The 144179-nt window shown below is 33.8% G+C and overlaps 5 protein-coding genes across 6 annotated transcripts in view; all 5 read left to right on the forward strand.

The window, feature by feature from the left end:
* Positions 1–1094, forward strand: part of LOC120353832 (elongation of very long chain fatty acids protein AAEL008004-like) — a gene marked incomplete at its 5' end in the record, with an annotated part of 3072 nt that extends 1978 nt beyond the window's left edge. The window contains 1 exon segment of the mRNA XM_039438985.1: positions 1–1094. This exon segment is cut by the window's left edge and continues 268 nt beyond it.
* Positions 1095–4934: 3840 nt separating this feature from the next.
* LOC111059972 lies at positions 4935–86453 on the forward strand. The gene is made up of 8 exons (XM_039438989.1): positions 4935–5152; positions 44492–44799; positions 49577–49789; positions 59485–59595; positions 67084–67335; positions 73048–73225; positions 80482–80587; positions 85041–86453. The coding sequence occupies exons 2-8, from the start codon at positions 44503–44505 to the stop codon at positions 85369–85371; spliced, it is 1488 nt and encodes a 495-aa protein (XP_039294923.1). The 5' UTR covers positions 4935–5152; positions 44492–44502; the 3' UTR covers positions 85372–86453.
* On the forward strand, positions 11869–15234 carry LOC120353833. Its single transcript, XM_039438988.1, has 2 exons — positions 11869–13726; positions 14342–15234. The coding sequence occupies exons 1-2, from the start codon at positions 12316–12318 to the stop codon at positions 14476–14478; spliced, it is 1548 nt and encodes a 515-aa protein (XP_039294922.1). The 5' UTR covers positions 11869–12315; the 3' UTR covers positions 14479–15234.
* Positions 86454–88051: 1598 nt separating the features above from the next.
* On the forward strand, positions 88052–119191 carry LOC111062921 (lipase 1). 2 transcript variants are annotated; one of them, XM_039438986.1, is made up of 14 exons: positions 88052–88363; positions 90965–91184; positions 92164–92266; positions 98640–98886; positions 100917–101066; positions 107967–108048; positions 108685–108830; positions 112053–112251; positions 113909–114011; positions 114511–114757; positions 116126–116275; positions 116809–116890; positions 117921–118066; positions 118654–119191. In XM_039438986.1, exons 1-14 carry the CDS (start codon positions 88220–88222, stop codon positions 118807–118809), a joined length of 2175 nt encoding a protein of 724 aa, XP_039294920.1. In that variant the 5' UTR covers positions 88052–88219; the 3' UTR covers positions 118810–119191. The 2 variants fall into 2 exon arrangements, with proteins under 2 accessions (XP_039294920.1, XP_039294921.1); XM_039438987.1 differs by lacking the exons at positions 88052–88363; positions 90965–91184; positions 92164–92266 and adding exons at positions 95310–95379; positions 96302–96404.
* Positions 119192–132594: 13403 nt separating this feature from the next.
* The window catches only part of LOC120353923, a 114657-nt gene continuing 103072 nt past the window's right edge, over positions 132595–144179 (forward strand). Inside the window, exons 1-2 of the mRNA XM_039439465.1 lie at positions 132595–132835; positions 141616–141872. Coding sequence (XP_039295399.1) covers positions 141812–141872 — 61 coding nt within the window. The 5' untranslated portion in view covers positions 132595–132835; positions 141616–141811. The remainder of the gene's footprint in view (positions 132836–141615; positions 141873–144179) is intronic.

The following is a 144179-nucleotide window of genomic DNA, read 5'->3' on the forward strand; positions in this document are numbered from 1 at the left end:
CTATATAGTGAGATTCACTCTAAACTGTCAGCATTTGTTGAATGAGAAGCATTGATACTAAATTAGTTATTCTCAATGAATTCTGACAGGTTGGAGTGGATCTTACTATACATTTTATTGGGATGATCCATATATAAATCATCCGTAGAAAAATGTTGAGAACTTTTGAATATTCAGACGAAAGTTGAGGAGTGAGTTTGATGAATAGAGTCATTCTATTTCTTATCTGCAAAGTAACTTTGATAATTGAACTAATCGATGAAGGCTTCATTGAAGCTCTTTGAAAGTTTGAAATTCTATTTGAGATGCAATAAACGTTTTTATTCTGTAAGATAATAAGTCAATTATGAGATAAGAGTGATTCCTAGTTTGGTTTTTCACTGAGTGATTTATTATTGTTTATCAAGATGTTTAAATGCTTAAAGAGGATAAGCTTTATCAAATTAGAAAAACTTTTCAAGTTTGCTCTGATCTCTCGTAAAGTAGTCGTATAGGTCTATTTATTTCCCAATCCTCTAATAATGTTCTATCAATTGCAATACTGTACTATATATGAGAAGTGTTTAGAAGAGAAGAGAAGAGTTTATTTATGATGCACTGGCTCCTTCAAGAAATGTGGATACGTTGATATGATCTGTTGCTATGATAGAGATTACTATTATGAAAAAAAATTTATAAGTCTACTTTTCTGTCTCATGTGATAAAATACTATATTATTGTGAATATTGAATCTTCATGGATTTTGGATTTCATAACTCACTGAGAGTAGATTTGTTATTATTTCATGCTATATCAATATTATGATCCTATTATCTATCTTCTCCATATTATATTATCAAATATTATGGAACAAGTTTTTGTTTTGTTATTATGAGTTCGGTTGAAAATTTATTGGATGAAATTACAACAGCTTCATAGTATCTTATGATGCTGCCGCAATTTTGTTTCAGGCATAGAATACTTTCGAATAATTTGAAAAACAGGATGATCTCAACAGGGAAAAAATTGTACTGAGAAAAAATCGAACGTAGAAATCGTTACACTAGGGAAACTGTATTATACAAAATTGGAAATAAATGATATTTTTTCTACAATGTTTTTACTTATTCTAGCGAATATCCACTCGAAATGCTGAAAGCCTTTAATATGATTAGTGAGTTTGAGAATGAAAAGCGTAACCTTTTTACTGGATATTACATATTTTATACAACTATTTTAAGAAACACTTCATGTATCGACTTTCATGTAAATGACTTTGGATTACATTTTATTCAAAGAACAAATACATTCTTCTCCCAAATGATTATAATTAAGTATTATCAATCAGAAATGCAATACTGTAACGCATTTTTCAACCAATCCTTCTCCATCTTTCAAGTGTAACTTATCTTCTAGAAATTTCACTCTCATAAAATTTGAAAATAGAACAGTTTTGGGCTAGGCCTATTGCTCTCGCCAACATATCGATATTATTATTTGTAACTGAATTCATAAATGAATTAAGAGTTATAAATAGATAATATTGTAAAAAAGCTTAGAGCAGATAATATAAAATCCTAGATGAAAGAGCTATTGTCTATCCAATAGATTTCGAGTGAGAGAAGAACAACAAAAAAGGTAATATAATGACGCAGAATGAGGTGGAGAATTTATGAGCACTCCTCACACATCTCTAATCAAATATGTGACTTCATATTATGAGGCAAGAGCAGGAGAGATGAAGGAGGAGGAAGAAGTGGAAGGAATCAAGGAGGATGAAGAGTGGGAGGGGGTAATAGTGAAGGGAAGAGTAGGAGAAGGAGGAGGAGCAGGAGTGGAAGAAACGGTAGAAGAACGAGGAAAAGGAAAAGAGGGAGAAAGAATTGGATAAGGGGGTGGAGGAGCAAGAGAAGGAGTAGGAGAAGTGAAAGTAGGAAGAATAGGGGGAGGAGGAGTTAGAGATGGAGGAAGAGGAGAAGATTGAAAAGGAGGTGTCGGATGAGTACGAAAAAGAGGTGTTGGAGAAGGATGAGGTAGGGGGATTCGTGGAGTTGAGGAGAACACATATTAATAAAGAACAAGCTTATGCTCTGAGTATCTCTTGTAAACTAATCAATTTCGTCTTGGCATCAATTTTCTTCTCCTCTTAGCTACAAAATGTATTTTGTCTAGAGTCTAGACTCTAGCTAGATTCTGTACATTGATACAAATAGGATACATTGATACAAATAGCAGCTGTATGAAAAACAATGCAGATGTTACGACTATGAATTTGAATATTCTTGTCTTTACCATAGAGAAAAGATAGCTTATGCACTCTTTTCTCTATGCCTGTGTACCTACAATTGGTTGCAATAATACTTACATGGAAAATGGTCATGAGCTACGTTAAACAATCATGAATATTCTCTTTTTTCTGAGTCTTATTTTCATTTCAATCATAATTATCTTATTAAATGGTGTGGTTAATAATATTGTATAGACAATTTAATGTATTGCACTCTCCAATATTTTCATCCATGATAAAAAATTTCCTATCGCTCATTCCATAGTTAGTTTTTATGGAGAAAAATACTATTTTCAAATTGGAACAAGTTCTTGAACTAAATATTGTACACAACTTCAATCCTCCCAAAATAATTTCTTTTGGGAACCCGATAAAATTCACCCTGATATTATTATGTATGAACAAATGACTATTAATTTGTAACAGTATATATTGGTATGAATAAATAAATGATGAAGCTGCAAATGTATCAGTCAATTTAAATGATATGAAATCAAAACAAGTTGGTCACAATATTATCTCATTCTCATTCATTGTATGCTTTAGAAAAGTATTTGTAGACATTTTCTGTTGATTTTGACTCTTCTACTTCATCCAATTTATTTTGAACATAATGGAATAGAACAGCTTTGATTCTCATTCACTAAGCACGTACATGATTTTCAAACACACAGAGAAGGTACAGTTTTCGTTTACAGAAAGGAAGGAGCTAACGTTTTTAAAACAGGATGTTGAATTTTGCGTAGTATGTAAGTCAGTGAGTAATTAAAAATTGGTTTGAAAGAGTGACTCGTGGAAGATTCATTTCTGAAAATACTTGAAAGAAAAACTCAATTCGACCTCACTCTTCCCAAGGATATACCTGTTGTAAAAGGAGAAGGGAAATTCAGTTAGAGAGGTGAAAATTCATTGCTTCATTGAAATTTAACATCCCTAATAGGAGAGTAGCACCACGTGTAAATTATTGTGTCAGCCGTCTGAAGTCTTTTCAAGTGTAAAATTACATCAGGGTGTGGTTGAAAATTAATTATGGTGCCGGTGCATTTATCTTTCATCAATCACGATGCTTATAATCCGACTTATGTGCAGTAAATTATCCACTCTTTCTAGGTCTTCAATGTGTTCATACTGGATGAGCTTATTGTAGCTAATTATATCAGCACTGGAGACCAATTTCAGTCTTTAAAAAGTTCCTAGAGTGAAAATTATTGTACTAAAACGCTTTTTGGCTTCACCTACAATCTTAACTATATTTTTGGCTTCACGTATAATATTTTGACTAAATTTCTCAGTTTTTATTTATCATTCATTCTTCATTGCCAGAAAACAAAGAACAAATAATAGTGAAACATTCTTTCGACATAATTTTTTCGATATGGTCAATTATCCAGTGGGACCTTTATTATTACTCGGCAATAAAATAGTTCATACAGTTTACCTCAATCTATAGTTCAATCTATATTCACATCACACCACATCTTTCGAGTAGAATGGATAGAAAGAATCATATAAGTAGCTGATTATTTCGTGGTGGCGCAACCGGTTGCTTGAGCGTATTGAAAGCGATCAACCAGTCGGTCTACCAGTGACTCAATAGGAACCTGATTTCCGGATTGTTCCAAACATGGAAAATTGGAATTAAAATTTATTTAATATCGAGGATTCACTAGAATATTGACTTGCTTGACTAGCAATGACAGCCAGTGTCATATACAATAATATATATGTATAATAATATAAGAGATTTCATTCAACTAAAAAAACAAAATCTACAAAAACCTTTTTTTATAAAATCACGCAAAAATGATTATACTTATTTATATACTTCATATATTATTATGCTTATGAAATTTATATTGTCACTCGTTATAAGAGAGAAAAATCCACACTTGAAAAAATTCTCAATTTAAAATACTGTAGTTATTATGAGTATGAGTCCAAATTATTTTTGCAAAAATCTCTTAAAATATGATAAGATTGGAAATTTTTTGGGGTGAATCGTTCCACCATCATCAATGAGACTTTCAGAAGATAGCTGAAATGTTTATTTCCATGACAATGGAAAACAATGAAAATGAATTTATACGGTACGTTTTATTCTCATTAATGATAATTCTAGAAGATGTATGATACGTTTATGAATCAGATCCTCTATGAAAAAGAGAGGAGATCCGCTCTTCAGAAACCCTATTCAAGTTGGAATCAAGCAGACTTCTTTTTTTTCATACGAGACTTCAACCTGTTGAAAACACGTCGTGGAAAACAAAATGGCACTTGACAGCTTTGCCCGGCAAATGCTGAGAATCTTTCCTGAGCTTCTGAGTTTCCTGCTTTGAATGGAGAACAAACAAGTCAAATACATTCGAATACTCATTTGATCCGCAAGACTGCCGGAATGTTTTGCTTGTGATGAAGAAAAACAAAACTCTGTCAGAGGACGAATTCCAGAAGGGAGTTGGTAGAGAGATTTTCTAGAATTTGCTTTCAGGGCGCTACCTTTTGTGCGCATGCTTTACACTGGGATGCACTTCGGACTGTCAGCATTGATAGAATGGAAAGCGTTGGAGTTAGGTATGAAGGAATGCTGACAATTTGAAGTGAATCTCACTACAGAGGCGTCGCGACGCTCAGTTTTTCCAGTTGACGTCTGACCGCTCACTGAGTAACTTCTCGACGCTGCGAGCTCTAACGGGAAAACTCGGAAAATTCCTATAGTGCCGCAAGTGTAGACGGGATTCCTGTCTTCTTTCAATGTAGTTGGGAAATCTTTTCTTCAAATGTATTCATCGTGAAACTTGTGTAAAACATTTTCAGAACTCTTTGAAACCTTGGTGTTGGATATTGTGAATTTGGAAATTGTGAGTTTTTCGTAAAGTGAGATACAAGGTGAGTACTGTATGTGGTAGTATAGATCTTTAGGTCTATATTAGTCTCATATTGGAACTTCCATTTTTTTTCTTTAGGGCTACTTTTGAATATAAATGTGAGTCCCCCTTCTACCCTCTTGTATACTACCTATTTGTTACTTCATTTTATACTCTAAAGTCAGTTACACAAACATCGATTTTTGGACGTTTGATTTGGTGCTGTCCTTATTATGAATTCTCTGGGATTAAACGGAACTTGACAAACATCATAAGCTTTGAAATAAAATAAATAAATATATTATGTTCATTTCTCAAAAAATACTAAAACTACATCAATTAAACAAAAAAATATTAGATAAATCACAATTACATACAATAGTTAGTTACTAAAAATTTCTTGTAATGTGTCCTCTACATGTGTAGTGTCTACATCATCTGTTTAATCTGATAAAATCTATGAAGGTTCGTATGCAGATACCCGGTTTGGGGTCAATATCGGGGACCGAGCTTAGCTCTGGAGTACAAAAGTATAAAAAATTCATTACGATAGAAGACATTATAATAACATTCATACAGAAAATCTCTGTATGAACTGGTGAACATTATTTAATGTTCTATCTAATCACAGTAAATTGAGATTAATTCCCAGAGGAATACAAAAATTTTCCTCTCAAAGGCCCAGTTGCACAAAAGCCGGTTGAATTTTAATCCTGATTAACTTCACGTGAACCAAATCAGAGAAGACCATTTCAAAAAGATGGATCTACTGGAGTTAATCAGGATTGAAAATAGCCCGGCTTTTTTGCAACCAGCACTAGGTACCTGATTGAATTATTACAAAAGTTAATTCAAAAGTTAAAGTTAATTAAAAAGTCATAATTCTGACACAGTCCCACACACATGAACTCGCTCACTCACTTCCATCACCAACAGACGACGAAATAATTGTTAGCTGTTTTTCCAAGGATGAATAATAATTACCCTTTTAATGTCCTTCTGCTAGTTTTCCCAGGGATGAGACCTAGTGCAATATAATATTTATATTATAAACCTACTATGTTCTGAATTTCGTGAGAATCGTTAGAGCCGTTTTCGAGATCCGGTGAAATACAAACATAAAATCATCTAAACATCTCAACATCTAAACATCCAAACGTCTAAACATATGAACAGAAGTTGCTTGTTGAATAGTATAGGATATGCTAACACTACGTTTAACGCTGAACTAAGCCACGTTTACTATTAGATATGGATGCATCTATCACAATGTGTTTCATACGTGGTTTAAAAGACAAGCTGACATTTCTCCGTTTGAACCAAGTATCTGCGTACGGGGCTTAAACAGTGGAATGCCAGCTGTTTGTTTAAACCCTCTATGAAACACATTATGATAAAAATACAACCATATATAATAGTAAACGAGGTTTAGCGTTGTACGTATAGATAGCATTATGGCCCAAAGAGGGCAAAGAATTTCATTTTCAAAAACTAGCCTTATAAAAATGTTTCACTAATACAAGGCGGTTTGGCTCTCCGTGAGTTGATACTTTCTTCGAAGTTATTCCACGAGTACCGATTGGATAGAAGAATATAATGAGAGAATGAAAGCAGGTATTAATAAAGGAGAGATCACATTCATGGATTATGAATTATTATTTTTATTCAATAATAATAATACATAATAATATAGGAAGAGAATGAATATTCAACGCCACAACATTCAACATTTGTAACTTTTTTAATTATTCTAACAATTCTATTTATTTCCTGCTGCAATATCCTCTTAATTTGAGCACTAATCAATACTTTTTTCAGTGGCAGGGTTCATTCAGAACTTGAAATCTTTAAAATCAATATTTAAAAATATATATATATAAATTAGGATTTTACAGTACTTTACTGTCTTCCTTCTTTTAGCCGAGTCCTCCATCCTTGTCTGTCTTCCCACTCACCATCTCTCAAATTCCTCATTACCATAGCCTCATCGACTTCATCCCTCCAAGACCTTCTTGGTCTTCCTCTCCTCCTCCGCCCCAACGGACTCCAATCTGTCACTATTCCAATCCACTTACTGGCACTAGCTCTTCTGGCATGACCATACCACATCAACCTCTTGTCTTCTATGAATTTCTTTATATCAGACTCCACCTTCATTCCGTCCCTGATCACCTCATTCCTCACTTTATCCATTCTGGTCAAAGCACAGCACCTTCTCCAAAACTCCATTTCGACAGCTTTTATTTTACTTTTTGTTTTCTTGTTTGTCACCCACACTTCTGCACCATAAGTCATTACACTTCTCACGATGGTATTGAATATCCTGTGCTTAGTTTTCTTATGGATATTTCTACTCCATAAGATTGGGTGCAACTGCCTTATGCAACTTCTTGTCTATGCCAATCTGATCTTTATTTCTTCCTCTGTATCACCACTTTGCGTGATAGTGAACCCAAGGTATTTGAATTTTTCTGCTCCTTTTATCTCAGTATTGTCATCAATGGTTAAATTTTGTGTTAAATTCCCATTTTTCTGCAAATACTCCGTCTTGTCTATATTTATTTCCAGACCAGCCTTTTCATACTCTTCCTTGAGTTTCCTCATCATAAAGCTTAGGTCTTCCTCATCCTGATCAATCACAACCTGGTCATCTGCGAAACAAAGGGTGAAAAGGTTCTCTCATCTGATGGGTATTCCCATTCCTTGACACTTTCTCTTCCATGTCCGCAAGGTATCTTCTAAGAAGATCTTGAACAGAGTCGGAGATGAGCTGCAACCCTGCAACAAACCTTTTGATGTTTCAAATGGATGTGTCAAGCTTTTACCAATCCTAATACTAATCCTGTTCCCGTCATATAATTTCATTGTGGCATTGATGAGATATCGAGGTATTTCAAGGTTTTCCATCGCTTTCCAAAGTCTTTTTCGAGGCACAGTATCATAGGCTTTCCTAAGGTCCACAAAAGCAAGATGCACTGACCTGTTTCTTGCATACTTCTTCTGAATGATCTGCTGCAGAGTATATATATGATCTACGCATGATTTACCCGCCGAAAATCCTGCCTGCTCACACCCAATCTTCCCTTCTGTTTCCTTCTCTAGCTTTATTTTCAGAATTTTCCCATACACTCTGGCCATAGCTGAAAGAACGGCGATACCTCTGTAGTTTTCACACCTATTCCTGTCGCCTTTCTTGAATATGGAAGTCATATGCGCTGTTTTCCATTCTCCTGGCGCCTCCTCCCCATCAATGACTCTCTGGAAAAGCACTGTCAAGATTCTGAACAACTTTTCAGATCCACACTTGATCAGTTCCGGACTGATGCCACCTGGTCCTGCAGATTTATTGTTTTTTAAAGTTTGTATAGCCTTCTCCACTTCCTCCTGCAATACTAGAGTCTCTCGCTGTTCCTGATCTTCAGGAATTACACTATCACCAAGAAACTCTCCCCTTGATTCTGTGAGCAAGTTTTTGTAATATCTCTCCCACTCTGTAGGCTTGATTTTGGTAACAGTGATTTTTCTCTCCTTTTGGTTCGAAGGGTTTTCAATACTCTCCAGGATTCTGAGCTTCTTGCACCTCCAATATACTGATCTATTTGTGAACATCGTTTTTCCCATTCATTGTTCATTTCTTGCACTATCAACCTTTTAACCTCTCTATTTTTCTCTTTATACTTCTGCAAGTCCTCAACTTTTTTTGTATTCAACCATCTCTCATAAAGCACTTTTTTATTATTTATTTTTTGCTTTGTTATCTCACTTAAGTTGTGCTTATACTTCCTTTGACCTCCATCTTCCTCTCCTAACGCCTCCATTGCCGCTTGATGTATGCATTGCTTTATGTGGTTGTAGATTTCTTCTGGGCTGTCAAACCTGAATTCCATTAGTTTTTGGTCGATTCTTCTTTGATACAGATCTTTTATAGCGTCATCTTGCAGTAAATCCAACTTATATTTTCTCATTCTCTCTTTTGCAGCCCCTGTTTCCGAAACATTAGAAATTTCTCCACTATTGGATTTACAACCATTCCATGGAAATTCTAACTTTGACCAAAGTAATTTGTGACCCGATCCACATTCTGGCCCTCTTTTAAGATGTACATCTTTCACCCATATTGATGTTCTCTGCTTCATTATTATGTAGTCTATGATTGTTTTGAGCTTGCGAGTTGCTTGTGTCCAAGTGAACTTATGGATTTCTTTATGCCTGTAAAAACCATTGAGTATTCTCAACCCTTGTAGTTCACAGAGCTCTATCAGTTCCTCTCCATTGTCATTTAGGTTGTACTCTCCAAAGCTGCCAACCACTGAGTCATTAATCCTCTTGCCTGTTCTTCCATTGAAATCACCTGCTAAGATGATTTCTTTTCGTTCATTTATTATTTCAATGTTTACTCTCAGACATTCGAAAAAATTTTCTTTATCTTGCATTTGACTGTCATCATTAGGACCATATACACCCAGGATTACTATCTCTCTGCTATGAATTTCCAGCTCTACTTCAATTATCCGCTCACTAATTGGATTCCATGACTTAATAAATCTTCTAAGTTTTTTCTGAATAAGCATACCTATCCCTGCTTTGGCTCTCTGATCTGTATCTACTCCACTCCAAAAAAACAATGCTTCCTCCACCTCTTCACAACCACTACCCTTCTTTTTCATTTCGCTAGTCACCGGTATATCTATTTTTATTTTGTGGAATTTTTGAGTGACTTCTAACATTTTATTCTTCCAACCTTGTACATTCCAAGTTCCTAATATAAGCTTCCCATGTTGCTTTTTCCGTTTTTTGCATGGACTCCCTCCAATAAAATCTTTAAAGAGGTTCCCAATATTCTGAGCATCACTGCCTTCCCCCGTATCCGAATGAAGGCTCCCTCTTGAAGAGGTGTGGATTGCCACCCGATAATTTTTGGTTTTGCTACCCATATTGCCAACCTTTAAATTTTTGCCTGTGCTAGGTTGTTAGGTTGTTAGGAAGGCCAGACAGTAAGTTAAAAGATGAGTAAAGAAAGAATGACACAAAGCAAAGTCAATAGAAAATGGTCATTCCAACGAGGAAAGGATCCAGAGCATGTTGACGAAGAAGAAGGATATGGGAATGAGGGCTCTGGAAGAAGAGGGTCCCCTTTTAGTCGCCTCTTACGACAAGCAGGGATACTGTAGTGTATTCTTTCCTTGAACTTGAGACCTGAGTCTACCTTGTTCGACTCCTCTGTTCTCCCCAACCCACAGGGGAAAAAATTATAAATTGAGTTATCGATGCTTGTTATGTGACACATGGCACTCTTTTATGGAATTCATACCATAGTGTACATCTTTCTCACATTTACAGATTCCTAGACGACACGTCACGACACGACAAGACAGGAAGCTCTCCGATTGGCTGATTCTCAATACGACGACCTAATCAGCAAATCGCAGAACTTTCTGCCCTGTCGTGCTGTGTCGTAACTTCCAGGAATCGGTAGATGTGAAAACGTCCATTCACGTTACGATTTATTACCAAAGATGTTTACCTGAATGCACTATGGTTCCTGAACCTAGAAATGTCTAGGGAAACAAGAGCGTGTATGATAGCCGTTTGCCGTAGGCAGGTAAAGATAACTGAAGAGAAATGGATTTCTGTTTGCTAGCTGTGCAGATTATCCATCACTCATCGGGTTCACTGTGAACTTTTGCTAAAATTTAACACTATAGTCCATACAAAATTATTTCCGACTTGGAGGGATCTATGCGGAGCAGAGAGTCTTAGGGAGGGATACAGTGATGGTGATGTGACCGTGATAAAGCGGCCAGCATTCTGTAGTCTCTAGTGAGTGTTCAACAACTGCTCATGATATGCATACGTAGTTTCCTCTCTGAAAGCTCTAAGTCGGCTGAGTCTAATCGACAAATTGGTAACTGAGCTTCTTCCTATGACTCTATTCATCACAGTAATTGGCTGATCCCCCACCATTTCTCTGCTTCGCATATTCCTCAAAGTCGGAACTAATTTTGTATGGATACTATAAGTCCGTGCAAACCTCAGTTTGCAGCACAAGCCAATGTTATTTCAATATGGCAATAGGAGCTGATTCTATCAATAGGGCCTACGCTCTCTCTTCCGCTCTTTCTTTCATAAAAATAACTCATAAGAAATATATTCTCTGGATTCTATGAAAAGTGGTAGCACTGTACTCCATATGAGCTATGTTGCAAACTAGGGATATCACAGAGTTAAACCTCGCTAATCCATCTCCTATGGGACAGGGGGTTTGGCCTCAATGCTTTCGGAGCTTCGGAAAGGTCGGATTACCGGATATACATACAGTAGGCCTACTACTATTTAACTTTTAAAAATACATTTCTTTTCTGAGGGTGTTGTCCAAAGTATAATATGATATGCTATATATACTAACCTTGGGTGATGCCACATGCGCTCTAGACTTGTGCGTGCGGATGATAATGTTGAGAGATGAGTGGACCTACAGTTTAAGGTGGGTTCCGAAACACCATAGAGTGATGTTTCAATTCATGAATCATAATATTAAATTTAGAAGAATCTGCTCAAGTTTTTACCCTTCCAACGAGAGTTGCAGGAGCATGTTTCAATAAGAAGAAAAAGGAGAAAGAGAAGAAGAAGAAGAAGAATATGGTACTGTATTAGTAATAGCCGACAGTATGGTCGAATACAATGTACCTAGAGTACAGGTATTCTAGGTACCTTGGTCGAATATATAGCCGATTTGCTGGACAAGTGCACTGTATTGAGAAACTGAGAATAGTTTTTACAAGTTCAGTACTGTATTTCAGTTGTTGTTATTGTCATCTTGAGACTCACTATCTGACTTTGTGATTAGTTAACATTGTGTTTCGGACTGTGTTCTTTGCGACTCAACGATCAGCTGCTTGTTGAATACCGGTATCTCTTGTTTACTCGTGCGGTCGCCTAGCAACTAACCTTTGCTTGTAACCAATCAACGATTGAGACAATTCAAAGTCTGCAGGCGGATTTGTTTGAATCTCTGTGCTTTCCAATTGCTGTTTTTTATGAAGGTTATTCTTGTTTCACTGAACAATATACATGATAACAATATCATTGTTTATCAGCAATATCAACAAATCAATTCTTTTATAACAATTTACATATAAACATTTCAAGCTACGATTTTCATTTTCTGTTTTTCTATGAATAAATATGATAAAAACAACTACGAGCAAGGGCAACCCAGCGATTCTCGTTGACTCTTTTAAATATCGAAAAGCGGGGCCGGTGTCCACCGGAGATATTGTTTGGAGATGCTTAGCGAGAAATTGCTGTGCTAGTGTTAGGACGGATGCTGAAATTGTCATGCTTAAAAGTAGAACGGGAACGCATAATCACGAGAAAATAGACATGAATACACCGCCTGCCTCATCCAGAAATTTTAGCGTATCAAATACTCATGATTCGTCTATAACAAGTAAATCTCCTGAAAATTCTTTGAACAGTCTACCGGAAAATTTGATGCCATTCGTAGATATATCATCTAAATTAGATAGCGAGCTTTCTGAGTCTTTACATGAGGAGGTTTCTGCTTCAAACGACGGTGTAAGAGTGATAAAGTCAGCGGCTTTTGAACTGTCAGTGAAAGATTCTTCTTCTGAGTGCTGTCCTCATTTACTGCAGGAAATTCATGAACTTAAAGAGACTCTTAAAAAGCGTCTAATAGAGTGGGAAGCAGCGGTAGATCGTGCTGCTGACATGGAGACTAGGTTGAATGAGTTTTCAGTTAAATGTAGATGCAGAAAATCGCGAGTCGACGTATCATGCAATACAGTGAATAATTATGTAGCTGAGATAGATTTATCTAAAAGTGTTTCTGTCAATGAAAATGCTTCAACCCTAAAAGAAAAAATTAAAAATCACAAGTTAGAAATTGAAGGTTTGAGTGATCAAATAAAGAAAATGATGACTACGATAGAAACTCTGGAAGCTGATAATCTCTGTCTACGGAACACAATAACGGAAAATGCTTCTGCGGCATCAAGACTAACTTGGTCCAACCCTAATGTCAAATCGACTTCAAATATGACATATGCTTCAGTAACTAAACAAAATAAAGTAATTAAAGGTAATACTGTAAGTTATTCACGTTATAGTGTTTATTTGTGGGCTGATAGTCAGGGTAGAAAAATGAGAGATTTAATATGGGAGAGACTGCCGGTTGGCTACTCATGTGAGGCTTACGTTGCGCCAGGAGCAACTTTTGAAATAATTTCGAATGAAATGCTTTCTTGTAGTAGACGTCATAATCTGGGTCTGAATGATTGGGTGTTTGTTATAGCGGGTACAAATAGTGTGTCGAACAATTTCAAAAAAAGCGATATTGAAGCTTACATTAGAAAGTTGAGTTATTTAGCAAATGAATATGGAAATTGTAATTTGATATTGTCAACTGTTCCTTACAGGTATGATTTAAGTCTCAATTCAACTGAAAATGAAATGATTGATGCGCTAAATAGTGAAATACGTTCCTTGTGTCATAGGAATAGCATTCATCTAATTGATATATGGTATCTTGAACCTTCCAACTACACAAAGCATGGTTTGCATCTGAACAAAAAAGGTAAACAGAGTGTGAGTAGAAAAATAGCTGCGTTAATTGGCGAGTATGACAGAGAGAAATTATACAGAAATAAGTTAGTAGTCCCTACCAGTATTGATCGTGCATTTAGTCCAGAAAAGCTTTCTTCTAGAAGAAAATCCATTGACAGTCAGAATGATATCATACAATCTTTTATAACAATTGATGAAACTTTAGGATCTGAATACGATTCTAATTATGTTGACAATCCTCCTGTTGAACCCAATATGCCAGTTGTTGTGGAGCATTTAAATTAAACTCTCATGACAAAGATGCTTCAAGCATATCTGCTGTAGATTTACAATTAAGGACTGATACCCATGTTAATATTGTTGAAAGAGGGCCTGATAATATTATGATTTCTAATTCTGTTTCTCACAATTTCTCATTGGTAACCAGGTATAATGATTATAGCAATGACAAGCTTAATTGTTTTTTCTTGAATATACAAGGCCTATGTAATAAATTCGACTACTTGTCTCTTATTTGTACTAAATACAATATAAAAGTTCTTACTATAGCTGAGCATTGGATTAATAGTACTGATGTGGATTTTACATATCTGCCTGGTTTCAAAACTGCCTCTGTTTTTTGTAGAACAAACCGAGCACGGGGTGGGTCAGCGATTTTTGTTCATGATCAACTGGAATTCAGGGCTCTTGATCATATTAGAGACATGTCAATCGAAATGGTATGCGAAGTTTCAGCAATTGAACTTGTCAGGGATAAAATAATAATTTTGTCAGTTTATAGACCCTACAATAGAAGTATAAGTTTTTTTAATGAATTCTTAACGTGTTTTTATAATGTATTAAGTGCTGTTTTTAAAAATGGTTACAGTTTGATCATATGTGGAGATTTCAATGTAAATATTTTAGGTCATGATTGCTTTAAAAATGATTTATTGAATTTGTTTGAGAGTTTTGGTTTGACTGTTACTATTAATGATATTACTAGACCTGGTCTTGATGGAGTTTCAAATGGATCATGTATTGATAATATTTTGACAGATATTCATAATAGTCTATGGTCAACTGAAATCATTCACTCTCTCTTTTCTGATCATGAAGGAATTCTGTTTAGACTCAACTTCATAAATAAGGATGTAAAAAGTACTGTAAATAACACTAAGTTTAGATTAATTAATAATGCTAATGTAGGAATTTTTCTAAGTTTTCTGAAATCCATAAATTGGTTGGAGGTGTACTCCGTAACAAATTATAATGATAGGTACAATAAATTTTTTGAAATATTCATGAGAGCTGTGAATGGTTCATTCCAATGGAAAACTTGTAAACCCAATAATTTCAAGCAAAAAAATGAATGGTATGATAGTAGGCTAAGAGCGTTGAAGGCTAAATGTGATGGGCTGTATCATTTATATAAAACCTTAAAAACACCTGAGTTACTCTCCTGCTATAAAGAAACAAAAAAGTCATATAGGATTGAAATAAAAAAGACAAGAATTTCCTATCACAATAAAATTATAAGTAGCTCTGCTAATAAAAGTAAGGCTTTATGGAGAATTGTAAATAGTCTAACAAATAAGAAATGTAGTAATAGATCTTCAGTTGATGATGTAAGCTCGGAAGACTTTAATAATTTCTTTGTAGATTATATTACGCAGCTAAGCAATAATATTCCTGTCAGTATTGAAAGTACAGCTTATTATTACAGTAAGTTGGAAAAACCAGGAGTAATTTTTTCTTTCAAGCCAGTAACTGTTGAAAAAGTTTTTCATACAATTTTAAATCTAAGCAACAGTAAGTGTATGGATATTTATGGTCTAAATGCTTCAATTTTGAAGATAGCTGCTGATAAAATAAGTGAGGTTCTGGCTTTTTTATTTAATGAATGCATTATTGCTGGTTGTATCTATCCTGAAAAGTTGAAAAATGTAAAAGTTTTGCCCATACATAAGAAGGGTTCCAGAAAGGAGAAAAGTAATTTCAGGCCAATTGCAATAGTACCTGTTTTCTCTAAAGTGTTTGAGACGTTGATTCATGAACAGATGTCATATTTCTTTGAGACCAACAATTTATTTTCTCATAAGCAATTTGGTTTCAGGGCGGGTAGAAGCACAAATGATCCTATTGTTAATGTTGTAAGTGGGGTTATTAGCAACATGGAGGCAGGTGATTCTGTAGGTCTAAGGTCATACGATTTTTCAAGAGCGTTTGACACTATTCAACACGATATTTTGGTGGATAAACTAATTTTCTATGGCTTTACACCAGGTGCAGTCAAACTTATATTATCATATTTGAGTGACAGGAATCAGTTTGTCTTTAAAGATGGGGTTCTGTCAAATGGCAGATTATTGGAGTTTGGCGTTCCTCAGGGCTCTATATTGGGCCCCATTCTTTTCAATATTTATATAAATGATTTACCAATTAATATTGATAGGAACTGTCTAGACGGTTACCTATTTGCTGATGACTTAGGTTTGAAAATAAATTGTCCATCCAAAGATGATCTTGAAAGAGAACGGAATCACAGTTATTGTATTCTAAAGGACTGGTGTGCAGCTAATAATCTGTCTCTTAATAATGATAAAACCTCGGATATAATTTTTAATTTTAGAAAGGAGAAGGACACGACGCCTATCAAGTTTCTTGGTGTTATGGTTGATTCTTGTCTATCATGGGAGGCACACATTGATTTCTTGTCTAGTAAACTTGCTAAAGGCCTTTATATGCTTCGTAGACTATCTGTAACGGTTGATAGGCCTGTGCTGATAAATATATATTACGCACACATACAAAGTCTCCTATCTTACGGAATAATGCTTTGGGCTAATAGTGTAAGAGCTAATTCAATCTTTGTCCTTCAAAAAAAAGCTATTAGGATCATTTGTAATTTGCCTCTCAATGCTCATTGTAAACCGCATTTTATTGAACTAGGCTTACTGACATTGCCATCTCTGTATGTCTTTAATATTCTTTGTTATGTACAAAAAAATTTGGTAAAATATGACTCAAATAATAATCACCATAACTTAAATACACGAAATAGACATAGACTTAGAATTCCTCAATACAGCCATACCAAATCGCAGAGAAACTGGCATTTCATGTCAATAAAGCTATACAACTCCACACCTGACAAGTTTAAGTTACTCACATATGCACAATTTAAAAATAAAATAAAATATGTGTTGATTAATGAATGTTTGTATACTGTGAATGATTTCTTTTTGATTAACTGGGTGCAGTTCCTGTAGTAATAGTGATTTATGAATTTATGTATTAAATTTTTATGTATGAATTTTGATTTCAAAATGTAATCTGACAAAGTCAATGTATTTCTTGTGAATATTGAATGACCAATAAATTCTATTCTATTCTATTCTATTCTATTCTATTCTATTATTAATTAGTTAGAGTTTAGTAAGTCATTAGGTGGTTAGTTGTTATTTGAAATAATGTTTTCTATGTTCTGTCTTCCTTTGCTCATCAACCAATTGTGTACTATTGTTTTGAACTTTCTAGGATGATTAATCTGCTTAAAGTTTGCAGGAAGTAGATTATATAATTTTGGTGCTAAATGATTGAAATGTCTCTGGTATAGTGCCTTCCTTGCAACACTAGTGATGAGAAGATTCCTGTATCTGGTGTTGTGGTTCAAACACCAATAAATAATAACCATCATTTATGAATAATTTGACCTTACAAACCCTTAAAGCTGGGTTTACACCAAAGTTATTAACACAATATTAATAACTTAATCCTTATAGATTCTTATATAATCTGAATAAATCAAAAATAATGATTTTCAGAAACGGAGGAAAATTTAGCAGGTACAAAAAATGGTTCTACAAGGGAGAGAGAATCGAATGCGTGAAGGAATATAAATACTTGGGGGTAGTTCTGACACCCACCCTTAGTTTTGAAAAGCATCTGAGTGATAAACTGTCTAAAGCAAAATTAGGTTTGAATCTGGCTTGGGGAGGAATGCTGAATGGTAATGGGGTCGACTTTTCTTCTAAATGTAAATTGTTTAAGGCATGCGCTAGGACAGTCTTATGTTATGGGGCTCAAATATGGGGTTGTAAACAGTACGAAAATATTGAAAAACTGCAGCGCTTCTTCATCAAAAAAGTGTTTGCTCTACCCATAAATACGCCCAATTATATGCTCTTCATAGAAACAGGACTAACTCCTCTCTTTGAATACTGCCTCAGGTTGCATTTTAATTACATTTCACAAATCATGAAAATGGAAGATGAAAGACTACCAAAAATTTTAGCTCAGCAAGTAATAAGAGATAAGTGCTTTTGGTTCAGGGAGTGGAAGGTCGTTTGTGATAGGGTAAACTTGAATATTAATCTTTCTTTGGAGAATGTGATAAGTTGGAGGGAGTCTTTCCAAAACATACTGTCTGTTCTGCAAATGTTTCACAGAAATAAATTGATAGGTGAAGCACGAGCGGGACGGTTTCATGCGTTGTACAGGACTCTCGATTTCGAGCTGAGTGACAAGAAATACATTGGAAAGGACACCCAAATGTGGGTTATGAGGTGGATTTTCAAGGCAAGGGGTGAGCTAATCCATTTGAACTATAAACCTTGGGTAGCTAATGGGAACTATATTTGCTCGATGTGCAATCTGAAGGAGGCTGAGGATGTATTCCATTCCATTGCTCGATGCCCTTGTTTGAAGGAATGGAGGAAGAAATGGTTTGGTGTTGTTGAACTATCAAGGGAAGAGTTTGCTATGTACATGGACGGCAAAGATTGGAAGAAACTAGCCTCTTACTGTAGAGAAGCCTGGAATTACAGACATGTTCTCACTCAGGAATTTAATTGGTAGAGCTATCATTGGCTACTTTGTCGAGGCACTCACTTCTCGATTTTTTGTTTTACTTGTAATTGTTATTTTCTGCTCTCTTCAACATTCTGTTTATTTTAGTTCAAGCCTTTTATAGTTCAAGCCTTTTAGTTCAAGCCTATTTTAGTTCAAGCCTTGTTTTTTATTTTTGAGTTGGTTTCAATTTGAGGATTCAACCTTTCTCATTGCTCACTCACGTTACTGACTAGATCATTACACTATAAGTTACATCATATTGCTTACTGTGTTACTACTTGATTCATCATTATTTCGTATAATTTCTGTATTTTACGATACACTTGGATCATATTTATGTATTTTTCACAATCGCATGTTTTCCGACTCTCCGGCTGGCGATCGTGTGATCAAGCCGTAAAGGCCATTCCACACAGCACGTGGCGTGCGTGGCTGGACGCACGCTAGCTACTTTTCAAAACATCGCTTCCCAGCTAATCAAATGAAGCAATTCACATAGCAGCCACGGCCACGCGGCAACGCTTGCTATACTAGCCACGCGTGGCTGCCGTTCGCTCTCTGAGCGATCTTTTCTATCGTGTCCGGCCACGTTTTGGTCCGAGCATGCGCAGAACGTATACCAGACGTATACTATCGTATAGAACGTATACTATCATTGTCAGCCTCAAGGTCGCGCATTGAATTATGGAATTCGCCATAGGTCTTCCTTTTTTTATTGATTGGATGTACCCACTGGTACCGTGCTGTCACCGAATACAATAAAACCAGCTCATTATCATTACTACTGCTGCTGCTGGAGTCATCAAACCAAGGTGAGCCACAAGAAAATCCAGATTCACACCACGGGACCGTCGGAGTTGACATCTTCCTGCATACTGACGGGACACGTGGCTGGTATAGCATCGCAACAGTTGTGGCAGTGTGAATTGGCATGTGGCTAGCGTGGCCGGCGTGGCGTGCGTCCAGCCACGCACGCCACGTGCTGTGTGGAATGGCCTTAAATGTGTGTTTAATTATTGTGTATTTATATTTTAATGGAGAATAAAAGCATTTTCTATTCTATTCTATTTTATTCTATTCTATTCTATTAGATTGAACATAGCTTATCATACATATGATGAACATATGTGTTTGTCAAGTTCCGTTCAATCTAATAGAATCTATAAGGATTAAGTTATCAACATTTTAATAACTAAAAAGGTACAATTCATTGAACTTTACTGCCCCATAAACACTATCATTGAACTGATTATAAATTACATAATAAATTGAATGATAAATTATGCTATTATACATATTAAGTTCATAATGATATTCAAGCTTCAAAATATGAATTGATGAGATAATAGACGTGCGTTATCGTTCTGTATTTGATTTATATACATGGATATGAATATTAATTAATTTCATGAATATTTGGTTGTGGTCATGATTTTCAAACAATAATAAATTCCAAACTGATTCTCCAAAACGAGTTTTGATACACGTGGAGTGAGCTCCATGTGGAATTCATGTAGAAAAATGAGTATTTAATGAGGATTTATAAGTACAGTATTCAATGAGTATTCATGAGTATTTGATTCATTTGAAGAGCTAGATTATGACACTCGATGATCAACATTACCCCCTCAATCCCCGTTCAATTACACAAGTGATGATCAAAACTCATTAGCTCAGATTGTCTCTAAATCTCATCAGTGGGGATGAATTGATTAAGGGAAATATAGGAATGAGTGAGGTTCATCTCTTTGATAATGACAGACTAATAATTATTTTTTTCAAACTCTCCACTCTGGAACTTTCTTTTTCAATGAATTGAGCATTAATTTTCGTCTTGATTTTTCAACTCTATGAGAGCCTGAGAGGGCTGAAACTTCACTCTATTGCGCCTAGATTAATTGAAAGGAAAACCTTTGAATTGAAATGACTAATCTGATAGAAAGAAATAAAAAGTTTTTAAAAATACTTTTTCAACTCTGTGAGAGGTCTTCAGAGTCAATAATAGAAGAACATGAATGAAAAATGATAAATTCGAATTGATTTACAGGCACTAGAAATGTTGTAGAACTGTTCCATCAAGAAATAGAAATACAATATATTCCCTTTTTAACTTCAATGAATTCTTCTGCTATTGAAACAGAACATAAGTTCCAGTACTCATGGTATCATAGAAGAAGATTGTTAGAACATAGAACTTTGATTATTTGAATAGTGAAGCACCATGACGGCCTTGTTGAATATTTTTCTATTACATTCAACCGTGATTAACCGCTTATTGGAAACGTCATTCGATTTTCGCATTGATACTCATGACATTCAACCGTCATTTAATCACGGTTACATTTAATTGACGTACGTACAACCAGGAGATTGTGACTCTATTAAATATGTGTTGATGATACTGTGTGGGCAACTGTGAAGCTCCAATGTTCTTTGTTGAATTACTTGGGAACTCCTCTTTTTCATATGGATAAGCATTATTACATACTTACTATTGTGAATAATCCCATAAATAATGCTTCCATGCTTGGTGGATATTATGATAACTCAATAATCATATTTCATAAGGATAACCATTATAACATACTTATGATTGTGGATAACCTCATACATTATGTAATAAATTACCTCATGTATTGTGTGGATAACTATGTGGAAACTCATATTCTGTGTTAATTATAATGTGGAAAACTCAATTGACTATATATTTCAACTAATTTCATCATGTTCACAATACACAATATCACATAGTTCACAAGCGTTAGTTCGTCAGTGAGAATTTCCGAGAATCATTTTTCGCGAGGGCTTTCCAGAGGATGTTTCAAGAATTCTTGAAAAAAACCTCCTCGATTTCCCGAGAGAAGTAAGGTAAAACATTGTTCAATAACAACTGCGACCATTAAAAAACTTGGGAATGATACGCCAACTTTCCCAGCAGCTCCTATAAAAGTTCACAGCGTTTTTATCTCTTTCAGTATGTTTGTTCTCAAATAGAGACCTCACCTGAGAGATGATTGGCTGTATATTCAGAAAAATTGCCAAAAGCAAGAGTATGAATATCATGTTTCTCTTCTGTACAGTTTTTCAATAGTTATTTGCATCCAGAAAACGAGAATTGATGTTTTTCTCAATAATATTAATTATGTTTGGTTTTCAAAATTCTCTTCAATGTTTATTTGAAAATGTTCTATGCAGTTGGTGATAGAAATTAAAAGCTCCCCTCAACAGTTATAATTTTCTTGACTCAACTAAAATAATACAAAGTTCTCTTGAACTAAGTTTGATTAAGCAGACCACTACGACGATTGATCAATATACTGTACCTTCATAAATACATACCTCAGTGAGAAACCCTCTCCAAAATGACAGTTTCAACAATGAACACGTTTCCTCTGAAATTGATAGCGACAGCTTAAACAAAGAGAGAAGATAAACTATGTCAAGTACACAGATATAACTCAGAACTCAAGTTCAACTCAGGTATTCGATGACGATATTGGAAAGCCATAGATTGCAATCAATATAAACAGCTGTCTATCTTCTCCCTAAGGTAAACCACTATGAACTACTTGTAGTGACTACAATGGTGGATGTTCAACACTTATCAACTGTATCAATATATGACCAGCAGAACATTCACTGCTAATACGCAGAATTCGAGAGGCTTTGTTGCAACGGACTGTTGACCACTTCACCAGAATAACTGACTTGTTGCATTAAATAGTTTTAACATAGCTTGAGCATTTGCATGGCTTTAATTAATCTACCAAGAATACATACCTAGAATGTAATCTAGGTACATTGGCTTCAATATTCCATTGAAAATCTCAGTTGATCAGTTGCGTCATGTTGGGAAACATTTCTGAATGTAATAAAGGAGCACTTCAGGTGGGTGGGTCTCCTCCACCAACGTTATTCATTATTAGCAATATTTTTATTCATGGTAAACAATATTTTTATTCATTCTTCACTTTTGTTGAGGGGAAGGGGATGTTTAAGTGATGAAAACAATCAACTGAACGTTACACTACGCATTTACATATGCTCCTCCATCTTAATATTTATCATATTTTATATTTCCATAGTTCAATTATTCTCCAGTTCAAACTCTGTGAAAACATAAACTATACTGTAAATTATTTTATATTAGTATAGAAGTCAGCATATACTCTTATAATCAGTGGAATACTTGGATCTGATCTAATCTTAACTAAACTTCAGAAAGAAAACATCATCGTCGAGAGAAGTTATTCTATAGTATCGTTTAGAAATCAGCATGTATTCTCGGCTGTATGACAAATAAATACTGTGAATTATAATTGAAGAACTCATCTTACCATCATTTTATTCCGCCCAGGATATATTTTATAATGAGAAACATAATGTAAAAGTTCAAGGTCATCGAAGGTCAAACCTCGAATATTAAACTCTCACTCTTTCTCTCTCTCCCCCCTGTCCTCTCTCTTCTCTCCTCATTTCTCTCTCACTCACTCTCTCTTTTAAACGTATTTTTAAACTTGTCAACCACATGTGAAAGACACTAATAATTAATTCACACTACTCTGGAATTGTGCTTCATGCTAGTGAGTGATTTCCAGTGAATTTTGTGAGATAAATAAGTCTCCCGAGTCTTAAAAGGACTCACATTTGAAACTGTACACTATTTGCTTGCTGCTCTTTGATAGGACAAATCTGTTTACTTGTATATACCAACACAGAGAAGGATAGGATCCTTTTTCCTCTGTGATACCTGTGAGAATGTACTTGTTGATTCGAATCTACTCGAATAACAGAGGCTTATCTCTGGATCCAAGGTACCTACTAATTAATTCCACTGTTATTTCAACTTCCTTTCTGAAATCTGAACTGTGCAAATTTGACATTGATAACATTAGATTATCCATCGGAGTGGAATTGAGTTGAAAGTTGGAAAGGATAAGGGATAGAACAAGTGGAAAAAAGATTTAGAAACTGGAGGGTAAATTATTTGGATGCGAAAACTTGAAAAAAAAATTCAGATAGCAGGAATATGGGGAGGAAAAAAGAAAAGAGAATGGAATATAAAAGGGGAAATAAGGAAAATTGGAAAATGACGTTATAGTAGAAAGAAAAAGAATTTGAACAAAAATGACTGAGGAAAACTGATGGTGTAGGAATTGAAGATGAAACAACACTGACTAAGAGGGAACACAGAATAGAGAGCGTTATCATTGAGAATGTAAGAAGGAGATTGGAAATGGAAGGCAATTTCTTGACGATAGGCTTGAGCTTCTTCCACCCTTTTTCATACATTTCAACCCCCTTTGGGCTTTACTATCTTGAGTCATTTTTTTGCAATCCACTGGGTTTTGCATGAAATGTAATTGTTATAAACTTTAAATTGTGAAAAAAATATAACTTCTCTCCTTCTCACAATGTCAATGAGAACGGTCACAATGGTCAATGTTAATGGAAAGGATATTCATGAAACCTTCTTCCAAGTGAAGACATTCAAATGCTCCAATATTCATGTAGATGGTCCAACTTAATTTTCGATCTCTATGGAAATTGCATATCATTTCCATATATATGAATGAAATTCTAGTTGATAGTGCATCATAAAAGTAGTCTGTGCCTCATCATACGCAATAACTAAGAATAATATTAGAATAAGAATAAGAATAAGAATAAGAATTACAATAAGAATAGAATGGAAAAATAAAAATTTAAGTTGGAGCATCTAACATGAATACTAGATCATTGCGTGACGTGTGATCCAATGATTGAGTATTACAATTATCTTTCATAACTCATTAGATATTTTAGATTATTTGAATATCATGAGAATAGTGAATGATACTTTTATTTTTCATTAGGCCTACTCGGTTGAAATGGTGATAAACTGCATTCAGTACAGATTGGAAAAATTCTTCTATTCTTAATGAGTATGTTTACAGCAGCTTTCCTTGAAGTCCTCCAGACATCATAAATTTATACTGACTTTCAACTTTCCTCATTTATCATTGAACCCTCTCATTTCCAAATACAAACACTTGACCTAATTATGGAAACTAAATCCAACTCTAAATTTGGAAGCATCCACATGATCTGGATAAAATCTCAATTCTGATCTTTACAACAATTCCAGTTCACAGACGAAAGGTCAGATATTTGTGGAAGCTTGCGTGATTGATCAATGTGGAGTATAACGTATGTATATCTGTGCACAAAGGAAAATAAATAACGAATAGATCTATTTACATTTAGTTGTTCATGGAAAAAATGTGGAATACCTTATCTTGTAGCCCACAGCCCTGGTTTGAAATATTCTGGTGAGATATATAGGATATATCTTACATCAGATATATGACCAATCATAATTTTAGCGATCAATGAAATAAATAGATAGATAATTACTTGATTATTATATTGTGAACGATCGAAAGCTGCAATGAAGGCCAACCTATGAATAAGAAGTAAATTATACATTGATGTAAGTGGTACAGAATATTAAATACAAATAGAACATTTTTAACTGTATTTCAAAAACTGAATTCAGGCCTAGATGCCAATAAATACTCTCATGCAAGCGAGTATTGTGAAATTTTAGATATTTATATGTATTATCATCCTGTACGAATAGAGAAGTTGCATATATTTCATAATATGTCTCTGAATTATCACTATTATAAATAGTGAGGTTTAAGTTTGAGAGAGGGCCGACTGCGCCCTAACTTCGCCCTCCTAGGTCCAAAATAAAGACAGTCATTCTATTCTAATTATCCTGAACTAGTTTTCATTACTATCACAATTCACTAGCAAAATTCAAAAAATTCAACTTTGTCCAATTGAGTGTTTTGATTTTCAATACTTTTGAACTAGTAAGTTATACGACTAATTCAAGAATCATTTATCTTTTTAACGGTCCAGTACATCATGTCCACCCATATAAATCGAGGTAGAACAACTTCTAGGTCCATGCCATACCTCTATCCAAGTAGATCCATCAGATCAATGGAGAACACGCTTTCATAATCGTATTTGATGTTTATAAAAGGCTATTCAATTCACTCTAATTATCTTATAGTCTTCTCAACTGGGGAAAAACGTTGGTATTATAAATGCAATGAGAATGAACCAATACAGGTATCCTGTATCACGTAGCAAAAACAAAATAAGACATAATGTAAAAATGAGTAAAACACAAAAGGGTCCCTTCTTTTGTGCCTGTATTCAAACTGATGAAATGGATGTAGATTAGACTTGTGTATCTTCTATTCACCTGTACTGCTAGGCTATAGTTCACTCTTGTATTATACATGCAATGGTGATGAATCAACACAGAATATATACATGTATTCAAACAGATGGAATGGATCAATGAAGAAAACATCATCGTCGAGAGAAGTTATTCTATAGTATCGTTTAGAAATCAGCATGTATTCTCGGCTGTATGACAAATAAATACTGTGAATTATAATTGAAGAACTCATCTTACCATCATTTTATTCCGCCCAGGATATATTTTATAATGAGAAACATAATGTAAAAGTTCAAGGTCATCGAAGGTCAAACCTCGAATATTAAACTCTCACTCTTTCTCTCTCTCCCCCCTGTCCTCTCTCTTCTCTCCTCATTTCTCTCTCACTCACTCTCTCTTTTAAACGTATTTTTAAACTTGTCAACCACATGTGAAAGACACTAATAATTAATTCACACTACTCTGGAATTGTGCTTCATGCTAGTGAGTGATTTCCAGTGAATTTTGTGAGATAAATAAGTCTCCCGAGTCTTAAAAGGACTCACATTTGAAACTGTACACTATTTGCTTGCTGCTCTTTGATAGGACAAATCTGTTTACTTGTATATACCAACACAGAGAAGGGTAGGATCCTTTTTCCTCTGTGATACCTGTGAGAATGTACTTGTTGATTCGAATCTACTCGAATAACAGAGGCTTATCTCTGGATCCAAGGTACCTACTAATTAATTCCACTGTTATTTCAACTTCCTTTCTGAAATCTGAACTGTGCAAATTTGACATTGATAACATTAGATTATCCATCGGAGTGGAATTGAGTTGAAAGTTGGAAAGGATAAGGGATAGAACAAGTGGAAAAAAGATTTAGAAACTGGAGGGTAAATTATTTGGATGCGAAAACTTGAAAAAAAAATTCAGATAGCAGGAATATGGGGAGGAAAAAAGAAAAGAGAATGGAATATAAAAGGGGAAATAAGGAAAATTGGAAAATGACGTTATAGTAGAAAGAAAAAGAATTTGAACAAAAATGACTGAGGAAAACTGATGGTGTAGGAATTGAAGATGAAACAACACTGACTAAGAGGGAACACAGAATAGAGAGCGTTATCATTGAGAATGTAAGAAGGAGATTGGAAATGGAAGGCAATTTCTTGACGATAGGCTTGAGCTTCTTCCACCCTTTTTCATACATTTCAACCCCCTTTGGGCTTTACTATCTTGAGTCATTTTTTTGCAATCCACTGGGTTTTGCATGAAATGTAATTGTTATAAACTTTAAATTGTGAAAAAAATATAACTTCTCTCCTTCTCACAATGTCAATGAGAACGGTCACAATGGTCAATGTTAATGGAAAGGATATTCATGAAACTTCTTCCAAGTGAAGACATTCAAATGCTCCAATATTCATGTAGATGGTCCAACTTAATTTTCGATCTCTATGGAAATTGCATATCATTTCCATATATATGAATGAAATTCTAGTTGATAGTGCATCATAAAAGTAGTCTGTGCCTCATCATACGCAATAACTAAGAATAATATTAGAATAAGAATAAGAATAAGAATAAGAATTACAATAAGAATAGAATGGAAAAATAAAAATTTAAGTTGGAGCATCTAACATGAATACTAGATCATTGCGTGACGTGTGATCCAATGATTGAGTATTACAATTATCTTTCATAACTCATTAGATATTTTAGATTATTTGAATATCATGAGAATAGTGAATGATACTTTTATTTTTCATTAGGCCTACTCGGTTGAAATGGTGATAAACTGCATTCAGTACAGATTGGAAAAATTCTTCTATTCTTAATGAGTATGTTTACAGCAGCTTTCCTTGAAGTCCTCCAGACATCATAAATTTATACTGACTTTCAACTTTCCTCATTTATCATTGAACCCTCTCATTTCCAAATACAAACACTTGACCTAATTATGGAAACTAAATCCAACTCTAAATTTGGAAGCATCCACATGATCTGGATAAAATCTCAATTCTGATCTTTACAACAATTCCAGTTCACAGACGAAAGGTCAGATATTTGTGGAAGCTTGCGTGATTGATCAATGTGGAGTATAACGTATGTATATCTGTGCACAAAGGAAAATAAATAACGAATAGATCTATTTACATTTAGTTGTTCATGGAAAAAATGTGGAATACCTTATCTTGTAGCCCACAGCCCTGGTTTGAAATATTCTGGTGAGATATATAGGATATATCTTACATCAGATATATGACCAATCATAATTTTAGCGATCAATGAAATAAATAGATAGATAATTACTTGATTATTATATTGTGAACGATCGAAAGCTGCAATGAAGGCCAACCTATGAATAAGAAGTAAATTATACATTGATGTAAGTGGTACAGAATATTAAATACAAATAGAACATTTTTAACTGTATTTCAAAAACTGAATTCAGGCCTAGATGCCAATAAATACTCTCATGCAAGCGAGTATTGTGAAATTTTAGATATTTATATGTATTATCATCCCTGTACGAATAGAGAAGTTGCATATATTTCATAATATGTCTCTGAATTATCACTATTATAAATAGTGAGGTTTAAGTTTGAGAGAGGGCCGACTGCGCCCTAACTTCGCCCTCCTAGGTCCAAAATAAAGACAGTCATTCTATTCTAATTATCCTGAACTAGTTTTCATTACTATCACAATTCACTAGCAAAATTCAAAAAATTCAACTTTGTCCAATTGAGTGTTTTGATTTTCAATACTTTTGAACTAGTAAGTTATACGACTAATTCAAGAATCATTTATCTTTTTAACGGTCCAGTACATCATGTCCACCCATATAAATCGAGGTAGAACAACTTCTAGGTCCATGCCATACCTCTATCCAAGTAGATCCATCAGATCAATGGAGAACACGCTTTCATAATCGTATTTGATGTTTATAAAAGGCTATTCAATTCACTCTAATTATCTTATAGTCTTCTCAACTGGGAAAAAACGTTGGTATTATAAATGCAATGAGAATGAACCAATACAGGTATCCTGTATCACGTAGCAAAAACAAAATAAGACATAATGTAAAAATGAGTAAAACACAAAAGGGTCCCTTCTTTTGTGCCTGTATTCAAACTGATGAAATGGATGTAGATTAGACTTGTGTATCTTCTATTCACCTGTACTGCTAGGCTATAGTTCACTCTTGTATTATACATGCAATGGTGATGAATCAACACAGAATATATACATGTATTCAAACAGATGGAATGGATCAATGAAGAATACACTCTCGTGTATTCATGTATAGATATAGTGAATGACATGAACATGCAACGCAGAAGATAACAATGCTGGGTGGCAAGGCAGTAATTCAGAAACTACACTGAAATTCACTAACAACTGTCAGCATTTTCTTATAGATAACATCAATGCTCCCCAGTCAATCTATGCTGACAGTTAGAAGCTACAATGAGATTCACATCAACTTGTCAGCATTGCTTATGAATAACATCAGAGCTCCCCATTTAACCAATGCTGACAGTTTAGAGTGAACTAACTTACCACAGATCACAGGCCCACTCTGACTTTTATGTAGTCACGAAACTGAAAGTCCCAATGACGTAGCAAACACCTTTGGAGGAATATCATCATTAGTGGGTTTCATTATACTCAATGTACCTAGAATACCTACAATGTATTCTAGGTACCTTGATTTTACCCAAAAACTACTCGGAATAATATTATGTTCATTAATGAGCATCGTCACAACACCATGTTACTGGTTATGAATCACCATTTGTTAATAAAACCATTCACTTCATCATTGAAATTATCAGAGAAGAAACAACATTTTTACTTTCCTTGCCATATTACCATAGGTATTTGGAAATTGGGGTACCTTATTATTTTTTTCGGAAAGCAATACTTACCTTGCCATATTACCATAGGTAAGGTAAGTATTGCTTTCCGAAAAAAATTAAGGTACCCCAATTTCCAAATTTCTATACGTTTCTTGGGTATTGGTCTGTATATATATATATATATGTGTGTGTGTGTTTGTGTACACGATATCTCATCTCTCAATCAACAGAACTTAAGGTCCTTACGGTATAAGAATCCGACACGAACAATTTCGATTAAATGGAATTCAAGATGGCGGCTGAAATGGCGAAAATGTTGAAAATGGTGAAAAACAGGGTTTTTTTCGCGATTTTCTCGAAAACGGCTCCAACCATTTTGATCAAATTTATACCTAAAATAGTCATTGTTAAGCTCTAACAACTGCCACAAATCCCATATTATGTAAAAAATCCACGAGCTCCGCCCCATCTATATGCAAAGTGTGATTTTAGATTCCCAATTATCAGGCTTCAGATACAATTTGAACAAAAAATTTCAAGTGGAAAAGATTGTGCATAAATATCTCTACATTTAATGTTCAGTAGCACTTTCACATTAAATTGAAAATAAGCTCGAAGTTCGAGAAAATAAGATTATTAAATTGCAAACTGTTGGCAACTGTTGATTCTATAAAATCATTCACTATAAAGAGATAGCAGACTTCGTGGGTCTGCAGCGTTATGTCCTGTCACCAGCTGGTTTAGATCTTTGAATAGTAGAATTGAGATGCGTGTAAACACTAGCGTCAGTTGATTTATTTTCATAACGGCGAGGAAAGTTGTGTGAGTGCGCCACACCAGATTTTTTTTTTGCTACATTTGCAACACTTGCAACATTTTGTGATGTTCTAAACTGAATAACTATTGTCCAAGTAATTATTATAAAGTTTGATATTGAATTCTGACTAAGTAGTTCATCCTACTAGTGCTCCCAGAAAGTTGGACATAAATTCTTGAAAGTTAAATAATGCTGTTTTGGAAATGATAGATACTGTTTATTATAATTATTTTTGAGAAGAGTAGTATTGGGCTGAGCTTGCTTTCAGTCCTAGCTGTAAGATTTTTTGCAGAATATTAATGAATGAACTAGCACAGCTTAGAACTGTTTCTTTCCCGAATGTTGATAGAAATGATATTTCATCTAGAAGCCGATCATCAATATAAGAGCCCGATTTTCAGTACAAAGTCGCATAATACTCTAAAAGTTCTGAATTTAAATGGGAACTGAATTGAATAGGATGTCTTCAAAATATTTGAGAAATATACTCTTAAGTTTCTCAACTTCTCAAGTTTTGGAATTATTTATTTCGTATTTTTAACGTATATTTCGGGCTGGCTGAACTTTCAGTTTTGGAATCGTTTTATGTCACAGAATCAATCATTCCTTTTCAAAAACGATCTAAAAGGTCATCAGGAATGCTTCTCCTGTGATGAATATTGAGTGGGTAATCTCAGCACGAAGTTGGTTCGTACCCACGTTCTGATTCAAAATGAGGATGGAGGGGAGAAGATGTGAGAGGATGAATTGGAGATTATTCGCCCGCTTTTTACAATTGAGTTGAAACTGGCCCAAGTTCTAACTCACGTTTTTCAGACGTCTAGCAGTATGATTGGAATAGAGGAAAAAGTCATTCTCTAGAGGAAGTCATTCTTTCCATTTATAAGTGAATACCATTCATCAATGTATTCATTTCAGGCTGAAATATAAATCCAATCAGACTTTTCCAGAACAATCAGTGAATAATTATCTAAATATATATAAATTAATGTCTGTTTGTATGTTAGTTTGTTTGTTCCCTATAGACTCGAAAACTACTTGACAGAACGGAATGAAACTTTGAAAATATGTTGTGTGAATATTGAGGATGGTTTCTGACCAGAAATTTTAATAGGGGGCTAATAATAATTATATATTAATCCATTTTACAGACCTAGATTCAAGATCATGTTGTCATAATATGATTTAGCATCTAAACATACCAGCTGTAATATACACGTCACTCTGTGATAAAATTCTTTACTGGTATTAAAACGGTAGTTTTAAGCACATAGGAAGTCCGTATTGAGATGTAAATGATAATTTTGATTGTCGGATAATTTTCATGATTCACCAAATAAAGTCAAGTGTGACATGATATACATTGACTTTTGGGCGGTACAAAGTTCGCCGGGTAAGCTAATTGTAAATAAAAATTATTATACATATCAAAGCCCTCAAACCTATTCTCTCTATACCAACATCTTTCAAGTGAAAAAATGACTGTATTTAGCATTCTTTGTGCGATATCTACACACATAGCCTAAATATTTGCTCATGAGACGGAACTGAGAAATGAAATGAGTTTGAGCGATTGCCTTTTTTTTCTAAATATTGTGTCTCCAATGAAATGTTTAATAAACAAATTTGGGACCAGAGGACTCATATCTAGTATTAAATAGTATATTGCCGTCCTTCACATATAATATCCGCGGATGCAGAAGTGAAAGTAATAGTGGAGGAAAGTACAGAAAGAGAGTACAAACATGGGAAATGATTCCCACTTCTCAGTGGTACAATTCAAACTGTCATATAAAAAAGTATCACATCAATGGAAAACACTAGATTGATTAATTACTGGGGGTTTACTCTCGGGAATGCACTTTATTCTGGAACATCATCAATCAATCTTTCTTTCTTTTTATCAACAAACTTCTAAATTCCAATCTCCCATTGTAGTCAAAGTAATGTATCATGAGAATCCCAAAATATTTCACAAAAATCAAATCCCATTCTCTTTATATTCATTTCATTGTGGAAATTTTAATCTCTCCGCAAAAATCCATTCCCAATAATCCATCTGTTTATTCTTGATATTGTTCGAGTATTCGAGGATTTTTCGTGGTTCGCGGAGTGGCTAATGAAAAAGAATTGGAGTTCAGTAATAACTTTATTATTAATGAAGAATTCATTCTAATTATTACAGGGCTTCGATGAATCTTTTCTGTAAGTTGTGTAATTCTCATTGATTCAATAAATAAATAAATAAATAAATAAATAAATCTTTTCTAGAAAAACCCGCTATTTCAGCATCACTATTACCAAACCTAAACTTGTGTATTATCAAGCTTAGACATTTAAGCTCTTCAGCAAAATTTCAAAGCACTCTCAACAAAGCATTTTCACACCTCAGCTGAGCCTATTCAGGACCAAATGTCAAACTTTTCTATCCATTGATTTTCGTTAAATTAATAATAAAAAGAATCAGAGAAACGCAATAAAAATCCTTTCAAAACTGAATTTCTGAACCTTAGCTGACATTCGAATGAAATTTGAGTAAACAGCCAGCCTCAGTCAATAATTAGTTATTTAGAAAGCCAAGAAAACTCGGAAATTCCGCTGAAAAACACATAATTATCTCTGCCGAAGTTTTGAAGCTCTCCCAGCACCAAATCACTAGTCTATAGGCTTCTATAGGCCTATCTGGGCTTATGAATCAAATTGATAAAATTGTAATTTTGCAGCAAACACTACAGTAGAGTTTTTATCAGGTTGAAAATTTCAGTGTTTCAAAATGACTATTGCCATATATTTTTTATTGCTTCGTGACAAATCATAACGGAGCTATGAGAGGAAAAATATGAAGGACAAAAAATAGTAGAAAATCAACAAATCTGAAGCTTTTATTTTTTGAGGCTACATCGGTTTTTCCTATTAATGTCGGTCCAATCAAGATAAAAAAAAATTATCAAGCTTTTTCAGTTCAATTATTATTGGATCATTACAAAATAGAAGATATAGGTTGGAAAAGCTATATCTTTTATCTGTAAAGGAAAATTGTCAAAAAGAGACTTCAAGCTTTTAGACTTGTTTGTAAGTAGACTTGTTTTTCAGACTAACAAAAAAACATGAAGGACATCTTCAAGATTCACTTTGAAATGTCTACGTTGCTTGTGGATAATACGAACGCTTCACATTTAGCTAATGCTGACAGAGTGCATCTAACCATATCAAACATTTCAAAAATAGCGAAACCAGAAAAAGGATTTCCCGGTTGATTCTTGGAGGTAATGGATTGGAAAATTGACAAGAATAATGACCAAGACACACCGGAAAAGTCGATAATTACTTTTGAAGCCCAGACTTCTCAGCTTTTCATTCTGTAATCTCATCATTTCAGTTTTCACCTATATTGACTGCAGAGTTTCTATAAAGGCATATCATAATACCCTTAGGAAAACTCAGAAAACCTTTTACTGGCTATTAATCAGGATTTCTGTTGAAGCTTACTTCAAAGTGGCCTGTGTGCTGTGCCTGACATTATCTGAAATACTGTAGCCTACTTCTAGGAAAGAGGCTTCTGTTACTATTGATCGTTGAGAGCCAGTCATGAACTTTTTCAGTCTCAAGTTTCATTTCCTAGTAACAGTTTTTTCGAGATGAATTCAATAGGAAGCACACGAATATAGTTCATAAAGATCAGTTTGGAGGGCCTGGGTCTGACCTTATCTTCCAGGTAGGAGGCTCGTGTTCAGATCGTAGAAGCTCTTGGTGAACTCTTGTAATTTCAAGTTTCATCACCTGTCGTTCTTTCAATGTACAGAAATATAGTTCTAAAACATTAGTACGCTCACTATATGAAACCATGATTGAGGAATAATATAAGATAGTATTATAAGTATTGAAGAAATAAATTATATGAAATGAATTGTTTATACAAAATCACCAAATGACATTATTATACATATTAATAATGAACTCAATATTACTCTCTGGTTTCAAAATAAGCATGAAAGAAAGGGGATTCCAATTATTGGAAAAAACATCAAAATAATCATTGCATTTTTGTATCAGTTCAATGTGACAATACAACAAAGTGTCATTTTCAAAAAAAATTATTGATTACGGGTAAAAACAAGTCATCTCTACTAGCCATTATGAATTTTAAAACAAAATAAATACTCATTGATAGAACTGGGGAAATTCACTGAGTTGATTTTTTCGTTATGGAAATTTATCAGAACTTTTGAATAGAATATTCTCTACTCTATTGATAAATAATAATAGTTGACAATTTCTTGTTAGTTCACACCATTAATATTAGAGATTTGTCACAAAATCAATTATAGTAGTTAGTAGGTATTTCTGATATTTTATTCCCACTATTGATAGAGATGTTTGTAGATTATTATAGGCTATTATCATCATTGTCTCCTAATCATTTCTCATCGACTCTTCCTGTGTCTTAGGTTTTCTTTCTGTCTTTCTTCTTTACTCACACTCTCTTATTTCTCTCTTTCTCTCTCTATAATTAGATTCTCTCCCTTTTTCCCTCTCAATAATAGTTTATTCAAACAGCTTTTTTAGGGTTAAGGCTGATCACTAACAACAGAACATGTGCATGGTGAGCATGTTTGTACTCAAATGTCGTCATACATTGCTGTGTCATCACTTCAAAGAAAAGCTTCGACCTAAATATTTTGAGGTTAGGTTTTTGTATCTACGTTTTTTTGTCTATTTTAGTTTCACTATTCTATTCGAGATTATTATTTTTGTATCATTATATAATTTGTAATTTCCAGGGGTTTTCTATTGTTATTGGCTGTTTATTTCATGTTAGAAGCTGCTGTCAAGCAGCTGTTTTTTGTTCGCTGATGAGATACTAGATACACACATCATCATGATACACTCATCATGCATGTCCTGTCGTTAGTGACCAGCCTATAAAAGACAATAAATAATCACCCTTTCTCTGTCACTCCGTCTCGATCTCTCTCACTCACTCACTAACTCACCATCACTCTTTCTTTCTCTCTCTCCCGCTTTCTCTTTCTCAGTTACTCACTCACCATCTGTCTATCTCTCTGTTATCCTTTACTCTTTTCCCAGCTGCTCTGTCTTTTCTTTCTTTCAATCATAAAAATAAAAAATCAATCTCTTTCTCTCACTCACACTCTCTCACTCTCTCCACGAGATCGAAAGTGAACTGGGCAAGTTTGAAGTTCCTCGATTGATCGATTCTCTGTTTATGTTGGATAATCTCTCTTTATATATAGATCGATGAGATCAGCATTTTTAAATGATTGTTTTGTTTGTTGGCGTTGGAGTGTGCGTTTTTTCAATCCGGGGTCAAAACAGTTCTTTTCTGTTTGTTGTAAAGAGTTTGTTCAAACATTCGCTCGAATATCTGAACTTAAGAATTTTTGCGAAAGCAATAAATCATAAGGAGTCTGGAAAAAAACCTTAATGGTGCTAGAAATGAAAACAAGTTATCAGATGGGAGAGCACTTCTATAGCACAGATTAAGATAAATATATTATGTATATTTCACTCCGAAATGAAGATTCTCGAGTTGAGCCTCTGGGGAATTCGAATGAAATAAATAGAATAGATAATTGATGGGGAAAGTGAAATGAAAATTAAATCAGTTGGATGGAACACTTTGGCAGAATGTTAACCGGTAGAATCCCTGTGAACGCTTTTCATTAGCAGGATAGAGAGATGCCGGGAGACCAAGGAAAGGGTTGTCTCAAAAGGAGGAAAAGAAGCAGGAGAAGATAAACATATGGATGAGGAAAAATGCATGATCAATACATGAAAAATGAATGACATGAACTCATTGATATCCAAGTGCGAGGCGGGACTCGAAATCTCTGCATTACAAAAGGAATCTTCTAAATCGTATTTTTTCCTCTCATCTCACAATATTATTTTTATCTGTCAAAAAATATAGGCCTGATACATCATCATTATCTGACTTACACAGTATATAGGCATGATAAATTAAATTAAATTTTATTTTTCTCCATTAAATTTTTAATTTTTAAGGTAGATTTGATAAAAACCACAAAGGCCGGTAGGTTTTAAAAAGACCGGAACAGGCTGTCATGCCTATTCCTATACCATGGAAGTCAGAAGAAGAAGATGATGAAAATCTACAGATGAAAATAATATTGAGAGATGTGAGTAGAGAATAAGATTTAGAAGAGTCCTCCGATAAATCTGAGATTTCGATAGACTTTGAAGACTCTCCCAGGTATTGGGCGAGAGCCACCTATAGAATGCATTTTTTTCTTATCTTTATTTTTTTCCTCCATTTCTTAATCTCTCTCCTCTTTCTTCTTCCCATTCTCTTCCTTTCCTCCTCATTCTTTTTCTCTTTCTCCTCGTTCTCATTATATTTCTCCTCCTCCATCTCTTCATTTTCCTCTTCCTACTCCTCCTCCTCCTCCACCTTCTCATTAGTCTTTACCCACGCACAAGTGGATACTTTATGTAGGCATCATGCAGCAAAATAAAATACAGAGCAACATTTGCTTCGATTCTCCCATTTCTATTTTAGCAATGTGATAAACATCCTTCTCACTCCAATTTATTGGGGAATAAATTGAATCTTGAAGTGCAGAACCGAAATAAACAGCAATTGAAGTTTACGATTCGAAGTGAAAATTATGCTTCTGTTACTTTTCAAATGTTATACTGTGTAAGTGCAGCTCCAGTACGTGTTACATCAAACATTGCTGTTTGCTGAACAGATAAGAATTGAGGGCATGGTATGAGAAGGAGAAGGAGTAGGTGAATGAGGAGGAAGAGAATGATGAGAAAGTGGTGGGATGGAATAGGTGGTGAGACAGTGGTTTTGAAAGAGAAGGATGTGGTGGTTGTGAGGGAGGAATGGATGGTGGAGGGGATGGAGAGGTAGGAGAAGGTGAAGGAGGAGGAGTATGAGAGGAGGACATACACAACTGGCGGCCAGCGGTCAGAATGTTTTTATTTTAGCCACTCACATATTGAACGTAACAAAGTGAACATCCGTGACGTCATCACGAGTGACGTCACTTCGCTCTCACTAGCAGCCGACATTACGTTCCTCGACTGAGGGAGCGAAATTCAAATTCACTCCAGTATCCTAAGGAAGCTTCAAACAAAACATTACTATATTATGACAACATATTAGCCAATTCGATGAGATACAGATTTCTATCCTATAATTCCATTCTAATTGATATAGAAAGATTGAGTTAGAACCATGATTGTACAATCAATCATTCATTAAGTCATACAGTCATCTTTGATGTTTGATCTCTGTCAAACTGCTTCTAGCGAACACATAGTCTCACATAATTCATTCTAATGTTTTGACTTTCCATTTCTGAATTTGTTAATGACAAAGACAATGTGGGTGATAGATATATAGATAACTTTTGAAAACTTAGAACCTTCAAATACTAATAGCTTTGAGCCCCTGTCTCTCAGTATAGTAAAAATATCACTACTGTTCTTATTTTCACTCATGGTGAAAGACTGAAAAGGGTCAATATGTGCTAATTATCATGAAGTTGATGGGGTGGTGAGGTTTTAACTGAACGGGGGTTTTCCCGGTCGTTAACTGGTTCAAAATACTGCCAGAGCTGGAAATTCCATGTATTCATAATTTAAAAGTTCGCCACAAGACGAGATAAATCAATGGAACACTTTAAGAGTCAAATAGGAAGGAATGATCGTTATCGAAAAGTATATATATAACGTTATCACTTCAAGTGAGAGAGAGTGAGAGCGGGACAAATAATGTTACTATAGTGAGGTCTACGTTATAATGGTAGTGGATAAAGATAGAAGAATAGCGATGCCGATTCTCTGCATCAATTAATTATATTTATACACTGTCAAAAACATAATTGGCATCGTTGTGGACCCAGAAAAGGATAGTACCACCGGCTTTGTCGAATGATAGACAAGGATAGCAAAACCAAAAGTTGATCAAATACTGTCATTATAACGTGGACCTCACTATAGCTGTGATGACGTCACTACGTGAACAGTGTACGTGTGTATAGGTGTCATGTATCACTCCCATTTGACCGCTGGGCACAATCGGTGTATGTCCGAGGAAAAGGTGGTGAATGAGGAGAAGAAGGAGGAGAGAAGGAGGATGAGAAGTGAAAGAGAAGGAGGAGGAAGAAGGTGGTGATTAAGGAAACGAAGAGGGTAGATGAGATGGCGGTGGAGGTGATGGTGTAGGAGGAGAAGGAAGAGGAGAAGATATAGAAAAAAAGTACAAGGAAGCTAAGAGGGAGAGTAGATTAGTAGGTAACGGATATTGATGATTGCGTTAGAGCAAAAATGTATAATAAAAAAAACCAAGGATTGAAAAATAGAGAGACTTCTGCAATCCATTAAATGAAGTGCAGTGCTGTGGATTGAATGAACAATAGTATTATATATAGTGAGTTCCACTTTAAATCGTCAGCATTGGTTGAATGGAAAGTATTGATGGTATCTATGAGGGATACTGTCAGTGCGAAATGAAAGAACAATTCAATTGTGGATAGTGAGATATATTTCAAACTGTCAGCATGTGTTGAATGAGAAGTATCGATGATTCACAGTTTGTAGTGAACCTCAACATAGAAGAGACAGGCTCCACTCGTGAGGATAGCAGCGCGTGTGTATTGTTGCATTCCCATTCTATTTATTTACTTGTCTACCTGATTCAAAAATGCTTACTGATATATGTTTGCTGCAGAGAAAAAAAATAGAGAAATAGAAATAATGATATTGAGAGAGTGTAAGTGTGAGAGAGAGAACAAAAAAATGTAATTTATTGTGGAGAAACATGTAGAGTGGAATAATTATGCAACGTGGAGAGAGAGAGAGATAGAAGTATAGTGATTGGTAGAGTGTAAGCGTGAGAGAAATTAAAAATTGATGGTGGAGAAGCATACAGAGTAGAATGAATATGAAGAGAATATGAAGATTAGGAGGTAAGAACCTCGGAAATCCGGCTTCTTCTATAGTTTGGCTAATGGATCAATCCGACTACCATATCATTAGGCCACCATAGCCTCATGAGGCTGACTAAGCTCCTCCTCAGGAGTGAAATGAACACCTCATCCCACCTTGTTAGTATGCAATGGGTCTTGCAAGACCTGGCAATACATTGTCATTTGTGATTAAGAATCAATCTCATCACAGTTTCTGAGGTTTGAGATTTTCAAGGTAATGACCGTTTCCGTTTAAGGAGGTTTCTGTTTCAAATTTTATAGTATTTAGTGATTTATTTATTATATATTGATCTATATTTATAATGACCTATAGTTCATCCGGTAATCCGTTTTTTTGGTGCTCCTGTCATGCCTACGATCCCGTATTGGACGAATTATCAGATACTTTTATAGTAGATGTGTGTCATTACACACAGTAGATAATGTGTGTGAAGATTAATATAATTGATGGTGAAAAGGGGAGAAAGAGAGATATTATATTTTATTAGTAGAAAGAGGAGAGAATTTTACTGTAACGCTGAGATTCAGAAGAGCAGCAAAAGAGTTCTGTCCATTCAGAGATAGAGTGAGAGAGACGGAGAGAGGATGTGCCGAGCACTATTTTTAATTCAGGCCTTTTTCCAAGTTATAATAGTAAATTTAATACGCAATAGACTAGAGCCATTATTGTGAGTTAGCGAAATAAATTATTTTCTCTCTCTCTCTATTATGAACGGCCATGACTTCGAGTTTCCCATGATAGATATTTAAAAATTGTGGCTCCGAGGAATGTAGATTATGGAATTATCTCTAAAACGTAGCCTTCCTGTCGTGACATGGAGTGCGATAAGCTGGAAAACAGCAAGCATTGAAATTATAACAAACTACCGATTTTGCAGTTACTATTTGGTCCAAAGGCTCTAGAAGCCACGCGACGATTGGTCAAATTGATTCCCTTCGCCCAATAGGAGACCTGTTTCTAAATACAGTAGTGGGGCGATTCCCCAGCCGAGAGACCAGATTACGTTTCGGAGGACTTTGCTAGGAGCACTACGAGAGTAAAGATGTAGTCACTATGTTTCCCCCTTTTTGGGCAGGTTTATAAGTTTATATCATTAGTTAATGTAGGAGCTAGTTTTATTTTTATTAAAGTTTGAATTTTCTAGTAGTGCCATGTCCTGAAAAGTTTAATTGTGTTTCTTCATCATGTACAAATAATTGTTTCTTCAAATAACCGCTAAGGTAGGTACGTAAAGTAAGGTTAAAATATAATTTAGGGAATTTAATTGATTGAAACTTCCATAAGAGTATTGTATTAACAAAGCCTGTTATTGTTCAAGTTAATAATATTGATTGAGAATAATCCTTTTGATTTTATTAGTGATGGAAGATTAATTAAATTTTTTTCTAAAGAAGTATAGAAAGTTTTCAGTTACGTACATTTGAGTTATTGTTTCTGGAGATATATTATCGTAGAGTATTGCTGAAAGTCAGGAAGATAGCCTTAAATTGGAATGAAATTTTTAAGATTATGTTCATATTGAGTTTATGACATTTTATAATTTTATATTTTTCAGACTCTGTTTTCTTATGTCATTAAGGCTTTCGAATGATTTAGTAAATTTTTATGATAGAAATCTTAATAGACGAAGAAGATAGTTTTCCTTTTCCATGAAATTAATATTAATGAATGTTACCATACATGAGTTAATTCCTGATATTGAGCCTGATACATGAATCTTCAAATTTCAATACAATTTAAATTATTTTCTATGTGTCTACTAATTTTATTTAATTAAAGGTAAAAACTATCTACAAGATGAATCTTATGGGGCAAACATTATTTTTACCTTAAAGTGAAATTTTCAATATTTTTTTTCTTTTATTGTGTTATAAAGTGTCTTGTTTTGTTTTGTGATAAATTCATAATTCTAGTTGATACTCGTTTTTGGACTTGTATTTGTAGGTAAATCAAATCATAAACTCTGGACTGTTCATTTTAAATTAAGGTTCTGAGCAGTTTTGGGCGAATGACCGTTGTGTACTTGTATTGCGTCCTATAGTTCATAAATAATAATAAAATAAATGTTGGTTAGCGCACAAGTTTCCAACAATACTAGTCGAGCTACTATATGAAAAATTATATTTGATTTCGCAAACCAAACGAAAATATCATATAAGTTAGCATCATTTCAATCTGAACTATTCCTTTTCTAAGAGTATTATATCAATTTATATAAAAGTAACATCATAATTAATGAAGTATTCATTTTCTAAAAGCATTATATTAATTTATTACGGGTGTTTTCATAAATGTTGTATTGTATATTAATGACACTCTGGCAAGTAAATTCGTTTTAATTCAATCTGTTAAATTTTGAGAATGAAATCAGAACGTCAAGATGAAATCTAAATTAAATAACAGAATAAACTCCTGTTTCAGCTTTTGATGAATTGTAGGAAGAGTTAGAAATTAATGCTGTAATACATTTATTTACAGCGGTTCATGTGTGTCCCCAAACCAACTTCATGTACCACCCCTTCCGGAAATTTATGTAACACCGCTTCAAGACAGCCGTTCAGACGACAGGTCTAGGGCCGTAAGAGGACGTCGCCGTCAAGCCAAATTCAACCGGTAAAAGTTCACCGCCAAAAACAAGGTACTGTAACCCCGACGATAAAGCAACGTACAGACCAACGAAAGTGCAGTGTAGTGAAACAAAGGTTCATTCGAGAATGTCAATCAAAAGTGGGGATTCAAAATTATTATGAAATGGGTTATATGGGTTACTATCGACGAAATTTGGGTTCAACGGGCTTTTCTTTCTTGAGTAATTTCATGTTGAAATTAATTTGTTGTTTTATGACTGATATTGTTTGGTTTTGTGACTTATTGCTATCGAAACGAGGGATAGTTATGCGCCCCCAAATCAGATGAAGAATGTCAACAAAGTAACATGAAATTGTTGTTTCTGTTGTTCGATTTTAGTTGCCAATGTTTATTGAAGCTGTTTGTATTTTTCAATTATTTCAAATTGTAGTGTTATTCTATAGTAGAAACCTATTAAATCAGGCATGGTAAGATTAATTGAAGTTTTCTTGACTCTAGCCCGTTCACCTGCATGAATTAGGTATAGACTTAGGTATTTTCTAGATGTGTCGGCCTATTTCTAAATTCTAAATTTTATTCAAAATTATCTTCTTTATCATCTTTTAAAAGGTCAGGCACAAGGAATAGAGAGTGTGTTGGAGAGAGAGAAAAAAATGAAGTGAGAGAGTGAAGGACAGAGTGTGAGAATGAGTGAGAGAGCGGAAGAGATTTTGAATCTGTTGGTTTATGTGCAAGGGATAAAATACAAACAGAACACAAGTGGATCTTCGTGCCAGACCTGGTTTTCTTTTGCTCTTATTTCTGGATCTAACTCCACTTGATACAATAAACATATCAGAATCGTTGGATTATCCATAAACCTCACAGAATGTCGAACTTCAAAAACAGGAGATCAATAGCAGTATAATCACTTGATAGGATTTTAGATGAAAGTCAATATTGACTGATCAAATTTGATGACCTCATTGATTTAAAACGATTGACGCTCGAGCTAATGAAGTTTAGAAAATTAATTATTCTGAAACTGTTTGAGAACAGGACTGAATGAAATAATAATTGCTACGATAACAAAGACTAGTTGCAACTTTTTAGTTGCTCAATTTGAAACGTTCAATAAAAGTTTGAAAGTTGAGTAATTTGACAACTTTCTTGGAATTAATTTGTTGCTGAAAAGGTATTATGAATAGAGAGCTCACTACAAACAATGATTCACAACAAAAAAACTACTTGTATTCATAGAAGTTTGATTAAAAGTTTTGAGAGCTTCCTATTAACTATGCTGTACTTTGTATAGCAAACATAGAATAACGGTCATTGATAGTTTATAATTGCTTCTTGAGCGTTCAGGAACTGAGAGAACGTTCGTTCGTTTGATCCCAGAAAAGAAGTGAACTGGATTGTAGTCGAGTGGGATGGAGTAATAAATCTAGTATGGCAAACGCACACTTCTTTCCTTGCAGTGAAGTGAGTTGGAGGGAGTTGAATTAAATTGGAGTTGACTTGTGTAAATCACAGTTGATGTAAATCTTATGAATTTGTTAATATCAATGGAGAGCGTTTGCCTTTTGCCTAAAGTCTTCAAGAATAGCAAGTTTTCACATCTCTGTAACAAGTTTCTGGACAAAGCAGAATTGAGAAATTCCTTGAAATCTCCAACCTGTCTAAACAGGAGATTTTTTCACTTGTCTTGTCATTTGTTTTATTGCATTGAAATATATCATACTGTATGATTTTTTCTATCCAAGAGATGTTATATGAAGTTAGGAGATAATTCTTAATATTGATTCCATTTTGTCCTGAATCTGCATCGTTTGTCTTTTTGACTGTTTGAAAATTGTTTTTGATGTCCTTGAACAAAATTCACTCAGTGTGGCAATTTTAATATGAAACCCTTGCGTTGTATGTATCAACCTTGCGTTGGTGAAATAGAAATAGGAATAGAAATATAATTGCTCAATTGACAAGGACATTCATAATAATATCAATGGCATATACAAAATAATTTAATATAGAAGCCTGAGAAATGTTCCACATAAGTCCTAAGATGCACAAGTAGCTCTAAATATTCATTTGATTATTTATTTCACCCAGAAAATACAAGCAAAGTGCTAAGTCAGAAATACAATAAAATCAAAACTACGAAAAATTGATTTAGTGGAGTATTCTTGGTTAATTTGGTTTTCAACTTTTCTAAATTATAAATTCCTAGTTTATCAATATTTTGGACTCAAAATTAGACAAAAATTCATGAAGTGTAAGAATAACCTATTGTTGGACAATTTTCATCCAAATTTGGGAAAGGAACAGATTTAGAATGATATAGTATATATTGATGTATAAATTAATAAATTAATTAGTAATCAGAACCGCAATTGAATGAAAATACAGTCAGTTTCAACAATAAAAAATATAAGATGGAATGCTTTCAATAAATTATAATTATTTGTTGTTATTCATCTGTTACAGACAAATGAAAAATGAGCAACTGGTCAGTGATGTCCTCCAACCAAAATGGCGGCGAAGACGACAACCTGCTTTCCCGACAAAACTTTCCAGCCAACCATCAGCTGATCAACGTTTCCCGCCAAAACTTACCCGCCAACCATCAGCTGATCAACGTTTCCCGCCAAAATGCGGCAGCCGGCAACCAGGACGACTGCTCTAACTTTTTGTTATTGGACTTTTTCCGCGACTACTACATGCCTATCATGATCTGCGTGGGCCTTGTGGGTAATCTGTTGTCGTGTGTTGTGTTTCTCAGGACACATTTGAAGGTGGGTATACTAGGATTCGTATAGAAAATCATTGTTGGGTGAATGGGAAGCCTATTAATAAGCCCACAAGTTTTTGCCATTTCCACTGTTTGGTAATATCACCAACTGATCTTGTTGAGAATTTTCAATTTTACAATGATGATGAAGATGATTTTAGATAATAATCCTACAGAGATACTGTACCCAGGTTTCAGCTTCTCCTACTGTACTATATTATTATTTTACTGAACAATGGATATTATGTAAGGACATCCATTCTTTCCAATGACCCAAGCATTCTGTTCGACTGAGAATACTTGAACTATTTTATCTCTATATCTATAAAACGCTAAGCCCCGACAGACTGTAATCACACCACAACCCAAACTACTGAGCCTACAAACTTGAAATTTTCCACAATTGTTTATGATAGCCTCAAAACATCCACTAAAAAAGGATTTTCAGAAATTTGCCCCCCTGAGGGATCTGGGGCCCCCAAAAATTTTGTACTTTTTAACCGCTCATTGCACAGCAAAGTCATGAGGAAGTTTTTTGTTCAGCTACGTAAAAAAATCAGATCTCTGCAGAAAAAATCTGACCAGGAGCAGAGAGGGGTCCAGGAGAGGGAATTTTTCGAAAATTTTCATGTAAAATCACACTACAGCTCAAACTAATTGGCCGACAAACTTAAAACTCTGCACAAATATTCTTCAAACATGCTAGACGCACACTAAGAACCGATTTTGATATATTTTGCCTCTAAGAGTTTCAAAAGATGAAAAAGGATCCTATTTAGTAAGGTTATGAACATGATAAGGTGAATGCCATATGGAACTGATATAATTGACACAGTAATCATTGGAAAGCTTAAAATAATTTTATCAATCAGCTGATCGAATTTAATTTTCTGTGGATCGAAAGCGCGAGCTTATTGCCACGTGTTTGTTCCATTGTTGTATGCTTATGCTTGGCCTTCTATCAGCTGTATATGGAGTCTCATACATTCCTATTAGAACTGAGCACAGAGATTTTCTTTGGTTAGGAGTTTTTTGATAATTCTTTTTTCAAATTTAAATTTTATTGCAAACAAAAAAAAACATTGAAAGATTTCTTAATAGACAACAAGATTACAAAAACAATATGTCAAACATAAACCTACATTTATTTGAAGCACGGCCAGAAAAAACCAAACTTGAGTACTACTAGCCGTGAGTTCATTCAATAGGCCTATAACTTATATTTTTGTGTTGATATTTTGTGAACAAAAAATACGAGTTGATGAGAGATGTCAGTAATTTCTTATATTTGATCTAAATGGTTATTCATATTGTAGTAGTCTGGGTCACTTCAATCAAAGTTTTTCATTTTGTAGCAAATAAATTTCATACGTATTGATTGTCCATAATATGTATCCACATCCAGTGTCCATAATGGAAGTGATTGAACCACTCAAAATTTTATTGGCTTACTGGTCCTTCATAGAATTTATAGTATTCCTGGTGATTGAGCCTGTCTTTTTTCAGTGTTGACTATTCATAGTAAAGCTTTATTCGCAACCAGCTTACCTGGCGAACTTCGTACCGCCAAAAAGTCTATGTATCTCATGTCACACTTTACTTTATTTGGTGAATCATTAAATTTATCTGACAATCAATATTTTCATTCACATCTGAATACGGACTTCCTATGTGCTTAGTCATGCAGCATTCATTATTCCCAAAACATATTCTTCTCAATCAATTGGTAGTAATATCTAACAGTGAAGTGTTGAATTAAAAAAAAAATAGATAGGATGCTTGCAGTCGTTACCATATCTATAATAAAATAAAGAGTTGGCTTATACACGTACGGGATAGGAAAATTATGTTTGACGCATCATCACGTCTGAACTACTGGACTAATTAACTTGAAATTTGGCATGTAGGCTAGATTCTTAATTAACCAAGGATGGTTATAGGCCTATTTTCAATTCTTCAAAATTTCATTACTTCAAGTTTTCAGATTATCAAGTTTGAAAATAGATCCTTGCGAAGCACGGGTTCCTGCTAGTCTAATATATAATTGATTATAAATAATCAATCATCATGCATTTATAATTATTATTCAATTCATAAAAGATGTATTTCGAATTAGTTATTCTACTTGAATTATTCTGCAGTCTATAAGCTAACTACTCCAATAACCAATATTGAAAGAAATATATAATCCTCGCCTATAGTAGCACAATATTGATGATTGATTCACTTACAGTATTTTAACATTCTGCAAAACACTTTTTACACAAAAAAGGAGTATATGATACAAGAGAGAATAATTTGATCACAAATGTTTTATAAATTGAATTGTCGATTATAGTTTTTGTTACTAAAAATTTTCTTGGCACTGTAGATTTTGTACAAAAACAATGTCGATTTTACTCATGCTATCTTCACGTCAATGCATTTTGCCTAATGAATATTTTGTTTATACTTGTGAATCATATTCAATATTCATGGGCTTATTGGTGGGGAGCTCCTAACAGAAGTTCCACCTCGCCTTTATATATTTTATCATTGGCCGTATATACATATATAAGGCCGCCAATGGGCCTTACGCCCGTGCCTTCCTCAGCCGAGACCATATTTTATCCAATACCTACTATCACTCAGTAATAGTAGGTATTGTTATATCAGAGACAAACAAATATTATTTATCCTCACGCTCATCCTTAAACAAATATTTTCTATCCTACGCTTATCCTTATCCTCATATCAATAGACAAACAAATATTTTTTATCCTTACGCGTATCCTTTCTCTGTGATTATATTATTATGCCCATGAAAACTATCAATCAATCAATATGTTTTTGCCTGTTATTTTGTTTGGTAATTTCACGGATCATAAAATCGACTTGATTTGAACGTGAAAACTTTAGTTATTAACTTTTTATGTTGTAGCGGTTGTGATTTGATTAGAAGTTGCAAAGCTCTAGTTAGTAACTCTCTGAGTTGTAGTTAATGTGATCAATTCGATTTGTATTGGAGGTTCGAAGCTCCAGTTATAAACTTTCTATCTCAAGATGCGTACATACTATGCACCACGAAAACGCTCATTTCACTGTATTTCTATGCTTATATCTTTATGTTACTATTTCTATACGAATACAGATAAGAATAACATCAGCTGATGAAAAGTGAAATGTGTGTGTTATTGGCAACTAGAAGGTAACCCGTGCTCCGCAAGGGTCTATTTTAAAACTTGACAAACTGAAAACTTTACCGAGTGGAATCTTGAAGAGTTTGAAGTAGGCCTAGAACCACCCTCGGTTCGAATTCTCATCGTTAGGCTATTTATTTATTGATAAACAGAACACAATTCTTTAAAATGAATGGGGAAAGACAAACCAGGCACAGCCCAAAACTGTTTCTTCCCCGAATTTCGATTTACACACTATAAATGATCCAAAAAGTAGGTTATGTTCCATACACTTGAATTCAGGTCCAATTTTGAGTCAAAATATTCAAAAACAAAAAAGTTCTCATTTAGATTGTTTACAAACCAAATTGGATAACAAAATAAAACTCACTAATCACTTAAAACTGTAAAATAATGATTAACTTTTAATATTATGATATACTCTAATTTAGAGTGATAAACCATGTCATGTCAACAAATCGATTATTTTGATTAAATTTCTAACTAATATTTCTCGCGAGATACGGTAAGCTGATTGAATGATCACACAGCTAATCTTCCACAGAGGCACACGCATTTCTGTTATCGACAGACGATGAAATTATTCAGACATCTGTTCTTCCAAGGATGAATTATCCTTTCAATGTCCTACAGCGAGTTTTCTCAGGGATAATCGAGTTTTCATATCATAAACCTAGTGTGTTCCAAATTTCGTGAAAATCGTTGGAGCCGTTTTCGAGATCCATTGAACATAAATAACCAGATATAAAAATAACCAGATATAAAAATACAGAAATTGCTCGCTTAATATGATAGTATATGCAAAATTTCAAATTAATATCAGTCCAGTAGTTTAGACGTGATGATGAGTCAAACATAATTTTCCTATCCACTCCATGTATAAGACAGATCTTTCCTTTATTATAGTAAAGATGAGTTCTTCAAATTGGTACTAACATAATAAAGTGACAGAACTTAAATCTTTTTTAGAAACCTTCCTCAACTTAATGCGAACCTGACGAAATTATACTGGTTATTAAGTTACAAGTTTTTACCATTTGTTTCGAAGAGGTAGTGGTCTCTAGATTACAGTCTTAAATTAACATATTATATGGTATGTACATTTCAATTAAAATACATTCATTTCTCATGAATGAAATTTGCACATTGATTCTGAAATATATAGAAGGAAAATTAGAATTTGGGCTTCGAGGTGCACGAGATTGATATTTCTAGAATCCATGTGCAAAATATGGAGATCTAAATCATTACCGTTTTTACGGTATGCAATCCACAAGTTGACATGTTTTGATGCGAACAAATGAACAGACGAACAAACACAACCCTACTCTCTCTTGTTATTATAGATGAGTCTGTATGCACCCACACTACTATAACACCTAAAACTACCTATATAGGTAGTTAATAACTACTAATAACTACCCACACACCTATAACAATATACCTGGGACTTCAATTATAGGACTACGAGGACCATAACAATGTACCTAGAATACTAGTTTTCCATGTAAATTGAACTATAATGAAGGAATCTATCCATCAATCTATCTCTTTCTATTCTGTTTCTATGTTGTTGCGGAGATAATTTGATTTAAATTGAAGGTGCGGAGCTCAAGCTATTACTTAGCAGCCCTGGCGACGGCTGATTTTGGGTTCAACGTGACCCTACTGCTGGTGTGGCTGAGTGGTTTTGGGCTGCGGGTTTTCAACGCAGACGGCTGGTGCCAGGGGGTCGTCTACTTCAGTTCCGTCTGCAGTTTTCTCAGCGTCTGGTTGATTGTGGCTTTCACCGTGGAACGCTTCATTGCTGTACAGGTAAGTAAACTTCAATTATTCCAATTTCAATTCATCATGACACCAATAACAGATGAAGATGCGTGATTTCTCTAACTGAATGTTCATCCAACTTCAGTTTCAATCTCATTATTCCAATTTCATTCAATTACAACACTGAATACACTTATAACTGGTAAAGAAGCGTTATTTCTTGGGTTTTACTAATACAAAAGGTCAGTGAGAAGAAGAAGAAAAATATTTGTCCAACAACATAAAATATCAGTTCACCGTAGCTTAATGTCACTACATACAAAAAATATTATATTGAACAAAGTCTATGTGACAATGCACACCAACTGATTGATAGTGTGTCAGGACTCAGGATAGTCCAGGCGCTGGCTTACATTGAGCATACATGAGAGAGGCAGAGAATTTGACTTCGGATTATTGTTAGGGGGTCTTTAGTGTATATGAAACTCGATGTCGTGCGTCCCAGGGTGGTCGACAGATTGGGGGGAGGGGGGTAAGTTGTAAAAAACGCGCGCTTATAAAATCACCTGTCCTGCAGTTACTATTCATAGTAGAGCTTTGAATTTTTTCTCAATACTATGTACACATAACTGACTTTCAATGTGGTTCTCTACATTTTTGCGATAAACCGCATAGTTTTTCTGTAAAAAAATAAAATATCTCGAAAAATGAATTTTTTTTATGGACTTTTTGTTATTTCGCGAATATTTGAGTCGTTAGCCGACTTAGAGGAAAAGGTTCTCAATAAACGTTGTAGGCCGTTTCTTCCTGAATTCAATGATATATATATAGTTTGTTGGTTACGATCATAGATGCGGCGGTGGGAGGGGGATAAGTAGCACTGTTACGCTGCGACGCGGTCCTCCCCCATGATTAGTGGCCTGTCTATCGCATCGCTCCTACTAGTCTATGTATTCAAATTATGTATCTCAGGAACGCTATCTTATGTATTTTCGTTCGCTGAACACGATTTTTCAACTCTCAAGCCTCAATAATTGATAATTCTCATCATAATATACAAATTATGGACAAAATTACAAACTTTATTATTTATGATTACATTGTAATGATGAACTATCTTGTTAGGAATCCTATATGTGTTTCTCAGTCGATAAAAAACTAATATTTTATAAAGAGACAATAATTATTCGACTTAGTTCAATGATCACTTTGGAATTGCAAAAGTCAAGTAATGGAGTAAGTTAAACAAATTATATAGGCTACCCCATATAGAGCACCGTGTAACAGGAGTAAAGTATTCTCTTCATATAAATTAACAGTTGAAGCACAAATAATGCCAATTACTTCCATGTGATATGACTAAATATTTGATTACAAAGGAGATACAATTCTTTATCAACTTATATCTACGTATATCTACTAATAGATACTTTTCATCTGGCTGAGTTTGACTGATTGTCTTGGAATGGTACTTGAATGAAAGTTGTATAGGAGATATCTTTGTTGAATCTGAAATATTTGGAGAGAATACTGTTAGAAATCTATTGAGGGGAGATCAGTATAATTAAGGTGTGAGAACAAGCAATCAATTCAATGAAACAACTACAAGAAGGACTCATGAACGGTTCAAATATGAGAGATTGTCAAAGTATATTTAAAAGAAGTCTGGAGCTATTTGTGGAGTTTTCTAGAATCACAATGCAAAATCAATGACTACTTGAAATTTATGACTGATTATTGTAACATAGTTTAAATTATCTCAAATTGTATTCGTGCTCTTAAGGAAGGACTCTGGTATTGCACATAGAAACTGTACAAGAAAAGATCCCATACTTTTTTCTTTCAATCAAACAAACTATGCAATGGAGTCTGTGTTATATCTAGAAAATATGAAAAAAATACCCACAGAAGTAGAAAATCATTTCCAATAAGGAAACATTAACTCTATACAGTCAATACATCGACTCTCTGCCAAAAGGTAACCTTGAAAATTTAATAATGTGACAGCCGATCATGCTTTGAAGCAAACCCTCATTCCATCATCTAAAACTCATAGGTGAGTGATTGGAATACCTCGTTCTTCAAAGGCTCTCCTAAAATGGCTGCTACTTTATAAATAAATCTTCCATCAAATATTCTGTTCAAGTATGTTGACATCGTTATGGATATCACTGGAGGTTGTGAAGAACTTCATCGAAGGAAGTAAAACAAGAATAATGAGAGATGAGAATGATTTCCAGAAGCATAACCTTCTCACGAGAACATTACATTTTTCTTCAAGACTCTGATGGATAACAGAATCTGGATAATGTTATCTATGGTCTGGAAGCAAGTGAAGAAGTGTGTGATTCTCTTTTGAATGTAGAAATAGCTAGGCTATTCGGTCTCCAACGATTTTTATCTGAACATAGTTGTGGCAAATTGTAAAAGTGTATTCTCACCTATAAAAAAACAGAGTTCTGTCATTCTCCACGATGCACTCGAACAAAAAAACCTAGTTTTAATTCATTCTAGAACAAAAAGATCTGATCTCTGTATTTTTTACTAGGTAGCTGTTTAAAGGTAATTCAGCATTGAAGTTTTAGTGCAGCATGCATTTTTACAATAACCGCAATCTCTGTCAACATCTGATGGATATTTGAAAAAAAACTATTAATCTCACTTGGCCCATGAAATTGTAAGTGGAACTAGTTGTAGGCTAGATTTGACTAAATCCCTAAATATCGTTGACAAATTCGCGTAATGATAACATGGCTCTCCTGAATTCAACTCCTACATCACTTTTCAGAACTTTCAATACGCTGCAAGATTATGGAAAATTTGTGATGAGAAGAGTTACGAAAATTCTCAATGGAGATGGAGTGATACCGGTGGACATAGTTTTTCATGTACATGGTCTAAATTCAAACAAAGGTAGTGAACATACTAGAAGCAGCAGAGTAAAAGAATCACTCCAATAATATTCTCTCCAAACCATCGAGACTTGATTTCTAAATCTGTGGCAAAGATTTATCTATAAAGGAATAATCCATACGTTAGCTACTTGCAGGAATACATTCATTCATTCATTTGTGGATTGAATTACAAATCATATGAATATTATGTTTGGGAAATAATAACAGGCATGGCCCAAAACTATTCTATTCCCAAATTTTGATACTGAATAACTTGTTACCATTTCAAAACAGTCTGAACGGGAATACCATAATGGATGAATCAATCAAAAGTTAGTGAAATACCATTACAATAATACTGTTAGGAATAATTTGAATGAATATTTAAATTTTCATTTCATTTGAATTTGACACATATGTATTATTTATATTGTATATAATTTCTCGAAAGTTCACGACAAACTAAAGATTCATGAAAGATTATCATGTTCATACTAAACATAATTATTATTATGATAATGAATGAATGATTAATTCCATTTCCACGTTAAAGAACTAAGAAATTCCATAAACATTTCTTGGAAATTAACTGACCATACTATATCAAGTAAGCGTGGCCAGTGTGTAATTAATTAATAATTTAGCCTGCAGCGCATCACAATAATTGAATTTGAAATGAAAACAATAAAACACAAACACATATGAATATTTTCATTATTCTATCTTAATATATTCCTTGAAACCCAAGTTTCGTTTATTTCAAACAGTCATTTCTTAGTTTCCTTGCAGAATGAGATGAAGTTTGTAATTTTGACCATAATTTGTATATTATGATGAGAATTATCAATTATTGAGGCTTGAGAGTTGAAAAATCGTGCTCAGCGACCGAGAATACATAAGAATAGCGTTCCTGAGATACATAATTTGAATACATAGACTAGTAGGAGCGATGCGATAGACAGGCCACTAATCATGGGGGAGGACCGCGTCGCAGAGTAACAGTGCTACTTATCCCCCTTCCACCGCCGCATCTATGATCGTAACCCCCAAACTATATATATCATTGAATTCAGGAAGAAACGGCCTACAACGTTTATTGAGAACCTTTTCCTCTAAGTCGGCCAACGACTCAAATATTCGCGAAATAACAAAAAGTCCATAATGAAAAAAATACATTTTTCGAGATATTTTATTTTTTTACAGAAAAACTATGCGGTTTATCGCAAAAATGTAGAGAACCACATTGAAAGCCAGTTATGTGTACATAGTATTAAGAAAAAATTCAAAGCTCTACTATGAATAGTAACTGCAGGACAGGTGATTTTATAAGCGCGCGTTTTTTACAACTTACCCCCCTCCCCACAATCTGTCGACCACCCTGGGACGTCACGACATCGAGTTTCATATACACTAAAAACCCCCTAACAATAATCCGAAGTCAAATTCTCTGCCTCTCTCATGTATGCTCAATGTAAGCCAGCGCCTGGACTAGGAGGCATAATTATTATTTCCAGAGGCGAAAAAATTACGTTTTTACCCTTCTTACCATTTTAACATCATTTTTTTCTTGTAAAGATGCTTACAGGTTGACGCGCTGCGCGACAGACGCGCGTTTCTCAAACAAGCATTTGTCATGTACAGTGATCAAGATCAGAGCACGAGATTGCCATAATCCATTGTTGACGGCGGGAGCTTGGCCAGTTCGTTGCGCGCGAACCGGAATTGCGATCATCTTGCGTAATTTTTGCCTCTCGTTTTTATGTTGTGCATCGCAGCTCAAGTATCTGAGAAACTCAACAATATATAACTAATTCAGTTTTCACTCATTTCTCAGTAAACTTTTTCCATTGAGAAGACTCAGATTGGAAACCTAAAAAATATCCATTAGTGAATAAAAATAGTGTTCTCTGTGCACAAGAAAAAGTTTCAGAGTTTTGGAAGAAAAAAGATTTGTTTGTTTATGGGAATTTCTTATGTTGTAAGAATATCTTCCAGCAGTTCACATAATAAGAGTTTAGATAAGATCAGAATTATTTATTCATATATGTTACGATATTTATTTATTTTTGTATGTTACAATATTTATTTATTCATTTACATTCAATAATGAGCAACAGGCCTAGCCAAAAACCAATTGTTTCCTTTCCAATTTTCATAGAATTAACTTATTTCTAAAACATAGGCTATGTAGACTACTGGCTTACACACTAATTCATATTGAATGACAGTATTGCTAATTATTGAACGAGTTTCACAAAGTATGAGAATCGATTTATCAGCATAAAGATTGAATGCAATTTGAATAACTATTATAAAATATTGTGATGTAACTACATAAGTCGTCGGTGTTTCAACAATACTTAGTTGTCGATTCTCTGAAAAGGATGTGAAATAATATCCTTTCAACTACGCCACTCCCATAATGTAGGAGTATGAATTGAATAATGTGGTAGCTCATGCACATTCTCAAATAATTTAAACATTTTCAGCTCCAGTAAAAACCCAATTCACTTGATCGCCAGCTTGAAAAGGATTGCACTTTGCACATGATGTAATCTTGGATGTTTGTGCATCTTTCATAGTGGATTACCGTTCTGTCGTTTTGTCAAATGTCGGATGAATAATCATTTATCATAAATATTTTTATAATTCATCTTCTTGAAGCATCTGCAGTGTATCTAATCTTAATGTGAATGCAGAAACATAGAAGAGCTTATTTGCGCATTTGACAAATATTCAAAGGGATTTCAGTAATCTGTCATACTACAACATTAAATCAAAACGACCCAAGATTGTGAAAACAACTAATTCATCAATACAATCAAAGATACTCATTTTGGCTGTTTCACCTTGATCAATCAATATTGGAATGGAAAGTTAAACTTGAAGCAACAACAATAGTGTGGATGGAACCATATGATTGGCCGTTAGTTGACCAATGAAGGTTGAGCTCCGTCATTGGCCGACACAAGACACGCGTACAGTATTCAAATTGTTTCTTGGAACAAGGAATTATGTCAATTGAGAGTTCTTGTGATAGTGTTGAATGTCTCCTGAGGGATTGGCTCTCAACTCAAGAATTGAGATTCTCACACAAGGTGGGCTTAGCTTATCAAGCTCATATCCCTGCTTAAATGCATTCTGAGGTTCCAATTCGAATGTATGGGAAAAATGTTCCTATAGGCATTTAGTGACATGCCTAGAGTATTTTTTTTCTTTTTTTTGTGTAGTTGAGAAGTTGATATTGTGGTAATTATTCATATTGAATGAAGAAGACTAAGAAATTGTCAAAAAAACACTGATTTATTGATAATCAGAAAGACCGGTTTCGGTTATTACACCATTGTCAATCTCTGACAAACTCTCTCTGTTTATCAGAGATTGACAATGGTGTAATAACCGAAACCGGTCTTTCTAATTATAAATAAATCAGTGGTTTTTTGACAATTTCTTAGTCTTCTCCATTCAACCTAGAGTATTCGAAATATGGGCTTGAGAACTAGTAATGACTTAGTGTTCATTAATGGTTCTTATGACCATAATTTGAATATTGTATTGGATATCTTGACTCAGCCAATGACAGAGCTTAACCTTGATTGATCAGAATTGATTCAATGTACAATGTATGTTGTATGAATGAAGAAATTTGAATTTAATTGAATCAAGTAACGGCCACAGCACCATAATTTTCAATACCATATAATTTATTCATCCAATAATTCAATCGCAGTATGTAGATTGTAGGATGATAAAAGAAATATGAATGAACAATCCATTTGGTAATGAATGAATACCTACAAATAATTATTGAAATCATTAATGAGAATAATGTACTTGGAGATAATAGTAGTTCTGCTTCATTCTAGGTCAGGAACGTTCTTCATCACTGCAGTTTGGCACTAAGGACAAATAAGCGCAAAAAAGCTTCCAATTATTTCCTTCTCAACCACTTTGCAAAAAATGCTATCAAGAGAGGAGTAGATCTCAAAATGATTGCGCCCTCTACCCTGTACCCAAATCACACATTTATAAAAATATCCATAGCTACTCATACATGTACTGTACATTATGTATTATTCTGTTGATGTACATAAAGTTTGCCATAGTAAATAGTTCTTATAACAGTTTTACAATGTGTAACATTTTAGAGATGTAAAAATTACTCTCCTCACAGAAGCTACATTGGGAAACAGTCTGACCTAATTCCATAGCCAATTATATCATGAATACATTTTCAATTACCGGTATGTTATAATTTCAATTTCAATTACTCACTCCAGCTCCATTTACTTACTAAATTGTGCGATCAGTTCCAATATTGCTAAACCCAATCATGATGATTACTAAAAAATTGTTAATAGCTTTGGAACAATAATAGTTGGAAATCATGGAACAAATTAATTTACTCAATTCTCTTCCTAGTGAACGGAAAACATATGAAGTGAACGCATAGGTATTCAATTAATTGCTTAGAGTGTGGGAAATTCTGTTAAAATATTCTTTACGAGGATGTCTCTCTACACATGTCGAAGAAGGGAGTGGAAACACAATATTATATTGTATAATATATTTTTTAAACTTCAGAATAATTGTTTGAATAGCTGAATCATTTTCCAGTCATCAATGAGTGATGAATTGATCAAAGCAATCAATAAAAATGCTATGAAACGCTAAGAACTGCTTTCTAGGTTATTCATTGAATCTCGATAATCATTAAACCTCTGGATTCAATGGCCCATTAAATTTAAGAAGTGTCCTAGAAACCGTGTCTAAGAATGAACTTACAAAATGCAAAGAAGTGATAAATTAAACAAGACAGTCGTACAGTAATCCTATAAAACATTTGCGGGCCTATTATAATAATATCATATAAGGATTAAATGAATAATGTAATCATTATCATATTAGCTTCAGATTTTCATGTTACCGTTCAAGGGTTAATGCCCTTATTAAAGATTCTAGGACACTCATTAAATCTGATGTTTCATTTAGGTGGGCCGTCCACTAGAACCGTTTACGTCCGAACTAGCATCGGCCGAAAACGACCGAACGATCCCCCAACAAAGAAAGGAATAGATGCTCGTCCATTGCAACAGGTTCATACGTCCGTGCACGGCCGTCTCCGGCCGATCAATTTTTCGATCCGAATTAAATGGGATTTTCCGGCTCTATCCGGCCGAACTAAACTAGTCGAGCTGAAACAACAAAGTGTTCCTAACCTAAAATTGTTTCTCAGTCTTGTTTGTTTTTGTTTTTTGAAGTTGTTCTATTTTATAAAGCTGTAACTATGGACGATGAAAAATGATAGGTTTGGATCAAGAGAATGTTTCATTGTGGGATTTGAGAGACGAAAGATACTAGTAGTTCTGCGAACTACTAGTAGACCTTGCTCATGAATGCAACTTTAACAACTTTAAAATTGATGAGAAGGGCCTTTATGAAAGTACAGTATATTGTGAAGACTTTGCAATGTCATCTATATTTTTCCAGTGACAATGCTTCCAGGGACACGGGAATTATAAATGTCTTTCGAGGAAGTACCTTCACATCGTTCCCATATTTACAATATTAACCTATATATTACAACTTTTTTTAATAATTAGTTATAAGATATTGGTCAACTGACGGAAAAATGTAATATGCAGAAGGCAATTTAGATGATGAATCGTCTCACAGACGATAGTAAGACAGAAAATGATTCTAAATAAGATTGGTTTGTTGGTGTCAATGACAGGACGTTGCTAATGATGGTTTTAATGGAAAGCGGTTTTAATGTTATGGCTTGTTATGCTATGCAGAATGTTAAATGCTCACAACTCGGTTTCCGATCTCATATTAGAAGGAAAAACAAAAGCTAATAGTTTTCCAGAAACTATTCATATATGAATCAGGGAAGTTTCGTGTTGAAGAGGGGAAAAATGTGCAGTCAAGTGAGAAGAGAAGGTTTCTACAATTAATAAATACAGCACATTTCAGAGCAGCACAGGTTCTATTATAAAAAATTACTTAAATCACTTGTTTTTTACTTATATTTATTTTGGGCAAGATTCACTCTTAATGTATTGTAAATACAATGGTCTTTCATTTAAAAAAAAATAAAAATTGCTGTATCTTGCAAGATAACGGCGCTAGATACAAAGAAGTAACTTTCTGGAAGGAGGTTGGTCTGTGGTTTTTCAAATTACAAAGAAACCGGAGGTCTTATCAAAAATCGATACACATTACGTTTCTGCGCCTTGTTTCAAAGAACTCGTATACCAAATTTTCTCAAAATCGGACAATAACAGCGACTGTAACTGCGGTACAAACAAACAAACAGACAAAAGCCGATCGAGTCGAAACTAAGACCTCAGCTACGCTTCGGTCAATCATCTTCATGATGTTCAAAGGAATCTGTGGACAAAGATTGCTGAACAAATAGGATTTGAAGGTAATAAAGTATTATTGTAATGAATAGCTTATTTATCTAATTTAGCTAAATTAGCTAAAATAGCTAATTTAGTAGATATTTGTTTATTCAATTTTCAAGATCTCATTATAATCATTGTTTATGAAGAAATTTGGTGGTTATGATAGTAGTTTATTCAATAATTGGCAACTAGCAAACTACTGAACTGGACTGACGTAAACGGTTGCAATGCACGACCATATTCGGCTGAATAAACAGCCGGCAGATTCATCCGATCCAACGGCCGAACGGATCGATTGAATACGGTTCCTTTGGACAGTCACCCTAAACCTGTAGATTTAATAGGTTATTAGATCTAATAATTGTCCTAGAAACCAGTCCTAAAACTCTAGAGACTTGAATATAGTGAATTAATAGAAATTTCCTTTTGCATGTTTCAGTACCCCCTCCACCGCCCCCACATGTGCACCGTGGAACGTGCCAAAGCAGTTGTCTCTCTTCTGGCGGCGCTCTCTCTTTTGCTCAACGGTTACTCTCTCTTTACGGCCGGGGTAAGTATTGGAGTGGTTACAAAGAAATATCAATGTTTTGTAATAAATTGTCGTTGCTTTCCAGGTTTCAATTCAAATAATAAAAAAACATAGCTACAGATCAACAGTTTACATTAACTTCAAATTGATGTTAATTTGAAATGATGTTGACTTGAAGCTTGTCTATACTAGACATGATTAATTTAGTGATATCCACTTTGAACTGTCAGCTTTGATTGAATATGAATGCTATTTTTAATAATGCTGACTGTTTGAAGTGATTTCACTACGGTTCTAACCTGCGTTTTACTCGTATGTATACAGTGGATGAACAGTTGAATGTTCCATGATATTTGGTGGGAAAAACGAAAATATAGGCAAGACATTTTTTTACTTTCCTTGCCATATAGGTAAGGAAAGTATTTCTTTCCGAAAAAAAATTAAGGTACCCCAATTTACAAATTTCTATACGTTTCAAGGTCCCCTGAGTCCAAAAAAGTGTTTTTTACTTTCCTTGCCCTATTACCATAGGTAAGGAAAGTATTGCTTTCCGAAAAAATTAAGGTATCCCAATTTTACAAATTCCTATACGTTTCAAGGTCCCCTGAGTCCAAAAGTGGTTTTTGGGTAATGGTCTGTGTATGTGTATGTATGTGTGTGTGTGTGTGTGTGTGTGTGTGTGTGTGTGTGTGTGTGTGTGTGTGTGTGTGTGTGTGTGTGTGTGTGTGTGTGTGTGTGTGTGTGTGTGTGTGTGTGTGTGTGTGTGTGTGTGTGTGTGTGTGTGTGTGTGTGTGTGTGTGTGTGTGTGTGTGTGTGTGTGTGTGTATGAGTGTATGTGCATCTGTGTACAGGATATTTCATCTCCCAATCAACAGAATAACTTGAATTTTAAATTTGGAACTCAAGGTCCATACACTATAAGGATCCAACACGAACAATTTCGATCAAATTCAATACAATATGGCGGCTAAGATGGCGAAAATGTTGTCAAAAACAGGGTTTTCGCGATTTTCTCAAAAACGGCTCCAACGATTCTGATAAAATTCATACCTAATATAGTTGTTGATAAGCTCTATCAACTGTCACAATTCCCATATCTGTGAAAATTTCAGGAGCTCTACCCCATCTATGCAAAGTTCGATTCTAGATTTCACATTATCAGGCTTCAGATATAATTAAAAAAAAAATTCAAGTGGAAAAGATTGAGCATGAAAATCTCTACGATTAATGTTCAGTAACATTTTCACCTAACATTGAAAATAAGCTCGGAATTCAAGAAAATGTGATTAATTAATTGCAAACGGTTGGCAACTGTTGATTCTATTAAATCATTCACTATGGAGAGATAGCAGACATCGTGTGTCTCCAGCGTTATTGTCCTGTCACCAGCTGGCTCAAATCTTTGAATAGTAGACTTGAGATGCGCGTGATCACTAGCGTCAGGTGATCAATTTTCATAACGGCAATGTATGTTGTATGAATGAAGAAATTTGAATTTAATTGAATCAAGTAACGGCCACAGCACCATAATTTTCAATACCATAAAATTTATTCATCCATTAATTCAATCGCAGTATGTGAATTGTAGGATGATACAAGAAATATGGATGAACAATCCATTTGGTAATGAATGAATACCTACAAATAATAATTGAAATCAATAATTATGAGAATAATGTACTTGGAGATAATAGTAGTTCTGCTTCATTCTAGGTCAGGAACGTTCTTCATCACTGCAGTTTGGCACTAAGGACAAATAAGCGCAAAAAAGCTTCCAATTATTTCCTTCTCAACCACTTTGCAAAAAATGCTATCAAGAGAGGATTAGATCTCAAAATGATTGCGCCCTCTACCCTGTACCCAAATCACACATTTATAAAAATATCCATAGCTACTCATACATGTACTGTACATTATGTATTATTCTGTTGATGAACATAAAGTTTGCCATAGTAGTAAATAGTTCTTATAACAGTTTTACAATGTGTAACATTTTAGAGATGTAAAAATTACTCTCCTCACAGAAGCTACATTGGGAAACAGTCTGACCTAATTCCATAGCCAATTATATCATGAATACATTTTCAATTACCGGTATGTTATAATTTCAATTTTAATTACTCACTCCAGCTCCATTTACTTACTAAATTGTGCGATCAGTTCCAATATTGCTAAACCCAATCATGATGATTACTAAAAAATTGTTAATAGCTTTGGAACAATAATAGTTGGAAATCATGGAACAAATTAATTTACTCAATTCTCTTCCTAGTGAACGGAAAACATATGAAGTGAACGCATAGGTATTCAATTAATTGCTTAGAGTGTGGGAAATTCTGTTAAAATATTCTTTACGAGGATGTCTCTCTACACATGTCGAAGAAGGGAGTGGAAACACAATATTATATTGTATAATATATTTTTTAAACTTCAGAATAATTGTTTGAATAGCTGAATCATTTTCCAGTCATCAATGAGTGATGAATTGATCAAAGCAATCAATAAAAATGCTATGAAACGCTAAGAACTGCTTTCTAGGTTATTCATTGAATCTCGATAATCATTAAACCTCTGGATTCAATGGCCCATTAAATTTAAGAAGTGTCCTAGAAACCGTGTCTAAGAATGAACTTACAAAATGCAAAGAAGTGATAAATTAAACAAGACAGTCGTACAGTAATCCTATAAAACATTTGCGGGCCTATTATAATAATATCATATAAGGATTAAATGAATAATGTAATCATTATCATATTAGCTTCAGATTTTCATGTTACCGTTCAAGGGTTAATGCCCTTATTAAAGATTCTAGGACACTCATTAAATCTGATGTTTCATTTAGGTGGGCCGTCCACTAGAACCGTTTACGTCCGAACTAGCATCGGCCGAAAACGACCGAACGATCCCCCAACAAAGAAAGGAATAGATGCTCGTCCATTGCAACAGGTTCATACGTCCGTGCACGGCCGTCTCCGGCCGATCAATTTTTCGATCCGAATTAAATGGATTTTCCGGCTCTATCCGGCCGAACTAAACTAGTCGAGCTGAGACAACAAAGTGTTCCTAACCTAAAATTGTTTCTCAGTCTTGTTTGTTTTTGTTTTTTGAAGTTGTTCTATTTTATAAAGCTGTAACTATGGACGATGAAAAATGATAGGTTTGGTTCAAGAGAATGTTTCATTGTGGGATTTGAGAGACGAAAGATACTAGTAGTTCTGCGAACTACTAGTAGACCTTGCTCATGAATGCAACTTTAACAACTTTAAAATTGATGAGAAGGGCCTTTATGAAAGTACAGTATATTGTGAAGACTTTGCAATGTCATCTATATTTTTCCAGTGACAATGCTTCCAGGGACACGGGAATTATAAATGTCTTTCGAGGAAGTACCTTCACATCGTTCCCATATTTACAATATTAACCTATATATTACAACTTTTTTTTAATAATTAGTTATAAGATATTGGTCAACTGACGGAAAAATGTGATATGCAGAAGGCAATTTAGATGATGAATCGTCTCACAGACGATAGTAAGACAGAAAATGATTCTAAATAAGATTGGTTTGTTGGTGTCAATGACAGGACGTTGCTAATGATGGTTTTAATGGAAAGCGGTTTTAATGTTATGGCTTGTTATGCTATGCAGAATGTTAAATGCTCACAACTCGGTTTCCGATCTCATACTAGAAGGAAAAACAAAAGCTAATAGTTTTCCAGAAACTATTCATATATGAATCAGGGAAGTTTCGTGTTGAAGAGGGGAAAAATGTGCAGTCAAGTGAGAAGAGAAGGTTTCTACAATTAATAAATACAGCACATTTCAGAGCAGCACAGGTTCTATTATAAAAAATTACTTAAATCACTTGTTTTTTACTTATATTTATTTTGGGCAAGATTCACTCTTAATGTATTGTAAATACAATGGTCTTTCATTTAAAAAAAAATAAAAATTGCTGTATCTTGCAAGATAACGGCGCTAGATACAAAGAAGTAACTTTCTGGAAGGAGGTTGGTCTGTGGTTTTTCAAATTACAAAGAAACCGGAGGTCTTATCAAAAATCGATACACATTACGTTTCTGCGCCTTGTTTCAAAGAACTCGTATACCAAATTTTCTCAAAATCGGACAATAACAGCGACTGTAACTGCGGTACAAACAAACAAACAGACAAAAGCCGATCGAGTCGAAACTAAGACCTCAGCTACGCTTCGGTCAATCATCTTCATGATGTTCAAAGGAATCTGTGGACAAAGATTGCTGAACAAATAGGATTTGAAGGTAATAAAGTATTATTGTAATGAATAGCTTATTTATCTAATTTAGCTAAATTAGCTAAAATAGCTAATTTAGTAGATATTTGTTTATTCAATTTTCAAGATCTCATTATAATCATTGTTTATGAAGAAATTTGGTGGTTATGATAGTAGTTTATTCAATAATTGGCAACTAGCAAACTACTGAACTGGACTGACGTAAACGGTTGCAATGCACGACCATATTCGGCTGAATAAACAGCCGGCAGATTCATCCGATCCAACGGCCGAACGGATCGATTGAATACGGTTCCTTTGGACAGTCACCCTAAACCTGTAGATTTAATAGGTTATTAGATCTAATAATTGTCCTAGAAACCAGTCCTAAAACTCTAGAGACTTGAATATAGTGAATTAATAGAAATTTCCTTTTGCATGTTTCAGTACCCCCTCCACCGCCCCCACATGTGCACCGTGGAACGTGCCAAAGCAGTTGTCTCTCTTCTGGCGGCGCTCTCTCTTTTGCTCAACGGTTACTCTCTCTTTACGGCGGGGTAAGTATTGGAGTGGTTACAAAGAAATATCAATGTTTTGTAATAAATTGTCGTTGCTTTCCAGGTTTCAATTCAAATAATAAAAAAACATAGCTACAGATCAACAGTTTACATTAACTTCAAATTGATGTTAATTTGAAATGATGTTGACTTGAAGCTTGTCTATACTAGACATGATTAATTTAGTGATATCCACTTTGAACTGTCAGCTTTGATTGAATATGAATGCTATTTTTAATAATGCTGACTGTTTGAAGTGATTTCACTACGGTTCTAACCTGCGTTTTACTCGTATGTATACAGTGGATGAACAGTTGAATGTTCCATGATATTTGGTGGGAAAAACGAAAATATAGGCAAGACATTTTTTTACTTTCCTTGCCATATAGGTAAGGAAAGTATTTCTTTCCGAAAAAATTAAGGTACCCCAATTTACAAATTTCTATACGTTTCAAGGTCCCCTGAGTCCAAAAAAGTGTTTTTACTTTCCTTGCCCTATTACCATAGGTAAGGAAAGTATTGCTTTCCGAAAAAATTAAGGTATCCCAATTTTACAAATTCCTATACGTTTCAAGGTCCCCTGAGTCCAAAAGTGGTTTTTGGGTAATGGTCTGTGTATGTGTATGTATGTGTGTGTGTGGTGTGTGTGTGTGTGTGTGTGTGTGTGTGTGTGTGTGTGTGTGGTGTGTGTGTGTGTGTGTGTGTGTGTGTGTGTGTGTGTGTGTGTGTGTGTGTGTGTGTGTTGTGTGTGTGTGTGTGTGTATGTGTGTGTGTGTGTGTGTGTGTGTGTGTGTGTGTGTGTATGAGTATATGTGCGTCTGTGTACAGGATATTTCATCTCCCAATCAACAGAATAACTTGAATTTTAAATTTGGAACTCAAGGTCCATACACTATAAGGATCCAACACGAACAATTTCGATCAAATTCAATACAATATGGCGGCTAAGATGGCGAAAATGTTGTCAAAAACAGGGTTTTCGCGATTTTCTCAAAAACGGCTCCAACGATTCTGATAAAATTCATACCTAATATAGTTGTTGATAAGCTCTATCAACTGTCACAATTCCCATATCTGTGAAAATTTCAGGAGCTCTACCCCATCTATGCAAAGTTCGATTCTAGATTTCACATTATCAGGCTTCAGATATAATAAAAAAAAAATTCAAGTGGAAAAGATTGAGCATGAAAATCTCTACGATTAATGTTCAGTAACATTTTCACCTAACATTGAAAATAAGCTCGGAATTCAAGAAAATGTGATTAATTAATTGCAAACGGTTGGCAACTGTTGATTCTATTAAATCATTCACTATGGAGAGATAGCAGACATCGTGTGTCTCCAGCGTTATTGTCCTGTCACCAGCTGGCTCAAATCTTTGAATAGTAGACTTGAGATGCGCGTGATCACTAGCGTCAGGTGATCAATTTTCATAACGGCAAGGAAAGTTGTGAGTACGCCACACCAGTTTTTTTTTTTTTTTGAATTGGCTCTACAAATCATTTACTTTTCAGATTTTTATTTCATTTTTTCATTTACTTTTTAGATTTTTTTAGATTTTTTTTGAATTGGCTCTACAAATCATTTGCTCTTAATTATCAGGGCCTCATCACGCAGTAATATAGTAATATTTTAAAGTCACAAAGATAATATTTCACCAATAATTATAAATCAGATTTGATTCTGAAGTATGCCCGTGTTGAAAGTATTAAATAATTTATAACTGTCAATGTACAAAGTATTCATATGCACTATTTATGAGCATACTTATTATGTAATGGGGCTTTGAATATTGAGTTTTCATATCACTTTATTTCTCCTGACTGGAACACAACTCGGAGTAAGGAAAAATATTTCCTTATTCCGTGACTTGCGCTAGATAGTCTTAGGGTGTCATCACATTGAATACGTGTATGGCAAGTACACACGTCTGATCATAGACGAGCCGAAGAACAATACTTGAAAAGTGCCATTGAAACACGTTGTGACTTGCATGTAGCTGCTCACACTGAGCGTTACTAGCAAATGCAAGTGTTCACAGTGAGTGTTCCCATTGCTCTTTCCAGATTCTGTTTTCATCTGCACGTTTGGTCAAGCATAACAACGCTTGCACTTGGACATGCATAACAAAGCTTGCACTTGGACATGCATAAGAAAGCTTGCACTTGGACATACGCATTCATTGTGATCATACCCTTAAGGTCTCTTCAAACTTACGCTGAAATACGTCCTATCCCCAATGTTAAATCCAGTAGCTTTGTATATTGATAGATAGGACGGCTACCTACGTATTCCAAAAACGTATTTTAGCGTAGCGTAGCGTGTTGTTAAGAGACCTTTAGCTACGCTACGCTTAGCTGAAATACGTCTTCGGAAGACGTAGCCGTCGCTATCTTCCGATATTTTTGAAAGCCGCGCTACGCTAATGTGAACACTGATTTAACTTTCAATTTTCGGAGATAGGACGGTTACGTCTTCCAAAGAGGTACTTCAACTTAGCGTAGCATAATGTAAAGTGACCTTTAGGTCGATATTAACGTTATGAGAAAACATACATGTTTCCGATACATCAATGTTCTGGGCTTGACGTTTTCCACCACATTGATGTTGAACACTCGATACATCGAAGTATCGATGTTGACCTTTCGATACTTATATGTATTGGAGCATCGATGTTTAGAAAATGTTTTTCATGACCAGGTTCGCCTGCACGAGGGCGAACACATCTGCGACATGAACGAGAACTACCGCGAGGCAATGCGGGTGATCAACGCGATTGACACCATTCTGACGCTGATTGTGCCGCTCGTGTTGATTGTCATCATGAACACCATGATCACCAGGAACCTGTTGAAGTTCGGCAAGAGGCTGCAGCAGCAGGATGGTACCGGAAACGGAAGTGTGGCCGCGCCACCGGTCGCTTCCGATTTCAACCTCAATCAGGTCAACCAGGTGAGGAGTGCACAATGTAAATAAATAAAATGTAATTGTCAGTAAGCCACAAACACGAGACAAAGTCAACATGAAACATAAACAGTCACTATTATATCATAATATTATTGAAACTATGAACAGTCATATTATTAAGATCAGTATTATATCTACGATTCTATATTTTCTAAATAGAAAGGTTATGTTTTGAGACCTGAGCCGATTAGTTTATCAAACAAACTCTTCCCAAATCTATATAGAGAAAGGAATTGACTTATACATGAGCGAGATATGAAATACATGTTGACGCATTAGAATTTGGATAGCGGATAGGTCGTTATCATATGCATGATTGATATGAACTTTATTCAAGTGTATCATATAGGTACAGATGCATTACATATTGATATTCACTGTGCATTATCAACAATAATATTGATAATTGAATGATTCAGCCTTGTTTCCTCTTACATATTATTAATAGGACAGTATCTATATCTCATCAATAGTATTCTTCATCCAATGTGATTCAGTTTAGCTCATGAATTCTGATACATGTTTGTAGGACGCAGGTATTATTTGAACGGTATACCACTGATTTCATATAGGGGGATTTCAGCATGCAGCTAAAGATTTTTTTTTTTTGAAGAGAAGTTTCATGGAACGACTTATATGGAGAAATTTATTAATATTTCATAGCATAGAGAGCTTTCAAATTGGAATGGAGATGTATCGGTGAAACTTTGAAAAATAGTTGGAAATCTGACTAAAGAATCTCATCACTAGTATGAGGTTAGTTTTGTTGTATTTTCAAAGATTATGATTATGAATGGAGCAGGAGGAATAATAAACGTATACGTTTTCATTTAAAAAGTAAACCAGAACTGAAACGTGAGAGATTAACTTATATATGGAGGATGACAATGTAGGTAGTAAAGAGAAAATTGAATTATCTATATTGATTAGTTTTCTTCATTTATATGGATAGCAATATAATCTGGATTATATATTCTATTTTGTAACAATGAGAATTAATCCACGTCAGCATTTTCCCTATGTATTCAAACCTGACCAATCGGAATGAACTATAGTAATATGTTTTGTAAGCATCATTATAGGTTTTTCACCAGAAATTTCAAGTTCAAGTGTGATTTTAAGGATTTGGCGTCTCACTCCAAACAAAAAATAAATCCAAACTTATTGATTTATTTTCCAATCTTGCAATTAGTTTCCTCAAGATTGTTGAAATAATTTCAAGTTTTGTACGGGACCTACCTTTTAGGGTATTGATGAACATTAATACCTGTTATTGGTATTGGTTTTAGTAAAGTATAAATCAAATGTTTCAAGTGGGAGAATGAATTGAGATTAACACTTGACCGGGATGAAAAAAGTTCTCTATGTATAACCTTGAATGCAACCTGGACAAGGGTAGAGAACATAAAAAGTGGTTCAATGCATAAACCCTCATCATGATTGTTTCATTACGCTGAAATGTCCCCTCGAGCACTCTTAGTTCCATATTCGAAATTAATCTGATAATGAATTTTCTCGCTGCAAAGAAGTAACACATGCATGCCTCAGCAATTGAGATGAATTATAAATCAATTAACAACTTTCTCGCCTATTCAATTATAGGAGTATTTCCAACGTGCGATACTGAATAACCTAAGTGCTTTCTCTTTGATTCTTTGAAACCAAGCTCCCAATCTCTTTTTACGATCACGAAAATGTCGACCGTAGTAAAGTTATTTTACCAAAGAAGATATTGGATGGATATCCTCTTTTTTCAAGAATGAACGTTTTGATACAACGTTCTAATTTAATTTTGATTCAAGATACAATATTACATGATATATTAAATATCATTATTATCATTGAACCACATTTCACCTCAATCGTTGCATACACAGTTTACACTTTGTAGAATTAAATTAATGATTTGAATTCAGTTGTAATCTTTAATAGTTTAGGTAACATCATTCATGTACATTCTCTATCATTATGAACTAGGAAAAACGTTCTATAGAATTTCAGTCAGCTTATAAATCATTATGATATACATAACTGGAAAACGAATCTAACCAAATTTCTCTCTTTCTCCTGCTTCTCATCTTGTCTCTTCTTCCATTTCTCGCCGTCTATCTCACTCTTCTTCTAATGAAGAGATAGAATATATTTGTCACCTATATTAAATTTGTCACTTGAAGACATTGATAACGGTGCAGAAATCGATAGTCCGTGCTATAAAAAGAAAGAGTAGATATGAACGAACATTATTTTCCTCTATTTCAGTGTTTTAGATGTTTGCCTCTTAGATATATGTATGTTTTCACGGTCCTGTCTGTTCTATGTAATGTCTAGAAACTGTGGTCAGGCGTTGCTCAGGTATGTCCCCAGCTATCTAGCTAGGAGAATGACAGCCGATTTTGTGAGACTTCCCAGATCGTATACCACTTGTTTCCAGAAATCATTTGTGATTCTTGGGCCCAAGTTTTTCAATAACATCGCAATTTAAATCAAGAGAATTCAGAATCAACGTGTTTTTGAAAAAAAATCTTAGATGGCTCAGAGGTCTTATGCTTGACCATTTAGAATCCTTATTCAATGAAATTTCTTGATTTAAATTGAATTTTGGTGGCTTGCAATAAGCATTAGTAAGATGAGCTGTTATTGGAAAGTGTGCAAGGTGAGTGAATGTGAGAGTGAATGGATGCCAGTCTTTTCTTGCCCTCTTCATTTTCTTTCTCCATGTATCCATGAATTCAAATTTAATTACGGTGATATTCATTCCTACTTGCAAGTTTGTTTATTTATACTCCCAGCAAGTAATATATTTCATTCGAATTCACAAATTTCTTTCTAATAGAACCTACCTAAAGTATTTATTTTATTAATATTTTTAAATTATTTTTTATCTTACTGATCTGTGTGTTTTTCTTGTTCTTATTGATTCTGATTGTGAATATTGTGGGTTTGAATAAATGAAATTTGAATTTGAATTTTGAATATTACATTATCTATCTATCCATTTATATTACAACATATTATACGAGAGAATATGTGAAATATTGCGTCGCCCATATTGTCTGAAATTGAAAGCAAATCTACTCTGTCAGCAAAAAGCACTTGAAATAATATCTTGGAAACTGCTTGTATTTGTTGGAACACTTGGGTTTCTGCAATGAATTTCTAGAATTTGAGTTCCATAACGCCACTGAGAGAAAAAAACACACTGAGGAAAGATATAATATTTTTAGAAACACAAACTGAGGAAAGATACAATATTTTTTCTGTGATGAAGCCTAGTTCCCATTCTGGCAGTTTGCAATATCACAACAAAACGACGAGCTTGTAGAGCGAATTTTACAACTTTGTCGTCTATTGTTTCCATTTCGGCGCAAACTGCATAAAAATGTGTGCAATAACAACATAGACGACAACTCAGCACTAATCTGAGACTTTGCTCTAGAGACCTTGAGCACTATAAAAATATATAGAAGTGACCATAACTCACTTATTTTTGGGTATATTCATGAATCTGACTTTTTGGGCCCATACACAGTATTATAGCCTATCCTAATGTTTATTATACTGTATAATACTATATAATACTGTTCAATGTTTTACTATTACTATATTCACAACTAGGCTAGAATGGCTCACAATCTACCTAAACTATGAAATAAATCATCAATTAATGAAAGATGTAGTGTTAATAGCTACGATGTACTTCTTCGATTCCTGGAATGTCATGACCATTTAGTAACAAGTAAAACATTACCAAATTCCAACTATTTTTGATGAGATTATACAACTTTCTTGTAACCTAATGATATAACCGGAGAGACTGAGAATGGTTCAACCAAACTGGGCTCACGATACTTTAAAGCTTGCGAAAACCTCAAAAAAAAAAACTTATTCCCAATGCACTAATAGGTCTTCTTTGCTGAACATAGTTGCGGCTAAAAGAGGTGGAGGGAAAGAGAAAATAATGCACCGTAAGTTACTTTCCAATTTTCACTCCTGGTTTCTCTGTCTAAAGTGATATTCACTTTCAATAGCCAGCATTTCAGCTATTTATAAGAGATTCTGACAGTATAAAGTGAATCTCAATATAATATCAATGACTCCGGGAAAGCTGAACTTCGTGAAACGCTAGAAGCCCTTCTGTGGAACAATACGTCTTGCGAAAATACCCACACATAAAAGCTAAGACCGAAATATCATTCACTCATTCATTCATATAACAAAAATTACTTTCAACTGTGCTCCGTTACTCTTCTTCTTCTACTTAATTCATTTAGGAAGAAGAAGAAGAAGATGATGATGAAGGAGAATGGGTGGAGGAGGTGTAGAAGAAAAAGGAGGAGGAAGAGGAGGAGAAGAATAAGAAGAAGCCGGAGGAAGTAAGAACGTTGAAACACGAAGAAGGATACAGAATGTTACCGTTCACCGCAATATTGACTTTCGATTTAACGGAATTGAATCGATTTCCGGTTGAAATTGTATTGGAAAATAATTGAATCTATCATTTGGAAGTCACTCAAGAGCCAAATTCATATATCACTTTCATCCCTTCCTTGAATTATTGACAGTTGAAATTCAATTTCGTCAGCAGCGCGTTAAGAATAATTACTTATTCGGAAGATGAATGACATCTGCTATTGTGAGATTCACTTCACACTGTCAGCATTTCCCACGAAAAACATCAATGCTTCCCATCCGATCAATGGTAATTGTTCCAAGTGATTCTAACAAGTCAGTCAGCTTCACTCTCGCATTATCATTCATCTCCACTTTTCATGATTGAAAAATTATCTCGATCCTCTCGAAAAATGGATTCAGTGAACGGGGATGACACAAATTCCTGCCACAAAATTCATCTTGAGGATGTTGATTGACTGTAGATGTTCAGTCAATTCTCAATAATGCCATAGAGGGAAGAATATATTTCTCCTCTGATAATACGAAAACCATTTCTGTTCTTCAACTATTTTGATAATATTAGTTACACCTGATTTATAATCAGGTACACCCGATAATACAAAGTCATTCTATAATGGAGATCAATATTTCGATCGTTGTATAGTAATCTCTCGATAATACGTAGTTATTATGGGATCAATGTAGAACACGTTTATTATTACATATTCAAATTCCTAGTTCAATATTAATAATCAATTTTCTCTTATAATGAAGAAAACAGTGGAAGCGAGATGGTACCAATAGGCAAAGTATGATAAACGCAAAGAGTTGGGTACTTGAAGAATCAGTGAATGTTTTTTTTTTCACTCTTCAAATATAATGTGATGAGAAATTATTCAGCCTTACAACATCAGCCTTCATCATTCAGCCTAACATCAACAATTTAATTCTAACTTGATCCAATGGAACAGCGAACAAATACCAATTGATTGATAATTGACAATAATCAATTTTCTAAACATCAATCATATTCTTGATTCTATATTGCATAATATTCCATGCAATGGAAAACAATTCTTTACGCAATAATATTATGTCTGAGAAAAACAATTCAGGGTTCCTATAACTTTTCCTATATCAAATTGAATTGAATGAGTGCCTCTATTTTATTCCTAGGAAGGTAAGCTTTCTTGGCCCTATTACACCCAACCCTCACTCGTAATTTTGAGGAGATTACATTGTGTAGAATATTATTTATTGAGAAAAGATCTATTTATTCTATTCTATTCAATTGATTCATTTCAGTCGAACGGCTCCAACAAGATACGATGTGGATCGCAGCAGAGCTCGTTTCACTCGTCACAAAACCGGCCTTCATCGAGTTCGAGTCATGTGCAGTTGCAACAGATGCAGCCGATTGCAGTCACCGCTCGACTCTCCACCAAATCCAACGACAACTTGCCTCACATCACCAGATGCATACGTGAGAATTATTATACTTTATCTATTCAACTTCCTAGAATCTAAGATGATAATTGAGTCGAAGAAATCTATTAAAAATAATTATTAATAATTTTCTTCAAATGGACCAAATGAATGAAAACTGACCTTTGAGTTCTAACACTGCATTAAACGTGTTTTAGTGATCCTCCATGATGAAAACACAATAAGTATGCCAAGCTATCAAAAATGAATGATATTAGTGTAATTCGTAATATTATACAATATTCTTGTGTATTCATTCGACAATGAAAAATAGTGAAGACTTTATTAGGAATTTCTGGAGGCTTCACCAAAGTCCGAGAGTTTCTATTTTTTATACGGCTTTCTCCCGGTGCTCTGTTCTCCATTACTAGAATAGAAGAATAGAATAGAATAAAAAATGCTTTTATCCTCCATTAAACTATAAATACACAATAATTAAACACACACTTACGGCTTGATCACACGATCGCCAGCCGGAAAGTCGGAAAAACATGCGATTGTGGAAAATACATAAATATGATCAAAGTGTATAGTAAAATACAAAAATTATACGAAATAATGATGAATCAAGTAGTAACACAGTAAGCAATAATAATGTATAGTGTAATGATCCACTCAGTAACGTGAGTGAATATACAATGAGAAAGATTGAATCCTCAAATTGGAATAAACTCAAAAATAAAACAAGGCTTGAACTGAAATAAACAGAATGTTAAAGAGAGCAGAAAATAACAATTATAAGTGATACCAAAAATCAAGTAGTGAGTGCCTCGACAAAGTAGCCAATTATAGCTCTACCAATTAAATTCTTGGGTGAGAACATGTCTGTAATTCCAGGCTTCTCTACAGTAAGAGGCTAGTTTCTTCCAATCTTTGCCGTTCATGTACATAGTAAACTCTTCCCTTGATTGTTCAACAACACCAAACCATTTCTTCCTCCATTCCTACAAACAAGGGCATCGAGCAATGAAATGGAATACATCTTTAGCCTCCTTCAGATTGCACATCGAGCAAATATAGTTCCCGTTATCTACCCAAGGTTTATAGTTCAAATGGATCAGCTCACCTCTTGCCTTGAAAATCCACCTCATAACCCACATTTGTGTGTCCTTTCCAATGTATTTCTTTTCCGTTTTCCATTACTAATTAGCACTATCACTCCATCAGATATAATAATAATATGGTGATGTCGAACAATTTGAAGATTTGTGGTATGGATTTTGAATTCAGTTCAATAATTCAAGGTTTCACTGCATCTACGACACTCTCGACCAAATGACTGTTATTGCTCCCTGAAACTGCCATCAATCATTTGAAAATCAACCGAGGTGTCAGAACAGTATACTGACAGTAGTGTTATTGATACTGACAGTACACAGTAGCTGACAGTGAAATAAGGCCGGATCCAAGAATGTACGACAATTTATCAACATCTCGAGACGCTTCCATTCACGAAACGGAGGAGGCTTGGAAAATAACATTATCATTATTTCAGAAAGTTGGACGTGGTACATGAATTCATGCCAACAGTCTGTTGTGTTTGATTTGATATTTATACGGGGTTGCATTCAGTAGAAGAACATTGTTTTGCATGATAGCATAGATTTTAGCCTTGAGATATGGAATCGAATTTAAAAGAAAACCACCGTTATAAAATGATATTCCTGTTTAGAAGTGAGGGCTTTATTGTGCTGGATGAAAAGATTTTCCATTATAAGGAATATAATGCATAATATTAATGCAAGATATGTTTAAATGATATATTGATTTATTAAATAAGTACCAAAACACAATCCATTAAAATGATTGGGGAAGGACCAACAGGCAAAGGAAATTCCTTTTCCGAATTTCGATTCATATTGTATCAGATGAAAAGATTATATCAATCAGTTTAAAACATTTTTCATTTGTCACATCTACATAGTTATCAGTGTATCGAGAAAATGGTTTAGGTTATTACACTATTGTAAATATCTACATAACTCCCATAATTCAAAATTATGTACTAGAGATTCATTATGGTCTAACAACCAGGATTAGTTTGTTTATAATGTGATTTCGATAAGCTTTCAATTCATTCCAATAGGGGTACTTGATGCATTATATAGAATCACTACCTATTATTATCTTTGGTGACACGACCGGTTGCGAGTTTTCATCCCATAATAAAATGTTAACAAATAAAATAAAAGGACACTAGTTTATTCCTATTCTATGAAATATCATTGTATTTCGATAAATTCTTTTAAATCCAATGAATCAATGAAGCGACAAGGGTTTCCGAACCGCTGTCAACTTTGATAAAGAATGAGTCGAATTTTTCAATTAGTTTAATTCAATTCATTTCCACAAAAGAATTTGGTAGAATAGACCACAAGTCAATATTATGTGGAAAATCAAGGAAAAATAGCCTACTTCTCCACACGATAAATGACTTTTATTAGATGACGTGGCGAAGTTTGGACAGTAATGTCCACTCTACCACTCAACCACGGAGTGTGTGGAAAAATACTAATTATTGCTAGTGGAAATACGTCCAACAGTCTATTTTCTTTAAAGAAGATCCAGAGATCATTCAATAGTATGATAACGGCCTTATAACGAGTTCTTGAGAGTTTCAAATCTCCAGAAAATCAAACTGCGTCGGAGTATAAAAGCAGCATGAAGTGAAACGCCTGAAGTCACAAAGCAATTCACTGTCACATTAAAAGTTGAGTACTCTCTTACACAGAACACTTGTGCATTTCAAGATGGAGTGTTTTAGTATTACCAGTTATTTCTCGCTTTACTCCAAGCCTGCTTTTTGCTAGAGAATATATACAAGCAGATAGACAGTATTTACTCAAACTCAAACTGCAAGAAAGTTATAATTTATGCTGAAGGACTCACCGTTTCAAATATAGATTCGCTGAAATACTATTCACACAAACTTGATAAGTTTCATCAACTTTGCATTTGAATATCACAAGATGATATCAATACACGGCATTTGTTTGTGTTTCTCACAGTATTCTTGTAATTCTGTATTTCACAATTATATAGACCTACAGTGTTATTTACAGCTTAGGCTACATGATATGTGGACTATTTTTTTTTCAATGGAATGAATTCGCTTAGATTAGTGGTGATTTGAAGGTTTTGATGATAGTCGGATAGTAGCAGATAGTCGAGCTTACTAGTGTGCTGATACTGGGTTGGAGGTGATGCTTATTATACAACGTAGCTAGATGAACAATTGATTCCAAATATTTTGCTATGTCTAGTGAAGAAACTGAATTTCAACCCTCATTAGGGGGTGACTTAGGGGTTGTAACTCGAATATTTTGGATTTAAACACCCATTGTGTTGTACATAATTTCGAAGGCCTTTTTGAAACAAGAAAGATAACATCGATAAAAATGTTCTATGATACTTGTATCCAAAATGGCGGCTGGATGAAAATTATCATAATTTCTTTAAAAAATAAAAATTTCAATTAGCCGCCATTTCGGATAAAAGTATCATAGAACATTTTCATTGATGTTATTTTCCTTGTTTGAGAAAGGCATTGAAAATGATGTACCACACAATGGGTGTTTACATTTAAAATATTCGAGTTAAAACTTCAATCAGCCGCCATTTTGGATAAAAGTATCATAGAACATTTTAATTAATGTCATATTTCTTGTTCCAAAGAGGCCTTTTAAATTATGTATCACACTATGGGTGTTTACGTTCAAAATATCCGAGTTACAACCCCTAAGTCACCCCCTTATGAGGGGTTGAAATTCGGTTATAGCGTACGTCAAAAGGTGGAGTATTTGACCAATAACTCATCCTTGAAGTTACAGTATCATATCTACAACAGTTCCCAATTTATTGAAGGGTTCCCATAAATATGACTCACTCTGTATAATTATTTCAATAAATTGTACCGAGCATTATTTTTATAGCAGATAACCACAAGTTCAAAAATAGAATTTTCAATTTATGCATGTCAATGGCAAAATGAGACAGTTGAACATTCTAGAAGCAATGGAGATAATCAGATCAATGGAAAACAATTCCTAGTCTAGTTCAAACGAAAATGTTCATTTTATCCAGTACAACACCAATAACTTTATTTCATAGGTACTCTAGAATAGCAGTTTCTCGTCTTCTTTCTGAGATAATTTCAATTTGACATTGGGTTCTATGCTGATAAATATTTTCTAGCTTTGTTCTCAATAAATTTTTCAATCATGGTGAAAATTATACGTAATGGTCTTTGTTGATCTGTAGTTGCAATTAACGTTTTATTTAAACATTGACTATTTCTTTTGAGTTTCAATTCATATACAAATCCTTATTATATTATTTATTTATTCATCTTGTTAGAAACCAAGTGTTCCAATCTTTACTGCTGTTTTTCATGGCTGAAGTTTGAAAGCACCACCCACTTTTGTTGTGACTTGCCAAGGCCAATGGCAGACTGTAACCTTACTAGGTCAAACATATACCAGTTATATGGCTCCATTCAAAGTGAATGCATTCTGATACTTCATTAATTAATCTTCCAGTTAATTACAAGAGATTGATGTAGCTACCGAAAGTATAATTTTTTAATTCCTTTTAAGTAAGTGATGTTCACTATTTCAAGTCATATAAGGATATTGAAATTTCATAATCTATCTGCAATATTATTGTCTGTTCAGTAGACTTATTTAGTTTTAGAAATAGTTTTGTGAGAATCGAGAAGTGGAACAAGTCCTAAAAATAAATATCTTCCAACAAAGACCTTCCTGAGAATGCATTATTGTTTCTCATGAGAATAGATCTTCTAGAACAAAAGATAGTAATCCCTTAGTTATTCTAATTATAAACGAATTCGAGGGAGGAATCCGGAAAACAGAATAATGAAAAACTGAGAGTTAAATCGTTTCAAGTGGACTCATTTATGCTCAACCGGTGAGAGAATCGAAATAAAATGGAAGCAGAGCCCACACAGAGATAAACATTGCCAACTTCAGACTCAGAACTCAGAAGTAGAATTCAAGGAAAAAATAGTGCCCTTAGGGGATAAATATGGGAGGGAGAGAGAAAGAGAAAGGGGAAAAAAGAAGAAAGAAAAAACTGTGGGAAATTGAAAATTGTCAAAGCAGTGGGTCCCAAGGAGAGTTGGAAAAAGTTTAAGCTTATGTGTTTTCTGAGAAAAAAGGTGATCTCAAGCAGAAAAAAAACGAATGACACCAGGAAAGAGGAAACAAAAAAAGAAAAAAGAAAGAAGAAGTAGAAGTAAGAGAGGAAAAATTAAAATTTTGATTCTACTTTGATTCAAATTCAAGTACGTACATAATCAATATTAATTGAAAAAATATCTAGTACCGTAGTACTCTTCAAACTTTTCCAAATTGAACACATAGCCCAGTCAATGAAGACAAAAAAAATAGGGTTTCGCGTCACAAATTAAGGGAAAGCTGAGTTTTTGCAAGGAAAAGGCCTGGAACCAAAGAGCGAAGAGTCCCCATCGTTACACCGCCTTCTTCCGCAAATGATTCCTCAAAAGGGACCATGGGCACACGCGCTAGATGCTCATTTGAATAATACTACCGTCCACAAATGTTTTTGAAAAACTATTATTTTCAATATCAATTTCAATTCATTTATCCACACACTCACACATACAGGATAAATACAAATTATTATTATTGGAAGTTATTATTAGAAATGCCATTTTCTGTCTTCAATGTCATCACTCTCTGAAGCCCTTGATGATAGAGCATTGAATTCGATCTTGAATTGTGTACCAGGATTCATACTTCCACGTTCATTTGATAAAATTGGAAATAAATAGTTAGGTGAGTTTAAAGAAGCCGACGATTTAAAGAAATGTATCCACGAGTAAAGTCTATCCACTCTCCAGAGTTCAAGCCATTTGTCAATCAAAGGGAGTGGATGAAGACAAAAATTGGGACTACTGGGCTTTTAGAGGATAGCATTCCACACATTTCTATACCAATAACTTGTTATATTCTTGCATTAATCTGTACTTAGTAGGTGATTATAAACAGGAAAATAATGGAAAAATCAAAATTTATTTCTTTTCAATTACGGGTAACTTTTCGATTGTAAGTCAATTCCACATGAAATCCATAGAAGTTTCAAGAGGAGAAGTTTCTTCATTGACTGGCTTTATTCAAAAAATTTTTCCCTGAATATTTTCAAAACGGGATCCATTAAAGTGAAATTGTGCATTATCAAACATAATCGCAATTTTCCAATACTGTCGCTCTTCAATGCCGATTAATGTATCTCATGCTCATTGAATTAATTTGATGATTTAGTGTGATGATGAATATGATTATGAGTTTATAAATTAATTTTACCTCAATCTAAAGGACTCTTACTCATCGATGATGATATGATATGAACACTGATTAATGCACATTTCGATGGCAAGAAGAGAAAATTCAGTATAACATATGTTACAAATACTGTTTCATATCAATTGTTTCTTGCGAATAATATACTCTATTCAAAATGAAAACGCATGAATGGAATTCACTAGTGGATTGTAAACTTCAAATTGAGCTTCATATAAACGCTTCAACGAAATTCAGCTGCAAAAGTTTGAAACTCTTGTTTAGAACACTTTCTAGCGGCTTCTGAAGCCTTTGACCGTAATTCGACCCAGTTTCATTCACATTTCCGGACATTTTGTACATTTTAGTGGAATTGAATGAAAACCATTGATGTTATCAATGAGGAGGGCTGACAATAAAAAGTAAATTTCACTGCAGAACAAAATAATATCGTATCAATTTCACAACATCGGTTGAACTATCGCCAATCGCCAGAGGATATTATTCAAAAATAATTAAATGTAATACAACCCAGATTTTGAGAGGAGATGTTTGTATTTGAAACCTATTCATTTTCTCTGTAGGGCAGCCATTTTGGAAGCTATTTTGTCATACAATATGAAGTATTATCATTACTGTGTTGACCATACTGTATTTGATTACTGTAGATGATGATGTTATAATTACTGTATTACAACCGTAGTTGTAACTTTATAAGATATTATCTTTCAGATTTTTCAAGAAAATTGAAGTGTCATTCACAGTCAGTCATCAGCAGAATTGACTAAACCAAAAACTGTTCCCCGAACAGTATTTTCCAAGAGTTTTCCCGAAGTTAAGCCCAAAATCTGCGTTTTCTCAGCCTGCATGGAATTGACTGACTTCATAAATTTATATGAATGTATATTATCACATTTTTTTTTCATTTTCACAGATATAAGGTCATCAAAAACCAACCTCGTATCAATCAAAACGCAGCAGAGTATAACGAAAATGCTACTGCTCATATCAACAGTATTTGTCTTGCTCAATCTCCCGAGGTAAGATGAATCTGAAAATATTGAACGAATTTGGAATTGTTCTTATTCACTCCACTACTGAATCTTTAGGAATCTTGGGACTAGAATAATACACTTATTATTCTATGAATTACAGTATCAAAAGTTTCTGTTTAAGACGAGCTAAGTTTATGACACGAATGGAGTGGAATATTTTATTAGAATAGGCTAGTTTATCCAAGCATAGCAATCAATCAAAACTATCAATTGGGACGATTGTAGTATTCTAGTGCTTATATCATCACAGAAACAGGAATCTCTCTCACCTGTGGTGTCACTCAAATTCATGATTGCTCATAAATCTATTGAGTTTAACTTTGATCAAATTATGTTTATTTCCCACGATTACTGATGAGAGAAGCCGGTGACATCTATGAGAGCATAATCACGGTTGAATTCGATAGAGGCTTGTACAATGGGTCAAAGTATTCTCACTCAAAACGGTTCACAATAATAGGAATCGATCAAAAACAATATTACAGGACCGATATTATTGTGTTAATAGAAATAAATAACGACGGAATAAGTGGCAGAAACATTCAGTTCGTCTGTGCTACCATACATAAAAGAATACTTATATAATAATTATATTATAGTAATATCTATAATCGTTGATGCTACATTGCAAATTGAATGGCTCATATTGTCTGCCGAGTTATTCTGACATTGTGTGAACACTCCCATGAGAACCAATATTATTCCCATTCTACTTAGCAGAGAAAAGTTCATTGGAATGCAGTTTTCTAGTTTTGAGAACTCATTCTTCCACACGTAGCCAAGTCTCAATATTTCATAAGAATAGCCAGACAGGAAAATACTAAATAAGATTAGCAGCCACATCCACCATCCTTTATCACATTAATTCCATATCATTTGACTTGCAACCTATAAATCATTCTTGATTGATTTCCTGTCGACTGTTTTGAAAGTGTCGGTGAAACTCACTGATCATAGTTTGACGGTTCCGCTTTAAATTAGTTTTCTTACACTTTAATTCTATTGATGTTTTATGACAGGTTCTCTCAACTCTTATGACGGAGATTTATTGAAACATTTTGTCACGTGAACTTGATATTGATGGACAGAGAACTCTTCAATTTACATGGGATAATGGGCTACTGATCTCTCATCATTCCAAACCTCACATGTTGATTCCAAGTAAAAACACTTTTCTACATGGTGATATCAAATTAATTTCAATAATAACAATTTTTTGAATACATAATTATGTTGTAGAGCTCCTCCAAAATCGGAACACACTCCATAATATTGTCAAATTCTAGAGTTGCGGAAAGAACAATTAGGGGAAAGTGGAGGAATACCGAGCACCCCATTTCTAAAGCTATTTGTCACAGTTGGATGTGCTGGTGTCGTCCGATGAGCGATCAGGGAAAAAGTAGTTTGCTGAGCGATCCATTGTTCAGAATAACAATTAAGATAGGCAGACGCTATGAATGGGAGGACTTAGATGTCGTGTATACTCGAAATACGATTATGAATATATTGATGGTGATCATTGAATCAGTACCTACCACCTCCCTTAAGAAGAAATCATTTGTTAAAGAATATTGTAACCAATGAACAATATATTTACAAACTGTTGAAACAATCGATTTTAGTATTATCAATTCATCAAAATGGAAAAATCTCAGGGAATTTTATCTAATTATTAATTTTTGGGATTTAAGCACCTTGATTTCAAATGTAGATATTCAGCTCTGTTGATGGAATCTGTTATCTGATTGAAATATTGGAGCCATTTCACTTTTATATACTAGCTATAACGATAGTAGATTGGCATAAAATTTGTGGTTGCTTGTAGATGTACAGTAATTTGATTCAGATGTGAAATTGATCTTAAATCTTCTTGATCAAGTCAAATCAATCTTTATTTGTCCCAAAAACATAATTACAATGACAAAAATGGTTATAAATGAAACAAGTAAAGTACAATATAAAATGAAAAAGAAAAATACAATTAATAGGGTTATACATAACTATATTGAAAAATCTGGTGTGGTACACCCACACAACTTTCCTTGCTCATAAGCCTCATGTTTGAACGAGGATAATCTAGGGGAATAACATTATGCTGATTAGCGGCTAAATAATTTTATTAAAACTACGATTATACTATTGTTATTGTTTTCAGAGTACATTTTCCTTTATTTGGATTATGAAATTTGAGGATTTTTTAAAAGTTGTCAAAACAGCTGTTCTACAAATAAAATATCGACGTGAATAAACTGCTCTACCCACCTACCTCAAGCACGAGAAGGAGGTTACAAAGTAAATTTCTCAAGGATGGGGTGAACCCCCTGTTAGTTTCTCAGGGAGGAAAGTCATGCTAGTTAATAGAGCTGATATATAACTATACAGGGTATGAATTTGAAAAAAATCGGTCAAGTCATTTTTGAGGAAATTACATTGCCAAAATTACATTGTTCGAGATTATCCATGTATGAATTTCAATTAGCAGTTTTCTATTTACTAGTGATAAAATGGTTAGGAATAACATTGATGAGCTTTGATACCTGATATAAAAATTGTTTTCTAAAAATTAATAAAATAGTATCTGTAATTTGAAAAGTAACAGATGAGGGACGGAGGTTATACGGTGAAACACGCAGGTTGAAAAGATTAATATGTTTATTTATGTAGGTGATTAAATTTTTTATGTAAAGCTGCCTGACAGTTGAAACATCTAGCTCACTAAACAGGTACTCACTTGGATAGAGTCTGGGTTTTCCCAATATAGCTCTCATAAGGTGTTTTTGAATTACAAAAAGTTTTTTCAAGTGGTTTGAGTATGTTCCACCCGAAATTTTCATTCCATATTGCAGAAATGATTGAATGTAGGCAAAATATATGAGTCTTGAGATTTTTCAATTACTGACTTGGCTGATATTACGAGATTTACTTATCCAATGTCTGAGTTTGTTACATGTATCATTGATGTGAACATCCCAACGCAAAGTTTGATCAAACATTACACACAAATATTTAACATGATGTTCTCTATTAGGCTGTTTCGATATCTGTGAGATACTTTTTACTTATCTATTTTCAGTGGTGCTACTCATTCACTTGAAGAGATGAAGAGATGCAGATGATTGTTATAACTTGTTGCAATAGTAAATCTTTGTGTATAAATATATATTATTATATATAGGCTATAATGAAGATGAATGTGAACTGTTTGAAGCAGAAAGCAGTTCGATCTTTGCTTAACAACTGATTCCTTTCTATGGGAGGTGGTAGATATTGATTCAATCATCATATCAATATACTCGTATTGCGAGTGTACGCATACGCTTGTGGTCTTCCTTCGTCACGTCACTGTCCCTGATTATTAATGACACCCAAGTCCTGCTGTTCACAGCATCTGCCTATCCTTATTGTTATTCTAAACAATAAATCGCTCAGTGGGCTGCTAAGCCCAAAATCGCTCATCGGAAATCGCTCATCGGACGTAAACTACTGCATTGCAGGAGAAAAATGCTTAACTAGTAAACCAGTCCGGCGTCGTCGTCCGATGAGCGATTTCTGATGAGCTATCAGGGAAAAAATAGTCAGCTGAGCTATTGTTGTTCAGAATAACAATAAGGATAGGCAGATGCTATTAAAGGGAGTTGGATGTCATCCGGGATAGTGATGGAGGAAGGCCAAAACCGTATGTGTATACTCTCATACCAACCAACCAACTAACCAACTAGTACAAAGAGTTTTTGCTAGGAACGCATTATGTATTTTTTAGCATTTCTTATATCATCATCTTTTTTGATTGGAGGTAATTGGAATATTTTTATCATGAGTCTAATTCAAACAGTTTGATTTGCATTGCTACATGGTATTCCCCCCAAAGGTGAACGGTATTACCCCAAGAGGTGGGTTAATACCGTTCAATGTCAGGAATTCAAGAAATGGTTCTTGAAAAATGTAATGAATAAATGTTTCATTTAGAAAAATTTTGTATTGTAGAGAACAGAATCTGTAAAGAAATGATTTATTTCCCAGATTGATATGTGGTATCAAACATGAGGGAAAAACCATTGATGCCTGGTATTCTCCAAGTCCACTGAACAGCAGACAAGGATAAAATCATTTGAAGTCATTGCTACAGCTATGATAGATACAAATATATAGAAGGTCGATAGCAAGCTGAAATTTAGCCTAGACCCGTTCAACGCAATCCTGCAAATTGGATTAATAAAGTGGAAGTGACAACAAAAACAGAGTGTTTTGTGTTCCACTATGAATACTTAATACCTGCTTCTCTGTGAAAGATTTCTATTGATTTCTGTTGAAATAAGATTATGATATTAGCATTTTTATAACATTTCAAATGGCAAATAGATTGATATGATCTGATTGCAAATGTTTTTCAGCAATAAAAGATTTGATTTTATGACTTTTATAAACGTTTTTGTTGCAGCTACGTGATCCGACTGTACATCTTTGTGCGCTTCTCGCTGTGGCGGGAACAGACGACCGGAACCGGAACCGGAAGTGGTAGTTCACTGTGGTGTCTGCAACAGGTGTTCATGCTGCTCTACTACACGCATTTCAGCATCAACTTCCTGCTCTACTCGATGTGTGGCGTCACCTTCCGGCGCTTCCTATGGCAGCTCATGCGCAATAAGCTGAAAGCGCTGAGTCGACACTTCAAGTGCAAATTTTTGAGGCAGCGGGGTCAGGGTGGGGGACCAAGGCCGGATGGAGGGTTCTGTCTGCAGTCGAGGACCAATACTGAGTATAGGGCGTGAAGGGGCATTGGAAAATGTTGTTACCGTATGAGGTGGAGAAATGTTTTCTAGGCCATGTAATCATGTTTTAGAGAGGAGACGAGTCTCATGGGGGTCTTGACTGTGGTCAAGGACAAATACTGAGTGAAGGGCGAGAAGGGGCATCAAAACATGATTGGTATGAAGTAGAAAGATGGTTTCTAGACCGTGGAAGTATGTTTTAGTGGGGAGAAGCAATGGAGAGATGAGTGGAACCAGCCTGATGGAGGGTTTTGTTTGCATTCAAGAACAAATCCCGAGTATGGAGTGTGAAGCGCCATGGAAGCATTATTGAGTGGACTCAGATACATGTTTGATGAAATATAGAAACATATTCTAGTGAGTAGGAGCATTATTGGGAACCCAAAGACTTGATGAGAGATTCTGTCTGCAGTCAAGGACGAATACTGTGAAGGGGCATGAAAACATGTTCAAGAAAGCGTAGAAAGATATTTGTTGAGACAAAGAAACATGTTTTTGTGGCTGGGAACAGAAGAGGAACAGCGCTACTGAGAACAAATGAAGGGGATCCAGGCCTGATGGAAGATTTTGTCTGCAGTCAATGACGAATACTCAAGTAAAGAGTGTGAATGAAATACAGGAACATGTTTGGTGAAAAGTAGAATGATGGTTTCTAAACCATGGAAATATGTTTTAGTGAGGGGAAGCAATGGAAAGATGACTAGTGGAATCTGCCTGATGGAGATTTTTGTTTGCAATCAAGGACGAATACTGAGTAAAGTGCGTGGAGAGGCATTGAAACATGTGTTGGTATGAAGTAGAGAAGTTATTTCTAGACGCTAGATCATGGGAACATGTTTCAGTGGAGAGGAGTAGAGGAAAAACTTGGCCTTATGGAAACGTCTGTCTTCAATTAAGGACAAATACTGAGTAAAGGACAAGGAATATGGCATTGTGTAAAGGTAAACTAATAAGCATTTTTGATGAGACATAGAAACATGTTCTAGTGGGGAGGAGCATTGTGCATTGGAGGTTTGGGGAGTAGCAAAGAAGAGCCTAAGAGGCCTGATAAACATGCTTCTGTCCTCACTCAAGGATAATACTAGGTATCTTATAGGAGTGAAGAAGCATGGAAACATATTTGGGTTAACTCATAAGAATGTTTGCTAAGAAGACATAGTAACATGACTGTTTCAGTAGGGGGGACGAGAGTGAAACCATATAGAAAAGGTAGCATCAGTAGATATCCCAGCATATAGGGCGTTTATGTTCCAAATTATACTGCTAACCCAAGCCGATAGTCCTAGTAGTTCTTTTTTTGTGAAGCTATGTGACGATGGTAGTCTCTCATACTGAGCCGTTCTTACACTCTCATCCGGCCAAAACAGTAATAATAGACAGTAGTCAACAGTAATCACCTTCAAATTTGGAACATGGATAAACTATATACCATAGAATCATGCTATTCTGAATTCATCAACTCAAATAGCATGAATTCATGTTTTTTTTTCTATTGTGGCCACCTAGGCCATATGGAAGTTTCTGTATTCAATCAAGAACAAGGGGCATAGGAACATGTTTGGGTTGATGTAGAAAAATGGTTTCTAAACCTTGTAAACATGTTTTCTAGAATTCCTGTTTCGGAAGGGTTTGTAAAGGTACAATGACAACTCATAGACGAGGAGAGTACAGGAATACTGAAGAATAGGCCTAAGTCCGAGTTCAGGACAAGAAAAACATAGAACCATTTTTGGAACTACGTTCATATAATGTAGAAACATGCTTTATAAAATGATGGAGCATGATTTAGTTGGTGGGATCAATATATTGGAGGTTTCTGTCTGGAACATAGCTTACTTGGAATTTTACATTTACTCATATACTAAAACATAAACATGTTTTCTGAAAGAAAGTCCTAATAGGAACATTCTTGCTGAAACCTTACAAACATGTTTCATCCGATCAAAGAGTCCAAAGAGTCATTTTCAAAGATCAGAGCATAGAAACTGTGTTGTGTATCAATTGAAAATTCTGAATAGAAGGAAGACAACATTCATGTGGTACAGGTTTGGAATTAAGTGCCTTGTGAGTGTATAAAGCCAAGGTCTGCACGGGAGTAGTGTTCTAACATTTTCTAATGAAAGTTCTAACTCATTGAACTTTTGTATTGGAAGCTACGCCTACTTAAGATATATCAAGTATAAACTGAGTGTACTCTATTGATAAGCAAAAAAATGAAGCTCAAATCATGAGATTGAGCCTCTAACATCAATATTGTTTACTAAATGTTAAATGATGAATGTTGATGAATGTTAAATGATTTATTCTTTCTATTTTATACTTTATTGATTCATACAATAAGTACATAATCAAAATTATAGGGAGAGAGAATTAAGGTAACCTTGTGCTATTATATTGGTTACCTATTGTTTCTCTTAATTAATGTAGATAAAAAAAGGATCTATAGCCTACTGTACTAAGTTATAGGTTGTGAACGGACTTCTCATTCTAATTGAAAACATAATTTAAACACTATTTATTCCATTTATTTATTCATTCACTTGAATTGAATTTATTTATTTAGTAGCATACAACTTTTTTGCTAGTCATAGCCTTTAAGGCCGCCAGTGTGAGTATTGCTATAAAAACAGAAGATCTCAATAGAAATCTTCTTAATTTTAAATTATATTGACTAGATCAGTTAATAATAATTTATTGACAATGACAAGTAGTAGCATATTTATCTTATCAATACAGATTCCACTTATACTTCTCAAACCAAGGTTGGCTTCATTTTTCTTAAGTATATTCGAAATATCAATCAAGAAAGTACCATTACACATGAAATCACAGATATAAGACTGGTAGAATGCAGTGTATTCATAGTTTTAGAATTTTCTGTTATTTTTTACTGTTTGTGCATTTTATTGTGTTATCCAATGCAGCTTCTATTGATAGAAGTATTGGTAATGAAAGTTTTGTATTTGAAAGGGGAATAGGGTTCCAAACCACGGTAAGAGACCTCTGAAATTATTCATAAATGTATCATTAATTATTCAGAAAGTAGATCACCCCATCAGTACGGTAATTAATTATTATTTTATTTTTTAAGAACTTCTCTCAATGAAAACATCTACGACATTTTATTTCCTTGATAATTATTCAAACCTGGACTGTGATTCAACTTTGGATGAATAGGCTTCCAAAAAAATCTTAAAAAATGCTTTTTTTACACTCCTTTGGAACAAAATAAGTTATGCAAGAACATTCAAATTCCTATTGAAATTTACATTATTATTTTTCTATGTATTTCGTCTGTATCAATAATATCATAGTCATTACTATATGATTTGTAATATTGTATTAATAAATAACTTGCCGAGCAAATCAATACATCTAAAAAGAGCATGTATTAGAAACTTTGAAAAAATCCACTTCTATAACTATAATTTTTTATAGAATGATAAATATTGTGATGAGCAAGGTACCTGAAGAGAGCACAAATTTGTAAGGATCTAATACTATAGCCTATTATTAACAAATGGATTATTATTTGTTGAATTTTATGTCTATAACTAGCGTACAAATGTAAGCCTTCTAATGTATGGCATATTAAATAATAGTACGGTATTTTTGTATTTGTTTCTCCAATAAGGTCATGAGTGCTATTTGGACTTGGCCTATTGCACTCAACTATGTATTCAAATAAACAAATAAATGCTCTATTTCTATGCTAATTCCAATCTTGTGTGATACTATTCTATTATACTTACTCAATAAGTAGAAATACTATTGGAAGAAAATTGAAACTATGAACTATTGCATTTATGTTATATGTTTTGTATTTAATAAATAACTATTCCTAAAATCAAGACATATTTTCTCAACTTTAACATTCCCTCTCTCATCAGGTGAATTTTGTATGTTGTGTGTTACGTTATTGCAACATTTAAAACTTCTGTTTCCATTGTAACATCAATTTGTCTGTCAATTTTTAATTCATTTTTGAATTAAATTTTCATAAAAATTTTAGATTTTAATGCAACATTCTCTAATTCATGGAAATCGTATTATTTCAAATTCTCTTCCACGAATAGAAAATGATTTTTAAATTTGTTCAAGCTCCGTGTATGCAAGCTCCAAGCTATAAACTGTAAGTTAACTATAAGCTATGAACTGTAATCACATTACAATATACAGTAGGTTAATGGTATCTTATAATAATTATTCCAATTGCATCGAATTATTTTTCCTTTGTAGAGACCATTGGAAAGTTATAGCTATAAGCTACTGTCATAATATAGAATAGAATGACTTTCTCATTTGATTTGATGTGGTGGCTAAGTTCCTATACCACTTAATCACGTCAATAGCAAAAAACACAATACGAATAATACAGAAAATAATGAATAATTGAATTAGAAATAATAAGAAAACGAATCAAAAAATGGCATTTAAATGTAATAAATATGAGAGTTCCATATCGGAAAATAAAATTCTTGAAAAATAAGTGTCTTATTTCAATAAACTAGATCACTTCACTCCTGGAAGAGAAGGGGATAGTTATATTTTTTCAAATGAATGCGTAGATAGGTTATATTAAGAAAATTAATAAATCAGATCAATAAAACTGGAAAGAGCATGTTGAAAGGATGGAGAGCGACAGGATTCCCAGGGCAGTCATGTTGTATAACCCGGTTGGAAGGAGAAGTGTTGGCAGACCCCGTAAAAGATGGATGTGATGGTGAGTTTGAAGTCGGCACAGGCAAATTGCCTAATCCTTGTAGGAAGACGACGACGAATAAAAAATTGAAATCGGAAATGGATTTCAATTAAGAAGATTTCAAATTGGAAAAATCTTGAAAAGAGAGAAGATAAGATGAAAAAAATTACTCATAGGAATTTATTGATAATTGAAATCAACACAGAAAAGTTTTTTGCATTGCAATACTTTGTGCAGTATGGAATGTTTTATAGACAGAAAGAAATGTTTTATAGATAGAGGCAGAAAGACTAGAGAGAAAAACTAATAAAAATGTTATAAAGGACAAGTACACACAAGCACAAATTTATAACAAATTTAAACGTTTCTACTGTATTTTATCATTCTTTCAATTTATCCATTCATTCATCACCTACCGTAGTCTTAAATACTTGAAGAAAGTTGCATTGGTAAATAAGTGAAAATTTATATCAACATTGACACTCGTGAACATCCTTTGAGGATACTGATAAGTACCTATATAATATTATATAGGTACTAAGAACAAGCCCCGTCTTATTGGCTCAAACAAACCCGCCACTACCGCCACTCAACAGCATTCATTCATTTCAAATAATTGAAAAAAATACTGTACATCAACAGGATAGGCTAATTGATTAAAATATTACTCAATACAGAATTATTGATTTCAACTATCAATAAATTTATATGAGTACCTACCTAACCTTTTTTAATTTTAGATTAAAATTATTTTAAACTGGCCTATATCAGCCAGTCATTGCACATATTAAATAATTTGTTAATCGAATATATTTGAGAAGATCATTTGAATTTATTGTTCGTTTCTGTCATCTTCTAATTCAATATCAATTTATTTAATCATTTTCTAAGGACAAGCTCATTCTCCAAGCTGGATATCATGCTGAAACACACCAAGTCACAACGAAAGATGGTTTTGTGATAACATTTTTCAGGATTTTGAAAAATGAAGATGAATTCAATGATATCAGTTCTAGAGAGAATGCAAAACACAGAAAGACTATTGTTCTTCAACATGGAATGCTGTGCAGCTCTTCAGATTGGGTATTTGCTGGACCAAAACGTAGCCTAGGTAATGGAACATTCAGTTTTCAGTTGATATTCTAACTATATTCAGTTGATATTCTAATTAAGAGAAACTAACTTTAAAATTTTTCAAGTTTTAAATTCAATGCGATATTATTAATCAGGCCGGCCTAGGTGACTGTTCTAATAAAGCGTCGTTTCATTCATTCATTCATTCGTCGTTTCAAACTTCATTCTGCTATCGCTGCGCCTGACAATGGGTTCGAGTCCCGAAAATGGCCTGACTTTTTATCATCGCATTCCATCACCCACAACAAACAAAAGCATAGGTGGGCAGGGCACCATGAAATGAAATGAAATAAGAAAAAAATATGTTTTATTGCCGTACGGTATTCAAATAAATATATGATATCAGAGATTATATTTATATATTACTTTACTATTGTCCATACAAAATAGCTTCCGACTTGGAGGGATGTGCGAAGCAGAGTAGGGAAACAGCGGCGGCGATGTTGCCGTGTGCTAAAGCGATCAGTTTTCTGTAGTCCTTATAGTCAAAGACCTTAAAGAGATAAAGAGATGCATCTTTAAGGTCTTTGCTTATAGTGAATGTTTACTGCTCCTGATAGGTCTACGCAGTTTCCGTATTTCCTCTCTGAAAGCACTGGCACCAATGATAAGTCTGGCACAATATTTTGTTCCTGAATAATATGTCAAAGGATTCATGATTCGTGTTATAGAATATTCTAGCAGTTTCATCGCTGCGAGTAAACATTTGTTGAAAACTTTTGTCTAATCGACAAATTTGCAACTGCGCTTCTTTCTATATGCGACTCTATTCGTAACTACCTACGTAATTACGTAATTGGCTGATCCCCTCTGCTCCCGTATCTCTCTGCTCTACCATATTCCTCCAGGTTGGAAGTAATTTTTATGAACTATATAGTAGGCCTATTTTTTTCGATTATGATTTAATACAATACAATTGAAGAAATATCATCGAAGTATTTCATGATTATTTGCAGGATTCGTGTTAGCAGATTTAGGGCATGATGTTTGGTTAACTAATGTTCGTGGTAATATTTACGGCAGAAATACTACAGATGAAAAAGTTTCATGGGATTTCAGGTAGGCTAGGCTAAGTTGAAGATTCATTTATATCCATTATACAATTTGACAATTTCCACTGAGTCTGATCAGATCTATATAATAAACAAGGATTCAGAATATTTGAATCCACATTTGAAAAAATATTGTATTTAACAGCTCATTTTATCGGCTTAGAACAGAACATATTTTCAGGATAGTACAGACCACGCATTTAATTATAGTGAGAAATTATTAATTTTTTTGCCTTATAAGCCTAGTTTACTAGCAATCCAATAGAGAGCAAACTTTTGTGTAGGAAAAATTAAAAGACTGGCTGCTTGAAAAGTGTTTCTACAGTGCTACAGATATTTTCGTATCAAGAAATTGAACATTGAACTAATGAACAGAATAGAATAATTGAATTAGAAATAATAAGAAAACGAATCAAAAAATGGCATTTAAATGTAATAAATATGAGAGTTCCATATCGGAAAATAAAATTCTTGAAAAATAAGTGTCTTATTTCAATAAACTAGATCACTTCACTCCTGGAAGAGAAGGGGATAGTTATATTTTTTCAAATGAATGCGTAGATAGGTTATATTAAGAAAATTAATAAATCAGATCAATAAAACTGGAAAGAGCATGTTGAAAGGATGGAGAGCGACAGGATTCCCAGGGCAGTCATGTTGTATAACCCGGTTGGAAGGAGAAGTGTTGGCAGACCCCGTAAAAGATGGATGTGATGGTGAGTTTGAAGTCGGCACAGGCAAATTGCCTAATCCTTGTAGGAAGACGACGACGAATAAAAAATTGAAATCGGAAATGGATTTCAATTAAGAAGATTTCAAATTGGAAAAATCTTGAAAAGAGAGAAGATAAGATGAAAAAAATTACTCATAGGAATTTATTGATAATTGAAATCAACACAGAAAAGTTTTTTGCATTGCAATACTTTGTGCAGTATGGAATGTTTTATAGACAGAAAGAAATGTTTTATAGATAGAGGCAGAAAGACTAAAGAGAAAAACTAATAAAAATGTTATAAAGGACAAGTACACACAAGCACAAATTTATAACAAATTTAAACGTTTCTACTGTATTTTATCATTCTTTCAATTTATCCATTCATTCATCACCTACCGTAGTCCTAAATACTTGAAGAAAGTTGCATTGGTAAATAAGTGAAAATTTATATCAACATTGACACTCGTGAACATCCTTTGAGGATACTGATAAGTACCGTACCTATATAATATTATATAGGTACTAAGAACAAGCCCCGTCTTATTGGCTCAAACAAACCCGCCACTACCGCCACTCAACAGCATTCATTCATTTCAATAATTGAAAAAAAATACTGTACATCAACAGGATAGGCTAATTGATTAAAATATTACTCAATACAGAATTATGATTTCAACTATCAATAAATTTATATGAGTACCTACCTAACCTTTTTAATTTTAGATTAAAATTATTTTAAACTGGCCTATATCAGCCAGTCATTGCACATATTAAATGATTTGTTAATCGAATATATTTGAGAAGATCATTTGAATTATTGTTCGTTTCTGTCATCTTCTAATTCAATATCAATTTATTTAATCATTTTCTAAGGACAAGCTCATTCTCCAAGCTGGATATCATGCTGAAACACACCAAGTCACAACGAAAGATGGTTTTGTGATAACATTTTTCAGGATTTTGAAAAATGAAGATGAATTCAATGATATCAGTTCTAGAGAGAATGCAAAACACAGAAAGACTATTGTTCTTCAACATGGAATGCTGTGCAGCTCTTCAGATTGGGTATTTGCTGGACCAAAACGTAGCCTAGGTAATGGAACATTCAGTTTTCAGTTGATATTCTAACTATATTCAGTTGATATTCTAATTAAGAATAACCTGCTATAACTTTTTAATTTTTCAAGTTTTAAATTCAATGCGATATTATTAATCAGGCCGGCCTAGGTGACTGTTCTAATAAAGCGTCGTTTCATTCATTCATTCATTCGTCGTTTCAAACTTCATTCTGCTATCGCTGCGCCTGATCATTGGTTCGAGTCCCGAAAATGGCCTGACTTTTTATCATCGCATTCCATCACCCACAAGTACAAACAAAAGCATAGGTGGGCAGGGCACCATGAAATGAAATGAAATAAGAAAAAAATATGTTTTATTGCCGTACGGTATTCAAATAAATATATGATATCAGAGATTATATATTTATATTACTTTACTATTGTCCATACAAAATAGCTTCCGACTTGGAGGGATGTGCGAAGCAGAGTAGGGAAACAGCGGCGGCGATGTTGCCGTGTGATAAAGCGATCAGTTTTCTGTAGTCCTTATGTGAGTGTTTACTGCTCCTGATAGGTCTACGCAGTTTCCGTATTTCCTCTCTGAAAGCACTGGCACCAATGATAAGTCTGGCACAATATTTCGTTCCTGAATAATATGTCAAAGGATTCATGATTCGTGTTATAGAATATTCTAGCAGTTTCATCGCTGCGAGTAAACATTTGTTGAAAACTTTTGTCTAATCGACAAATTGGCAACTGCGCTTCTTTCTATATGCGACTCTATTTGTAACTACGTAATTGGCTGATCCCCCTCTGCTCCCGTATCTCTCTGCTCCACCATATTCCTCCAGGTTGGAAGTAATTTTGTATGAACTATATAGAAGGCCTATTTTTTCGATTATGATTTAATACAATAACATTGAAAAAATATCATCGAAGTATTTCATGATTATTTGCAGGATTCGTGTTAGCAGATTTAGGGCATGATGTTTGGTTAACTAATGTCCGTGGTAATATTTACGGCAGAAATACTACAGATGAAAAAGTTTCATGGGATTTCAGGTAGGCTAGGCTAAGTTGAAATTTATTTATATTCATTATACAATTTGACAATTTCCACTGAGTCTGATCAGATCCATATAATGAACAAGGATTCAGAATATTTGAGTCCACAATTGAAAAAATATTGTATTTTACAGCTCATTTTATCGGCTTATAGAACAGAACATATTTTTTCAGGATAGTCCAGACCACGCATTTAATTATAATGATAAACTATTGTTCTTCAACATGGAATGCTGTGCAGCTCTTCAGATTGGGTATTTGCTGGACCAAAACGTAGCCTAGGTAATGGAACATTCAGTTTTCAGTTGATATTCTAACTATATTCAGTTGATATTCTAATTAAGAATAACCTGCTATAACTTTTAAATTTTTCAAGTTTTAAATTCAATGCGATATTATTAATCAGGCCGGCCTAGGTGACTGTTCTAATAAAGCGTCGTTTCATTCATTCATTCATTCGTCGTTTCAAACTTCATTCTGCTATCGCTGCGCCTGATCATTGGTTCGAGTCCCGAAAATGGCCTGACTTTTTATCATCGCATTCCATCACCCACAAGTACAAACAAAAGCATAGGTGGGCAGGGCACCATGAAATGAAATGAAATAAGAAAAAAATATGTTTTATTGCCGTACGGTATTCAAATAAATATATGATATCAGAGATTATATATTTATATTACTTTACTATTGTCCATACAAAATAGCTTCCGACTTGGAGGGATGTGCGAAGCAGAGTAGGGAAACAGCGGCGGCGATGTACCCGTGTGATAAAGCGATCAGTTTTCTGTAGTCCTTATAGTGAGTGCTTACTGCGATCCTGATAGGTCTACGCAGTTTCCATTTCCTCTCTGAAAGCACTGGCACCAATGATAAGTCTGGCACAATATATTCCTGAATAATATGTAAAAGGATTCATGATTCGTGTTATAGAATATTTTAGCAGTTTCATCGCTGCGAGTAAACATTTGTTGATAACTTTTGTCTAATCGACAAATTGGCAACTGCGCTTCTTTCTATATGCAACTCTATTCTTAACAACGTAATTACGTAATTGGCTGATCCCCCTCTGCTCCACCATATCCCTCCAGGTTGTAAGTAATTTTGTATGAAGTATATAGAACGGTAGGCCTATTTTTTCGATTATGATTTAATACAATAACATTGAAAAAATATCATCGAAGTATAATTTCATGATTATTTGCAGGATTCGTGTTAGCAGATTTAGGGCATGATGTTTGGTTAACTAATGTCCGTGGTAATATTTACGGCAGAAATACTACAGATGAAAAAGTTTCATGGGATTTCAGGTAGGCTAGGCTAAGTTGAATATTTATTTATATTCATTATACAATTTGACAATTTCCACTGAGTCTGATCAGATCCATATAATGAACAAGGATTCAGAATATTTGAGTCCACAATTGAAAAAATATTGTATTTTACAGCTCATTTTATCGGCTTATAGAACAGAACATATTTTTTCAGGATAGTCCAGACCACGCATTTAATTATAATGATAAATTATTATTTTTTTGCCATATAAGTCTAGTTTACTAGCAATCCAATAGAGAGCAAACTTTTGTGTAGGAAAAATTAAAAGACTGGCTGCTTGAAAAGTGTTTCTACAGTGCTACAGATATTTTCGTATCAAGACATTGAACATTGAACTAATGAACAGAATAGAATAATTTATTCAGTTCAACAACAATACAGATGCTGAATGCCGAATGTTGTGCTCATAAATAAAAAAATATAGCCACCAATTTAACGTAATACGGTATCTATTATTACTTTCATTGTATATCGCTATTGTGCTTGAATTTTATTATGATGACGGCTGTAAAATATATACTCAGTTATGTGCATGCAGAAATAAAGGTTATTATTATTTGACAATGCTGCACAAGATAATTTGATTATAGGAATAGCTATAGTGAGGTCCACGTTATAATGGCAATGAAGAAAGATAGGAGAAAAACGTTGCCAAGTCTCTCCATTTTGCCACTGACTCTACACAGCTGTTACTCAATTCATCCCATTAAATTTAATATGATACTAATTATCATTTCCTTGATAAAATAATCAATTCAATGTCAAACTAATCAAGAAAATATATTTTTTCATAATTTGATTCAAAAATTTGCTTTTATAACTGAAATCAGATTTTCATTCTTATACAAACCTGAAATGGCGGCTAATTTAGAAAGCTGTGATACAACAATCTGAATTTCAAACCAACAGAGATTAAATTATTTGGTAGGTATTCTATTCCAATTTCATTTAAAAATAATAGAAAAATAGAAATCCTATTTAAAAATAAGTAATTTCAATGAATTAATTCTGAAATAACTTTTCAATATTATTTATACCGGTACGAGTCAAGAATAGTGTACAGATATATAGCTATATACTATATAGTGTATATATAGGTATATACTATCCTTGGGTACGAGTAGGTCTAGTCTATCCTATACGGTACGTGTAGGCTAACTGAAGCATGGATGAAGTCTGGGATGGTTAGTTATCAGCTTTTAAAATGTCATTTCAGGTATTTTAATTTGTGTTTCTCATACGGTAATGTTTAAAAATTATTTCATTGTTACAAAAATACATTTTAAATCAATTATACGACTTGTGTACTCAAGTATCTTGATAGAATGAAGAAACAAAATGGCGGCTGAGAATCGTTTGTTCACTTTTGTACAGTCACTGTCAAAAGTAAAAATAAAATATTCTGGCAAATAGACAACATTGCAAAGCGAGAGAGAGATAGTACTATATGTTTTGTTGTATGATAGAAAAGGACAACAACAGTATTGTCAATCGTACACTGCCATTATAATGTGGACTTCACTATAGTAGGTAGGTACCCTTTTAAATGAAAAGAGAATCTTCACTGTTGATTCCATCACGCACATCTTATTATTATATAAAGAGCTTATATTTACAAATTTTTGTCAAGATAACCACCGCCCTATTGCTACTCTACTAATATCCTTATATTCAATTTAAATTTATTAGGCCAAAATTTCTAAATTTCCTATCATGTCCTAAATCTTTCATTTTGAACCACTTTTGATAAGATTTTTGAATGCTAGTCGTTCTTTTTAACAAAAAGTGATTTTGTCTTGAAAAAATGTTTGATCTTGAACAAAAATGAATCAATAAAATGTTTATCAATTTATTATAAATATATATTTGGGAGGCAATGATCACATCTCTTGATTACCATAATTATTGCTTTTTAGCTTTTGATGATAATAATAATAATAATCCTGATGAGTAGCCTAAACATTTTCACTTTTATTGTCCTACTATAAGGCTACGATTCAAAGTTAGGATGAAAACTTTAGAAGAAAATAGTTAGGCTAATATATATATAAATAAAGAATTTGAAATCACTGTGAAATAATTGGAAATCACAATGAAACCATTAAAGTTCATTAGATTTTGGTAGAAGTTACATTATTGTTTTACAAGTAAATTTTATAAAATAAAATTGATATCCAAAAACAACATTTAACGTTCTTTCTTACTCACAGTTTTCATGAAATGGGAAAATACGACCTACCTGCTCAGATTGATTATATTCTGGATAAAACTCGAGCAGAGAAATTATATTACATTGGATACAGTATGGGAACAACCGCGTTTTATACAATGATGTCGATCAAACCAAAATATAATTCGAAATTTAAAGGTATGATAAGTCTGGCACCAATATCGTTCCTGAATAATGTCAAAGGAATTATGATTCGTGTCATAAAATATTTCAGCAGTTTCATCACTGTAAGTAAAAATTTATTAAATACTTTTATCGGCGCAATCCCTATAGTCTATGTAAAATAAGTTGTGACTTGGCCCTCCATCTGAAGAAATTACAGGGTTGCCAAATCGTGTGAAATTGCAAATTTCTCAAATTTCCAATTCAACGTCAGAATTGGATGTAGAATATCATCCCCGATATCCTAGTAGTGCTAAAAAAGTTTCAGGGTTGGAGGATTTAATGGAAATTCAACTTTAATGATAAAATTGGAAACATCGCGAAGATTTGTTTTTCTTTTGAATATCACTTCTCTCAGAATCATGAAGCGTCATAATGTGTAATAATTTATTCATATTAAATTAACTGAGAGAATGCTCCGTTAATTTGATATAGGCCATTCAGCCGCTTTCCTTGACTTTGAAACTCCTGAGAGGCCAAAATACGATTTTCCGAGTACGTTTGACAATTATTGGAAAAATAATTTCAATTATTTCTGAGAAACTTCCTCGCTTTCACCACTTACTTATCTTTTGAAACAAAAAAGTTTACAGCATGTTGTAAATTTCATGTTTTCTGCTCGAAATTTCTCGACATTGACGAACATAATCATTAATTAGAAAATAACTATAGGTCGGATAGAAATTATCCAGACACCAATAGAAAGGAGACATTCTCTCCGTTAATTTGATATAACATTATTACGCATCACGACGCCCCATGGTTCTAAGAGAAGTGATATTCAAAAGAAAAACAAATCTTTGCAATGTTTCCAATTTCATCATAAAAGCTAAATTTCCTTTTAATCCTTTAACCCTGAAACGTTTTTAGCACTACTAGGATATCGGGGATGATATTCTACATCTAATTCTGACGTTGAATTAAAAATTTTAGAAAGTTGCAATTTTACACAAATTGCCACCTTGTAATTTCTTCAGATGGAGGGCCAAGTCAAAACTCATTTTACACAGACTATAATTTTAAATCTTCAATGAATAGCTGTAGTAATCAAACAAATACTAACTTACACCTCGAATATATTGGTGTTTGTGATTTTACTGTAAATAATACTCCAGAATGAGTTTCTTTCAATTATATATTTCTTAACAAAAATTTGATTATATTGTGAGATGTTTTAGAACAGCAGAAGAACTATGCCTTCAAAGCTGTTCATCACAAAATTTTCAATAATCCTTACTTGAAATTTGTTCCATTGGAACAATATTAAAATTCAATAATATAGAGTTCCATTGACAAGACACTTTTGGTTTCTTAAAGCTTTCTTGAATGGCACTAAATGATTATATTCCAAATAAGGTATTAATCCGAACATTATCCAGCTTTCAATTGAGCATTAATACTCATACAAGTTCCACATTCATCATATAAAAAGTATAGCAAAATTTCTCCCAGACAAAAGTAGAGGTTGAAAATATGGCAAAGGAAAAAGTAGAGGCTAAAAATATGGCAAAGGAAAAATTATTAGCAGCATACGGTACTCCTCTACTATCCAATTTCAATTTGTACGACGAACTACAAATGTACCTATTCGTAGAATGGAGTATATAATGTTTCATTTTTTTCAGTTTACTTGCTTAAGCTTTTGAGAATTTGTTCTCTGCTATTATAGATAGAAACAATACCAATATTACATTGTATTATTTGAGATAAAAACAGTTTTGGGGTTATTCTGTTGATTTTCTCACAATCATTAATTTGATTGTGAAATTGAATGAATAAATGAATTTCAAATTTGCAGATGTTTATATTATATGGCATCATTTCCCTTATTCATTATAAACTATTCCAATGTTATTAATCAACATTTTAATTGTTTTTAACATTTAACAACATCAACATCCAATGCTTTTGATTACTTACTCAAATATTTATAAGTGTGTATGTGAATTCATTTGTAAAAGCATATTTTATGATATATTTTCAATGTTCTGCTATTTATTTATTCATGTACGGTAATTTAGGCACTGTTATTTCAATTGAAGTATACGCTTTCATAATAAATATTGATACATATTTGTTCTTGTCAAATTTTCAGTCTGTCCTGAAGCTATTCAATATTCGTATTGTTTTCAAGCATCCAATTACCTTTAATAATAACAACATCTGTGATTATCCAATTATTGAAAAAATCTGTGTAGCTTTCATCAGTTCAATTTGTGGATTCGATGGTGGACAGTATGATAAGGTATGTGACGAATCTTACACTTAATGACCAATCAATTCCTTATAGTAGCCTATATTCTTTTACAAATTATTTTAAATTTATTGTCATTATAAAACATTGCCGTGCTACCAATTTTTCCTAAATCGGCTGGATAGCATTTCACACCTATTAACCTAAGGAAATTTATCGGCTCCAACGTGATAGATTCTTGATAAATTATGAATGGATCTATCGCCTATGAATGAGAAATCCAATTTTCAGAGCAAATGAACTTATAATCTTCAGATGAATTTTGGCAATATACTACATAAATACACAAAGAACAATATATAACAAGCCTAAGCATTTAAAGTTACTACGAGCTAAGTACTTATCCAGATTACAGTTGAAAAACAGTGGCTATTGGCTTGTATACACACAAATCAATAAACAGACAAAATAGAACACTATAAACTGATTAAAACTCAAATTAAAACATTAATAAATTCACTTAAATAGAAAATTATTTAGAGAGCACAAAGTTACAACACACATCAGCCAGCCATGTTTCAGAGAGAAGAAAGAACGCACAGGAAAAAAGCAAAGCTTCTAGACACCTCAACGTTATGGACACGTCACCAAAAAATTATAAATTACAAGTTTAGAATTCACATTTTATATTTGTTCTCAATAAAACTTTATTTTGAAACTATTATTTTAAATTTTTATATATCATCTCTATTTAAATAAACCATTTATCTATTAATTCTGTTAACCCAGCCTCGGTGACACCATGGAACAATGCAACAATCATTTATGATAAAAAATTCTCAGTCAAAAAGTTTGTCCGTATATCGATGACTCTGATATTTACTATAAAGTTTCATAGATCTCGAATTGAAGATTCGATTCCAATGTGAGAAAAAATGTAATATTACAAATACCCCCCTCTTGACATAAAAAAATTTTAGTGTTTGAAAATTGTTGAAATTAAATTTGTGAACAGTAACAATTTTTTCTATAAAAACATCACATGTCAACTATAATTGAAAATTATTATAAAAATTCATCAATAGCATTTGTTATATGTTTCCAAACAATATTTCAAAGTATAGAATATCAAAATTACTTTTGATTTAGCTTTATAATTTAAAGGAAAATATCTCAACAGAAAGTTTAATATGTAAAGAATGTTTTTTTTTTTTTTTTTTTTTTTAAATTGCACATAAATTTAATAGATAGAAAATTTAATTTTTTATTGCATAAAAAAAATTTAGTATGTTGAATAAAAAAAAAATTATTATTATTTTTTTTAAAATGAATTGATGAATTGTTACATTTAATTTTCACAGAAAAATTTCAATAAATCAAAAAATGTTCCTTTCTTTCACTATTGACACGGTTGATTTTATTGATGCACATTTTGGAAAACAGTCCGTTAAGGCACTCAGTATGATTTTCAGTTAAGTGTGACTCCAGTGTGATGACGTTAGTGTTGGGCTGATCCGAATACTCGTAGTGTTGGGCTGATCTGGATGCACGTAGTGTTGGGCTGATACTTGTAGTCGACTGATGCATATCAAACTCGATACAGGTGACATCTCAGTTAGCATTGCCTCATGCTTGTAGTGGACGGCTGCATACCAAACTCGATACAGAGTCACGTAAATTTTTTATCATATTTGTAATTATACAATGTACATTTCAGGCTTGAAATGACAAGGTAATTCGTTTTTTGGAAAAGAGATAGACGCTGCATACAGGATTAATTTAGGTGAGGATTAATTTAGGTAAGGTTTGGTTTTTTGATATTTTCAGCTTTCAAGGTTTAGAGTTCTGCATACAGGATTAATTTAGGAGAGGATTTTTTGAATCAATTCTAACATGATACTGTGACTGTTATTCTGAATTCAAAGTTGTGAATGTGAACATGGATGGCAATTACCTCCAGGTAATGTAGTAGTGTTGAAGTTTGAGATACAAAGTCAGCAATAAGCGTTGGCATTGTTATTGGCGTATGCTTTGGTGTCGGCATTGGCATCGGCGTTGATATTGGCATTGGCATTAGCATTGGTGCAGGCATTGGCATTGGCGCAGGCATCGGCGTAGATTTTGGCATTGGCATCAGCATTGGTGCAGGCATTGGCATTGGCGCAGGCATCGGCATAGATTTTGGCATTGGCATCAGCATTGGCGCAGGCATTGGCATCGGCGCAGGCATCGGCGTTGGCATCAGCATTGGCGCAGGCATTGATTTTGGCGTAGTTATTGGTGATGATATTGGTGTTGACATCGGCGTAGTTATTAGTGTAGGCATCAGCGTAGATTTTGGCATTGGCATCAGCATTGGCGCAGGCATTGGCATCGGCGCAGGCATCGGCATAGATATTGGCGTTGGCATCAGCACAGGCATCGGCGTAGATTTTGGCGTAGTTATTGGTGTTGATATTGGTGTTGATATTGGTGTTGACATTGGCGTAGTTATTAGTGTAGGCATCAGCGTAGATTTTGGCGTAGTTATTGGTGTAGATATTGGCGTAGTTATTGGTGTAGGCATCAGCGTAGATTTTGGCATAGTTATTGGTGTAGATATTGGTGTCAGCATAGATATTGGTGTAGATATTGGCGTAGATGAGTCACACTTGTTCGAAAATCACCCAAATGTTCTTAACACTCTTCATGGTGTTCACTTGTTGCTGATTTCGAGATTCACATGATAATTATTTCAATGTTAATGTCTGTGCTGTACCTGTTATCTTAAAATGCTTATAAACTGAAAAGAAAAATTTTGATTAGGCTATCAATACAATCTAATACACATGATAATTATGTCTAAGTATATAATCAATATAAAATCGAAATTTGTTAACATCTTATTATACAGTCAGCAATACATAAATTGTGAAATATGGAGATATCAATTATAAATTTCAATATAAAAAAAAATTTCATTTATTCACTGTTCAAATATTTTATAAAAAGCAAATTATTCAATATTATTAATCATCGTTTGTTGGATACTATAGTTTATTTCGACTTTTCAATGTTCTAAACACAAACTACATTTCATGACAAAACTTCACTATCAATCATTAAACAAGAAATCATTCAAAACATCAATAATATTTTGCTTCAAAGGCAATCAATATTCATAAGTAATCATCTGCATCTATGGCAATCAACATTATTAATCATTATTTTGCATCTATGGCAATCAACATTATTAATCAACACAAAAAATATTATCTCATTACTGCCTCTCTAAGTCATAACCTTCTGGTCATTTCTTCTTTAGGCAATAATGGTTTTCCATCTCAAAAAACAATCACATACCAGCAAAATTCTAATCAACAAACCCCACTAAAAATTCTACATACACTCCAGCATCCATTTCAAACGATAATCAATCATATCAAAATTTATAGAACAAACAGTTTTAAAATTTTGAAAAAGATATCAATTACAAAAACTTTAGAAAAATTTTAACCTTTAACTCATTTCAATTGATAATATAACACAACGTTTTTATTCAATGAAAACATTATTATTCAAGTTAACTTTCATTAATACATCACATATATATGGCTACACAGTTCATTAATACTTTCAAATTTTAAAGTTTATTTATTATAACAAAAGAATTTATACATAAGAATAGATTTCAGCATGTTCTAAATTGAACCATTCATTTTTTTAAAATAATTTATAATTTAAAGACTGTATAATAAATATAAACATTTCAAGATTACAATACAAAGATGATCAAGATGAATAATGGGTAAATAAGTTCCCTAAAAAAATACAAACAAGAGGAAAAGAAAACTGGGTAAATAAATTCCCTAAAACAATGTACACAAAATTGATACACTTCACATAAGTGATACATGATGAAAAAATATATCACAAGCACACAATTCTTTACACTACAATGGATAGATTTTAGAAAAGTTAAGTTTTATCAACAATTTAAAGATTAGGAAAATAAGCTACTATTTTAACTTCTAATATTATTTCAGAAGAATACAAATTTAAATGACTATGGACAAGATTGGTTAAGATATGCATCATAGAAGAATTTTACTGAACATTACACAAAGACAGGAAAGAATCGAAATTTGAAAAGATTAAGGGCCAAGAAAAATAGGCTACAGGAAAGAAAAAAGACACAATTATGGACTCTTACCATACGTAGTATTTACGGTCACTGCTATTCTGAATCCCGGCATGACACAGGATTCCTAATCATTGTGTGCTGGGGAATACCCTTTCATCATGTGATTCACAGTCATCATCTTGTAAATAAGCAACTTGAAACAACCTTTGAATACTTACACATCAATGGTGACTTTGTGTTTTGTTTTCTTCAAGAACATAATTTTATTCATGGGTTCATTTGTTTCAACAAAGCCATTTTGCTTACAAAAGTTAGTCATGTTCACTTGAGAATGCATTGCATACACCTTTTCAATTCTCAGTTGAAAGTTGAACTCATCAACTTGACTCAAAGCAACATTCATTTTGTTTACATTGTTCCTAACCTCCACAGAAACCTGTCTCATGTAATCATTCACTTTGTTTATAGTTTTCCTAACCTTCAATGTAGCAATATTACTTTTATGATAGTTGACTTTCAGTGAAGACAACTCCCTACCTACTTCTTTACTCAATTCTACTATTCATTAGGGTTGACTTTTTCAACAACAGTAACTAGGCCTACATTGTCAGAAACTTGAATGAGTTGATCTTGTATCTTAACACTACTATTATCATGCTTCAATTTGTTTTCATCTTCATGATTATCACTCAATGTTTCATGTACATCTTTCAATAGAAGGTTTATACTAACCTGCTCTAGTCTTATGCTAGCAAATTCTTGCTTCATATCATCAAACCTAGCATTTTGCTCATCAAACCTAGCATTTTGCTCTTGTTTAAAATTATCAAATCTTTGTGTTAGGAATGCTATAAGATTTATATCATTTTTAATGTTTGCCATTTTGTAATATGCACTGATATCTATTCATTAAAACTTGATCTCTCTTGAACCGACCTCCCATTCAGCAGTATACCATTCATAACCTATCAAGATATCTATCCTACCAATAATTTTTCATAACCAGGGATTTCATGGTGTACCATTTGGGACATATTGATTTTGTAATTCGGTCCCACCACAGGGGTAACATTTGCTGTGCAACCAATTTTTCCTAAATCGGCTGAATAGCATTTCACACCTATTAACCTAAGGAAATTTATCGGCTCCAACGTAATAGATTCTTGATAAATTATGAATGGATCTATCGCCTATGAATGAGAAATCCAATTTTCAGAGCAAATGAACTTATAATCTTCAGATGAATTTTGGCAATATACTACATAAATACACAAAGAACAATATATTACAAGCCTAAGCATTTAAAGTTACTACGAGCTAAGTACTTATCCAGATTACAGTTGAAAAACAGTGGCTATTGGCTTGGATACACACAAATCAATAAACAGACAAAATAGAACACTATAAACTGATTAAAACTCAAATTAAAACATTAATAAATTCACTTAAATAGAAAATTATTTAGAGAGCAGAAAGTTACAACACACATCAGCCAGCCATGTTTCAGAGAGAAGAAAGAACACACAGGAAAAAAGCAAAGCTTCTAGACACCTCAACGTTACGGACACGTCACCAAAAAATTATAAATTACAAGTTTAGAATTCACATTTTATATTTGTTCTCAATAAAACTTTATTTTGAAACTATTATTTTAAATTTTTATATATCATCTCTATTTAAATAAACCATTTATCTATTAATTCTGTTAACCCAGCCTCGGTGACACCATGGAACAATGCAACAATCATTTACGATAAAAAATTCTCAGTCAAAAAGTTTGTCCGTATATCGATGACTCTGATATTTCCTATAAAGTTTCATAGATCTCGAATTGAAGATTCGATTCCAATGTGAGAAAAAATGTAATATTACAACATATAGAATTTCAGTTTTCAACATTCTGCCTTCATCAACAAAAACCAACAGGGTTAAATGAAATTATATAATAAAAAGTGATTAGATCATGTTAATCTATTAAACAAGACAGTGATAATTGATTACAATATAGCCCGATTGCATGTGCATCAATTAAATTTGACCGTGTTAACTGCTGATTAAAAAGTTCATCCGACTCTCTCAATGATTCTTGTGGCAATTGACTGTAATTTGAATCATTAATTTCAATAGATTTTCGTGCAGAAGGGAGTATATTAGTCGCAGTATAAAAGAAAGTTTAGTAGGATGAATCATTGAAAAACATTATATCATAAAATCCTAATAGTTAAACTTAATTTCTTAAACATGGTGACTATGGATTTTCTCTAACTGGAAAGGTCCCCAAACAATTTTGTTCAAAATTGTTTGAAAAAATCAAAATGTTAAAGTTCACTCTGAAAAGAAGTGATTGTATAACCTTCGTTCTCTCTTGAAAAATCATTTTTTTGCCAGAGGTAATGCCCTAATGAACAACCATGGACCTGTATGAGAGGGATAATAATGAAAGATGAATGGACCTACTGTTCTAGTATCAATTTCAACTACTGTCAGCACTAATTGAGTGGGATGCATTTACAACTAATGTTGACAATTTAAAAGGGAATCTCAATATAGATTGGTGTCAAAAGCCACCGGGAAGTTCATTTACCTAAGTAAAAAAGGTTTGATAAAAAACGCCCAATTTAATAAACCAAAATCGATAAATGTCTGTCTTTTCTCATTCCATATCAATAATTGTTTTCAATCGAAAAAAGATTGCATAATATCAATATCAGTTCATACTACATACATACAGTTCATACATATTCTAAATATGCACATTTTTTACTTTCTCCTCAATAATTCATATTATTATGATTTTTCAGTAATAATTAATTATTGTGTGTTTCTAGGAGATGGTTTCACGGTATTTGGCCATCACACCAGTCGGAACTTCCTGGAAAGTTGCTCAACATTATTTCCAACTTATGGAAAGTAAGAAGCTTTATAGCCTACACTATATTAATAAGAGGAATTTCATGTTTCTTCTTCCAATGTTTCTCCTGTTTCTCAACTGCAAGAAAAATATCACACTATGTCGGAATTTGTACTTTTATTCTCGTTCTTGATTAAAACTTACATGATTTCAACTATTTTGCTGTCTATTATATTAGTATAGTTTTCAATTTTCCCGGTTTTGAAATGAAGTTTTCATATTTTTCCAGACTTTCAACTTATTTCTCAAACATCAGCCTATTTGATTTTAACATTTTTGTAGTTTATTTTTGTTAAGTTCGAAATTTCTTCAAATGTCTGTGTTGTAGTGAAGGTTTTCCAATTTTCTCCAATACTCCACTTTCTTTTCAATTAATACTTGATTTCAAGTTTTTAGTTGTTTATTTAGCAGGGGTGCCCAAAGGGGGAAGGAAAGACGTGAACTATTTTACGCAAGCAGGGTGCCTTATTATTTCCAGTGTAGGCCTACTGAATTCGGTATGTAAAGGCTTCATTTGGCTTTCATCCCTTATTTCAGTATAGTTGAGAGTTTTCTATTTTGATTTCACTAAATTTCTCTATTGGAATCTGTTTTTCACTCAATTTTAGTTTGTTTCAATTTTTTCTCATTTTCAGGTGGAGCTTTTCGTCAATTTGACTATGGATCACCCAAAAATCAACGATTATATGGACAAGAAGTGCCACCTGACTATGATCTAGAAAAATTCAAGGTGACAGTAGCTTTGATACAAGGAAAAAATGACTATCTCTCTGTATTTGAGGTAATCATGTTTATTTATCGATTAAGTGATTTTCATTAGTTTTATTATTTGAAAAATCATCACTTTTTGAGAAAAATTATTCTTGATTTCATAAATTTGGCACACATTTTTTATCAGATATCGGGAGATTAGGCCTATATTAACAGTGAGAGAAGATGAGGAGATGTCAAACTACATAAACATTAATTATTATGAGGAGATGTCAGGGATGTCTATTAACAGTAACATTGAATTTCAGATTTATTTTGATCACCCTCTGAAAATTAACTCATAAATCTATTCTATATCTGGATGTGATGAAATACTATCAAATTCATTTGTATTTAAAAAATATATATTCTGAATTTCAAATTTTTCCAGGATGCTAGGAAATTGCTGGACCAGCTTGGCAGTTACATAAGAATTCATATTAAACTTGGAAATTCGCAATTTTCACATGCCGACTTCATGTGGGCAAAGGATGTGGATACCATACTGTTCCCAACAATTCTACATTCATTGGATATAATGGGAAATTCCACTGTACCAAGCTACAATTTACCAGAAAATTCTAACGATTATAGTATTAGAGTGTACAATGTTTCAAGCAGAACCCATCTGGACTAAAATTATATTCAGTTCACTTGATATTTGATATATTCTTCATATTGTAATTCGTAGAAGTCATTGTTTATTCATTTTCAATTTAAGACTAAGCAAGAAATTTTACAACCCCATAATCCCGAATGATGTGAAATTTGGGAAACATTACAACAAGATTGTGGAGAATACAATATACATCGGTAATAATAATAATCATATTTATTTATTGACTAGCTGGTACAGTAATCCGTGTTTTGCACCGGGATAAAAATTGTGTTTTAAAATTCAAAACCCTTATGTCCTGTTCTTTAGTTATTCAATCTTAGGAAAGTGAAGATAATTTTTCAACTTTTGGAGTGAATAATCACCAACTCAAATGAATATGAGCTTTTGAGTAACTATTCAATTTTGAATAAAACATTTTCATCAGATGATTTTTCAAATAATATTTGTAAATCTATAGAATTATAAACTACCCCCTGGGTTGGAGAACTCGCTCAAGAGCTTACTGTTGTATTGTAATCTTTGAAACCAGCAACTTTTAATTATACAGAGTTGGTGAAAATTGTGAAAACAGCTAAATATTTCTTTCACAAGTATAATTTGACAGGAGGTATCATTGAGGATCCTATTTTTGAAAAAATAAAAATTACTTCGATGCTTCAACATTTTTGTCCCTCATTTGAATCCAAACTCATTTTTTCAAATGAGAAGGTGGTCATGATTAATACATGATTTCGATACAGAGTTCCAAGAGAAAATAATAATAATGACGAAAACCACTCATTAATACTTACCCGTATCAGTTTGTTTATGTGAAAGTTATGAATTATTTTGTATATTAACCAGCTGAAATCATCTGTCAGCGCATAAGGTCTGTCTATGTAATAGCTACCGTACCAAGTTGCTACCAAATAGCCTTAACTGATGTTATGAATGAATGAATGGAAAACTGATGTAACTGCATGTAATGAATTCTTCAGCTGACTAAATAATAATAAATCAAAACCATTTTTTTCTTATGCACACTCAATGTAATCTGTTGTATCCTAAAAAAGGACGAAAGAGTGAGTAAATTATTTGTTATCCAACGAACATGACCTGTAAAAAGGTTCAAAGAATACGTGTTCAAAATTTGAAGTTGTTTCATCAATTCTTTTTAAAGATTTTGTAGAACATACAAACAGACGGACTACGACTTTGGTCTTCAGTAAATCAAAAGTGAGAACTCACTAACGCTCGTTCAATAGTTTTGGAGAAGCAATAATAAATTGTTGAAAACTAATAAATTGGCTTACCTTGACTTTGATTATGATCTATAATCATACTTTTCAATATTGGAACTACCAAATTAGTTATATTTTTTATTGTTTCTCATAAAATCAGCTAGTAGGCCTATAGAATTCTATTGAATTTCAATCTATTTGAATCTATTGATTGAATGCCTCATTTCAAGTTAAGCCATGTGTAGTAGGTACTATAATACCCAGAAAAAAATTGATTGAAAATAACAATGTTGTAACTCTTCTACAATCATCTATTAAATCTGTACCTAATCCTAATCATAAATAAACCTTCAAATAAAAATATAGTTCTGTTTTACTGTTACCCATTAAATCTAAAATTCAGTTCACATGTCTTATCTAAATTCAGAAAGGTTCCATCACTGAATTGAATTCAAGATGAAAAGTAAGACAATAGGACAGTAAACAATGAAATACATTTTTCTACAAGTAATATCCTATCAACTAAGAAAACTTTAGAAATCAGGCTTGGAGTATAATATTTATCATATCAAGTATTATATGTTGGTATATTTTCTCACCTAAAAACAAATAATGCAGGGTGTTTGTAGTTTAATATTATTTAGTTTTCTATTCACGGGTGAATTTATCATTTCAACCAACGCTATTTTATCTTTAGTATTCACAACTCCAGAAATTCCAAAAACGGTAAGTAATCAAATATTCAGACATATTAGAATTTAATTCATTAGGAACTTAGACAACCTTTCCTAGCGATAATTTGTTCTTCTGATAAATTCACTTATATTTACGTTTATTATTTATTAATTAATTTATTGATACAATAACAAACCATTGGCTGTAGATAAATAGATATAGGTCTGAATATATTCCGATATTTTCAAATCTTAATTAATGATGAGAATGATAATATGAGAGAGTGAAATTTTGACATAAATATGCCACAAAATCAATGTAGGTACTGTAATTGAATTCGATTTTAATGAATCTGTAACTATTCACACTAAATTATAGACAAACAATAGAGCTTGCAATCTTTGTTCTTTGTATAGTACTTATTTGAGAGTTCAACTTTAAAAACTTGTTCAAAATCAATTCTTATACTTATTTGCACTACATTAAACAATAATTTAATAAGGACCAAATCCAACACTAGCCTTCTCATACCTAAAAAGGTCAATAATATGAGGTCATCATATTATATTATTAGCCCAACACATCCATAATAGGTACTATTATGTGGAGTGAAATTGTATACTATGCCTATTTATTGAAATAAATTCATCATAATTATTATAATGAATTATTGTAAGAATATATTTCGTCAATTTTTTTCCATTAGCCAACCAACAGGTATCCTATAATTTAATTACAGAATGAATTGATAGCCGAAGCTGGATATAATTTTGAAATTCATAATGTCACAACAAACGACGGTTTTATAATAAATATTTTCCGAATATTACCAAAAAGCACAGAGGATCGCAAAAAAGAAAGACCTGTTGTAATTATCCAACATGGAATCATGTGCAGCTCATCAGATTGGGTTTATCTCGGCAAGGAGCGTGGTCTTGGTAAGGAAATGCTTCTATCCTCATTATTTCAAACTTATCCTTCTTTCATTAGGTACTAGAACTTATAACTACCTATACCTATAGGTTCTTGAAGGAATTATGAAATATTATAATACTAATTTAAACAGGAAACACACAATACAGATAGATTAAAAACACTTGGAGACTTTTTTTTTATTATTCAACTTACCGTATTATTTATTAGAAACTTATTATTTTTCGGAAATGTTCGGTGGCTTCGCCAACCTTTGCCAACCGTCTGCAGTTGTAGTGAGTGCGCCGTGCGGTGTTTTGTTGTTTAATTTGAATTCCAACTGTCAACACCACAGAGTACGTAGTAAATATGAATGGAGGAAAAGGATTACAGATTGAGGGGGCGCCATTATGGGTTACGAGTGGGAGATTTCAAATTTGAGTGGATTATGGATAAGGAAAGAGATGGATTATGAATTTATAATATTTCAAAGTTTGGTTGAAAGGAGTTCATAGATTATTAATCATCATAAGAGGTAACAGGAAGGTTTGGAAATGTGGACAGCTAAGTAGGAAGTTCAGGTGGTCTACACATGACACATGAAGGGAGAAGAAAATTCACTAGAAGATCATTTTGTAGCACTTAACAGAAAACACCTTTCAGTTTTATAATACTATAATTTAAACAGAAAACACACCATATGATAGATTAAAAACACTCAGAAACACATTATTTTTCCGAAATGTCATAAGTAGCTATAGGCTATCATCTAAAATTATCAGTAAAATCAGTTATTAATATACCCTATCGTAAATATGATAGGAGAGAGTTACCTTACTTGAAAATTTTACTGAAAGTAGGCTACATTATTTTATACGTTATTTACAATAATTTGAAAAATCTCTTACATCTGAAATCTCGAAATGTTAAGATATTTTGGAAAGTAGTGAATTGAAAACTTTAAAAATCATAAGAACGGATTATTTATCACCAATCGAAGGAGAAGTTTGATCCTCTATGGGATAGTAGTTGACCGAGCGAAGTGAGGTCTAGCATTCAAGTCGACGGTTTGGCATTTCTCTTAATGTTTAAATGTTTATATGTTGCGCATTTACGGCGAAACGCGGTAATGGATTTGCATGAAATTTGACAGGTATGTTCCTTTTTAAATTGCGCGTCGACGTTATATACAAAGTTTTTGGAAATTTTGCATTCCAAGGATAATATAAAAGAAAAGAGGAGCCTTCTTTCATACGCCAATATTAGACTAAAAATCAAACTATAGAATTATTCATCATGAATCAGCTGTCTAGTGGACTATAATACTACCCGTTCAAAAACATCGAAAATTTACCTTTCCATCAACGTTATAGACAGTTGCAGCCAGATAACAGCGCTCACACTCACATTCCGGGACGACACGTCACGGTACGATAGGACAGAAAGCTCTATATTTATTCAGGATTTTTTTCTAAACATTTTAAATTGATAAATAATTTATTAATTTTTGAGAAAACATAGCAACAGGTAATTTAACTTACTGAGCGCGAGGTCTACTGTTCACAGAACTACTAGTTTTAGTGATGTTCAAAATTAACAATGCACGATAAAATATCTAACTATTTCAATTAACTATTATAATAACTATTATTACTATTATATTAACTATTTGTAATTTTTCAGGATTTGCTCTTACAGATTTAGGCTATGACGTTTGGTTGTCGAATTTTCGTGGTAACCTCTATGGAAGGAGCACTGTTAACGCCTCTGTTTCATTTGATTATAGGTAAATTAGTTTATTCTGTTTTATTATTTATGATGTAATTTAGGCTACTATCTACATTGAACATATAACTGAAGAAGATTATTATAAAAATATCACATGGTAATTTATTGTAAGGGAGTAATGGTTTACTACTGTCTCATTCCCAGTGCATTTTTTTGGTGATCTGCTTATTTTATTTCAGCTATTTTTAGATTTTTTTGTATTTGCTTGGTTATTACAATTCAGTGTTTGCCATGTATCTCATCAGATCTGGAAATCTAAGGAAAGCTATAAGGTAGTGTACTCGAATATCAGATATACCTCCTCCTCCTCCTTCTTCTTCTTCTTCTTCTTCTTTTCTTCTTCTTCTTCTTCTTCTTCTTCTTCTTCTTCTTCTTCTTCATCTTCATCATGTTCTTCTTGACTGGATCAGTTCTTTAGCTACTGGAAATTATATTGTGACGTCTATCGCTTTTCAAGTTAAATAACAAAAAAAAATATTTATTCAATTTATTTATAGCTTCCATGAAGTATCCCAGTACGATCTGCCTGCTATAATTGACTTCATACTGAAAAACACTGGTTCGAATAAATTGACCTACATCGGTCATAGTATGGGTACCACTGCTTTCTACGTTCTGATGGCCACAAAACCCGAGTATAATTCGAAAGTAACTGGAATGATAAGCCTGTCACCAGTGTCCTTCATGAAGCATGTCAGAGGAGTTACAATCCGAGTCGTTAAAATATTGAGTAGTATTATAGCTGTGAGTATTTTCTCACTTAGACATTTTTATTTATTTGCTTTTAGTTACTATACCGGTACCGTATGAAAAAAAACTAGAACTTGAACCTGTACAAGCAGTACCATATAGTATAGTTCCTATACTATATATTCCCGTACGGTACAATATATCATAAATTCCCGTACAATGTAGCATACATTCCCGTACAATATAGCATACATTCACGTACAATGTAGCATACATTCCCGTAGTATTCAATATAGGTCCATAAAATATGGTAGTATATATGTTCCCCTAGAAATATAGTACGGTAGTAGTGGTAGTAAATAACCCGTACCACTACCAGCAAATATTCAAGTAAACAATAATACTAGTAGTTCTGGGAACAGTAAACCTCGCGCAGTTATAAACCGCAGCCTCATCTTATACTGTCCATCAGAGTAAATCCTGTCTGTATGTCGTGTCGGCGAAATATCTGTGTGAAAACGGCTAATGACTATTCGGGTTGGTGTATCAAAAATGCTAACATCAAAAGCGAATCTCTTTCAAGACATACTGGCAACAGGACAGCCCAAGTTCAAAGCAGAGAAAATTCGAGAGACAATACTATGTTATTTTAGTATTAATTGCATGTGTTATTGCACGCAATCAATAGTTCATTTAATAGTGCATAAAAATTGCATCCAATGAGGCATGCAATTTATAGTCTACACAGCAGCTGATTTTTTACCAAGTTACATTGAGATATTGAATTGCATGCGTCATGGCATGCAATTTATAATCAACTCGACAGCTAATTTATGATGAATAATTCTATAGTCTGATTTTTACTCTAATCTTGACGTATGAAGGAGGCTCCTTTTTCCTTTTATATTATCCTTGAAATGCAAAATTTCTAAAAACCTTGTATATACGTTGACACGCAATTTAAAAAGGAGCATACCTGTCAAATTTATGTTTGACTATTATTACCGCATTTCGCTGTAATTTCGCAACATATAAAGATTCAAACATTAAGAGAAATGCCAAACCGTTGACTTGAATCTTAGACCTCACTTCACTTGGCCAATTATTGAATAGAAACTACTGGGAAGGGGCATAACCACTTATTTATTAAGATGCTTTCATTTGAAATTTCAAAAGATAAATTTTGTATATTGTAGAAAGTGGTTTTGACAATCGTATTCAATGTCGTAAATATAATATCTACTTACCTACTACAATATCACCGTACCTTCACCAAAACAAAGAAAGTCAGATTATGATTATTTAAAAGCACACATTTTTTGCAATTTGAGAAAATAGATAGGTAAGGCTAATCTCTGCAATTAAGAAGAATGTGAGAATAATTTTATTAGTACTGTAATGTAATATTTTAAAATATTGCAGATGATACTGAAACTGTACAGAGTGAAAATTTTATTGCCAGAGCCCACCTCCGTGTTTGGTCGTAACTTCTATGAAATTCCGATAATAGGATGGATTTCCTACTTCGTTTTGGGTACTTTAGGTGGACACAATAAGGGACAGTATGATGCGGCAAGTGAAATTTTCTAATTTTATTTAATAACATTAATCAATAATTTATGTATGATAAACTATTCATCATTAATTTGAAAATAACTCACTAGAATAAGCACTCATCAATTAATTTTTCATCATTTCTCATACACTTTTACCATAGAGCAAGCAATAATAGGCTGAATCACAAATATCGATTGTGCAGATGATACTGGGTTTATATTTTAAATAATGTGACATATATATGACCCAAATTATAGTTTACAATTGGTACATTTTAGTCCTATCTAATTATAAATTTTGTTCATTGTCTAGCACAATATTCAACTTCCAAATGTGTGCATCAAAATGATCAAAACAAATCAAATTTGGCATTGAAGCTTTCAAATTGTTTCTCTCTCGTAAATCTACTTTTTGAATTAATTTCATTGTATTTTGATTCTTCAATGTTGTTTTTTTAAATTCTTCAATGTTGTTTTCCATCACGAACTGCTTATTATTAAATCACTTTTTGCTTTTTAAACTCTTCAATGTTGTCTTTTAAATTGTAGGATTCAGTTACCCGTTACTTTAAAATAACTCCTACAGGAACCGCCTTCAAAGTCATGCAGCATTACTTTCAATTCATGGATAGTGAGTATATTTTGCACTTTTATTCGCTTTATTAAAACTCATTAATTTTATGGGCTATCAGTATCAGGAATCAGAGCTTCATAATAAATTTTCCTTATAAGACTGAAGACAACAGAATATTTATCTATTTATTGATACATAGGCAACTATATATGAATGCTATTCATTATATGCCTGAAGCATAGCAAATATAGATGTTAATGGTACAACTTCTACATTCAGAAATGTATTACTGTGATCTATATTTAAGCTCAAATGAAAATGAATATGTAGCCTTCATAAAAAAAACACTTTTTTGCACTCAGGGGACCTTGAAACGTATAGAAATTTGGAAATTGGGGTACCTTAATTTTTTTCGGAAAACAATACTTTCCTTACCTATGGTAATAGGGCAAGGAAAGTAATAACTTTTTGATTTTTGCATGTTCAACAGAACTATAGCTACGGTACTATCAGTAAAATAATCAAAATTGGATTATTCAACTATGAATGACAATGAGGCAAAATTACATGAGAAAAATTTAGCTTTCTGATCCTTATTTTAACATGAGCATGGATAAATTGGATACATATATATACAATCATAATTATATCTAACATAAAACTTCAACTGAGTTGTGGTCGATGTTGTAGAAACGTTCCATGATGAAATAAAAACACAGATGTTGTCAGTTTTCTACACTTTAATTAAAGTGTAGAAAACTGACAACATCTATGTGTTTTTATTTCATCATATCTAACATACATTTCTGTTTCAACTTCTAACGTGAAGGCTATGGAAAAATTCCGATGAGCTATGTCAGATGAGTCAATTGTACGGTACCTAATAATTTTTGAGATGTATTTGTATTTATTTATTATTCATTTCAATCAATACTTAAAAAAATAAATAAGTTTAATGTGATCAAAAATTTGAATATTGAGGTCTTTTGTATTTTACATTATGATTGATTAGCCTATCACATGAGATTCTAGAACTTTTAGAATTGTTTTGCATTTTTTATCCTATTTGAAATATTTTCCTTTTCAGGTGGCAGATTCTGCCAGTATGATTATGGCGAATCGAGAAATGAAGAGTTATATGGACAGGCTACTCCTCCTGACTATAATCTGAAAAATGTGAAAGTTCCAATTATTTTGATTCAGGGGAAAAATGATTATCTAACTGCACAAGAGGTGACGATTAATCACTATTTTCTACTTCCTTAACTGGAATAATTGTAAAATTAGGGAGGTTATGGGGTAGAACATAGTCATCATAGCTAGGTTGGTTCTAGGATGTGAAGTACCGTATATGCAGAAGTGTAGTATAAGGAGCAAATATAAAATATGTCTTCCCTTATTTTGTGGTGGTAAGCAGGAGCACTTGAAAAAGTCTGTGATTTACTGAATCAGATAATTAAGTTCAAGTAATTGGGAACATTTATAACGAAAATAAATCACAATCTACTCTATAACAAGCGTCAACCATTGTTCAAATATATGCCGTTTCCCATTCAATACATATCAACTCCAAATATTGATGTTAATGTTTGTAAAATTCCAAAGTTTAATTATTTCAAATTGTTCAGTGAATTAACATATAATTCTCCAAAATACTGTACAAATCAAACCTGCACGTGTAGACCTACCGGGTCACTAGATGAAATATGTGATTTGATCCAACTAAACTTTTGCAGTGTTAGTTTAACGAGAGTATTGTGTGAAATTGTGAGAGATTTGCTAAAGAATACTTTTTAAAAAGATCTGATTAATTTTTCCAGGACGTTGATACTTTGGAGAAAAGTCTTGAAGGAACATCAGTTTCAAGAATCTACATAGAAGATCCTAATTTCACTCATTTGGACTTTTTGTGGTCAAAAGACATCAAAGAGCTGCTTCATACAAAGATTATCAGTGCATTGAAGACATTCAAATGAATTCTAACTATTAATATTATGTAGATGTTCCAAATTTTTCCAAGATTTCAGAAATTCTGTTGGCGTCTCCCAATCAGCGTAGAAGGTATATATATGATTTGTACCCACTCGTATGTGAATGAAATAGATTAATCAATGAAATTAATAAAAACAATATATTGTTCTTATTAATTTTAATGAAGAAGCCCATACGATTGAAGTGCTTTTATTAATCAATAAATATACAAGTAAATTGCTTTAAAATTTCAAAAATACTTCAAGATAGACCTATTCAAATTTTCTTAAGTTTTGGGAGAATTCAAAATCACACTGTCTTACTCTCATTTTTTCCACCCTATTGAACTATAATTGAGAAAATATAATAAACTCATTGTATAGCCTACATATGTGTTTTACCACTACTAAATTTCTTCATTCTCTTAGATTCTACAGATTTTGTTTTTCGTCTCATGCATGATCTGTAGAGCACTTGCACACATGCATCCATGTTATCATATACCCTAAAATCTATGATGTATAAGATGACAGTAGATTTACTGAAACGTGTGGAATTTACTGCGCTGGGGAAAATGCTGGGTTCTATAACGTAATTTTTTTATGCCCAGGAAACATAAAAAATAAAATAATTATGTTGTCAAAATCACGTGGATGATCTTCATCAGAATTGAAAATTCTCGGCGAAAAAATGGGTTTGATCAATCTCGAACCCGCAACCTTCCATTTACCGGTATCAATTACGTATTACGATACGCCACGGAATCACTTGGAGAAATCTCTGTTTAGTTGAGCTGTCATAATTAGTGAACTTTGAGTTATCAAACTTTATCAATTAACAAAATTTTGATTATCAAGTTGAAATCGATTGATAATTAAGTATGGAAATAGGTCAAACCATCCTTGGTAAATTTAGAATCTCAATGTATAGTAAATCGTTCATTTGTTGATAAGTAGTGATAATGACGTCGTCAATCGAGTACTTCCCTAAGCCGCACATGTACAGGTACTTCCTATGCCGCTCCTGTATAGCCTAAGCCAATTCCTTTCTATAAAATATTATATGGGATGGGATAATCATCGAATAATTATGTGGAAGCCTATTGATATTATCAATCAGGCGAATACAGTGATGCGAGGTAGTCCATTCAAGGAAGGGTTATAGAGGGAAAAATTTGGATGACAATTTTTAACCCGCAGTTCTATTTAGGGTAGTTAAATGGGATTAAGGATTCAGTGATGACAAAAAGGTTAAAATTGCAGCAGCGTGAAGGCGAACGCACTCAACAGCACACAGATGAAGAAAGAATCCATCTTCATGTGTTTGAATGATGCAAAGCACACAGACGTCCGTCTGTCTCCATACGTCTGCATACTCAAGTTTGATTTTTATCTTCGTCTGTCTGCTGCTGTGTGCGTTCGCCTTGAAAGGAAATTAACTGTATCCTCTGGAGATCTTTTACTGGAGATGGATAGATGTGCTACATCATGTGAGTTGATATTATTGAAAAATAAAATCTTTGATAGCATTTCGAATGCACCACTGCAATTCGCATGACAGTGATAACTATAGAGAAAAGATCACTATTGTCTCTGTTGATGATGACAATTTCAATGTTTTGAAGTTTGGAATTGTCCTACATCCATCATGGGTCATTGTCGCCATCATGGGATTTAAAAAAAAAATTGAAGTTGTCTGATATTGATGATTTGTCAGTCTTGAGGCATCATTATTCAGAAGTGACGACTCTGTATCCACGGTGTTACCTTTGAAGGGGCCGCTTTCCGAGCTCGGGATTCAGCTAAATTCTAGACTTTAAACAGCTGGATTCAGAAAATTGGCTTTCCGAAATGGGGCTTAGTCATAGTTTTTATGATAATATTTATCTTCCCATTTCTATAATATTGGAAACGTTTTTCCTTTATGAAATGGAACATTCCTAAATAATTTAGAATAGCTGAAACTATTCCCTCTTCATTCCATTTTGTGTTCAATTTTCTAGTTTTTCGAAATTTAATTTAAACATGTACTAAGACTACGCCATTTTCTCGATATCTAGAGGTGCGTTACAGACTTTCGTTCTGCTCCGCAATCGAACGTCACTCGAGCAGATCGATTTATGATTGACCGGGGAGCAAGAGTGAAACGCAAGAAGAGCTAACATCTCCTGTAACGTTCATAATCGGAGCGAGTGTGGGGCGTATGTGGAGCGATTGCAGGGTGAGTGCGGAGCGAGTTGGAGGCATGTATATCTGTAAGCACCTTTAGAGTCGATATCTCTAAAAATAGCTGAGATACAGAGTTCGTTCGCGTGGTAAAATTTAGCCTTATTTTGTATTATGAAATAAATGATTGGGTGAACTTTAGTATTACAAGCTTAGAACTTATATTCTCTTAATTGGTTTACTTTTGATATATAAATTGACTTATTCTTATTCAATAAAGTATTTCTTATACCCTTTCAAGACTTGTGCAAGTTTTTTGTATTAATCTCTTAATATTTAAAACCTTTCCGACAAGCTATATTTTATTTTTATTTCACTCGAAGCACTGAGGGCGCCCTATTTTTATTTCAACTATTTTTTTTTCACTCACGTGCTGAATTTTTATAAGTTGCTGGCGGCGATCCGAAATTCCTGGTAGTCCTGGATTGTTGGTGGCCGAAGTCGTCTCTTCCAAGGGATTAAATAAATATTTGGATGACTTTTGCTTTAAAACAGCATCACAAAGTCTTATAGAAAATTGATAATTAGATTAAAACTCTAAGTCTTTAAAATGTACAATGAAGGGTATTGTGCTCTACAAATTTTGGTGACATTCCATGGTGGTGTTTGGCAGGCAAGTGGGCAAGTTCTCCCTTTCTTTTCACAATTTTCATTTCCGACTTGCAAATTTACATAAAATTTGAATAATTTGCTACTATGCCATTTAAAGGTTCAAATAGTTCGTGCCAATCTATTAAATTATTACTTATGTCACATATCTGATATTTTATCTGTCTTCAGGCCATATCCAATACATAAACTGAACATTAAACATTTATAAAATCTCATCATTTTTAGAAATTATATAATACATTTGGATCGGCTCACTATTGCCGCCCATCGATTACTACCATTTGATGGTTCATGCAAATTTGTTACAGTATACATGCGCCTACGAACATCCTACTTCCTTAATACATTAATTTATTTTTATTTTGGGTTTTAAGTACATTTTTTACATGCAATACAATTTTATAATGTTTATAGGTTGTTTCTCACTTTATAACAATTAGCCATGTGCTTTTTTAGTTCCTCTAGTTGCATACCATTTAGTTACAATAAATTTCTGCCAAGGTGTCTGGCTAGATTTTACGTTATGCGACTCAATCGATCATTATGTCGCCGATCAATAGATATTTTACGCCTAACCTCAAATTTTCAATATTCTATATAATATTATATAAGTAGCAAATTATTCCCATTTATATTCGGCCGTTCTAAATTTAGCCATGATACCTGATATTATCTAATCTTTAAAAACGTTATCGCATTTGGCGATACTAGACTATTATTCCACTTCAGACCTATAAATTTCTTTCAAATAGGGATTTTATTTACCCATCAGATTTTGATACGTTACACAAGTTGAAATCGATTGATAATTGAGTATGGAAATAGGTCTATAACCATCCTTGATAAATTTAGAATCTCAATGTATAGTAAATCAGTTCATTTGTTGATAAGTAGTGATAATGACGTTGTCAATCGAGTAGGTACTTCCTAAGCCGCACATGTACAGGTACTTCCTATGCCGCTCCTGTATAAGCCAATCCCTCCCTATAAAATATTATATGGGATGAGATCATCAAATAATTATGTGGAAGCCTATTGATATTATCAATCAGGCAAATACAGTGATGCGAGGTAGTCCATTCAAGGAAGGGTTATAGAGGGAAAAATTTGGATGACAATTTTTAACCTGCAGTTCTATTTAGGGTAGTTAAATAGGATTAAGGTGGATTAATAGGATTCAGTGATGACAAAAAGGTTAAAATTGCAGCAGCGTGAAGGCGAACGCACTCAACAGCACACAGATGAAGGAAGAATTCATCTTCATGTGTTTGAATGATGCAAAGCTAACAGACGTCCGTCTGTCTCCATACGTCTGCATACTCATGTTTGATTTTTTTCTTTGTCTGTCTGCTGCTGTGTGCGTTCGCCTTGAAAGGAAATGAACTGTATCCTCTGGAGATCTTTTACTGGAGATGGATAGATGTGCTACATCATGTGAGTAGATATTATTGAAAAATAAAATCTTTGATAGCATTTCGAATGCACCACTGCAATTCGCATGACAGTGATAACTATAGAGAAAAGATCACTATTGTCTCTGTTGATGATGACAATTTAAATGTTTTGAAGTTTGGAATTGTCCTACATCCATCATGGGTCATTGTCGCCATCATGGGATTTAAAAAAAAATTGAAGTTGTCTGATATTGATGATTTGTCAGTCTTGAGGCATCATTATTCAGAAGTGACGACTCTGTATCCACATTGTTACCTTTGAAGGGGCCGCTTTCCGAGCTCGGGATTCAGCTAAATTCTAGACTTTGAACAGCTGGATTCAAAAAATTGGCTTTTCGAAATGGGGCTTAGTCATAGTTTTTATGATAATATTTATCCTCCCATTTCTATAATATTGGAAACGTTTTTCCGAGCTCGGGATTCAGCTAAATTCTAGACTTTTAACAGCTGGATTCAGAAAATTGGCTTTCCGAAATGGGGCTTAGTCATAGTTTTTATGATAATATTTATCTTCCCATTTCTATAATATTGGAAACGTTTTTCCTTTATGAAATGGAACATTCCTAAATAATCTAGAATAGCTGAAACTATTCCCTCTTTATTTCATTTTGTGTTCAATTTTCTAGTTTTTCGAAATTTAATTTAAACATGTACTAAGACTATGCCAATTTCTCGATATCTAGAGGTGCGTTACAGACTTTCGCTCTGCTCCGCAATCAAACGTAACTCGAGCAGATCGATTTATGATCGACCGGGGAGCAAGAGTGAAACGCAAGAAGAGCTAACATCTCCCGTAACGTTCATGATCGGAGCGAGTGCGGAGCGTACGTGGAGCGATTGCGGGGCGAGTGCGGAGCGTGTTGGAGGCACGTATATCTGTACGCACCTTTAAAGTCGATATCTCTAGAAATAGCTGAGATACAGAGTTCGTTCACGTGGTAAAATTTAGCCTTATTTTGTAGTATTATATTTTGTGTTTTCTTCTGTGTTTTAAGTTTCTTATTTAGTACCAGCTGATATAAATGCAAAAATAGCGACAGGAAATCGATGTTATTATGCACTTAGCCAATACTTGAGATCCAAAACACTGTCAAGGAAAATTAAACAACAAATATATGAGACTGTTATAAAGCCAGTTGTGTTATACGGGGCAGAAACCTGGGTTTTGAAAAAGAAGGATGAAGACCTACTGAGTATATGGGAACGGAAGATTCTGAGAAGAATATACGATCCAGTATGTATTGATGGAGAATGGAGACTTTGTTCGAATCAAGAGCTGCGTGACCTGTACAGAAAACCACCTATTGTACTTGAGATCAAAGTGAGACGCTTGAGCTGGTTAGGTCATGTAGAAAGAATGAGCGATGAGAGAGCCGTTAAAAAAGTTTTCAGAGAGAACCCAGGCGGAAGAAGGTTGAAAGGACGTCCACGCAAGCGCTGGCTGGAGGATGTGGAAGATGATCTCCGGAAAATAGGTGTTAGGGGATGGAGACGCAAGACTGCTGACAGAGAGGAGTAGAGAGGCATTCTTGAGGAGGCCAAGGCCCTGGATGGGCTGCAGTGCCATGGAGTAAGTAAGTAAGTATTTAGTACCAGCAGGTATTCATGCTCCGCATGGACTATTTTGAACTTTACATACTAGTCCAGTCACTATATACATTGGTGCATGCAATTTATATTGTAGTTCTGATTACTTAATATATTATTAGGGTACATGAGAGAAGTCCAGAACCAATTTCTTTATGCAAAATTTCCTTATACTACAGAGTGGCCCAAAAACCTCGTATTTTCGGCTCATTTTCCAGTTTTCAGCTATTTTTGCCAAATATTGTAATCGGACAGAAAAATTTGCTCTTGCCTTTTTTTTATATTATAAAATTTTGAATGAAATGAGATCATTCGGAACTCTCTATCTCCAATGAGTACTGAGTTATGATTTTTCAAAAATTAGTGAAATTTGAAGAAAAAAACAATTTTGATGAATTTTAGTTTTTGATCAACAATATCTTCCGATTGTTACCATTCAGATGTATGATTCAGAATCCCTCTGGGATTATTTTTGTGCTCTTCAATCTGAGATAAGATAGAGTGCTCTATCTCATATAGATTTCCGGGTACACCTGACAACAATTCTCTTTGTATTGTGAAAAACACCCAATTATCAGCTTCAATCATCATCACCAACTACATTATCCTCACAATGATATTTCGCACAATGACGTAAGTTCATGAGACTATGTTCTATGAGAATCACCCATTAGATGCACTCCATTTCAGTATTTCCTAGTGTGATGTGCCCTTAAGGACACCTCAAGGATCAAAATGTCAAACACTTATAACTTTTGACACAATGCTCAAACTTCATCGTACTATACCTCATTCTTCTCGGCTCGTCAAGGCGGTCCAAAATCATGCATCATGAGTCAAATTCGGTCGAAAAATGGAAAATTTATTGTTGAGTGCACAAGCCCATATTCCAATACACAAGAAATGGCCAATTTCTATATTCAACGCTGCATGTCTTGTGAAATACTTCTGATAAAATTTCCAAATCTAGTGAGGATGTGAGAATTGTTCTCCTCTACCCACTCCAATAAATAATACTTTCGATTCCAATACAATTCGAAAGTTACAGAAGATTTTAAAAATGACGATTTAAGCTTTTTCGCCACACTTGGATGTAATGAGCTGGTTTACATGCGTCATATGGATGCCGAAAGTGATTGTTTTCCGACCAGGCCGGTAAAACTTTACGGCCCTAGGGCTGTAAAATGACCTTGAATAACAGCTGATCATGTCCGATCTCACAAAAATCATAGAGAGATAATCTCATAACGACTGTAATAATCTATATAATTATGTATCGTGAATCGTGGTATTATGTCTATAATATATTTTATAAATTACTGTTTCATAATATTTAATATTTATTATTGTGTTTTTGATATCAAACAATAGAATATGATGATATCTCCATAGCCTCAACAATATAATGTTGGCAGCATTCTCCATTGTCAGAAAGGTACGTATCGCAAGTAATTAAAAGTGAAGAATCGAATTTGAAATCAAAGTACAATAATTGTATCAATATTTAAAAGTGAGGTAGAGTAATAATTGTTTCTTTCTTATTATCGAATTCCACTCCTTAATGCAATACAATCAACAATAATAATAAGAAAATACAGCACTGATCTGAAGTTTAAAGTAAGCCTACTGGTGAAACTCAGCCTTGACTGAAAAATTCCTAGTAATTTTTCCGTAATTCATTATTAAAACTTTTAGATAATTTTTCTTCAATATTAAACCATATAGAGGAAACATTAGGCCCACTCAAGATTGAATCTTCGAATGTTTTCTCTATGATTTAACTATTTTCAGAGCAATATTTTGTTGTGAAAATGCCGGCAAACCGGCTTCAAATTTGCCGCTATATATTTATTTATTTATTTATTTACTCATCACATTGTGTAGAAATACTTAACATTAGGAAAGGCACAACAGGCTCATGTCTAAAACTGTCCCATTTCCAATTTATATTATACTGTCCAAATCAAAATGTTGGTTATGTTACTTTCACTTTTCAAAATACAATTTACACTCTTCAATACTCAGATATTATATTATTATAGTAGCCTACATAAGTGTTATCAGTCAGGCCCCCACGTTCAACAATACGCTATGGCCGAGAGCGTAAAGGCGTAATACATCAGAGCTCAAAACTCAGTGGAACAAACATATGACCTAGGTTAGAGTCTCAGTCAATGGCATTTTTTTTGTCAATGAATTTTGACTTTTATTAGCTATTTTTTATATTAGTTACTGTAATTTAAATTTCAATCAATTTTTTAGATATATTTTGAGACAAAACTGTGAAATATGCAATTATATTAATTTTTTCATCACATTATTCCAAAATAGTAATGAAAATTCTATTCATCCATCTATCCATGAGATATTGCATCGGGCGCAAAGCATGAGCTATAAAAATTCAAACAATTATTCAAAATATTAATAGTATAAAAATATGGTCACTATTGTAGATTATTAATTAGTAATACTGAAATTAATTGACAGTAAAAGTTGTCATAACCAAGATTCAAACTATCAAAATAGGCTGTTTGAATTTTATTTATTTTTCAATTTCTTATATATTGGGAAGTTTTTTTTTGGTGTGGCGAAAAATAGCATTCGCAACACGGGCAAAAATGTTTTTCCGGCTCTCGAACGCTTCAAGTTCTTGACTTCGTCTCGAACTTGAAAACCGCGATCTCGAGCCGGAAAACGTACATTTTCGACCCTAGGTGCGAAATATACTATTCCTTTTTTTTCGTGATTTCACTGTTGATCAAGAGTTTCTAAAACGAGTCTGATACATCATAGGAACTCACAATTGATCCCAAATTGTAGATAAATTAATCCTCTACGAGCTCAGTTGCCTAAAATCCATCTTGAATCACTTTTTACTATCATAGAACTGCCAAAATCGTTAATATGAGAAATATATCTACAATTTTCGGATTTTTTTCAACAATGAAATATCTATTTACGAACATATTCTTTCATGAATCGTTTACAGCAGATAAAAAGGGAACATCCTATTGTACATTTCAAGAACAAGTAATGATTTCTATAATAAAGTGGTTACCGAGATACATAGCTTTGAATATAGAAATTGGCCATTTTTTGTATTGGAATATGGGCTTAAAAGTACACTCAAAAATAAATTTTCCATTTTTCGACCAAATTTGACTCATGATGCATGATTTTGGACCGCCTAAACGAGCCGAGAAGAATGAAGTGTAGTACGATGAAATCTGAGCATTGTGTCAAAAGTTATAAGTGTTTGAAATTTTTATTTAATAAATAAATAAAGGGCGGTTAGTCATTGCTTAGGAATTGGGCAACTTCAGAACTGCACTATCTTCACGAAACGTTTTTTATAATAATTATTAATCTATAGTGAAATTCATTTTTAGCTTTCACATTGGTTGTGCATGGAGTGCATTCATTCTTTTTAACAATTTCCTCTTTTTCATTCCCTCTCCTCCTACTCTTTCTCCTTCTACACCACCTACTTCCCAATCCCTCCCTATTCTCCTTATCGTGTATTCTTTCCTTTTTTTATTCTTTCTATTCTCCTGTCTTCTTCTTCCTCTTCTAGTTTTGTCACTATTTCAACTTCAAAGCAATTTTTCCACTCGTTCTTATACTGATTGGTAGTCTAATTACTATTCTTTTTCATTAACTTATCTTCCTCTTCTTTTTCTTTTTAATTTTGTAGTTTTTTATTCTTCTTCTTCTTCTTCTTTACCTTCTTCTTCTTATATCTTCCGTACTTCTTCTTCTTCGTTATCATCGTCTACTGTCTTTTTCTCCTTCCCTTCTTCTTCTCTTCCCCTCCTCTTCTCTTCTATAATTATGCATGAATTCACCAGCCCAGCAGCCAGAAGGCTCAGAGGATAAGACTGAAAATGCTTGAAAGTCTTGAAACTTTTCAAGCATATCATTTTTATTATCATAATATTGATTAATTTCTCATACTTGGTGAAATTCGTTGAATAATGTCATTCAATGTAAATTAGTGTATTAGCCAGTAAATATTGTAAAATACATAAATAAAGGACTATAATCTAATATCTCTGTCTCTCTTTCCCTCTTTCTCTGCATCTCTCACTACAATTTCTTCTCATCTTCTTCTACACTTTCTACTCATGAATTTTATTGGTCCATTTGAATATTTCATGCCATTAGCTATTTTAATATACCTTCAAACTGAATATGAAATCCCATGATATCCCTATAACGTTACTTATAATGGCAGAATTCGATTAAATTAGTGTTGCTATCCTTGTCTATCATTTGACAAAGCAGATTGCGCTATCCTTTTCTAGCTTCGCAACGTTGCCTTATCATTTCAAAGAATGTAGAAATATAATTAAATACCAAGAAAATCAATATCAATTATCAAAGAGAATCCATTATCAAATCATTGAAAAATATATTTCCTTGACGAACGAATTATAATTGATTGTTATTTTGAACAATATTGAACAGTAAACATTACATCAGATTACCAGATATACCGGTATCAGCTATCCTCTATGGAAGGCAGTGGCAAGGCAGATAACCGGCAACGCTGTTTTATCGTTCTACACTGTCATCATAATGTGGGCCTCACTATTTATTCTTCTTCTTCTCTAAGCGCTACTGGGTTGACCTTGGCTTTCTCAACTATTTGCCTCCATTCATTTCGCACTACTGCTTTTCGTCTCCAGCATCTCACTGACATTGACGTCAGGTCGTTCTCAACGTCTTCCAGCCATCGTCTCCTCGGTCTACCTCTCTTCCTTGTACCCAGCATCCTGCCTTCAAGCATCTGTTTCTGTATTCTATTGTCGCTGATTCTGTATTTCTCTCAATTTTCAATTTATTAAAAACACACAAAACAAGACAAAACAAAATAACAAAGAACTACAAAACAAATAAAATACAATAAAATGTTACAAATATAAAAAATCTGGTGTGGCGCACTCACACAACTTTCCTTGCCGTTATGAAAATTGATCACCTGACGCTAGTGTTCCCGCGCATCTGAAGTCTACTATTCAAAGATTTGAGCCAGCTGGTGACAGGGCAGGCAATAACGCTGGAGACACGAGGTCTGCTATCTCTTCATAGTGAATAATTTAATAGAATCAACAGTTGCCAACAGTTTGCAATTGGATAATCACATTTTCTCGAATTTCGAACTTATTTTTAATTTTAGGTGAAAATGTTACTGGACATTAATTGTAGAGATTCTCATGCTGAATATTTTCCACTCGATTTTTTTTGTTTAAATTGTATCTGAAGCCTGATTATTGAGAATCTAAAATCAAACTTTGCATAAATGGGGCGTAGCTACTGAAATTTTTACAGATATGGGACTTCTGGCTGTTGATAGAGCTTATCGATGACTATTCCAGGTATAAATTTAAACAAAATCGTTAGAGCCGTTTTCGAGAAAATCGCAAAAAACCCTGTTTTTGACAACATTTTCGCCATTTTAGCCGCCATCTTGAATCGCATTTGATCGAAATTGTTCGTGTCGGATCCTTATATTGTAAGGACCTTACGTTCCAAATTTCAAGTCATTCCGTTAATTAGGAAATGAGATATCGTGTACACACACACACACACACTCATACACACACACACACACACACACACAACACACACACACACACACACACACACACACACACACACACACACACACACACACACACACACACACACACACACACACAACACACACACACACACACACACACACCACACACACACAACACACACACACACACACACACACACACACACACACACACACACACACACACACACACACACACACACACACACACACACACACACACACACACACACACACAGACACATACAGATCAATACCCAAAAACCACTTTTTTGGACTCAGGGGACCTTGAAACGTATAGAAATTTAGAAATTGGAGTACCTTAATTTTTTTCGGAAAGCAATACTTTCCTTGCCCTATTACCATAGGTAATACTTTCCTTACCTATGGTAATAGGGCAAGGAAAGTAAAAACACATGTATCATATACATGTCCAAGCCAGCTGATTCTCCTGGATTTGACAAAACGTAAAATATTGGCTCCTTGTAAAATTCTGTCAATTTCTTCATTGGATCTTATTTTTAATTCTCCATCGTAAAATACAGGCCCATATATTTTTCTAACAATTCCTTCTTCAAATATTTTTAGGGCATTGGCGTTAACGACGTAGAGTGGTTTGAATGTTTGAACCAGTCATTGAAAAGGCGGGAATATTGTACATCGACTGGTCTATTCTTGCCATTCCAGTACCCAGTATGTCGTGGTCAAGTGAACATCAAGCGATTGTGATTAAAGCTCATTTTAAAAATAATCACTCAGTTATTTTAATACAGCGTTTAGGTCGCAGACATTTCAATAATTTAAATCGACACGCGCCTGTTCCCAGTAGGAATACGATCTTGTTGTGGGTAAAGAGTTCCAGGAACACGTTGTCTGCTTTAAAAACGGTTTTAAAACTTTAAAACTTTCAAAAACTTTAAAAACGGCTCTATAAATGGTTTTATAAAGCTTCATTTTAGTTGTGCTTGTCACCAGTTTTGATTTTAAAAACTTGGCATTTGCGTAGTCAACGAAAATAGTCCTCACTATTTATAGAAAGGTTTAAACTGTAGTATATCTAGTATCATTTTTCTACAAGGTGTACCATTCTGATCCAATATAGTCTCAAAAATAATACAGAAGATCATCTGTCATGAGATAAAATAAATAATGTGTGAGACTAATTGTATGATAACAGGATTGTATATGTATATACTATTAAGCGGATTTCCGGCTTTACTGAATCGATAAGGATAGCTATCCACGTCAAAATAATTCATATATATATATATATATATATATATATATATATATATATATATATATATATATATACTAAGAAGTTGAAGTGGTTCAGCTCTAAATCCCTATGGGAGGTTTATAAAAGACTTGTCTCTCCCTACACCACAATAATCCAATTCTTTGTTCTCTCTCTCTCGCGCCTTCTCTATGATATTCTTCTTCTCCTCCATCGTTCTATCGTTCTCTCAAGCCCTTAGTGAGGTCCACATAATACAGGAAAGAATTATTGCCTTATACACGTACGGGATAGAAAATTCACGAATGACACGCATCATCACGTCTAAACTACTAGACTGATTAGCTTAAAATTTTGTATAGAAATTCCTTATTTACCGAGGATGTTTATAGGCATTTTTTAAATTCTTCAAGTTTTCAGTTTGTCAATTTTTTACCTGCTAGTAATGTAATATCAATCCTTTTTTAAAATAATTATATTTTGTTCGTCAATAGTACATATTGGCAATGATTGAATCTTAATTTTGTTGTTGATATTGAATATTCTGTTGAAAAATTATATATTTATATTGTTAAAATACGATCTGGTAGCGTTTTGAAGGTGGGAAAGGACACCGCCATCTGCTTTGATGAATGATAGACAAGGATTGGAACACTGATCAAATACTGCCATCAAAACGTGGACCTCAATAATATAGGTGCGAGTAACTTGTAGAATGCAAATGATTGATCATTTTGAACAAGAACAAGATAATTTTAAACTGGATTAAATCCGTATCAAGTCTCGTTTGTTATAATGTAGTTCATTTTAAGTTTAAGCCACCAGCCCATTGAATTCGGTTTCAGCTTTGACTGTGCAAACGGCCCTAAATTCATATATCAGATATACCGGTATCAGCTATCCTCTATAGGAGACAGTGACAAGGCAGAAAATCAGCAACGCTGTTCTTCCATCTTTCTCCACTGCTATTATAACATGGACCTAACTATAGCGGCAGTTTTTGGTACTAATGGGGTTGACATGCGCATTCTCTCGAACTTCGGAGTCCACTCTTCAGTCGCCAATAGGAACTCAAATCGGACGGAACCCCCTGCTACTCGAAGTCCAGATATTGTGAATTCATAGTTACGTGATAGCGTGATTCAGATAAACGAGATACGTGGTAACGGGGTTTGGATAGGAGTAGGTAATAACTGAATAGTGATGTCGAGATTTTTTGTGGATTGTGAATATAATATAGTTTCGTTATAGCGAGTTTCGGATAAAAACGGAAATAGTTCCGATATACGTGTTAACGGGGTTTGGATAAAAGTAGGTATCTATCTATCCATAATAATAATAATGAAGGAAGGAATTTGCTCATACATGTGGGGATAAGAGGTACACAAATGACGCATCACCACGTTTGAAATACTCAACTGATTAACTTGAAATTCCGCATACAGATTTTCAATTCACTGAGGATGGTTATAACCTTAGACCAGTTATAGAACTATAACTATAGTTATAGTTATAGTTCTATAACTGGTCTAAAGTTATAACATAGGCCAATTTCAAATTTTTCAAGATTCCACTAAGTTAAGTTTTCAGTTTATCAAGTTTTCAATTCGTAAAGAGAGTGGTCATAGATAAAATAGTGTATTTAACGGTTACATTCTCCTTCTATCTATATCTTCTTATTCTCCTATATCTATACTATATTGTATTATGAATGAAGGAATTGGCTTATACACGTACGGGATAGGAAATTCACGAATGACGCATCATCTCGTTTGAACTACTAGACTGATTTACTTGCAATTTTGCATGCAGATTCTCAAATTACCGAGGATGGTTATAGGCTTATTTTCATTGCTTCCAGCTCCCAGTAGGTCAAGTTTGTACTGCCACTGTCTTCTATAGAGGATAGCTGATACCGGCATATCTGATTTGAATTTAGGGCCATTTGCACAGTCAAAGCTGAAACTGAATTCAATGAGCTGGTGGCTTAAACTCAAAATGGACCACATTATAACAAACCAGACATGATACGGATTCGATCCAGTTCAAAATGATCTTGTTCTTGTTCAAAATGAACAATCATTTGCATTTTACGAGTAACTCGCAGCTATATTTGTTCTTGTTCAAAATGATATCTGATGATATTAACTGTTCATTGTTGTTTAAAATAATCAATTATATCTTATATTTGTCGAGTAAATATTTTGCAATGATTAAATGAGACATTTTCATAATTAAGATTAAGTATTTTGTAGATAACGATCTGGCAATGTTGCAGAGCTAGAAAAGGATAGCGCTATCTGCTTTGTCGAATGATAGCAACATCAAATACTGTCATTATAACGTATGCCTCACTATAGAAAGTGCAATAATAAACAAAGAGTGAATGAACGAGAGAAATCATGAGTTGAAAATGATAAGCAATAAGAGAATAAACTATTTAGGTCCACTTTATAAAGGCAGTATTTGATTAACATTGGTGTTGCTATCATTCGAGATGGCACTATAAATCATTTTCGAGCTCCGCAACGTTGTCAGATATATCGTTATCAGCTATCCTCTATAGAAGGCCGTGGCAGGACAGAATATGACATGTACTCCTATCGTTCTCTACTTCCATTGTAACGTGAGCCTCCCTGTAGAAGCGATCTGTTTTTGGTAAAAGGTGAACGATCCGAGACTTGTCCCTCAATCCTCGAATTGAAGTTGAAAGTTGCGTTCTGAGAATGATTATACTGAAATCATAAAAAAAAGATAGGATAAGATTATTATCCCATGGTTTGAAGAATTAATTCAGTTTGGAAGTTTTGTATCAGATTATGGTGTTGTGTATTATTTGAGATGATAGTGTATCATATTAAGATAATACTGTATTATATTGTGGTGATACTGCATTATATTGTGGTGATACTGTATCATTTATGAAGAAAAGATAGTATAAGAAGATAATCCATGGTATAGGTAGTTTTGGCTCCAAATTTGAAGACGATTTTTTTTTCAATTCGAGAATGATGAAACTGCATCTGGGCTGTTTTCTTTACCTCATATCATAAGGAGGTCGAAAGAGAGAGGAAATGGTAAGAGAAATAGGATGAAAACGGAAAAAAAGAGAAAGGAGAATAAAATAAAGTTTTCTTCTTCTTCTTGTCCTCCTCCTCCTCCATCTCTTCCTTCTTTTTAACAATTTGTAAAATCAGTTGAATGATTATCACTTCTATTATTTGTTATGTAAATTAGTGTATACGCCAGTAGATATTATAACATACATAAATTTGATAAAGATCCTTTATCTAATCCTTCTTCCCTCACTCATATCTCTCCATTATTCCTGTTTTTCTTTTTCATATTCTTCTTCTTTCCCTTCTTCTTCTTCTTCTCCTCCTCCTTCTTCTTCTTCTTCTTCATCTTCTTCTTTCTCTTCTTCTTCTTCTTCTTCTTCTTCTTCTTCTTCTCCTCCTCCTTCTTCTTCTTCTTCTTCTTCATCTTCTTCTTTCTCTTCTTCTCCTTCTATAGCTCTCTTCTCCCTATTCAGATTTTTTTCCTTGTCCTCCTTCTTGACCTTCCCTGACTCCTACTTCTTCTCCTACTCCTTATTTCCCTCTCTTTATCCACAACTCTTTATCTCATTCCTCTTCTTCGTCTTCTTCTTTCAACTTTAATCTCTCATTTACTTTTTCCACTCCTTCTCCTTCTTCTCCATCTTCTTTTTCCCTCTTTTCTCCTCCTGCACCTCATCCTCCTCCTCTTCCTCATACTCTTTCTCATCCTCTTCCTTCTCATCGTTCTTATCCTCCTCCTCCTCCTTCTCCTTCCACTCCTCCTCATTTTCCACTTTTTCCATCATCACCCTTTACACCTTCTCTCACACCATCTCCATCTTCACACTCCTTTCGCTCACGATGTGGTAGTGGTAGGTATTGCATTTATTGCACTGAAACAGTTCAGCCTTAATCGCCTCAATCCCCCCCCCCCATCACTTCTGATCATTTTCTCCCTCACACACCCTCTTCTTCTCTTCCTCTCTTCCTTACTTCATAACACTCACCCTCCAACACTCACTTCCTCATTAGCTCACATTATTTCTCTCTCTCACTCTATCTCACTCACTCTCTCTCTCTCTCTCTCTCTCTCTCTCTCTCTCTCTCTCTCTCTCTCTCTCTCTCTCTCTCTCTCTCTCTCTCTCTCTAGCTCTCTCTCTCACTCTCTCTCACTCACTCTCTTCCATAAAAATTCACGAACTGTCCAACTTAGCAAAAGGACAAAGGGAATTATTATTATTATTATTATTCTCTAGAGCCCTAGAAATTGCCCTGTTATTGTTCTTGGTACCTTATACGAAAGGGATTCCATAATACAAAACCAAATTAGCCCTTGCCGGACAAAGCTAGAAGAGGAAGAAGAAAAAGAAGAAGAAGAAGACAGGAGGAGAAGAAGAGGAAGAAGAAGATGGCAGGAGGAGAAGAACAGGAAGAAGAAGAACCTTGTTTTCTCCAGGGCACGTTAATGCTACAGAGCACGTTATAATAGCAGTATTTGATTAACATTGGTAATGCTATCATTCGAATATTATTATACGAATTAAGGTAAAACAACATCACAAGGCTGAAGCAAGAATATTACCATACTGTAGCTAAATAGCCCCAAGCAAACAAAGCTCGAAATTTATTATACATGTATACAATGTCTATCATGTATAGTAAGGTCCACGTTATAATGACAGTAGAGAAAGAGAGCAGAACAACGTTGCCGATTCTCTGCCTTGCACTGCCTTTTATACTGGATAGCTGATACTGGTATATCTCATGTAATATTAACTGTTCATTCTAGTTTGAGATATTTAATATTATATTCTATTCCTCAAGAAAATGAGTAGAATAAGGAGAAAAAGAAGGATAGAGGAAGAAGAAGAAATGAGTGGGATGTATGACAGAATAAATGTTTCATTTCCTAGCAGTCACTCAAAAAAAATGCCGAGAATAAAATCCAACATCATTTTTCCATGTCACTGCCAAAAAAAAAAAAATAGAGATGGCGAAAGGAAAGAGAAAGGGAAAATAGAAAAAATAATAAAAAAGAATATATCTTCAAATCTGATTAGAATTCTTCATTCATATATGTTACAATACATTCTAGCTTATTCAATAATTTACATCAAATGACAGTAAAGATAATAATTGTCCAACGAATTTCACAAGAGTATGAGAAATTAATAAAGCAGAATAAAGATTAAGTGCATTTAGATAAATTGGGATTAAATTATATTGTGATATAACTACATAGGCGGTGTTTCAACAAACAATATTGTCGACTCTCAGAAAAGGAAGAGAGATAATATCCTTCCCATTAACACTAGGGATGGGTATCGAAAGACAAAACATCGATGTTTTAAACAAGTGTTTAATTGAGTAAAACACTGAAGTTAAGTGTCACATTTAAGTGACAACAGATTTAAACATCAGTCTTTAAAACTAAATGTTTTAAACATCGATGTTTTTTTCACCTTAACATCGATAAGTGAAACATCGAACAGTAAACATTGATGTTTTTGAACATCGATGTTTTTAAAAATCGTTGTATCACCCTACGTTTTTACGGATGATACTGAAGACTATTAGACTATTTATTTTTCATCTTAGAGCGACTCATATAGTGAAAAACAATTTCCTTTTTTATGTATATGTAAAATAAAGGGACAGCTTTTGAAAAGTAGTTTACAATAGAGAAATATTATTGATTGGCAGCAGCCAAACTGAAAGTTTATAAATTGTTTGTAGGTAATCAGACTTGACGTTTAGCAACGGAGATTGATATTAAATCGAGTTTAAAAAAAAATCTGATATTCTGAGATACTGTTATATGGATTTGAATATTTGTTTAGTATAAAACAAATTAAGACGGTATTTTTTCATCCAAATTTTGTAAAGAGAATAAATTTGAACTTATAATATTACTTTTCTCATTAAATGGATGATAAGAATGATCAGATAATTTTTAATGAATAAAAACTCAAAAAAATGTCGAAAACGATGGTTTAATAGATTGTTATCAGTATTAATATTGATACAGTGAAAATTATATAATGTACAGTATATGATACTTTACACTTATTCTTTTAAAAATGATAAAACAGGGTGAAATCAATTTCATTGAATTCACATCACTTCTGTTACTGTTAATAAACTTATAGAGTAGAAAAAATATATACTTTTTGTATAGATTGGAACTCAATTATTTCGGAAGTTGATTGAGTTGAAGGTATATATTTTTCATAAATTTCGAAATACTTAAGTACAAAAAGAGCTTCTAAAGTGACTACAATATTATCTGGAGCTATTGTTCCAATATTTTAACAGTTACTAACTGGAATTTCAGCAATTTTGGACTTGTGGTATTCAAATAACAGTCTTCCGAATAATTGAAGTCTGGTTGTGACTAGGAAGATACATCAACTCTAATTCACAAGATTTGTCATCTTCATAGTTTAGTCAGAAACCTCTCGGGATATCCTCGAAGATTCGGTCTTGAAATTTCACCCTAAGCCAATTTTAGCAATCATCGATACTCATATCGTATTCATTCAATACCAGATTGATTTTTTTAGGAAATGAAACTGGATCAAGTTTTTTTATATGGATATCTGCACTCCTTACCATACTACGAGAACCTCTTTTCCATAACTAGATTAATTAGTTTTGAACGCATGTTGAAAAATAATTGTAATAAGAAAAAACTCATTCTTTTTAAGAAACGAAGATTATTATTCAATTCTAAATAAGTATCTAATATTATTCAATATAGTATCTATCCTCATTCAATTCTGAATAAGTATCTAACCTTGAAATGGGTCACAGAACTAATGTATATCTTCAAGAGAATCCAACAGTCTCACATAAAAATACAGAGAGCCTGATTGAAAAATAAAAATAACAATCCGTAGGAAGTCAAAACTTATGCAAGATCTTTCACAAGAGATCTAAAATTTGTCATATAGTCCAGGAAATGAATGCTCAAAAAAGGGTATAGAGGGAAAATTTGGGAAGACGATATTTTTGACCCCACAGTTTTGTCAAGGGTAGTAAGGAGGTAGACATATCAAAAGTCCCCAACACTATCCCCTGTGATAAGGGGGTGGGGTGGTTTGAAGGTACCATTTTTTGGTTTATCGCATAAAACTCAAAAACTATGTATCTTAAGGATTTGACTGTCATATAACAAATTGAGGCTCACATAATTTCCTACAATATTCATTCTACAATTTTTCTTATATCTTCTCTAGTTTTTAATATATCCGCTTTTGAAGGCGTTTTTGAAAAAAAAACACGTTTGCCACCATTTTTTTTCTTTTTTTGCTCTTATAACTTTTTAAAAATCGATGAAAGAAATCCATGTTGATTATAAGCTTATAGAGCATTAAATACTCTTCAATGTGATGTATAATTTCACACTATTACGAATTTCCCTACACCTTTTGCAGCAGCTTTAGTGTCGAGTGTGAAATCTCCATTTTTGAACCAATTGACAACGGAATTTGGAGGGAATGTTTTAAACAAAATTTTTGACTTTGCAGCTTTGTTGAGACTATTTGGGAGGAGAACATATCAAAAGTCCCCATTCCTAAGCCATGTGCTAAGGGGATGAGGGTGGTTTGAAAGTTGCATTTCTCAGCGTTTTGCTTTCTCTTCCTCATTCACTCATTCACTCACTCATTTATTCATAATCAACAAAACTGAAAATCTAATGGACCAAATACGTTCAAATTTGGCAGGTTTTGTTCAGTTTGCCTTTCATAGATGCACTAAGAACACATTCGAAAAAATAGTGAGATACCTTCAAAATCTGCGTTTTTTTCCTCAAGAACTTATTGACAGAAAATTTGGTACAGAAGCTCAGCTAGGGTCTTGAGAGGACTTTGGGACTACGCCAATGATACGCCCAATATAGGCTATTTCACCGTGTTTTTCTGCGTTCTCTGATGTTTGTACAAGAATCAATTGAGAGAAAATGTTCATAGTATTTTACGTCACGTGGACGAAAAGGGCCCGTTCGCAAGGCAAGAAAAAGCCGAGACTAGAATTTCACCGAGCCCTGCAAGAGACATTCACATCCTCGTAAAGTACACCATATTTTTGTCATAATAATCTAAAGAAGAATAATTCGGAAAAAGAAAACATTACCTGATTGTGCTGAAGTTACTATATGCATTCTGTAAACATAACCTAGTTTACAAATTCCGAATCAGGAATTTCTTGATTGTAGATGACAAAACTCCCACCTGGAACGCTAAAAGGTGTTTTTTTTTGTTGTAGCAATTCTGCTGTTCATATTTCGGAACCAGGAAACATACTCGACTGTAAAGAAAACATTATTCTATTACAGTATAGTATGCTGTCATGAGAATCATAATATGCTTATTTGTTCTACAATCAGCTATTTGCCGGCATAATTTCATGCATGTGAACATGTAAAACAGCTGAAATTGAATGACTATGACAAAAAATTTGTTACATAATGTTCAGCTGAAGTAGAAAGTGTTGTATTAGGCGTTGTTTTTGTGGAAGGGTTGTATTTGACTATTTGACGGAAGGAAGCCAACTCAAATGAAGAATGCAGCTGAGCGAAGCGAGTCCCCCTGGCTAGACAGATAAGGCGTGCGAAGCGACCATGCCGACTAGTAATTTCATATTATTACTTCATTATATTAACAATATATGGATTTGATTTCATTTCATTTAGTTTATTCTATTCTATTCTACACGTCATTCAATTTAAGTCTAGTTTATGAATATAACTAAATAACTTACTATAGTGCTCTTACTATAGGTCCACATTATAATGTCAGTGGAAAAATAGAAGAGCAATGTTGACGAATTTCTGTCTTGTCAATCCTTATAAGATGATTGCGGTATATATACCGGTATCAGCTATCCTCTATAGATGGCAGTTGTGAGGCAGAGAATCAGCAACGCTCCTGTTTTCCTATATCTTTCTCCACTGCCATTATAACGTGGACCTCACTATGGTTCCTAGAATGACATGGAGTATTGATCACTCTCACAATCACTCTCTCTCTCTCACTCACTCTCACTCTCTCTCTCACACACACTCACTCACTCTCTGTAAAGGCAGAGGAGGAGAAAAAGAAATAGGTGAGTAGGATTAGGCAAAGGAGAAGAAGAAGAAGAAAACGTAGAGGAAGCAGGAGAAGAAAATGATAGGAGATTAATTATAGTGAAGAATAATAGCTCGTTCAAGCAGACAATTAAATAGCATTTAATGAAATTGATGTGCCATTTTGAGATTGTAACATTGCTGTAAACCACTGTTGAAAGCTGCAGAGTTGGATATTCTCCAATCTCCAGGAGAGGGAGAATAAATATTTCTTCACTATCATTCTCTCTAGCCCTCTCTCTCTTTCTCTCACACACTATCACTCTTCCTCTCACTCTCTTTCTCCCTCTCTTTCTCCCTCTCTTTCTCAGTCACTGTTACAGATGCGTTTCTATGTGGAATAGTCCCCTAGATATCTCAAGAATCATTCTACACTGGCAGCGGCAGGTGACCCGTGCTCCGCAAGTGTCCAATCAAATACTTGACAATCTGAAAATTTGACCTACGGAAATCTTGAAGAATTTGAAATTGGCCTATTAAAAGTTCTCGGTAAATTAATAATCTATTTAATCTATCTAATTTGCAATATTTTGAATGGAAGAATAGTTCAAGTTAGTCAGTCCAGTAGTTCAGACGTGATGATGCGTCAATCATGATTTTCCTATGTCATACGTGTTTATAAGCATGTTCTTTCCGTTATTATAGTATAGATTACAACATAGCTTTATCACAGTGATTTACAAATAAAAGGAAAACAGGTGGTTAGCAGAAGCGTGATTGCGTAGTTGATAGGTGTATCACTGTAAGCCGGTATTAGACTAGATAGCCAGGCCACCGTCGCCAGCTCATGTTTTGGAATTTGTCACTAAAATTGATGGATATTGAAGATCATAATCATAATAATTATGTTATTATGGAGACAAATTTCAAAACATAAACTGGCGACGGTCGCCTGGCTACCTAGTCTAATACCGGCCTAATAGTCTTTTTCGAAATTGTGTCTTGTTCTTTGTGTAGAGTGATTCAAAAAGCTTCAAGTTATCCAAGTTGATGTGTATCATTTTTCACGTCGTTAGAACTGCTATTTACTACTGCTGTGGAAAATGTTATAAAAATGTTAAGTAGTGTGGTTAACATCGGAATTTGAACAATTTTGGATGCCATTTTGTGTACGCCGATATGATAGCCTTCCTGCTAATTCAGCTGATACATCTTTCCACTAGCGCCACTCCCGAAACAGGTGAGTGAATATTCAAATTATTATATATTCATTCATTATTGAAATTGATATGTTTACCGAAATACAGAGTGTCCCACGAAAGGTGCATGCTTGAGGAGTAAAAAGCAATTTAGATTTTTCATTGCGATCATTATAAGCACGAATTGAAAGTTTATATTCTTTCAGTTCTCCAGGATGTTTTGAATCATTTCTCCGGTCGTGTGGCCTCAATTGTTTGATGAATTTATTAAATCTGAAGCTGGCCACTATCGATAGGACACGCATAATGACGTCATACATTGTTGCGTCATCAAAGTGAAAGACTTCAAAACTTTTTGTAAAAAATGAAGAGGCAAGGCAGAGATTCGACAATGCTGATTTCCTATTTTCCTTCTCTGCCATTATAACATGGACCTCACTATATAGGAGTTAGGGTTGAATTTCAGAATATTTCTGTTTTGGAATTCAACCCGAACTCTCAACCCCTAACTGCTTGAACAAACAGTCCCAATTAATAAATCTTCCCCAACTGAACAGATTTAAAATTTCTCACCCTCACTCTCTGTCAAACTTTATCTCTTTCTCTCTCTCTCTCACAGCCTCTTTGACAAATCATTATCACTCCCCCCTCCTCTCAATCGCTCTCTTACTCTCTCTCATGCTCTCTCTCTGTCTCTCTCTCTCTCTCTCTCTCTGTCACTCTGTCAGAGGTTCTCTCTTGGTTATGTCAAGTGAGTAAACGTGTGTCAGTTCGGCTCCATCTTCATCTTATTCACCATTAGGATTATTCATCACCGAAACTCCACACATCTACATCTTATTGTGTTTAGTGAATTTTTGAACTAGTGCTTTAAATAGTGAAGGGAGCCGAACTGTCAAGGCATACTGAATGCACTCGAATCAAGAGACTTTTTCATCTAGGTTAAGTTTTATCAGTTTCATCCCCATTTTCCCCGTCATGTGTCGTTCTGATGTCGGTTCACGATTGGTCTGCTGCTTCCATGATGCCTCTCACTGACACGTCAGCTCGCTCGCCCTCAAGTAGGTATGATTATTTCAATAATAGTAATAATGACGCAGGTATGTTTCTAGCAAATAAGCTCCACTCTTTCAAAAAACTTTTCAAGGCTGCTCACCTTAACGTACAATCCCTAAGTTGCCACATTGATGAACTCAGAGCAATCTTCCGTTTTCAGGACTTCAATATAATCGGAATTTCCGAATCATTTTTGAAGCCTAGTATTTCATCAAATTTTGTTGCATTGCCTGGATATAATCTTTTCCGGAATGATAGATTAAATAAAGCTTGTGGGGGTGTAGCAATTTATGTGAAAGATGGTATCAAAACAAAGTTTTAATCACATCTAAACAAGAGTATTGTTCCAGACCAGAGTTTATGCTACTTGAATTATCCTTATCTAGTACTGATAAATTACTCGTTGGTATCTGTTATCGCCCACCAAAAATAGGTCATTTCACAGATTTCGAAAATGCCTTGCTTTCTCTTATGCCTTGTTATAACCGTATACTAGTTATGGGGGATATGAACACCGACTTGAACATGACAAATCGTAACTTTGACTACTTTCAACTGACTACAATTTTCCAATGCCTAAACATGACTATTTTACCTCTCGATCCAACTCATCATACTAATGAATCAGACACACTCATTGACCTTCTCATTGTTAGTGATCCCAATGAGGTTGTTCAAGCAGGCCAAATCTCAGTCCCAGCTATTTCTAGACATGATTTGATCTACTGTGTACTTTCCCATAAGATACCCAAGCCAGAACAGAAAATTATCACTTATAGAGACTTCAAAAACTTTGATGAAGCCGCCTTCCTGACTGATGTGGCTCAGACTCCATGGCATCAAATTGAAGCATTACCCTCAGTTGATGACATGGTCAAGACTTTCGAGAATTGGACTTTGACTTTGTATGACAAACATGCACCTTATGTGACAAGGAGGATTAATAGAAAACGACGAGTACCGTGGATGACTGAAGACATACTTAAGATGATGGGACGTAGAGACAAAGCACATAGAAAATTTAAAAAGACATTTGACTTGGACAGTTTGATAGAGTATAGGAGCCTTAGAAATAGGGTTAAACAGGAATTACGGAACTCAAAGATTAGGTACTTGAATTCGTTTATGACAAACAATAGACAAGACTCTAAATCACTTTGGCAGGGAATAAAAGAATTCGGGCTTGGCAAACAGAAATCGAATCCACAAATTTACTTACCATTGAATAATATAAAGACCATTTCGTTTCACACTCTAACCAACGCGACGAAGTTGTCATTGCTAATCATATA

The sequence above is a fragment of the Nilaparvata lugens genome, chromosome 12, assembly GCF_014356525.2.
Source record: "Nilaparvata lugens isolate BPH chromosome 12, ASM1435652v1, whole genome shotgun sequence".
Taxonomy (NCBI): domain Eukaryota; kingdom Metazoa; phylum Arthropoda; class Insecta; order Hemiptera; family Delphacidae; genus Nilaparvata; species Nilaparvata lugens.

What these genes read in the sequence shown, in the direction of transcription:
- LOC120353833 (XM_039438988.1), top strand. Translation starts at nt 12,316, where the DNA reads ATGATAAAAACAACTACGAGCAAGGGCAACCCAGCGATTCTCGTTGAC. An exon ending in TTTGCATCTGAACAAAAAAG is followed by an intron (nt 13,727 to 14,341) that starts GTAAACAGAGTG and finishes TGTTTTTTGTAG; the next exon opens with AACAAACCGAGCACGGGGTG.
- LOC111059972 (XM_039438989.1), top strand. Translation starts at nt 44,503, where the DNA reads ATGAGCAACTGGTCAGTGATGTCCTCCAACCAAAATGGCGGCGAAGAC. An exon ending in ACCTCAATCAGGTCAACCAG is followed by an intron (nt 67,336 to 73,047) that starts GTGAGGAGTGCA and finishes GATTCATTTCAG; the next exon opens with TCGAACGGCTCCAACAAGAT. An exon ending in TCACATCACCAGATGCATAC is followed by an intron (nt 73,226 to 80,481) that starts GTGAGAATTATT and finishes TCATTTTCACAG; the next exon opens with ATATAAGGTCATCAAAAACC.
- LOC111062921 (XM_039438986.1), top strand. Translation starts at nt 88,220, where the DNA reads ATGCAGTGTATTCATAGTTTTAGAATTTTCTGTTATTTTTTACTGTTT. An exon ending in AAAGTTTCATGGGATTTCAG is followed by an intron (nt 92,267 to 98,639) that starts GTAGGCTAGGCT and finishes TCTTACTCACAG; the next exon opens with TTTTCATGAAATGGGAAAAT. An exon ending in ATAAGGGACAGTATGATGCG is followed by an intron (nt 116,276 to 116,808) that starts GCAAGTGAAATT and finishes TTTAAATTGTAG; the next exon opens with GATTCAGTTACCCGTTACTT.